At 40.5% G+C, this 144,179-nt stretch overlaps 1 protein-coding gene across 1 annotated transcript; it reads right to left on the reverse strand.

Moving 5' to 3' along the window:
• Positions 1-8,095: 8,095 nt before the first annotated feature.
• On the reverse strand, positions 8,096-101,605 carry mafa (MAF bZIP transcription factor a). Its single transcript, XM_061744340.1, has 3 exons — positions 100,194-101,605; positions 92,293-92,358; positions 8,096-10,604 (listed from the first exon to the last, which is right to left on the reverse strand). The coding sequence occupies exons 1-2, from the start codon at positions 101,174-101,176 to the stop codon at positions 92,331-92,333; spliced, it is 1,011 nt and encodes a 336-aa protein (XP_061600324.1). The 5' UTR covers positions 101,177-101,605; the 3' UTR covers positions 8,096-10,604; positions 92,293-92,330.
• Between the last annotated feature and the right edge of the window lie 42,574 nt (positions 101,606-144,179).

A 144,179-nucleotide genomic window follows, 5' to 3' on the forward strand; every position in this document is an offset into this window, starting at 1 on the left:
AATTACGTCAATATGTAGTAGGTGTGCTTGCGAAATGAGATCCAGGGTGCACTTAATTATACACACATAGATAATGTAAGTTCAGTGTGAAACACAGAGAATAAAGTGGGAGTGTAATTTTGATACGATGTTACCAGGGTAAATGTTCCCTGTTCATCGGGATTTGAAGAGAGCGCATCTTTCTGTTTAGCTCATCTTCCCCTCCGCTGTCAGGAACCTGCAGTTTTGAATTTCACTGACACCCAGGCCCTTAATGAGAAGCAGAACGACACCTTCATATTATAGCCTGTGCCCTACCTCTCTACATTTCTATGACTTGCTTTAATAAATTACTGTCCAATAAGAACTTTTATGATCTTGGCATATGTTGCCTTTTATAGGTGAAAATAATTGCGTTCCCAGATCGCCCCGTCCGTTCCGAACATGAGAATGAGACTAGCGGAGCCTACAAAATGAGATAGTTTCACAGTGTCTGCACAAGTCCTTCTCATTTGGGTCGTTACGCCTCCTCCCTCCTTCTTTCTCAGTTTCCTGGCTTACCTTCACAAGCACCAACCCCCACACTCACCCTTCGCCACTCTCAACTCCACTCATGCCTAAAGAGGCCCGTGCTTGCATGCCAACAGGCGCTCTTAAACCGCAGCCCCCCCCCCACACCCCCCAACTGACTTCACGCACTCACTCTCTCTCTAACACACACGCTCACACAGAAGGAGTCCTGTTTTTGAGTTCCCACTGAAGTGTGACAGAAGCCACTTGACAGGTGACACACACACTTGATGTTATCAGGTCGGGGCCAAAGATTCAGCCTCTTGAGTGATGAGAGACTGTCACTCGCATTGTTTATCTATGCTACAAGAGGAGAGAGAGGGGAACGGTTGAGAGAAAGCCAGTGTTTCTTTCTTTCCTTGCCATATTTCACTCAAGGGGAAAGGGAAGCTAGGACAAAGCCATGCTCCCTGCAGAAGGGAGTTTACATGTGGAATCAGTGCCCACAAACCAGAGTCAAATAACTGAAGAATCTCATGCCATACATGATAACATGCTTCATTATATAAGTATCTGCTTAACCGTCAAAGCAAACAAAGACTCATGAGGGTTTGAAATAGAAGTGCTCCTCAGTCATTTAGAGAAATGTGCTGGAGTGGGCTCACAAATTGATGTGGCTTTGTTATCGGCATTGTCAATTGATTACACCTAGGGGCGATAATGAAATAACTAATTGAATGTGTCCCCTTGTAAACAATTTGTAAACAATTTGTTGAAACGTGCAAAACAGAAACTTGCCTCGGTCCGTGTGAGCGGCTTTAATTAGTTTAAGACCGGGTATGATAACCTTCACAGAACTATTAGCCGTGCCTTCACGCAGTTGCAGGGGAGGATAATGCCGTCCACAAATGTCTCAAAAATCACAATTATAATCTGAGGAACTTTTTTGTGTTTTGGCAGCAGAGATCAAATATAATGATCAATGCCACTGATTCATCAAGGACAAGGTGAAGTCAAACATAATCTCTCTGCTCCTTCGTGCAGAGGAAGGGGTCAGGGGTCACTGTGTCTGAGACCTTCATTCTTTGTATTTTATCATAAATATAATGAGTCAAAAACCCAGCCTTTAAGCTCTCATAGTTATGAGAGCACTTTATACGGACAGAAATTTCCCCAAGTACAATCTTTCATTCTCTTTAGTCACTCTTTGTCTTCAATTTTATCTTCAAGTCTAGAAGGTATCATCTGAGTCAACATGAACAAGGTAGAGAGACAACTGAGACCTTGATAAAACTGGACATGTTTTCTTGTTACAATATTTATTTATTAAATTTAAAATATCTTTAGCACAGGTTAAAAATTAGACACTTCCATCTACAATGGGCGCCTTGGGATTCAACAAGACTAACATGATTGGAAAATAAATACTTTTACAAACCAAAGAAGAGAAAAAAATTGAAAAGTAAAATAAGATTCTTCTTTTCCTTCCTTACAGCTTCCTTTACATTTCACATCGGAGCTGCTGAGGTGGGCAGAGGCAAAATTGGCATTTAGATTTTTTTTTTTTTTTTTAAGAAATATTGAAAAGAAATCTTAAAGTTTTCAAAATCCCTTTCCTTTGTGGATCAACATTTGGGAAATTTAAAGATGGGTAAAAGGTGATTATTATTCCTGCTTCATGGTTTGGATTAATTCATCAGAAACAAATGTATGCTTAAAAAAAGAAAGAAAACATGTAAAAGCTGGTGATACAACTTTTTTGGTGTGATAACTCAAATGGCAGCCGGGTTTTTTTTTTTTACTATTTCTTTTAGCTAAATGGTTTTGCCACAACAATTTATTGGTTGTGTTTTACACTCGGAGTATGTAATTATTATTAAGTGTTTGCTTGTGAGCCTGCGGTGGAAATGAAAGATTTGCAAACAGCACAGTCAGACTACCAGCTTTCTCCTCTTCTTCTAATTCCCCACCCAGACTAATCCACCTACCAATGATTTATGGTCATGTTTTGCCTCAGCCCCACCTTATGGAACATAAAAAAAGATAACAAGTAACATGAGCAGAGCACTGTAGTAAATGGCAGGCCAATGCATTAGTTATCAGTAAGAAAACATTAACAGCAAAGACATATATTTTTTCCCATTTTGAAGTTGTTTACAAACCACATCCTTGTTCACAATTTATTATGTTTTTCCATGTTTGCTTTTTTTGTTGTCACTACATGCCATAGGAGAAATCTGGATTACAAAAGTACCTGAACAAATTGCTTGTATATTAGCATGCATAGGTGTTTGGTATTTACATCCTATTTACAAGATTGAACGTAGAAGAAAGGGATCTACAACACACTTTCTTTCATGTGTTTCATTTACACTTCTAGGATGGAGAACAAAAAGCTCATACGGATTTGCAGAGTACACAGGACATGCACATAAAATAGGATGTTTGCTTGACTGAACAAAATGTCTTGTTTTATCCCCTATCGTTGAAAAAGGAACTGTTCAATTTTGTAGCAGACTGTGTCTCTGACCAACACTGCTGCATTGCATAACACATCTTTTTTCTTTCTTCTTTGTCTGTATTGCGCATGAGTCTCTGAGCACAGGGGGCTTGGAAAGGTTAATTTACGGTGTTAACCGTGCCGTGAAGGGAAAAGCAAATAGGAAAGAGCATGCACAGCACAGGAGAAGAACATTAAGCCGTGGCTACATGCTTCTCTTGCCTGCTCCCTCTGTCTGTCCAGTGACAACAGTAGGGGCCTCCTGTTGTGTACAAAGACACGAGGCTATCACCATCCATCATTGCACACATGCTGAGAGGATCTTACACAAGTGATCAGGCTGTAAGCAGGCACTTACGACTGACACCCTGGCATTTATTAAGCATTTTTCCTCTCATAGCCACAGGATATTGTAGACAGGATATTGTAGATATAAAAAAAAAATACATGTGTATAAAGGAAATACCTACTAGAAGTGGTGTGAGAAAAAAGGAGAGAAGAGTAAAAGAATAATCGTTCACTTATAGAATACAACAGTGCCAACAGAATAACTTCAAAATATTATATTACATTTGATTTATGAGCATTTTTTAAGCAATCTCATGGAAGACTTGTTTTTATTTTGTTTTTTGTTTTTTAAGTAAGAATGGAAGACATGGATATATTTAGACTGCAGAGGTATCTGTAATTCAGGGGCTAGTAACCTGCTCATGGGATGTTGCAGTCATTAAAGATATTGCTCATTTAGCGAGAAGAACATCAGTATCACATCTTTAATTCTCCCCATACTCCAAGTTCTTTGTCCACCTCCAGCTCATTTACAGTCAAGCACTAATATAGGTAATCAGCAGCGCCATACCCTCGCTAGGGGTCCATAAACACTTGATTTCACAGAACTGCCTTTGATAAAGCAGGGAGGTTACTGCCAGAGCATGTTAATGTGCTTTCCCATAAAGCTTATCTCTGACTGGGGTCAGTAAAGGCCAAGTGGCAAGGGGCTGATCGCCATAGCAATAAGACCCCAGAAGCTGTTTCTGCAGCTTATGACCCCTCTGACGATAACATAGCCGTCCGAGGTCTTCCTTTTGATCTTCAAACCCCTCATTCAGGCCCATGTGGGAAATAACGAAGACATTTATTACAGTACAATTGAAATGAGGGGTGAGCACAAATTAACCTCTGGTAACAGTGAAGGGGCTCGTTGAGATAGGAATCATAAACTTTTAATTGTTCACTAACAGCGGTATTTTAAAAGCATGTAAAAACAGAATGATGTGCTAACCCAGACGGTTGGGGCACAGCCATAGTTTAAACAAAGTTGCATCCCTTTATTGTTCGATGCTGCTTTGTTTTATAAAACTGATTTTTTTTTTTTTTTTGAAGAAATGCGTTTATTTTGTTATTTCGTCTCGCATGTTCATCGAGTCTCATAATTGTGTTTCCTCAACATTTGACAGGTATATGTGATGTTATTGTATAATTTTAGTGGACAGTAGATGAGAGCTTCAACAACCCTTTGATAGCATATGGTTATCCCCTGCTGTTTCCCACTCTCTGCTCCGTAGGGGGGCCAGAAGGGATGTATTTATAACTTTCTGGACTCTACAAACTTTTCGCTTCTCAAAAACTGAAGGATTACACTCTGTTCACAGCAGGGAGAACAGCAGGCATCCGAGAAAGACAGGCTTGAACCATGATGATCTCCATTTTGCATCCTAAAGACAAACTCAAAAGTCCTTTTGAAAAAAATAAAAAGTCTGGCTTCAGACGGCAGAGAAAGGGTCAATTAAATCAGTGGTGTTCCCCTTGTACCCGACCACCAGGCAGCACACAGGCTTCACAGTAAGCTTACCACAGCCACCAAAAACCCATCCATTGGTTTTCATGTGCATTAGCTACATCAATTGTGTTTCAAAGATGCCAATTTGGAGTGTTGTTAAGCTGCTGTTGTTGCCGTTAATTTTCTCTCTGTTTTTTGGCTCAGGTGCAGGAGACTAAATCAAGCTGTCAGAAACCAGACTGCTCGGTTAAACGGTGCAGACTGAAATGCCACCTGTCCACAGCTTCTGGCAATTTATTATATCTGTATTCATTTGTTTCTGTGGTGGCAACTAGGGTGTATGTAGAAATTTCTACTCTTGTTTTTTTTTTTTTTTTTTTTTAACATTCACACGCAACCTACTGTATATGTAAGTCTGAGTGATTTAGCACAGTTAAACCTTGTGATTTCCCCCATTACCTAATCAGATGTTAAAGATTTGCTTTACAGGATTTAGAAATGGTATTACACTGAGGTCAGTCCGGAGCATTTCTTTCAACTGAGACATTTTGGTTAATCTGATTCCCTCCACCACGGGTCCCATCCCCAATCTCCTTGGCACCCATCTCATCTCAGTGAGGGGCTTTGTGGCTAACTGCCCACCTAGAGCTCAAGCTTATGTGCCGGGCTGAATGAGGTGGGAGTAGGGGCTTTAAAAGCTCCATTATTCATCCCTGTCATTAGCTCCATGGCATAAGGAGGCTGCTCTGTCTTTTCTGCAGTCTAGCTATTAGAGAAGCCCACATCTATGGTATCTTTACATCAAGATCCAGCCAACTTTAAATGACACTTTTGAAGTTCTTTTTTTTTTTTAGCACAAATACCCAAATGAGTCAGATTCCTAGTCAGATTTCAGAGAAACATGACTAAGTACCCAGAATACAGTATGTTGATCTCTTACACTTGAATCATTTTTTTTACAAGTCTAACGTCAGCCTGGAGGTCAGGATTAAAGCAGAGCAGTTGACATTGATTGCTTCACAGTAATCCTTTCAACTTTAACCCCACTCCCACTAACCCGACCTCGTACAGCTTGGGGCCAAGTCTTGTCATGACAATCCAAAAGAGACACATTCAGAAATTGCTTATGTGAAAGAAAAACATGAGAAGAAAAGAAAGTGAATGTGTATGTTATCACATGTTATTACAGTAAAGAAACAGAGAGGGAGTGGCTGGGATTTTTCCCCCCCATAATATAGTTTTTTTCCTTAAACAATATTTGAATTGTTCCTTAGTACAATAATTTCTAAACTACCGTTGAACAAAATGTATTCTTATGCTATGAAAATCTATGATATAATATCATATTTGATGTCTGAAAAGCATAACATTTTGTTCAATATTCCCTTAATGAATGTTAGGAAAACTGGCTATGGTAGGTTGGCTATTAATAACAGACAGCAATGTTCTTCAGACGATAAAACCACAAACTGTGTGTATACTTAAACATTTCAATTAGTGCTTCACTTGAAATTTTGCATTGGGCAATAAATAAAACACCACTTGACATATCAAGTGGCATGTGCTGGTATAAATGGATACGGGCTCAAACAATACATCTAAACACTATGAAAAAGCAGGAGCATACTACTGTAGACACGGCTTATTACAAATAATTTCTCTAAACAGAAGCTTTTTTTTAGGTGAAACCTTAATAAAACAGTCTTTAGTGGAGACTGAACTGTCCTACAGGTCGTTTACTACAGGTTGTTTTCCTCCTCAGTGTTCCCCCTTTTATCTGAGTGTTTTAGCCTTGATGTGTATCAGCTTCAGCGGTTCAAAGACACACAAAGTGCACAAAAGTTAGCTGGTGATGACACAAAGGGAGCATTTAGTCATAAGGATGTGGACTTATTAACCAGTTGAGAGAACAGGGTGGATCGTAATCAAATAAAGAGGAGATAAGTTAATAAGCTTATAGAGTAAGCTATGCGTGATTTATCCTGGCTGGCATGGCACTTGTTTGCTTCCACTCACTGAGACGCGCAACCAAGGTACTTTAACATTGTTAAGTGTACCACCTTTATAAAGTATGAAGCTGCTCTGTTTATCACTTTCATCATATTAGTCTAACTAAGTGGATTTCTCTCACACAGCACCTCGGAATAGAGTCTTTCTGTTTTCTGCCTCGCTCCTTTGCTTGCTTTTATTTATGTATAAGGCAACTCAAACAGCGCAATATCACTCAGCCCTCTTTTTGCTTAATCCAAAAACAAGATTGTGGAGTTTACTTTATCCTGGTACCCCACTGACTCCCGAGATGGATTGATGGCTTTGCCGAAGCAGATTATATCTGTCCAGCACAAGAGAGCGATGGTGGGGATGAAGGGGATGAAGGTAAGTGATGACAAGGATGAGATACTAGAGGTAAGCCATAAAGTAAAGGGAGGACCCTAGTGTCTAAGAAATGGTTGAATAAATGATGGAAGGAGCAAGAGAAGAGCTGATTAAGTGAAGACCAAACTGGGAGAAAGAGAGGAGAAAGCATGCGGACGGGACCCAACAGGGGGTAAATCTGAATCAGTGGGGCTCTCTATCCCTCATACCCCTGCACCCCCATCATCCTCCCTCCTACATATCCATCTTGTTAATATACATACAGCTTGGCCCTGTGGGTAATATATCTTTGACCTGTGATTACGCTAACAGCTTATTGTTTGCACAGCGAACAATCCCATTATGTCGGCGATCTGTTTACATACAGCCTCGCTGTTTAGATTGGAATGGTGTGTTTGTGTGTGTGTCAAGAAAAAGACTGGCGATGTGCCTCTGTGGTGTTACGCAGCACCCTGTCTGCTCGTGATGATGTACAAGTACACATATTCTGATCCTGATCAGGATCATTGTCAGACTAAAAAGCATGCTTAGTACTCTACGCTTTCCTTCAGTGTGGCACACAAACATCATAGGAAAGCATATCAACCTGTCATGGACTGCCACATCTGTGCAGATACATGGCTTTGTCTCATGCCTTAGGAAGTGGGAAGGCTTGATTTTCAAAGAGGTACTTGCCCTGTGCCTATGTATCCTATTTGAGTGACACCTTCATCCTTGCTGTATTAAATCTTATTTAACTAATCACTGTTGAGTCTTAAGTCCTAATTTCAAGTTTGTTTACATGTTGACTGTAAATACCTTCAACCAGTGTGCAAAACTTGATTTAACCACATTTCCTCATTGGCTGTGTAGTTAGGCATACCAGCCTTATGTGACTACAAACATTCCTCAGAAGATTTTTTCTATTTATGTTGCATTTGAATCAGACTTCTTGAACTCAATTAAGATCCCCTGCTCTAAAAAGTTAAGGTGTCTCACTCTTTCGTTGCTCAACAAGATTTTTCACTTTATGTTTCTGCATGTGTGTCCAGAAAGCGCACAGATGCAGAGACATTAGAGGATCACAGAGGGTAACAGGTATTTAACCACAAGGCTGAACATCTGGTCGAGTTGAGGGCCATGCTCATTAACACAAAGTTAACCTCAGACAGGACGTGAGGTCATTTCAGCCCAGATAGCCGCATGAGGGTATAACACTTTTAGGTCAAGGGGTTATTGAGCTCTCTGAGGACATCAGAAAAGAAAAAAATATGCTGTACTTGGTCATAATAGTAGAATAGTACAACATAATTGCTGTAAATGTTGTTTTTTTTCTCTTTATTGATTCTGACGAGCCTTTGCGTTGTCCCTCTGCTCTCTTCCTGGACTTCTCTGTGAGTGGGTAAGGTTGTAGACATGTGGAATATCCTTGTGACACAGGATGTATACAGTTGCTGCAAGGATGCCCCATGACACTTTGTGAGCTGCCACTTAAGTGGAGCACCCCAGTTTGCCCTCCGTCTACCCCTGTCCCCATGTTGGCTGTGGCCGGGTTCAGTCTGACATAAGGTGTAAACCCTAGAAGGTTTACACCTTATCAGAGCTACCATTTATGGAAGACAAGCTTTTACAATCTACACAGGAGGCATAAGCCCCTTTTGTATTACGCTCTTGTTCATTCTCACAAATCAAAACAGAGATGTAAAGCTGACAAAGAACTTGGTTGGGACTTGGCTGACCCAGACACTGGTTTAGATAGTCAGGTAAATGACTGCCTGAAGGTCCTCATGTACCATATACAAATTAACACGCAGAGTGCAGCATCTTAAACAAAGCATACTGATCACCCTGTACATATAAACAGCACATAGCAATGAGAGTTTTTGTCTCAGAGTGAACGTTTGTTATGTTTTCTTTAATGTCATGTAGCATTCAGCGCTGAACTTTCCTCATGAAGGTTCTCTAGGGACATGGAGTAGAGAAAGTGTAGGGATAATAAAGGGAGTCACTGATAAAACATGGATTCCTTGAAGCGTGGCGCACGTTGAGAGGTAGAAGATGCGAATGGTGCAGGTGAGGTGTTCAGCAAGTTAGTCTTTCCCCTGTTTTCCGTCCAAAAGTTTTACGTCTTCACCATTAAGGGGCTAATCTTTGAGGTCATCCCTTTGTTTGCTTGTCAAGTTATCTGTCAGTTCATGTGGTTATCCTCATATTTTAATGGAAGACAGAGATCAGAGTCCTCATGTTTACATTGCAGTCACTGAGGTATCCTTTCCATCCTCCATGTGTAGCTTCACGACTGGAGCACTTTTTCAAATCATGCAACAAAATAAAAACATGTTCCTCCCAAATTGATAACAACCTTGAAACATTGGCATTGAAGGGATGGGAGTGGTTATTGCAACGTGAACTACCTGTGATAAATACTGGAAGAAATCTTTTAATTTCAACATCAAATTATATATTAAATATTGCGTTTACTTGTTAAAGGTGCTAAGTCAGACTCATGGCTTGCTTTCTTTCCTCTTCAGTTTCACCCTTTCCCAGTGGACTGATAAAATGATAAGAATTTCCTTGTATGGTCATCACCTAATAAAACCTAATGAAATTGCTAATGATTTTATTCATCTATTCAAATTCATAGGAAAAGCGTACAGACACCTGGGACTATGTCTTATGCGATCAGAAAAAACATGTTAACGTATTTTAAAACTTTTGAAAAAGGTTCTCTGGAATGTCCAGATACTGAGATTTGTGGTATAACAGGTGGTAAATATACACTATAGTCTGGTACATGCTGTTCACCTTATTCATCTCTATTTACATGTAGTAGTTTGGATATTGGAGAGGAAGACTAGGCCCTTATTTAAAGAGAATAAGAAGTATAAGAAGTACAATTTTTACAGTTTAAATGACGCCAAAGACTAAAGAAAATATAACTGAAATGAAAATTTCATTCACTCTGAAGAATACTTTTTTCACATGGAAAATACTGAACCATGAATACTCTATCCGCAGTACCGAAGGTTTATGGATTTGGTGACAGTGGCTTGGTATGATTCCTATATTAGGAATAAGAATAGTGATTTTATGATGATTTATTTACAGAAGCATGCATCATTGAGTTTCCCGCCATAGAGAAAATAGTCTTTCAAATGTATTTATCAGGCATTGTCAATCATGTCATTGTTATGAGTCTGTGATTTTTTCTTCTTTTTTTTTCCAAGTTTTCTATAAAAAAAATATAAACAAAAAACAAAACAAAACAAAAAACAAAAAGCGAAAAAAGCTGCAGGAAAATACCAAGGAGAGACACCAGAGGAACTAGGCTTTTAAGAATTTCATTGTGGAGATTCTGAAGGGGTTCTAGATGGTCTTGTCTGTTATTCTTGGTTTTGAATGTTGTGCTTTGTTGGTGTTTCTTTGTAGATGCGATTGGTCAGCCGCTCTGGTGTCTATGCTGCTCAGTCGTTAGGTTATCTGTTAGAAGAGAGAGAAGGGAGAAGAGAAGAGGAGAAAAAAAAAGTCATTTAAGTGAAACTCTGAGCTTTGTTTTCTAACTCACTTTAGTGCTGTACCGCCATGCTTGCGCGCACACACACACACACACACACACACACACACACACACACACACACACACACACACACACACACACACACACACACACACACACACACACACACACACACACACACACACACACACACACACACACACACACACACACGCACACACGTATAAAGTATACCACGAGACTGTGAGTTACATTGTGAGTTATTCAGGACCCTTGTCTAAACTCTGTCTCCTTGTCCAGGGTTTATGGTGACAGACAGTGAGTCACTATAACTGTATTTGGAGAGCGGGGTGGGCTCTGCTGTCACTGGTGCCAGTTTAAACAAAGACAGGGTGACCACCCTGTGAGTGTACATGGCAAGCCCACTTGGCTGAGATTCAGAGTGACAGTGGAGTCAGCATGGGGGGATGATTCTATAATCAGCTTCAATTAAGGCCAAGGAGTGATGAGCAAATTCACAAACAGTGTTTCTGCTTTCTGTTTGCTGTGTATCCTTCAGTCTGTTTGTGGTATACCCCATTATAACACAAAAGTACTGCTCTTTGCTCTTTTATGTGTCTTCAGACTACACAAAGTTTGGCAAGGCCCTCTAGCACCCTGATGCACTGTTTGAGGATGATTCATGTTGCCTGAAACGCAGTTTTGTGGGTGGGCCATTAGATGCCGAGACAAGAGTGGAATTCAGCTTCTATCTACAGGAGATCCAATTACGAGACCCCACTCTAAAGGTGCCACCTGCAGCCATTATAAATCACTATAAACAAAGAAACTATTGACAATGCTTGCATACTGTTACAGCTCCACTCATGCCTGCAAAACATGAAGTTTACACTTGTACTGTAGGCTATTGTGCAAATGTTCTATGCAGCACATTTTCCCAAATATAATTTTAAGCTGTTGTTTATTCTTTAGTCACAGATAAATCATTTAAGTCATTACCAGGTGTGATTTGACAGAGAAAACTATGTAAATTTTGAATGTTGCAATGATCACCAATGTTACATACTTATGGGTCATTATTTCTGATATTATTCTGAATTTATGCTGAATTTCGTGTTGTTTAGATTATATATATATATATATATATATATATATATATATATATATATATATATATATATACACACACAAATTAATGTATATCTATATCAATATATCTAAAAAACAACAAGTTTCCATCTGCTGAGGGGGGTGGACAGCACACATTGTAATACCACGTTGTTCCACTAGAGGTGATATAAACCATTGTAGTATAACACTAAAGTGTCAATCATGTTGACAGGACTTCAAAACCGGTGAACAGGTTGCCCATCAGCACTTAATCGTTATGTGCGAGCAACTCAAAGATGCATCAAAGACACTCACCAACACATCAACGAGCCATCTTTGTCTGCCAACAGATATCAAGTCATGGCTGTAGCAAGTATTTACTGTATATTGTTTTATTTTTTTGTGTAACCACCAGCTCTTCAATTAATGTTCTCACTGTAAGTGAATAAATTAATTTATTAATAGGTTAGTAAGTAAGCAATTGAATGTGTGGACTACATGACTTGGATCTTGGACAACTTGTAAACTTCCCAGAATGATGTATAGGCAATCAACGATTGTTGGATCAGTTTGACTGGCTTAAAAACAATTCACCTGTTCACAAACCCTAACTCTTCTACAAAGAAATACAGAAGCTCCTGCTAGCTAGATGTCCTTGTATCTTCACAATCACTGAAATCTCTGTTTTTGACACCTTTTTTATCCAGCACTGGACCGAGCTCTTTCAGCTAACATCTTCATGACTGAGATCACAGCCAGAGCCCCGGGGCATGCTACATCCACTCGCTCAGAACAGCGACTGCTAAGACATCAGCTCTTCAAGGCAGAATGTGGTCCCAGGGTGTGTGATAACAGAGTGTATGATGGGAATGGAGGGCCATTTGGACCTCCAAAGCCAGGTGTTAGCACTTCAGCTCACTGCCTCATCAATAATTGACAGAGGCAAACCAATCAGAACAATTTGCTCCCCACAGTGAAGTGCTAGAGCAGCCTAACACCAGTGAATCATTAATGAGGCAATTAGCTGAAATGGTTAGACGGTTAGACGGTTAGTCCTCACTGTGTGACTCTACTGCGATGGTTCTCTTATACAGGAGCTGAGCGTGATGGAGCGATGTACCGGACAACACAAGCTGAGAGAGAGAAACAGCAGAGTCACAAAGCAGAGTTGCAGATGCAGAGCAAAGTCTCCTTAAGGTTGAAGTGCAGCCTGGTTTTGTGATGCCAGCTCTCCATCTGTTGACCACAACTCAGAAGGCCAATAATGGGAACAAACCCAATTGGCCATTAGCATGGGAGATTGACCTTTATTGGTTGTTGTTACCATTGCACAGACCGACAGAAGCTGTCTCCCGGGTGACTCAAGTGTGGGAGAGCCTTTATGGACATGGATCAAATCAACCCCAGTGACATCACTTGAACACGGAGAAAACAACAACAATATCAGCAAAGATGGAGTTTGCCTTTGAAGAGCAAAGATCCTGGATTGTTGTTTGAGAGGAAAATCAAAGCCTACAGGGAGCTGCTCACAAAGCCTCATCGATTGGTTATATTGGAACCATTTCATAGTTTATCAATGCTCCTCTGCCTGCACTCCCAGCCCTAGATCCAGCATAGTCTCAATTAAACCAGCCACCTCCACATGAGGAAAAGAAATAGCAGATACAACGTAGTACTTAGAATATTTACAAACACTTACTCTTGTGCACTCACATTGAAAGTAATTTGTTTTTCACAATGTCCATTTTATTCAAGTTAAATGGGATCAAAATTACCTTATTTATCATTACCCTACAAAAGATTCCACTGTTTCCTTGTAATTTTTCATCCAACCAATCAGACTAATGTGCTCTTTGTTTCCATATATCTTGGAGATGGAGAGATCTGGGAAGAAAGTGAAAAAAGAGCACAAGAGGGAGCAAGAGTGAAAGAGTGGAGGAGCGGGAATGCATAAAAACCTTTGAGGTTCATTGCACTCTTAGGGTCATGTAAAACGCAGTAGTAGTCTCGGGACTGCCCATGACCTGTGGTTTTCATTTCACACAAGCACATAAGGTAAGTAAGAATTTTTGTTGTGGATCACTGATGGAATTCAGCCAGTAACGATACTCATGTACAAATCACATAATGTATTATTACTTTTTATTTATGTTTGATTTTGACATTTGTATGTATGCAAGAAAACATACGGTGGTGTTACAGCCATAGAACACGTTTTGGTCCAATAACTTTTTCTTGGTGTCTCTGGTGGAAAGTTGCTGCAAAATTAAAATTTAATCATTATAACTTAGAGCAGACACTGAGCAGAGTGTTTAATAATATTTATGGTTTGTTATTTAAAGTGTAGTGAAATCAGTTTGGATTACTTCGGGCCAAAAAACAGTTTGAAATCATGGTCTACGGTGGCTGACAAGGGCCAAACGCACTGCAACGGCTGCGTCTCAGTTAAAGGGGACCTATTATGAAAAACCCGTTTTTTCTTGTTTTAACATATATAAAGTGGTCTCCCCTCACCCTGCCAACAGAGGAAAGATGAAATCCCATGAATTTCTGCAGGGTCTGTTCCCCCCGCCCAAATGAATCTTCCAGTGTCATGTGACTTTTTTGAGCCGTTCTGAATCAGCTCCCGTCGTGACGTCACGACGGGAGCTGATTTCCATAGGTCGGCCTCCGCTGCTGAAACCACGCCCACAATTCTCTCCGCCGGCTGGAGCTCCGCCATTGTTTCGAAGCGCTGGCTGTTTCCACAGCGAGGGGACAGATAAAATGAGGTTTTGCATCGATATTTACCCTCATAAAAGGATCAGTACCCACAGTACGGACCCGGCATAGCCCCCCCTCCCCTCAGAATGAAGCACAGAAAAAGGCTTTAGAAGCGGTAAAACTAGAGACATGGCCCACAGGCTGAATTTCTGATTTATGTAGAAAAAACAAGCTTCAGATTGTTTTTAAGACATTCAAGGCCTTTTTAAAATATACATTAAATGCCATAATATGTCCCCTTTAAGGAAAACGGCTTCAAGTACAGAAACGATTCAAATTCACAAACTCAAAACGAGGTACAAAAAGAGGAACGTGGTGCAAATGAAAAAACGTGCTGCAAAAAACAAAGACAAATGCAGCATCATCAAACGCGCTGCAAATAGAGAAACGATGCAAAGCACAAAATGATATAAAACCAGAAACCATGTCCAAAAGAAAAATGCTTCATAACCGGTTACCAAACCTGCAGGGGGCGCTCTCAGCGTATCAGCTCAATGGACAGACACACGGGATGTAGAGAGAGACCGAACAGCTGACTGAAACACAGTGTTTACATCCATGGTTTAAACATACAGCAGGAACGGTAATGTGATATAATGTGGTTTACATCACTGTACAACGCTGTAAATTACGAGACGTTTCTTTATTATATTTTAACGTTACAGTCAGCTGTTTTCCTTTACTGAGACGCATTAGGCCGTGGCAGTGCGTTTGGCCCTTGTCGGCCACCATAATGGTCACATTAGCAATACTGCATCCTTATAGACGAATCCGGCGAAACCCGGAAGTCGAGCGGCCGCCATTACTGCGGTGGCGGCTCCGCTCCTCCGCCCCAGCCCATAGACATATAGCCTACGTATGGATCTATTACTCCGCTCCCTGCCAGGCTCTCTTAATGTATTTGTATCATCGGAACACTCCTGTCCCGTCACGTGCATTTGTTTTGATAGTGAATGAAGACGGGAGGGACTTTCAAAACTACTTTTCTGTTTCACCAAGTGAACAGACGGAACGCAAAAAAAGATGTTAAACTGCTGGAAAGGAACTGGAATTTACCTGGATACCTTAAACAAGGAAGCCAGGGAGCGGTATATGGACAAAAAATAATGATTATTAACGGTTTGGGTTCATATGAAATCACTACTAAAGAATGAAGCTCCGATGAGGATTTACTGCCGCAGTTCTGCACAACCACGTCTTACTACCTTGTTTAGTGTTTGACAGCTGCTTTGGTAAATGTTTGACTCGCCATGTGTTTCAATAAATTAGTATAATATAACAACATACAGTACATCTTTTTTATTACTCTTACTTCTCTTTTCTTTTTTTTTATGCTGAAGAGGCTCCGATGGCGTGAGCAATATTTTTCTTTTCCTCGTGAGATTATTTTTTTCTTCTGCAGCTACAAATAGAGTTGATATTTTTTCCTCAACAAACTAGTTTTATCTGCAGATTGGGGTTATGTATGTATGTATTCTGTATCATCCGGAGCTGAGATAGTTCTGCCCTTCAATTAGAGACCTGTAATTGCGTTTTTTTTCGTCATCGGACGCCAGGCGATCAATAAAATATTCTTGGATACCTAAAATAAAACAAAACATAAACAGGTAATATTTAATTGTGCAGACGTGCCTCGTAAGGAGAGGAGGTGGAGAGAGCTATATTACAGTGTTTAATCATACACTCCCTTATCTCCCTATTCCTCTATTCTTTCCTGCTTATCGCTCAAACAAATCATTATTTATAAATTAACATCAGCATTAATTTAAGATACCTTCATTATTTATGGAAGGCCACTGTCTAACATCATCAATCCAGCTATAATGATGCTGTAGAGCGTCAGGTTACAATAACAGCGCTGCGGTGGCAGATTGACACCTGCCACCGCAGCGATGGCGCCGCCGCAAGATGGCGGCGCACACAAACCGGTCGCCGGATTCGTCTATAGAATTAAAGTTTCAGCATAAAAAAAAAAAAAAAAATTATAATAATTTGTTATTAATAATATGAAATAATATGAAAATGCCCAAATAAAGAATAAATGAATCTAAGCGTCCAAAACAAAAGTGGAATTCTTTAATCCAATCTTTAATCTAATGTTCTTTAAGCTCTTAGATAAGACGCAGTTTGGTCATGGCATCATATACTGCCGTAGAAAGATGGCAATTATAGCAAATAACCCTTGTGTTTATATTTTGGAAAGTTTTGGGGCATTTAAAATAAAATAAAACAAAACATCAGGCAGAAGACAGTCACTTCTGTCATGGTCAAAGGTTTCTGTTGGTCTTGGATTTACTGTGTTCCTTTCCTTACAATCTGTACTCTATGTTTTCTTATTTTATCTCAATTGTTTCAGGGAACCCAGCCACTAAAGGGTCACAAGCCAGTGTTGTCACTGACAGTCACAAGCCCAGATAAATGGAGAGTGCTGTGTCAGGAATGGTCCGCGTTGTAAATCTTAGACCAAGTCACAATCATCTACTTTGATTATCCCTAAAGAGAGGCTATGGTTAGTTGATCTTATAGGTTCTCTCTAAATTGGTCTTGATTTTATTGTTTTGTCTAACCTCTGTTCTTTTAAAAAATATATATTTTCCTCATCTCCTCTTTTGTGTTTCACTGGTTATCTTTACTTCCTGTTTTATTTTGAAAGTTTGTTCCCTTGCGTATTAGTTCTGATTAGACTTCTGTTCTCTTAAGTCCTCATTCTTTGCCATTTTCCATCCAGCTGTCCTCAGGTTTCTATTTTTTTTGATTATCCTAGTTCTGTGGTGTGATCTGTTAAAATAAAATGACTTTGTTTGCCTACTCGAGTTCTCAAGTCCATACGCAAATCCTGACATGTTCAAGTCGCTGCTGCTGGAGATGGTTTTTGCAATGAATCACGGAATCATGCACTTGTTTTTTTTTTCAAACACTGCTTTTTCAATGGGTTAGCTATTGTTACACAAATTCATGGAATGGTGTAATATGTCATGTGAGGATGTTCATTCGAGGTTGAAAAAAAAAAATACTATATTTGTGTGTGTGTGTTCTTCTTTGTTTTGTGTTCCTTTTTTGGGGGGGAGGGGCTCATGTTGTGTTTTAGATATTGACACTTGTGCAGATATTGTAGACAGCTATTTTCGGTTTAATGATTGCTATTCACTTTTATAGCACTCTCAGGATATCATCCTCAATAAATATTTGCAAAAAGGAAATTTGCAGTGTGACTTCAGAGAGTCATAACCCTGGCACCTCTGTGTTTTGAGATTAACATGTAATTAAAATAGTAAATCAATATTTATTAAGCAGTGGTACAAACAAATGAGAAATGTAGTCTGGTCATATAATGCATCACTGCATAGAAGAGGTGCCCTTTAAAGTAGGTTTATATGATGCTTTTTTCAACCAGAAAAATGACAAAGAAAATAAAAAAACAGACTGTGTTCTATGCTATGTTCATTTACCTGTACAGATAGTGAACAAATGTGTACACTCATAAGTGCCGGTGACACCTCAGTTGAGACCCCTTCCTTTTTCTAACCACATTTTTTAAATGTGGAGTCAACACTTCTTCCTTTGCTTACCACAGCTTTCCCACAATTATCCTTTTAAGAATTTTAATCTTATGACAGCTACAACTACAAAGGAAACATCACCTGAAAACGCCCACAGCTCACAATGCTGTGCACAAAGTAGAGTGAAAGAAAGAGAGCACAAGCCACCCTCCATACTTTCCAGCATCTTCTGAAGAGGAACAAAAGAAGATGTTAAAAGCTTAATGGACCACTCTGCGTATTGTTTAAAATTTCGTCAACATATAAATGGCTGAAGAAAGAAGGAACAACCATTGTTGTTTGATCTCAATTATGCATTGAAAATAAAGTTATGAGCTAGTGGCTGAATTATTGATGCTGGCACCAGGAACAAGAGCGTTTTGGCAACGTGTCTTGCTGTTTTTGCTGATGCTTCATCTTGTATTGATAAGTTTTCATCTAAAAAGTCCATGAAGTCTTGATATGTGAAAGATGGAAAAACACACCATGAATATTGGAAATCTAATGTAATATTACCGGAAGATGGAAATAGATAATGTAACACTGAGTAGCGTAATGGAAAAACAGACATGGTGGCAAAATGCAGTTTTGAGACCGGAAGTTTCTCAATTTTCAGTCTTTGAGACAAAACACTCATCTTCATGCAGATTGGAGCTGCCTAATTAATATCATTGTCGAGTGTTTCCGTACACTGTCTATAAAATAGGGCCAAACTGTTCTTACGTCCGGGACAGTCCCCAGTTAGCTGACGCATTTCCTGAGATGCAAATGCTAGTGGGTTATCTGACAATAGCCTCTCTCTATCATATTTGTCTCAGCGACTCAGTTAAGAATGATAATATATACATGTAAAAACATGAAAATATTATTAGAAAATTTAAAGCACAAGATCGAAATCATTGTGAGAAATTCATTTTGCGCTCCTGCAGACATAAGAAAGACAAGAGAAAGTTGACAGAAAACCAAGGTGAAAACGTTGCAGGTGACTAACATTTTTGTTTTTCCTGTAGACTCAAACAAGCACTTCAGCAAAGTGATGTGAAGTTTTGAATTAATTCTTGAGAAAGTGACGCGTTATTTTTTTCTGTCTGTCCATGTGGTCAGTGCAGAGTGACTCTGTGGTGCTGCAGTGAGCAGGAACTGACGAATAATTGTCATTCTGGAAGAATGCCATCCTTTCACCTTTTTTGAAAAGCACATTCTCAGATAAACAGTAATCATACTCACATTTTACTAATCGTAGGAGATTCTAATTACTTATCACGATGAACTTTATTGTGGAAATTCCCTATTATTAGTTGTAATGAGTCAAGGAGCACTCAGCTCTTATCGCAGTGGATGTTTTTGAGCATTATTCTGAGGAGTGCTGCACAGTTCAACAGGTTACATTTAATTTGACGATAGCAGAGTGGAGACACGTATTACATAATCTGATTCTGAAAAGAATAAGCCAAAATGAGAGCAGAATCATACTCTGTCTTTCACAATCTGTGGTTGCCTGGCAGGACCTGCACAGCGCCTGAGAGCTCAAACAAGATGAATGCTTTTCTATCTTTGTGCTCTTTTTTGTTCACATATATAACATATATTTTACTTTTCTGTGCAGTCTGTCTTCTTGTGCAAGAGAGTAAATAGGTTTTTTTTAATTCTATTTAAATTTTTTAGTTATTTCAATTCAATTCAATTAATGATTAATAATAATTTAAGGAGGTATTCAACAAACTTGGTTCTATGGCATCTTCCAGTCTGTCGTAAAACAGTTTGCATTAATTAATTGAAAACATAAATATGGTGCTATTAAAAGTAAACGTAAATTTGTCAGATATTTCCCCCGATTTCATTCATGAGCAGCTGACATTTTCAGCAGGCCTGTAAAAACCTTAATGAGTCCTCTGTCACCTCTTTAAAGCGAAGTGTGAGGGAGGCTGATGGAATGATCAAAAGATCAGACAACAGAAATGAAACTGGGCTAAAAGGCAAGTGCCTGTGAATTTCTCGCAAGGTATTATCACTGGCCCCAACCCACAGCCGATTCATGCCATCCACAGTCAAATATCTCCTCGCATGATTCACTGAGCAGTTACGGGGAACGAGCTTGTTGTAGAGAATGTTGGAGTAAAACACCCACAGGTCACATCTATGCTTCAATTATGCGTACCTGTATCTTTGGTGAGTGGCTTTCGATGTGATCAGCACAGTCTCTTAAAATGACGTGTGGATAGTTTTTATGCTGCGAGTTTCGTGCTGGGGTGACTCAGCTTCTGTCATGCTTCGGTCTTTCATCTCCACAACAGCCACTATGGTGACGCTCTTTTCTTTTATTTCCGATAAATGAGTGAATTTATGTTAAACTGACAGTCGGAGGCCGGCGTTAACTTTTCCACACCTCTGCAACAGAATGTGGTTGTCACCTCAGCTGTGAGATGTAACATGTGCCGCTGTTAGAGTTGCACAATTTTGTCCTCTCCAAAGTCCTAGAATGTTAACTTCTGGAGCAATGGCTTAGGAACTAAAAAGCATCAGACTTCTAAAATAAATATATTCATCAAACAGTAATACTTGCTATGTAAAACTTCTACAAACGTATGCTTTTGATTGGTCAGGTAAGTCGACTGGTGGCCATTTAACATCTACAGTATTCAAGCAACCATCAAACTGTCCAACACCTTCTATTTGAACTTAAGTTCAATAATACCCACATTTTTATGTTCTGAGTTTTTGCACAAGACAATGGCGTGCTTTTGGCTTTTTCTGGCTCACCTTGAACAATACTTGTGACAGCATTCTTCGTCTTTTGCTGTGGGTAAGAAGCTTTCTAGGTTTTAAAATCTCATCTGAGGAAAATGTTCCTTCTGTCCTCCCTCTGCTGCAGATAAAGAACAGGCATTTGAGTAATTATGGTGCATTATCACCAAGGAACATTTCATTGCAACATTTTAAGCTGCGTAGTGAGCGGTGACAAACGAACGACCATTTTAATTTCTATCAGGAGGAAAAACACATGGCTGGAGCCAATGAAGTCAGCTCTCTCATTCTGCCACTGACTGAGACCATCTGGACCGAATAAAGTTTTTTCCTTTGAATCAACAGCTGTTGGAAATTACATGGGGGAACGTTCCCCGTCTTTATATCGGTGTGATTCTTTTTCTTTCTTTCTTTGTGTTCTCTTTAAAAACATCAAGGCTTTTTTATGGTTTTAGTTTAGTGACAAATTTGAGCTATGCTCACAGAAGGAAATAAAATAAAATATGACTTTCTAAATGCACCTGTTTCCTTTCATTTTTATTTCTTTTCCGCTGTACATTTCCTTTACCGTTCCTCTCCTCTCTCTCTGACCCAGCGTTCTCTGCGGTGGTAGTCATAGGGTTGACTGCGTCAGTCAATCTGTCAGCAGCTGACAGTTTTACAGCACATGCACTACACTGATGGGTACCATCACTCATGTAACGATTGCCCTCCTCGCTGAAATCAAAAGACAAGGGAGATCGAGGGAGCTGGATAGGAAGGAACAAACGGAAGTAAAAGCAGCTGAATAAAAATAATGGTTTGCTCGTCTAACACAAACACAGTGAGAAGAAAGAAAAAGGAGTGAATTTCAACTCTGTATCATGTATGAAATCGCATAGTTGTTTTTCTTTATATTTTCATATTTGTTTGAGCTCAAGTGTAGATTTTCCTCTCTGTGCGGCAGAGATGGAATCACTGTGGTTTTCTCTTTCCACTGGCCACAGAAGAATTTGTTCCACTCTGCTGGCAGATTTGATTTTTAACACTTCATTTTGTCGTGGATTATTTTTATGAGGCCAAGTATTATTTAAAAATCAAAACAGTGCCAAAATGTGCGGTTTGCCATTTGATGCTGCCAACACTGTGTATATTGGTGATCTTCGTGTAAGTTGTTATCATAATTGTCAACTCTCGACTTGGTGTACATTTGCCAAATAAAGATTTTTTTTTTTGCAAAAAAGAAAAAGTTTGTAAAGTTTGATGATGGTGGACATAAAGCATTACCCTGCTTCTATCAGGGATCCCAGCTCAACGTTGGTGCACCTTGACTCCATTTCCCCAGCACAAGTGCCACTGCCTTTGTGCAAAACTGAGTGATCAGCAGGGGAAGTTGAAGGCCAGTTTGGTCTGCTTTCCTACAGCTTCTCAGACTGATTATAGAACTCTATATTTTGTAGGTGCTTGTTGGACCTGTAGATCCCTGGATGGTACCCATCATTGGCCTGAATAAGGCATTCCAGCCCTGCAGTCCCAGCTGTAATTGTCCACACTTCTCTGTGGTGAACTTTCACAACATAAGGCTTCCGCATCAGGCCTCCCATATGGCAACACATTTCAGTCTGGATTTCGGCCACACCACAGCACTGAGACTGTACTCATCAAAGTCTTAAATGATGCATGCAAATCCTCTGTTCTGGTATTACTGGATCTCAGTGCTGCATTTGACACAGTTGATCATAACATACTACTCAGCAGATTGGAAAAGTGGGTGGGACTTACCGGCACTGTGCTTCAATGGTTTAAATCTTACTTACAAGATAGGGCCTTTTTTGTGTCAATTGGAAACCATGAGTCTGAGAGAACCAAGATCACATGTGGGGTTCCTCAAGGGTCCATTCTCGGACCGCTTCTATTCAACATCTATATGCTACCCTTAGCTCAGATTATGGAACATCTCTAACATTTCCTACCATACTTATGCCGATATCACACAGCTCTATATTAAAGGTGTCACCACATGACTACAGTCCCCTACTCTCATTGAGTAACTCTATTCATCAAATCAATGAGTGGATGTGCCAGAATTTCCTCCAGCTAAATGCAGAAAAGACAGAGGTGATCATTTTTGGTCCTAAAAATGAAAAGGAAAAGATCAGCGCTCACCTTGACTCCCTGTCATTGACAGCTACAAATCAAGCCAGAAATCTTGGTGTAATTATTGACTCAGACCTGAACTTCAACAGCCATCTAAAGTTTATCACTAAATCTGCCTATTACCACCTGAAAAACATTGCTAGAATTAGGTGGTTTCTGTCTAAACAACACATCGAAAAACTTATTCATGCATTCATTTTCAGTAGGTTGGATTATTGCAATGGCATCTTTACAAGCCTTAACAAGAAATCAATCAGACAGCTGCAGCTGATCCAGAACGCTGCCGCCAGAGTCCTTACAAACACCAGGAAACTGGACCATATTACACTGGTCATTTCCAATTACACCTGTTATTTGTTATTTACTGTTTAATTGTGTCTTGCTGCTTTAAATGTTGATGTAAAGCACTTAGAATTACCTTGTGTTGAATTGTGCTATACAAATAAACTTACCCTGCCAAATGCCACAGAACTACAGTACCTGTTACCTGGTGAATGCTGGATTGTTCGTGAACAAAACTTTCATCCCAAAGGATGTCTTCGCACCCTGGGGATTGGATTTTTCTACTGTGTCTGAGATGCGACTGAGTGTTGGCGACTACCACAGGATTGCTGCTATCTAAACTCCATGTGGATGTCTGGCCTAAGAAGAGGAATAGTCACTGTTTTTATAAATAACTACAAATGTAAGCAGCTATCACTGTCATCCGAGTTTACCATCTTGAATGGAACATATTCGAGCTGCCCTGATGAGCTAATGGCAAGGAGTTTTTTAAACCTCAGTGACTCTTTAATTTTGTTGGTTCCCACACAAGAACACAGACCCAAACTTGATCTTGTTTTATCTTAGAATTTGACTGTTTTTAACTTACAGGGTTGTGACGCGGTGTTCTGTCATTATACGCCTGTCTTGTTTGAAGACAACTGGCACTGCGACTTGGTGCTGTCCCATTATTAATCTTCCCACTGCTGCTCAGTTTCACCATTTTCAATTAGAACTGTGTTTGTCCTGAGTACATTAGTAACAATACAAATGATCTTAACTCATGCTTTCACTCCCCCTGCCAAACTGCTTTAGATACTGTGGTTCCATTAAAAAAAAAAAAAAGAAAAAAAAAAAAAAACCTGCACCCTAACACTAAACCTGAGCCCTGGCTGAATGATACAACCCATGCTGTCAAATGCCAGTGCAATAAAGCTGAATACAAATGGAAAAAAGACACACAGTAGTGTTCCTTCAAATATAAAAGGACTTCCGGCAATCATTACCAAAAAACCGAGATGGTTAAAAAAAAAATTCAAATATTATTCTCTCAAACTATCACAAGCCTTATGTTGTTTAGGATCATTGATTTGGTTCTTAATACTACACAGACTGTTTGCATTAAACTTCTCACTCCGGTCTGTGAAAATGCTCTTAAATATTTTATTTAAAAAGTTTCTTTGCCAGGCTTTTAATCCCACCGTCTGCTCATGACCCCTCTTTCGCTGTGCTTGTTCTGCTGTCTTTTACCAGTTAGAGCCTGTGACATGATCCTTTTTCACAGGAAACTGTTGGTCATCTGAAACCCTTGGGTTCTCTGCATACGGCTGTACTCCATTGATAAAAAAAAGGCTTTTCTCACTGTACGACCATCTGTTCTTGCAATTATCACATGAGTCTATCTTCAGGTACTCTCCTTGAAATCTGTAAACATTCAGTGGCTTGGACTTTGATTAAAAAGCAGGTCAAGACCCCACAGTTGACCCCAATTTCAGACTTATCTACAAAATTCAAAAAGATTGCTTATTTACTGTCAAGTAACAGACAATCTGGAACAGCGAAATATTCTTGAATGTTTCCAATCTGGTTATAAAACCACACACAGCAATGAGTCTTGTACAAAGAGTTTTGTAACGATATACTCTTAACTACTGACTGTTGTGAATGTTTTATTCTTGTTCTTTTACATTTTACTGCTGAATTAAACACAGTGGACCATTTAATTTAATCTTTTGTTATAACTCATTTGGACCGTGGGCGGTCATAAAAGGCATAACTCTTGAATTGTTCAGGTCCCACATGAGTGATCAAACTTTCTATGTTAGATTTAGTTACTGTTCTCGTCTGCAATCATCTAGTATGGGGTTCCACAAGTCTCAATTTTAGGCACCTCTTCTCTCTATATTTATTCTCACTCAGTTCCATTTTATAAGCATGATATTTCATTTTACCGTGATGACAATGTCAGCCAGGTTTATTAGTCTCTTAAAGAAAATAATGCAAGTTCTGTACGACTACTATTCAAGTGTCTTGATGAAATAAAGGCTTGGATCTTTTACATTTTTAATATGAAATTGACTGAAGTGATGGTTTTAGGTAACACCATTGGGACCTCGCCTGTAGATCGGGGTGTCATGCCCCGGTATATATATTTTACATTTTGGAGTAAAAATGCACTGTGAACTTAGTGTTACAGTTAGATCTGGGTAATCATTAAGTCAAATTTATTTCAATTGAGGAAGCTGGGCAAATGAGTGTATTTTATGTTTTTATTTTAATTCTTTATTTATTCTTCTACACAGCACTTTGGTTCCCTGTGGTTACTTTGAAAGTGCTTTATCAATAAAGTTAGTATGGTGTGGTAAGTTGCCCTACGATGGACTGGCGACCTGTCAGTGGTGTCCTTTTACCTGAAAAGAGCTGAAATAGGCATAGGCCCTAGTAGATGTGAATAGCAGTAAGGTCGGATGGATGAACGGATGGAGTTAAAACAACCCTAGGTCTTTTATTGGATGGCAAGGAGTGTAAATGTTCCTTAGGGAGCAAAACAACGTGAATCGAAGTAGCTTTGAGTGAAAATGGAATACACACATGCAGCAAATTGGCTATTAATGGCTATTAAGCACTTTAGCGAATCAACCTACGTCAAAATAAATTGCAGTTTTAAGCCTCTCATGAGACCCAAAAAGTACTTAAGTGATAGTGTGAGTAGGGTTCCTGCAGCCAAACTGAGTTCTTTTAATCTTTGTAAATGTACAGAAAGAGTAAAAAAAATAAAAATTAGTTTTTTGTCCAGGCATCTCCTTCCACCGCCTTGTCATAAGTCTGTAGAAATAGACTGCCTAATATTGCGCAGAGTTCAATAGTTGCAAAAGAGGGAGGGTTTATGATCATTGGCTTGTCTAAAGGATACCTATCTACATTAACACTTAATTGGAATAAGTCTTGACAAAGACTTAACATACCTATTTATTTTGACAAATGTCTGTTGTCCCCAGTGCTGACCTTAACTCCCATTATGTTGCAAACACGTACAATTCCATTCTCGATGAAAACTGCTTTGATTTATATTATTTTATTTTTCAACAAAAGTTTACATTTCTTCCTGTTTAATAATAGACCAAGAACTGTTTTAACAAAGGACTGTTTCTATATGTGAATGGTGTCATTTTAAATAAACTACAAGCAGTTCTCTCTCTAGATGCCCAAAGGAGGGAAAGTCCTAAGTGTTCCCCATAAAGCAGGATGCATGAGCTGCCCAGAGGAGAGAGACAACTGAGCCAATCTGGATGTCTGTTTATGGGCAAAGGCAGGAGAAGCATCTTGCCACCCCACATTGTCATATGGGAGCCAGGCTCCCACAAACACATGCTTAATGACTCGATTTATTCACTGTCACTATCTCTTTCTGTCTTTTTTAATGATTTTGCCCATATGCGCTTACAGTTTTCTGTCCCCATGGTATATTCATGATATGGGTGAAAGATTAAAATCTTAAGTCTATTTTATGGAGTGTGGAAGAGCAAGCGGTTTGTTAGTGACATATTTGCCAGTAGACAAACAAAGTGTCTAGAAAAGCCACCTCCAGTATGCTTGTCAGACATGGACAGATAAACGGTATCTTTCTCACCTCGTTGTACTGTGAAAAGGATGTTAAGAGTTTGACAGACAAGAAACTATACACTATACACAAAACATTGCTCTTCTCAAAACTCTTATCACTTATTTATATTTATAGACTATTTATGCACAGATTGATTTTTATCATACCTGCTGTAATGACATTCACCACAACTTTAGTCTGAACTTTAAAAGACAACTCTTAAAGGTATAGTCTGTGATGTTGGAGAGCTAGCAAGATTTGAAAGTGGCACCTCCTCTAAGCCCCACCCCCCTCCTCCCGTCAGCGCTCCGTCCAAAGCCACGCCCCCACAAACTTTGGGGAACGCGCATTTGCAGGAGTTGAGTTTTCCAAGACATTTTGGACAGCACATTTTCAACAAAACTACCTCTATGTCTCATTCACCTGTAAGCGAGGCCGGTTTTAGGGGGGGGCAGGGGTGGGCTGTGCCCACCCAATGAAAGTTATGAGGATCCTCTATTTTTTTATAATTTTATTCTTTTATAAATATAAAAAAATATCACAGAATATCTGTACCGTTTCTGATTGGGTGGGCACTGCGCATCATTTTTAGACACAACAATGAACGCAGCACCGCAGACCCCCAGTAGCGGACAACCTGCGCCGCAGAATTGCACTTTGGCTTTCTTTTTTTAGCCTTTTTAGCGGGGCGAGCCGTTACATTCAACGTGACCGCCCGACCGCGAGCCGGCGGTGAAGCCGGGAGCGGCGGGGGTCCTCCGATGTCAGGCCGCGGTTGCCAGTCGGTCTGGAGGAGCGGGGGGGGGGGTTACACTGGGACACTCTGAGCCGAGGAGGACCCGTGGGAAGTGGACACGGGGGCTGGAAGCAGCTGGAAGCAGAGTGCGCGTATGGGACAGACGGGGGCTTGGTCGGGACTTAAAATGAAGGCATATGATTGGTTCTTTCCCCCCTGCCAATCCTCTGGTCCTCTGACCAATCCGTGCCATTCAGTGCGCAAAAAACAGATTGGTCAGAGTTTTTACAGGATTAAAGCTGTCAGAGAGGTCGGATTTTTTTCTTTCCTTTTTCTGAACACATTATTCACTGGCTACTCTCAGGATGGAAGGACCGTTTCACCCAGTATAACAATAAATGTTTTTGAATATGATTACAGACTATACCTTTAATGTCTGTGTATATGACTCCTGACATGAAATATAACTCTTCTTATACCCCTGGTCAGGGTTGTCCACCCCTGCTCTCATAAGGTGAGAGGCAAAACACCCCCAGAACAAGTCACTAGTTCAGCACAAGGCACAGAGAAAAACAAGACAAAACAAAACAAAAAACATTTCCAATCATTCCCATGCACAATGTAGAATGGCCAGTTAACGAAACACAATCCTACCATGGAAGGCAGCTGAAGTACCAAGACAAAAACCACCACCACACAATTATGCTAGACTAGTATAAAAATATGACTTTGTGTATTGTTTTTACTTGTTACATATGCACTCAATTCTATGTCATTGAAAAAGACTGTCACCCTAAATAATCTCACAAGTAGGCCTATGAATAGCAATGGATGAATGCATTTTGGTTTTCTAGGAGGAAGTGTGGTGACTCCCAAACAAAAGTGACTTACTCCTCTGCTACCCGTTCAACCAGCCACCATAGACTGGTTGTTATGGTTCCATTTGTAGGGGATGAAGTCTGTGAGTGGGTTGGACATACAGGCTGGATAACTGAGAGGTGTGTTGCATTTTAAGAGACCATGTGATATGTGTCAGCAACATGTGGGCCACCATCTCCGAGACATTGATCAGACAGCATTTCATAAAGGTGTTTCAAAAGCTTTGATCTTAAATCTATACTGACAGGTGATGGCATGATGGAGATGGGTTTGGTGAATTGACTGTGTTCTCTCTCTTCCCTCTTACCTCACTGTACCAAAGCAATGCATTTTTACCTCCTCGATTTTTAGCCATCCTTCCCAGCCCTTACTTGTATGTGTGGAACTCATGATGTCAGATTATTTCCCAGCAGGCACTGGGTTGCCTGACAGAAGACTCGAGCTGTATATCACTGCATGACACCTCCCTTGCTTCCCCCTCTCTCTGCAGACAACATCAAATATCGCCAGGCCTTTTTGATCTCTTAAAAGGCTTGTATTAGAAAAGGAACCTGCACCTAAACAAAAGCAAACAAAGTGTTTCATCTATCATGTTTGTCACTGGGCCATATGTGTGGTTTGACAGTTAGTAAGCCTGACAATATCATACACTACACAACTCTGTGTAGTAAAAAGACACATACCCATTCTTCAATAAATGTGCAGTACTGTGTTAAACCCCATGTGATCTTTTAAATGCTGCAATTCAGCGTAAGAAGTGAATCCTCTCAATTTTGTTAAAGGACTGTTTTCCTTTTAAATTCACCTTGTTTACAGACAGTAACCTGTTCGATCAAATGCCATTAAAAATAAATAAATAATAAATAAAAACCTCAGTTCTGTCACTTTGGAATCACACTGTTGTGCCATATTCTACAAACATTAGGCGCACCGCATTATAAGGCGCAATATCACTGAAAGGATCTATTTTCATACATATGGCGCACCGGGTTATAAGACACATGATAAAACGTATATAAAGTGAAACAAAACAGTCAGGTTAGTCGAAATGTATTCAACTCATTCACAATAACTCAGAATATCATTCAGTTGTAAATAATACAGTAAAATACACTCGCATTTTAAATCATTCGTCTTCCACAAATCCACAAATAAAAAGTGACTGAGGTACGTGTCATACTATATTCTGTTCTCTGATTGGTTCATCCATTGCCAATTAAAGCGGACACCTGAAATTAGTGTGAGGTTGGAACAACATTGTATTCCAACATTTGATTATAATTGGATGATGACATAGATTTGAAAATTGGATTTACACTAAAAACCTAACGTTGGCTTGACGTGTAATGATAGGAAGGTAACATTGAGTACATGTTGGGTGATGGTTGCTTGCCAGTGCTATATATTCAGTTATCTAACGTTGTCTAAAGCCTGAATTATGGTTCTGCGTCAAACCAACGCAGAGCACACGCCGTCACCGTGACGCCGTCATGAACCCTTCGGACTTCTCCGTCACTCCATTTCGTCGTGGTGCAGTACCCCCCGCGACCGCTAGGTCACAATCTTTTCCTGAATGGTTTATCCGACTTTTTCCGATCACAGTGAATCAAAGAGATAAGGACAACTATTGTGCACAAAACCAAACAAAAAAAAGTCACACATACACGAAGAAAAGAGCGCTGAAAGTTCACGACTGCTTCAAACCGGAAACCGGAAATGCGTTGCTAACCAATTGAACCAATCACAGCCCTCTCGGTCTGCGTGTGGTCTGCGTCGCCTCAACGCGTAGTTACAATTTTCAGGAGGTGCATGGCAGTGACGCGTCGACGCGTACCACACGCCGTAGGCACGGCGTCGTTTTGACGCAGAACCATAACTCAAGCTTGATGCTGCAACTCGTTTCCAACCAAGCACTGACTTTAATATAACGTCCCTGTGTCAGCTGGGATTTGTCCGACAGTCAGTCAAGCGGAGCGGCTTCGTCACTACCAAAGTTGCACTAAAACATTTTGACAGATTTTTGAGCGCAGTGTACCACATATAATTGGTTCGAGGTCAGTAAGCACAACAACATTCATCCATAAGGTGCACCTGATTATAGGTTGCAAAAATAGGGCAAAAAAAAAAAAAAAAAGATCATAGGGCGCACTGACGATTTTTGAGAAAAATTAAGGATTTTAAATGCGCTTTATAGTGCGGAAAATACAATAATACATTATGTGCAAAGAGTGGGCTGCTATGGTTCTGCTAAAATAAGCAAGACCCGCTGGGTGGTTTCATGTGATGCTCAAAAATGTGTTTATATCCTAGCCTTGATAGTGCCTTCAACCACAAAAGGTTATCTATACTATGTGTATTAATGCACCACCAATGCCTTCTCGGGTGATTTAAACTGTGAACCATCAGGAAGACAGATGGTCCCTCTTGTTTTGATGTTTGACACAAGAGATCACCTGTTTCCATCTTACCCTGTCTTCTTCCTCTGTCACACCAATCAACTGCATATCTTCTTTCACTGCATCCAGAAAAAAATAATGTTCTGCTTCCTGGCGGCTCCATGTCCTGCATCCTTCCACCAATGCATTTACTATTCCTGTTCTTTATGTATGCAAAGCACCTCGATCTACCCTCACTCTTACCTTATCTCCAAGACTATAACACTAGCTTTTCCTCTGATATGTTTGATTTTAATCCTATCCATCCACGCTATTCCCAAAGAAGATGAAAACATGTTCAACTCTGCAACCCAGCCAGGATGCCCATGTGGGCTCCATCTGGATTAAAAGTGGGCTGCTTGAGTGGGTTCGGGTTTGAAATGGCTAAATGGTTTGTGTGCCATATGGCTTCAGTATTATAGCCCCCAAATGGAAACCAAAATGAGCCAAATATATAAGGAGACCACAATGGATACAAGTGGAGTAAATGGGTGTGGGCTAAGAAAGGGGCATATTTTGTTGATTCCATACAAATCTAATAACATTTGCCCTACATTAGAAAATTAACAGGTTAGGCCCTACCTAAACACCAGGTAGATCCCATTCGGAATCCATATGGATAAACACCCATGGACAAAGCTGTGGACAAACCCATATATAAGTGCTGTGTGGGCACCTCATGCTGCTTAATATCGCTTGATCATTTCTACTCCTGTCTCCAAAGCATAGGGAAGGGGCAGTCTCCTTACCATTCCTGTTCTTTGGAAGCAGGAGAAAATGTTAGGAGAAAAAGCTTTAGACACACACCTCTTAATCTTAAAGGAGCATGAGGCTCCTTTTAAGAAATGAGACACTCTAGCGCCACCCTTCGCCACGACGGCCGTCGAGGGTACTGCAGCCAACAGTGAAGCCGGCACGGGAGAACGGGGAGAACGCGCATGCAGCGTCATGTGACGTCACATCCGCAGTACAGCGCGGGAAATTCGGCCCCCGAATTGCAGCACATTTTGCAGCACACAGCCTGTTCAAGGCAACGGAGAGATACACTAGAGGGCTCATTCTTTTTGATTTGGAACGCTTCATCTGACATTATTACTAGAAAACTTAAAACGTATACACATTTTTTTCATAAATCCTGCCTCAAGCTCCTTTAGGTTGCAATCGAAAAATAAATAAAAAAAAACACAATCAAAATAAATTTCCAAGATAACATAAACAAAAAAAATAAAATCCAAGCTATAGACTGGGCTTCAGTCCATATCTTGTAATTCTAATTGAATGCACTGAGGGCTTTGGCACAGGTTTGGTCATCTCAGTATTCAGGCCAACTGCTCAGCATATTGTTTCTGTGACACACACCCCACCTCCCCTTCCCAGATTAATAACTGAAAGGTCTGCGCTGGCGAAGCATGCATGGGTACCAGAAATTACAATACTAATTCAGCACTTGGGATTTATACACCAGCCTCTCGTAGGATTTATGACAAAAGAGAGCTGGGCAGCGAGGAAGAGGAAGAGAGACTAATAATGCTGGTGAAAGTGATTAGCTCAATTGGAGAAATTGTGCATTTGTAGTCATGCAATTATTATTGTGTTTCTCATCACATAATGAGTTTGAACAATGCAGTTAATGGTATTATTGGCGGGCCACCAGAAACACAGTGTATATAAGCCTGATAGCACTTTTTCATCAGTAAATCACTCCAGTGTACATGGCAATATTTAAATCTATGTTATTAAAATTGTTGGAACAACACTATCAGATTTATGTTGTGTTATTTTATTATAGATTGATTATCATCATCACAGGCATATCTGATTTGTGAGAAGGCAGCTGGAGCGTGGTTGGTTTAATCCATTTTGATTGCTCTGCAGATGAATACAACTGCTTTGCTTGAATGGACTGCAACTTGCTGTGTACCTCAGATGATTAACTGAGAGAGAGAGAGAGAGAGAGAAAAAAAAGCTCAAGTGGTTTTTCTTCCCTATGTTGTTTCCTCATGTTTGCCGGATTATTCTTGCTGCAGTTTTAAGAACTTGGTATAAAAAAGAACCTCTGTAATAGCTCTGTCCACTGTTCAGGATTTAACTCAAAGAAATCTAATGAAGAATGAAAAACATCGACCGTCATCTGCTATTACTACTTCCCTCTTTTACCATACTCTAGGTCATTAATCTTGGTAAGACTTCAGACAGAGAGTGTTTAGGATCATTACTAGTTTGATGAAAACATTATGAATCTCTTCAATCCAAAAGCCAATTGTATTTGGGGTATGAAGACAAATGAAATAGAGCTGCATATTGGGCACACTGGATTGTAAGTAATTAGAGATGCATTGAAATGGAAAAGAGACAGTGGGAAGAAAACGTGTTAAAGCAAACTGGAGAAACGGGACTGTGACCACTGTATAGACACAAACTCTGCTCTCTGTTTGCAAATCATCCTCATGTGAATCTAATTATAATCAGGTTGTTTACTCGATTCCCGATGAACATAAATGTAGGCTGCACAGTGAGAGAAGAGATCAGTCTCAGCACGGGGAAGCTGTCTGGTACGTCCACCTGCTGGTAAGACAGCAGAATTATGGACTCAGAACTGTGACAGCCCTGAAATTACAATTGAGTTTCCCTCCTTCCCGCAATCACACTTCCTTATTCCCCCTTTTCTTGTCCTACCCCCCTCTCTAATTCTCTTTTTTTTTGTTCTCTCTTTCTCTGACGGCTCAATAACAGGTGCCACGCTAAGAGAGCTGTTACGGTCGTCCTCGAGTGGTTGTGTCAGCAGCAATGCTAGAGCTGTGCTTTCCAACCTAATCACTTTGCGGAAAAAACGAAAGAGAGTAAAAAAAAAAATCTCTGGTCCCCAAATGATGCCCGCTGGGAGCCATCATGCGCTGAATTTCACCGGGTGGCTGTCCCTTGTTTTCTGTCTTGCGGCCCCTGGACTCCGATTTACAGACAAAGCCATATTGGGCCTTTCTGCATGGCAGGGTGTGAGCAGCTGTGTTCAGCAGGAAAAAAAATGACAACGACAAATAAATAAATAAAGTTAAAAAAATCAACAAAAGCTAATTTCTTTGATAATGCTCAATTAAGTTTTTTTGTGTGCCATCTGCAGAAAATGAAACATACTGTACAGTCAGTACAGTATGACAGGTTTGGTCTCACTACTGAAGCAAAAAGAAAAATAATACAGACATACATTTCATATATATATATATATATCTATGGTTGGCGTCTGACTAAAATAACCGATTTTTCTTGCATACGCCTCTGCTGAAACAGATATTTCATTTAGCAGATATTTTACAGATTATGTCATTTAGCACAAACTAGGTGATCTGTCACTGTGATTGCTCATTTTAATGCTTCTTGCTAAAATGCATACTGCTAAAATTCTGCGAGATTCCTGGCAAAGTCTATGCAAATGAAACTGCTTTGTGAAAACACACAACACTTTGCATGAAGTCTGCACCGAGCAACAATCACAGACGGATTATGTGCAAAGAAGAGATGCTAAGCATCTCAGACCTCAGCAAGGAAAAGGTACGCGGAAAGGAAAACACGCCGCAGCGTGAATGAGATAAATCAAACACTCAAGTGATTGCGTTCTCTTTTCTTCTCGTTTCTTCATCTCAAATTTAAAAGTTTCAGATTCCATGAGTTTATTTCTAAAAGAAACGTGTACGGTTCCATCTGTAAAATTTAGATTTAATGGATACAGATCTGTAAAAGGCAAGAAGTGAAAGTCAAAGGGTACTGATCAGTCTTTTGGAACCTTGGTACATATGTGGTTTCAGGATCTCAGCATTATTAATGTGCCGTATGCTTTTTTCCCTTTCTTTTGAGTGGAGGAGGCGTAGCAATATGTTAGCATATAGGTAATCTAAATATAGCTTCCATAAGGGGCTGTTTCATTTTACGCTCACAAAAAAATTATAAATTTCAAAGGTGACCTGATGGGTTTCATTACAGCTGATTGATCGGCTTTATGTGAGGACGTCACGAAATGGACAGAGGTGACATATTACACCTTCAGCATCCAACGTAGGACCCGTAGGCCATCTCATTGGGCCATATACAACGTAAACAAGGTAAATCTAGTGACATGGTTTCAGGAATTTTGGAGTCGAAAAAGGCTCATTCCTATAATGATATAATGAGTGAAAACATTCGTTCCCATAACAAGGTAATGGAAGTCTCTTAATCAAACAACGAAAAACACTCAATAGAAATAATGGAACTCTTACATACTTTCATTCCAACACTTATTTTACATTTATATATTTTTTATATTTGACTTTTACAATTTGGAACAGTTAGCTATCGGTTCATTAAACATGGCAACTGAGTATTTTGAGTGCATTTAGCATTTCTCTCTAATGTTCCAGTTAATGAGAAAAAAAGTATACCAATAAGGAATAACAGATAAAGTTCAACATTTTTTATTTGTATAGATGTCTCTGCATTCTTGGTGTTTGGGAACAATGCTGGGATCTGTGCTTCTCTCCTATGAACCAGTAAATAACCCCTGTAATTCATCATAGGAACAAGAAGGAAATGTCAAGGGCACGGGAGTCTCTTTTTCTTCTTGAGGTCGCACACACAGCGTAAACAGTGGCACGCGTGCAAAAACACATGCGCTCACATTTACATACTTGTACCGTGACCACACTGCACCGCTAAGAAGTTGAGGCACTGACAAATCACTGAGACCTGAAAGTGGGGCCGAGGTGGGACTAATTGAAATGAACTTTAGAAAAAGGGGGCGGGGACACCTAATTAAAGATGAACTTTTTATTCTGTGTTTGTGTTGACATCATGGGGCCTAAATTTAAGCTTATGTTTGTTAGGCCAAACCTGGCAATGCAGGCAAACCGCGTGTGAGCACGGAGAAGGAATAAGGTCATTGCTTTTCCTCAGTGGAAACATGTTTTCCTTCAAGTCACATGTGACACTTTTCTGGAATGTGCGAGGGGCCCATTCATTATCTACTCCTTTTCCTCAGAGAGACTCTGGTGCATCTGCTATCTCAGGTTGTGTGAGTTTGTGTGTTTATGTGCTGTACCAGTTCAAGACGACTATCCAGAGTGCTGTGCTTATTGGTATATACAGGGTACGGGTTGTCTTCAAGCACCTGCGCATACAAGAGCGCAGAGGCAGAGGATAGCTGAGCATAAGCATGCTTTCATCTGCTTGTTACTGTTTATCGCCTGCTCTTTTTTCTGTATGACTTATTTGGGGACCTGGCCCAGTACGGAAGCTGTGATATTTCCCAGTAACTGGCCAATTCCTCAAGGGGCAGTTTAGAGTGTCTCCAGCAGTGCTAAGTGTTCTCCTCTTTGTGCCTGATCAGAAAACAGGACCACTTTAGTTGGTTTGTTTAAGGTCCCCTGAGAAGGCTCTCATATCCTCTCTGTACTCACTCGCTTCCTTTTACCTGCTCCGGCATGCTCACAGACTCACAAACACACTTGAGCTGACACTTTAACTTAATTTCACTTGAACTTGAGGAAAGAAAAATCCAGGTTGGTCAAATTTTAAAAGTTTACAATTATATAAGTATATATATATATATTTTTAATATTTCAGTTCAGCTTTAAAGTTTTATTTAAGCTAAATGCAACCGAAGCGAGGAAGCTGAGACCGTAATTTTTTGTTGGCTTGCATACAGATGGTCCAGCCATAAAAAGCAACTGTCTAGGCACTAATGCAAAGCCATGAGTAAGCGCTGCGTGTTTGTGAAAATAAGAAATCCAAGTATGAGGTTACACTTATACAGACTGCAGCTAAAATTTATGCTGAGGATAAATGTTCTGGGTATATTAAACATGACATAAAACAATGCAGAAACCTCTTTTTACTCAGTGAATTATACTCAACAGGTGTGTCTTTAACATAAATATTAAGATGCATAACTGTTTTGCCTCCTGTTATTCCTACAAAACCGGAGCCCAACTGTAAAACTTATATTGAAACATTAAAGTCCATCTGAGACTCATGCATTATGATTGAAAAGTATAGCTCTCATCAAGGCATGATGCATCATGTTAATGTGGTAACGGTGCCGTTTTAAAAGCAGGGTAAATGAATATGTTGTAGGTGTACACTTAGTTACAGCCCGACTCATTGCGTGAGCTGTGTAAGTGAAAGCAGCGGATCCAAAGTGCCTTAAATCAGCTCCCTTATGTACCTTCACAAGCTTGCATATACTCAACACAAAGAAACTCACATAATTCACTTTAATTGCAAGAGACAGTGCAAATACTTTCATGATATTTTATCATTTATGCAATATAAATGATTTATTCAGCCAAACACATTTTTGATTGACAGCTAAGAATGTGTGCTCACAGATTTCCAGCTATTTCTTTTAGAAGAAATGTGAAAAGGTAATATATTTGCATGGGAAATTTCTGCATAAAGAATTTCTCTCAGAACGGGAGGCTCTATTCTTTGTGTTTTTCAATGGCTTGGCCTGTTCTGCTATCCTTGTGTAAAGGTGAAGTTTCTTCACAAGAGCTGACAAGTGTGAAATTACGATAGGAAGTGTTTCATACTCTGCCATTTACCTTCATTCATTACCGCGCCATACACATCCACACACATGCACCTGCACATCCCCTTACAGACCACAGCTGACTGGCTGATGTGGCAGTCACTTGTTTAACCAGGAGTCTGGTGTAGGAAGAAAACCAAAATAACAGAAAAAAAAAAAAACATGCAAATCATGCACAGCAGTTTTGCTTCCCAGAACTCTCCAACTTTGTGGAGCCCCTCAAAGACTTCACCCTGCCTTTTGAAACATATTGAATTAAGTCTAAATGTATCAGAAAGGAGTTTTCTGGGAAAACTAATGGATTTATCTCATCTATACATCTATACCACCAATCTCCATCCCTGGAACTAGATCCATATGATGTTCAAAGGATCACTGGACTATTAGAGATTTTCTAGAAAGGTGAAGCAGGTCACACGGCCTTGCTTTGCCCTTCAAGGGAACACTCACAGACTCGGTGCAAAAGTATTAATGCAAAGTCAGATTACATTCAAGACTGCACATATTTGAATACGTCCACAATTCGCTTTTCAAGCTCTGTGCTTCCATACGTCAAGTTGGAACGTGCCTGGAAAAAAAGTGTGTGTATGTAAACTGTACCTCTTATGACACATTCTGGTGAACGCTTATGAAAAACAGAATCTCCGTGCTGATTCCCCCCTGCTCTGCCATAGTTAGTGTGTTTTGTCTGAAGGTTATCCAGTTGACTGTGGCCAGAGGAACCGAGACGCTGGGCGGTCATAAGTCTTTGCCTTTGAAGACCGCACGCTGTGTCCGTATCGCTGTTGCTGCGTAATTGATACAAGCTCACGCTGTTGAGCTTAACTGAGCTCCATCACGGCCTTACGCTCAGATCTCTCACAGCTGTAGGGCTCACAGCACTGAGCTCTCACAAAATCTCTCTTTCTTTCACACACACACACACACACACACACACACACACACACACACACACACACACACACACACACACACACACACACACACACACACACACACACACACACACACACACACACGCACAGAGCACCCAGCTGGCTTCTGGCGAGATCACAGCTAAAGAGATCCAGAGCGAAGCTGGTTAGACTAACACTAATGGCGATGAGCTGCCTGGTTAGCTCAATGGAAAATTGAGCAGAGTTGATGCTTATTTCATCACAGCAGTAGTCTGCGCCTCAGGGAATACACAGTCAACTTACACTGATTTCAAATCTTTCTGAAACAAAGAAAAATAAATGTGGTTTTTGTGTGGGATCTGGTCAGGCCGTGACAGAGAAAGCTTTGTAGTCTGAAGTGCATTTCTACAAGAAACCACTTATGATGGATGATTTTCTCCTAAGTAGCGTGCACAAAGGATACATTTGTGAGGGCATGCTGTGCTCAATCAGCGTTCCTTCATTGACAAAGAGCTCTTCTCACTTGGCTCCTTAGTAGCGAGTGCATTAAATCATGTCACCAGCAGGTCTGCTGAAATCCGGGCCACACCTGAGTGCATATGTCCTGCCCGGCAGCACTGTATTATAGTAGAAACTACAGAGGATCACTGGCAAGCGGGAGGAGGTCCTCTGCTTTTATCCCCCTGCCTGACATTCTGTGACATTTAAGAAGTCGTTAAAGGTGTGAGCATGTGGAGAACGCGAGTGTACTTCCTCAGGCAGAGAAAGATACTCAGTGCTGTCACCAAATAAAAGCTTGTTGTAGTAACTTATTTTATTGCCAAAACAAGATATCTGTTTTAAACGACACTCTCCTCTAATTACGCATTTACAATGTTGACAAAAATCCCCCAAAGTTGGCATGTGCTGTAAGAACAGCTGGACAGTCGTAGCAGGCAATGTTTATTATTCCGCTGTGCGGCCACTGCAGATAAGAGGAGCCACTGCAATTATCAGATGGAATGTCGTCAATCTATGGCCTGGACTGGCCTGGCTGCGTTTCACTGTGCACAGTCTTGGCTATGACACAAACACAGGGTCCACAGAAGAAAGGAGTCTCCTCTTTTATGAGCCTCTTCCTCTACACCAACAAACAGCTATTTAAGTGCATCCAGATCTGGCTCCCGCTGGTGCTGCTGACAGCTAATGTCCTGCTATTTGTCCATCTCTGGCATCCGTCCCCGTAAAGGACCGCGTTGTAAAAAACCCCTGCTGACCCACATCGTTAGGGGCCAACCCCCTCTTTGCGGCAGTCATTTTTTTCTTTTTCTTTTTCAGAGCAGTCAATCGCTCTGAAGAAGTGTTTAGCCTGTGGTACAGAGAGGAGCCCTCAGGTTCAAAGCCCCTTCCTGCACCGAGAGGCTGTCAACTCCAGTACTAACAACAAAACACAGCCTATAAAGTGCAAGAGCAAAAACAGGACAGTGATTACGCCTCAGTTATTTGCTCATGGCCCCCAACTGTTTCTCTAGAAGAAGAAAAAGCATCACTCTCTTTTTCCAGCCAATGAAAAGACAACAAGCTGCATTTGGTTTGTGTAGGGTGGGAGTAAGAATCCTTCTTGTAGCAGAGAAGGTCGATCCAGTTGTTTCCATCAATATACACTAATGCATACTGAAAAATAGTCTTCAGAAAAATATCAGACGGCTTTGCATTTTCTCTCAACGCAGTAGTATGAATCCACATCAAATATGGTTTTCAGGCACGAATCGTGTGTATTTCAGACACCCTTTCGTAAACCATTAAAATAACTCACTTGTACTACAGTGACTACGTCGCAGCGTTTAGACTCTTCTTGATTCTCAGGCTGCTGCTGGCTGCTCCTGTCACCTGCGTCTTACATTCACAATTTTTTACTCAAAGTGCTCACAGAGCTGCAAATTAAATATTCATTTATTTATCACTCATGATTTTTCTTTAGCAGACATCTCTTTTGCAGAGCGTTTCAGTACCATATCATATATGGCTGCACGGGTTACTAATCTTTATCGTCAGTATGAGCAGCAAGCGGTTTCTTCACTTTGTTGTCGTTCCAATTTCCTGCCAAGTCTTCTTCCAAACTCGCTACATTCCTGATTGACTGCTCGGATGGATTTTGCCACTCTCATGTATCAGCGATTCATCATACAGCGACTATGTCATTGCTTAAATTTTTGCACCATCTAGTTATAATGTGCTAAGCACTCTGCTCTGTTTCAGACTCAGCACACTTTAAAGTATTATCATTTGTCATACCAGGGGATCATTCTTGATGCATTCAGAAAGGCCATCTTGGAAGCGTTTTTGCAGCTTCCTCCATCTATCTGAATGGGGTATAAGGGATATGACACTGTAAAACCACAGTTCTGTTTTTCATGTTTAAGTCAGAGTATGCCACCACCCACTCATCTACCCTCTCACACCTTTTGCTTTCAGACTCCAGGTTTGAGTCTTCAAATGATCATCTCACGATATTTATTTTTATGCCCACCAGCATGTGTGTACATTTTAAGACAATGTCAGTCACGACAGCCACCACCTTCTGTTACGTATCCGATTACCTCGGACCCGCCTCCACTGCGTGTGGCATGTGAATCTGTCCTGTGTTGAGAGTGAAAGTAAGCCGGGTCATTCTTAGACCTCTGCACATTCATCTGAAATATGTGATGTCTACACGCTAAAGTCCTGACGTTCCCACAATACACACAGTGGCAACGGAGGCCCAGAGATGCCTGAGGGGGGCATAAGTCACAGCGAAAGGAGATGGTGACAGGGTGACAAAGAGTTGTCACAGATGGATGCCCTTGGTCTCAGGTACAAGCCCAGGGGTTAATCCAATCCCAAAGCCTTTTTTTGGCATCTAGTACAGATGTGTTCTCAGCCACATTGCTCATAACATGTACTGAAAGATGGATACGCTAAGGTTAATGGCTCGGATTGTAAGGGTGTATCTGTAAAATCCTGAATAGTCTCGTAGCTGTCTAGGGTGAGAGCTACAACCCTGTTGATCTGAGACTGACTACAGATCAATCTGAACTGCTTTCATACGTGAAAGTGTGTGAGACAGAAACTTCAGGTGGTCCTTCCTCTTCTTGCAAGTGCATCACACTTCCAGTGTCATATTTTTGTACAATTCCACTGATTTTTGTTAAAATATGTAGTGTATGAATCTAAATTGTTACATCTTGTTAGTTTCATTTTATTTGAAACAATTTACATCACCTGTTGAACTTTGGAAGATGCAATGTATTAAAAAAAAAAAATTGCAAAATTGTGACATGGCCAATTTAGATTTCACAATTAGAAAAAATTTTTTTCAAAAAGGTGTTTTTAACAGGTGACTGTAATCATGATTTGGCATAAAAGCAGTGTCGAGATGTCAAGTCTTAGAGAAGCAAAGAGAGCATTTGATCAACAAATGTGTCAGAAAACCAGGAGAAATTTGAATATTTCTCCTTCTTCAACTTCCATCCATCCATCCATCCATCCATCCATCCATCCATCCATCCATTTTCCCTACCCGTTTTATCCTTTGCAAGGTCACGGGGGTCTTCTCGAGCCTATCTCAGGTCATTACAGGCGAGAGGCAGGGTGACACCCTGGACAGTCTTGCAGGGCCACATATACAGACAAACAACCAGACACACTCACACTCACACCTACAGGCAATTTATAATCATCAGTTAACCTAATATGCATGTTTTTGGACTGTGGGAGGAAGCCGGAGTACCCGGAGGGAACCCACGCAAGCCCGGGGAGAACATGCAAACTCCACACAGAAAGACCCCCGCCAGTCCCAGGAGTCAAACCAGGAACCTTCTTGCTGTGAGGCAACAGTACAAAACACTAAGCCACCATGCTGCCTTCCTCAACTTATACATTTTTAAGAAATTTGTGCAGTTGTATTGCTTAAAGTAAAAGGATGCAAAAGCTTATACAGCAATTTTACTAGCTTTCACACACAGACAGACATGGGAGACATGAAATAAGGGCAATACTAATTCAGGAGAACTTATCCTTCCTTTTCTTTTTTTCACTGCAAACACTTTAATTGCGGTCCCAAAACATCTCAGAGGTCATCCAGGCAGTGTGTGGTCAAATGGTATCTTGACTGTGCGGCAAGAGATACACAGTCAGAAAAAATCTGAAGGATACACTGACGATCGCACACAGTCACATATTCACCCCCCAATCGTGAAATGTACGGTACTGTATGTCATCCAGACACTGCTGAACTCTCATACATTCACACATAGAGGAAATACACTTAAGCTGGAGACCCGTCTTGTCCAATCCTTCAAATGGTTCTGCATCAAAAACCATCCGTCATCAATAGCTGGCATAACATGTCCGAGGGATTATTTTAGGAAACATTACTTTTGTAAATGTAAATGCAAATGCCAAGCCAAGTGAAATTGAGTTTAGAGAGAGGTACACGAAAAAGGGTTTGAAGATGAATCATTTCTGTTCCAGCCCCCAAAAATTTGTGTGCTTGTGCTTTTGTTGGCGTCGGTTTGTTTGTCTGTTTGCAAAATAACTCAAAAGTTTATGATGATTTTGATGACATTTTCAGCATAGGTTAGCAATGACGCAGAGACCATTTGATTAGTATTTGGTGGTCATCCGGACGGCTATCTGGATCCAGGAATTTTTTGAAGAAAATGGGAATGGGAAACTCTGTGATAGATTGGCGACCTGTCCAGGGTGTAACCCCTGCCTCTCGCCTGAAAATTAGCTGGGATAGACTCCAACAGACCCCCGTGACCCTGCAAAGGATAAAGCGGGTATAGATAATGGATGGATGGATGGATGGATGGATGGATGGATGGATGGATGGATGGATGGAATGGGGAACTCAGCTGATTGGTGGAGGTCTGTGCTTTTTGACTGCGCTAATGTTTTGCTGCTTTTTGACAAGATACATATTTTTCTCTGTTTACTAAGCTATTAGCACAAAACAACACTTCAGTACATGGGAGACAGAGCGGTTGTGCTCCGGTTTAACACTTTGGACAGTTAAGTGCACAGAAACCTGAAACAACACACCCACTGAAATAAAATGAAGAATGGATAGGCCTAAGTTTAAGTTCAGGACTTCCTTACACAACCACAACCATAACGGCGGGCCAGAATACATAAAATAAAACCACTCTTACCGGCAGTTGTTACAAAAGGCAGAGTTTTCCGAGCTTTAAGTTAAACACACGGATAATGTCATTAAAATCCAAACTGTATCCATATAACCCTAATTTGAATTGCCATTGAACTTCCCTTAAGCGGGACATTAGCCAATCATGTGAAAGATAATGTTTGTTTTTGTGTAGGCTATATTAAATTCTAAATGTTCAAGAAAATAAAAAAACGCATTGAACAAATTTAATTTGGTAAGAAATATATTTAAAAAAATTCATGACTGTCATTGGGTGGTCAATCTGTTCCACCCATGGCCCACCCATAGCTCCGCCCCTGGTTTTCTCATTCCAACTTTGTTTTGGAAAGTTTTGCAGTCCTAAAACATCAGAAAGGATGTACTCAACAAAAGAGGTAATGTTAATGAGACAAAACATGAAATATATTGGCTTCATTCTGTCTGCAAAAAACATAAAACTGTGGAAAAAAAGTATAGAAATATCAGAATATTGTTTTATTGTTGATTTATTATTGGCTTATTTGCTAATACATATATTCCTATGTGTCATAGCTTTCTTACATTTTCTGATTTGGGGTTATACTCCATAATCAATCTAAGCTGCAACATGTGCACATGCTGCAACACCAATGTATCTGTGTCAATAAATAAAAGCAGTCAACAACTAAAGAGAAGTTGCAAAACAAAAATCAGCCACATTGAGAAGTTCCTTTGGTTTTACAGCCGCTTGTGATGAATAATTGAGATAGCAAATTTAATTATTTATGATGATTATAGTGTATCATTATGCACAAAACTAGCTTGCCTGTTAGTGAAGCAATGCATTCAGGTTATGGAACGATATTACCTTATTTTTCCATTATAACCAATGCTGTTTCTTTAACTGCTGTTAGGACAGGGCTTTCATTCGTTTAACTCATTTCCCCAGGAAACACTGGGACATCTTATAGAGCAAGTTCATCTGCACAACCAACCCCAGTGGTCAGTCTGACCTGAACCTGTTTGGGCTAAGGCCAAAACTAAACAGACAGACATCTGGTCTATGTAATCCTCTTACAATGGCAATCCACTCCCTGCCGGCGCGCACGCACGCACGCACGCACGCACGCACGCACGCACGCACGCACGCACGCACGCACGCACACACACACACACACACACACACACACACACACACACACACACACACACACACACACACACACACACACACACACACACGCACACACAGACCTCAAATGGGGTTGTGTGGTGTCTTTGACATTGTGACATGGCAACTGACTTTACCTTATGTATATATATTACCTTAACGTAGCTCACCCTGGAACAGACTCTTAAAACTGGGCAAAAATAAAAGCAGTTGGATTCATACAAATCACAAGAGGCTTGTTCTTAATACATATATTGCTACTTGAAGGTAGAAAAGTTTGTACTTCTGTACGTGCGTGAGCCACTACCTCATCAGACGTTCACACAGTCCCAACAGTAGATAAATAAAAGCCAATTAAACAAATGTGAACAAAAAGATAGATTTACCTTTATTTTTTGTAAGAATTAAGAATTTCAGTCAAAGCAACAACAATTAGGTGAGAATTGTGGAAACAATATGGATGTGGAAGTGTATTATTGAATAAAATCAATTCACAATGCAATGATTAGCAGGGTAGTAAGTAGGGAGCTGCTGCCCTGCAACAAGACTATTGCTGAGTATATGAACAGCTACTAAAGACTGCATAGATGCGACAGAACGCTGAGAAACATGGTTAACATGCTGTCAGAAACCCAACTTTTTAGTTTGAGTTTTAGTTTTGGAGAGAGGATATCTAATTATTCTATTCTAAGTCCTCCAACCGCTCTTTGATACACAGTGGTGGTGTCATGGTATGGACATGTTTTACTGCTTTCAAACCACATCCCATCCCATCAACGACTGCTTTTACATGGACAACATGGGTCTAATAATAATACTCTGAATAAAGCTCTAACATATAAACAGTAACAGTAGCACCAGCAGCATTTTGCAACACCAGAGACATTTAAGCAATTTGGCGGTACACAGAGACGATAACAAATGTGCATAGATGCTAAGCGCTTACTTTTTTAAACATTGCAATAGAGTTGCAAAGAGTTGTGCGACTATGCAACATTAAACTGCCCAGGCTGGAACCGCTCCGCTTTGATGAGTGATTTCCACACATCAGATTCTGGGCCAAAGAATTAATTTTATGTTATGTTACCTGTAAGAGTGCTTTTCATCACTGTGCCATTTCCAGAGTCAGCATAATGACACTTTCCACAACAATGTCACATATTACACTATTGTAAAGATGGGGCAAAAGTTGCTTCAAGGTTGAAAGAAAAGAAAAAAAAAGAAAGAACAAAGCTGAGAGCAACAGGAAAGCGTGAGTGAGAACTTTGAGATAACAAGAGGAAACTGCAGTGTCTCTGCCTCAGTGCACAGCCCTGGTGTCATCACTCAAAGTAACATCCTCACTAAAGTTTGAATCTTGTTGCTTTTAATTTATTATATGTTCTCGTGTTAAGTGCGCAGACCTCCAGGGTGCAATCCTAGTTTCAGTGGTCCAAAATCAACAACAAATCTTTGTTTCAGCCTTGGGCAAAGTGCTTAGTAGAGGCAATAAAAGCTTTTTTTTGAGAGAAACAGACTGGAACAATGGTGGAGACTTTAAACTGCTTCCTGTTGCGTTGCAAAAGATTGAGCTGTACTTGAGAGAAGGAAGGATAGAGAAAGAGAGAGAGATGATATTGTATTTTAGTAAATATTAAATGCAAGGCTCTATTGTATGCAGTCTTTGGGGAAATATACAAAGGTAAAATACCATGTGAAATCCATTTTCATATCAGAGTTAATACACTAATCTTTCTGTAGAAAAAAAATATGATTATTTTTAAACAAGCCTTCCTCCTTTACCATGCGATAAATGCATGCACCATTATGCTGAGGGGAAGAGACATTTCATAAAACTATGATATTAATACACTGTATTAGATCTCTGAAATGCAGCCCAAACATAAATGGAATACACAATGTACTTCTTAATATGTCTTTATAAGTATTATTCCAAATGCGCAGCACCTGCTACATCTCTGACAAAGATATTTGGCTTTTGTTCTTTAGCAGCAAAAGTCTATACTTGAAACCAAATCTTCCTCAACTCTAGATTTGTATCATTGTACAGCTGTGTCCATAACCATGATGTAATTATGACTCAGCTGTCTGTATTAAAACTCTAAGACTTCACTGTCAAATCCACTGTGGACGTATCATGAGATACAACAGCTAGGAGTTTAGTAAAATGGGACAATTAGAGCTGGTCAGCTGTGGATGTTTAAATTGCTCACCTGCTTTCAACTCCAGGGGATAACAACTTATGTAAGCCAGTATATTTGTGGTGTTCTCTAAGTCCTTGACTTTCATTTTGCAAACTTTGCTCATTAAATAAATCTCATATGGCTCCTTCGCCTTTAAAAACCCTAGAAACCACTCAAACGCTTCCTTTACTAAAAATGGGACCGTTTATAATTTTTGCTGAAATTTTTGCCTTTTCATATTTCTTACTGCCTCTTAGAGCTCATTCAATTATCTTCTTTATTAAGTCACTGACAAGATGTCGCTGTGATGTGTCTGCTGCTCTGACATGGAACAGGGTCTTTTCATATAATGAGCAACAAAGAGCCATGCAAGTGGGAAGTCGTGTTCCCATTGCACTTTTGCAATCTGGATTATCAAAAAACTTGGAAAAAACACCTCCTGGAAGTTTAAAAAGGGTTTTTGCAATATTTGGGAGTTTTTTCGAATTCAAGTGTTTCCATTACAGATTTTCTTTTTCGATATTTGGGTTTTGCGCAAATCTAGGAGTAATGGAAACGTGACTAAACATAGGGTGAATGAAAGAGAAAGAAGAATTCCGTTTATCAACTGCCAGGGAAAACTTGTGTGTGAAGTGAGAAAAGTGCAAAGATGCATGCGTGTCTACAGAGGCATGTTTCGAGTCTTCAAGCCCTTCCAAGTTCTTTCAGCCACTTAACACTCTGCCAGAGGGAGCTCAAGTGGCTGGTGCTGTAATGTCTCTGGGATAAAAATACTGAGGAATCAGACGCTTTGAAATGAAGAAAACAACCATTCTTTAGATGTATCAGTATCTCTGTATCGAAAAAAGAAAGAAAATTCAGTTTTTGCAATAGTGCTTGATTAAGTGTTTCTTCACTCTCTATTTGGGGATACATACAAAGAGGTTATGATGTGTCGAGACTCAAGACAAGAATTGCTTAGAAAATGCCCAAACCATGTTTCCAAAGGCTGAGCAACATTTTTCTTTTCTTCTCTGGCTTCATTAGACATCACACATTGTTTATATATAGATTTGATTCTGTAACTCTAAAAGACACAGTAACAAAGAGCAACAACAGTAAGAGTTTTAATACTGGGTTTTAGTGGCGCGTTCTAACGAAATCAATTGCCATTTGAGAATTATTTATAATATTTATTACAGATATCGAAGGTTAGGGATTTTTCGGTCCTTTTTACTTAACAGAAGCTAAATTCAGGTGCTTTGAGGAAAAAGTGTTTCAGTAACCTGAAGACGACTTCATAGACATCTCTTTATAAGATTTTGCAAACATTACTATAATTTGGATCACTGGTCCTAGAATGGTCGCGTTGATCCTTTACCACCTGTCGAAGTGTCTTTAATCAAAACATAAGATAAGCCACACTGCTGTGCCATACAGTGTATGAAAGATAATATGAGTCAATAGGAGTGTCAATCATGAACAAGATGGAACCAAATAAATGCTGTATGTTTTCCTCAAAGTGTGTTAAGTAAAGTAAATCAGACCTTCAAAAACTTACTTAGTCAGAAACTAAATTGGGATTAACGCAGTATTAGTGGACAATAAACAATTTACACCATTTAAAGCAACATAGTCCCCCGTCTGGTTATATGTGGTAACAGCTGATGTGATGTATTCTAGCTCTGACACCGTATCCTCTTCCAATCTGGCGGTGTCCCCGTGAAGACCCATAGCCTTGAACTTGAATCTTTTGCAGGCCCTCACCCAGCTTTAACGCAGGGGTTTCCCCGTTAGTATCAAGCGAAAGATAGGGCCATGAATGTTGGATAGGTGAGAACCCCTTTGGGGAAAGAGGAAAGATATATGACTCTTTGGCTTTCGCTCAAACCTATTTTGATTTATTCGCACTTTGTCACTGTCTTGACTTACAGATATAAAAATGGAGCTGCCACAAATGGTCTGTCTGTAACATATGGCTAAGGAGGAAAGAGAGCGCACTGACAGACTCAAAAAGAAGAAAAGAAAATGGAAATGTTACCTAAATCACACCCAGACCTATAAATGTAACTTTGAGCTGTAGTAATGGTAATCAGAAACAGAGCGGCTCCTTCAGGAGCCAATTCACTCTGTTTTTCATAAAAATGCTGGCCAGTACTTCTCACATCCTGACGTTCATTTAAATAGTTAATGGACTGCCCATCCGCTTGGCTACTGTAAGTTGGGGGTGGGGGTGGGATAGAGTTCTTCAAAAGTTTTTCTTTCAGATCAGAAAGAGTGATTTTACAATCTTGCAATATTCATGATGTGTTTAGGAACTCTATAGCCTTTCCTGACTTTGAAGTTTAAGCAATACCAGATTTCACTCGTTCCTCCGAAACCATGGGTCCCTTTGACTGGTCAGTAATTGGGCACCAATGTAAATATATATATATATATATATATATATATATATTTATTTATTTTTTTTCACTGCTTCTTTTCTTCACAATTTGGACGTAAGGGTGGACCTTCATGTGCTAATTCCAGTTTTCTTGTGGGAAAGCTCCTTGTTGATACACCGAGCACATTATGCTGCATGTCTGTAGGTTCATGCCAGTTTGATAAAACGTTTTTTAATGTGCTAGCCAAGTCCTTTACTCCTGTTCCCTCGACTAACCCAGCTAAATCAGGCTGTGGTCATGTATCAGCTGTCTGTTTTTTAAAGGCTTTCTCCTCAGAATTGAACTGCCCAGTCACTTTTTGTCGAAATATACAGTAAACCGGAAGGAGATAAGGAAAGGAGAGACCGTAACTCTATACAGTCCCGGAAAACCTGGTAGGAAGTCTGAATTCTTGTTCCGAAACCATACAGAGACTTTAGTACAGGCGGCAGAACCTCTTTGAAGGAAACCATGAAATATTAAGGGGAAACAGATACGGTGCCTAACTTGGCTTAAAGCACACGAGTCAGGCCACACATAGGGTCATAAGATAGGTGGGCTTTATCTCCCTTTACCTTTGAGCTACACAGACTATAAGCAAGTTTTTGTGCCATGTGTGATCTCACTCACCTTCCTGTTCCCATCTGCCCTGACCGTCTGCACCTGTGTCTTGTTAATCCTTGTGTATATCTAGTCTTGTCTTTCCCCTGCTCCCGGCTGGTCCGTACTGTTTCATCACTCCATGTTTTCCCGTCAGGTTTTTCATAGTTTTTGATTCTTGTTTTAAACTCTGGTTTTTTAATCCTGTTCAGCAGCGCTTTTGGTTTTGTTTGGTGAAATAAATACGTTTTTGGGAACTCCTGCCTCTTGCTCTCCTGCATCTGGGTCCTACGACAATCTTCCTGACTAATCCATTCATGGAATTTTTGCATAGGCCAAAAAGAAAAATTCAGATGTTCAAAACTGTGCGTACGCCCAAATCCACGCACGTTTCTTTGAACATAACAACGTGGAATTGAACGCACATGCAGCGTTTATACAACACTCCTCCCTCAAGTATATCAATTTGAATATGATAATGAGGATAAATATCCATTAAAAATCGCTCCTTCTGACAAGGAACTTGGAAAAACAAGTAAAAGAAATGAAAAAAAAAAAATCAGCTGTGAGGTGGGGACACTCCTGTCAGAAGTTGAGGCCTGGAAAAATCATTTATTTGGGGGCATTTCGTCCAATTTAAGCTGTAAAAGACAACAGAGTAACGTGTAATTGTGTTGACCGCATTGCATTATGGGTATTGTTGTCATTTGCTTTTTGCTGCGTTCTGTGAAGAGTTGTGGTCTTATGTTCGTAAGGGTTTGTGAATGTTAATATTTCACGTATCTTTTTTTCTTGTTTGTATTTTAAGAACTGACACCATAACTTAACTTGTTGGGACGAAACATAAATTATATTTAAAACATGAAGCATCACGATCTGATTCCTCTGCGACAGAAATAAAGACAAGTTGTGCCAACGTGATTATCGAGGCGCAAACGTGAGAAATAAAAAACAAAGTCGCTGTAACTTGGAGTGTTGCAGTCGCAGGAGGAGAGACTGGTCTAAGTCCCGGCCTCCATCACCAGAGAAACACCTTAAGTCCTCGATATAAGAGTCTGAAAGTAGCCTAAACATTCAATAAAAACTTTATTCATATATTGCTGAGTCACATCAGTTCTTACCAACCAACCTTTCAGTGACATGTTAGTTTTATTTTAATTGTTTTATTGTTTGTCTGTTCAGACATAATTATGGGATATTTGAAGGATCTTGCTTTTATCTCAAGTAGTTGTCCCATACAGTCGTCATGACGACTGAGAGATGCCCGACCTGACAGTAGCTCCCTATAAAGCATCATGTTGGTCCGAACCGGAGCAGCTGGGTCCAGTTCAGGGCAACAATCCAGAAGGTTCCTCTTAAGCCGGCTGATGATCCAGTTTTCATCCTGGACCAGCAGATCAGTGAGGTCCCTAAAGACTGTCTCCCTCCTGATCCTGCCATCAGCAGGTTCCTCTAACGGAGCCAAGGCTGGCATTGGGATTTGCGGGTTACATTGTTGTGCTCCTGCCTTTAGTTGTATGTTCAGACCATGTGGTTAATTGTGAAATTGTTGCAGTTCCACATCGGAACCGTGAGTGTAGAAAGTTGCGTACGCACATTTTTTGTGCACCGCAATCTTTGTACATGAGGCTCCTGGTGTTGGACCATTATTACCCTCATTTAGCCCCAAAAAACAGCACTCAACATTGGACTTTGTCCAACATGTCTGATATGGTCCGAATTTATCCTCCCAAGGAAGATGTTTTTCCTGTCCCTTGAAAGTGACAGGTTTTCACTTTTAACGTTTCAATCAAATGCAGATGTTATTATATGATCACAGGCTCAGAGACAGTTTTATTTAGATAAAAAAAAGAGATGTGTCTGTTCCAGGGCTGGGTATTGTTAAGAACCTCACAATTCGATTCGATTTCGATTCTTTAGGTTTCGATTCGATATCTATTCGATTCGATTCGATATTGATTTAAATGCTTCGATATCGATTCAGTAAGACGTAAAAATACACAAATACCTGTTGGCAATTTTTCATTATTTTTATTTTCATGCCTATAACACGTGGCATGTTACTTCACATAGAAATGAACTGAGCAAGTAAACTTAGCAGCACCATAATGGCTCACTTGTGCATTTGTACTGTAGTACAAAAGTTAAAATAAAAAAAAAAACACATGACAGTGCTTTCACATAGAGCACGGTTTCCGCCGCGCCCACTGCCGGGTAGGGTGCAGAGTCGGCCGAGATGTCCTCACAGCGCGGCGCGGTGAAATAAAAAAATCTTCAATTCCGGCAGGTGCCCTCTCGCGCCCCTCCGAGCTCGGCTGCAGAGCGGTCCGCTCTTGCGCCGCGGCAGCACATACATATGAATGGGAAAGCCGGCCGCGATCTGTGCTTTGCCCTTTGCCCTCTCTGTGAAAGTGGGAATTCAAAATGAGTAAAAACGTCTGATCTGAAATATTTTCCGCTTGCCATCGTCGCCACTTTATTGTTTGGTCGCTTGCAGCCACCGTCCACAAAACGCGAATCATAAGAAAATGTTGCGCACAGTGCCCCCCACTGGCCAGGATGTGAATCGATTCAGAGGCTTTGCTTAATCGATATTGAATCAAGGCGGGGATAATTGCGATGCATCGATTTTTCGATATTTTACCCACCCCTAGTCTGTTCCATCAAATCCAAAATGAGCACATATAAAACAGCAACAAATTATTTCAATATATGATATGCTGTCTTTCTACTATGTTTAGTTAAACATAGAGTTAAAATAAGTACTTGTAATTCTGTTTATGTCTACACTTGGTGTTGCACCTTTTTTTGGAGATGTGGTGACATCAGTGTCTTTGCCTGCTTCGTCCTGTGTAGAGTGGTTGTGGGATGGAGCTTATTCAAACTATCATTGACCAAGAAGCTTTAGTATATCAATTCTGCTAATTTGTGCTTTCATCTTCTGAAACACAAATGCATGTCAGGCTCTCAGTTTTACATTTTACATTGTATAAAACAAGGTAGTCGTTGATGGGAAGTCTTCCTTGTTTTGTTGTCTTTTTAAGCGAAATGTTAGCTCTACAAACAATTAAATGTGAGACAGATAAGGATAGTCATACGGTGTGTTTCTTAGTGTGCTCCACCCAGAGTTGGAGCTGTTTTTCCAATGAAAACTTGCCATGTGAAATAGTGTGAAGACACTTTCCTCATAAACTTGAATTAATTTTCCAACACGGAAAAGAGAGCAGGGGGAAATAGAGATAGAGATAGAGAGCACAAGAAAAATGGCAGGACACAGGATTCATTCATCAAATTAGTACTACTTTGCTTTGGCCGTTTTTAACCCTACAGTTATCTACCCCTCTGTCTCCAAACATCCATCTCCCCTCCTCCTCTTTCTTGCAGGACTGTTCAAAGTTACTGACACAGAGTATGCCAAGCCAGATGGTCAGCCGCACGGTCGAAGCATGTACCACTCAGTTTCAACACCCTTTTAACAAACCCTCCTCCCAGCTCCAGATGGCATGTATGCCTGGTTCTGGTGCCACAGGGGGACTGCGGCAGTATCGGCGTGACTCAACTGCCTGGGGGCATGGTCCTGGTGCATTTGTGTGCGAATAAGCTTGTTTCAGTTTGGCATGCAAGCATGCACGCTTGTACCTTAAGTGCTCTTGTTTGGCTGTGTGTTTTAGAGAATCCCATGATGAAATGATTTTGTCTCATGGGTCGCTAATTTCTCCCTTTCGGCCAAATCTGTCTGCTGCGGTTCAATATGGTGTTCCATCTCCAGGAATCCTTCCCTCTGAGCCTCACTGAATAAGTAATTGCTTTCAAAGGGAGAAGTGGAGCCTGTGAAATGTGTACATATCACATATACATTTTGCCTTGCTATCATTTTTCCTATACAAGCTTGTGTTCATCCAGGCAGAACTCTAAAACTGTGCTTTCGTTAGCCGTTTGAAGTTTTACCATCAGCGTGACACAACAGCCACATCTGTTACCAGTTCGCTAGTGGCAGTCATATTAATATAAGCAAATTTCACAGGGTCATAATCAGTCTACGGTAGTGTTTGATTTGGCTGTGTGCCACATACAGTCATACTAGACTAGGCCAAAACACACGATCTTTAGTGTTACATGAAGCAGAAACACACTAAAGGAGATGCACTGTTGTGGTTGTGCACCCTCCTGCTGTGCATATCCTCTTGCTTTGCCCCGTGAATATCAGGAGGCAGTGAAACATGGTGAAAGGCGAAACCAGAGGAGAACCTTTGCCTCTGATCTGGGAATATTTCTGCTGATCACCCTTCTAAATTAAAAAGCAGTTATGAATAATCCTCACTTGAGACTCTACTTAAATTAATGCCTCAATTAGATTGGGAACATTAAAGGTAGTAATGATTCCACTCCTCTCTATTGTAATTTAAGGCCTGCTTGCTCTTCCCCTGGAAAGCAGCGCTTTGCAGTGAATATATTAGAGCAGATTAATGATGGGAGGATACGGAGGTGGCTCACACTGAAAGCCGGGCCACTCTGCATCCTCTCTTTTCACACAACCTTAATGGCATGGAAAGAGGAGGTCTATCAATCATGCGGTCTTTGTCAGTCAGTGATTGCATGAAACAAATCTTAACTGTAACTTTACATAAACGCAAGCTCTAACAAAGAACAGCATACACTTGAAAGTGATATTACCTGCCATCTGGGCAAGGGCACGATTCAGTCAGGACCATCAGCTCTCAGTGGTGCTGTGAGTCACACCGTGGCTTCACCTGAGCATTGGGGCGGGGTAGTAACGATCGCTGCGTGTAAGTGATCCATCCCTAATCGATCCGAACTGTCAGCATGGACTAGACATTCACCTTTGCCTCTTATCGCTATCTGTAAGGAAGCCTGCCATTCCCACGTCAGTGACCACAGCCTAACCACCCTAGTCAGATGCAGTCACAACCAGCTTTTGTTCATATAAGTCACCTTATAATATCCAGCCAGGCTATTGTGGGGTAGGAACCAAGGCCCAAGTCAGGTTCAACTTTGGTGAAATTAACACCAAAGAGATATCGGCTGGCTTATATTGTATTAATAGGTTAAATCTGTGGTGACCTTATTTTTGGTGAGGCGGCGTGATAATTGGAAGTCCTGCACAACACTAGGGGATTACCATGTTTATCCTCCTATAATCCCCATAAACATTAAGACACAATGAGCTACATGCTGATTAGCTTCAGGCAGGAGCAATCAATGAGAGAGGGATAAATAGCTCCCTTGCTTTCGACGCACATGAAAAAAAGGCAGAGTAAAAAGATGAAAAAAATACTGCTTAGAACTCTTCTTTGCTCTTACTACCTCTACAGACAGCTTGTGAAATACATCCTCTCCAGTTAACATCTACACTAGAGCCAATAAATCTTACTAATGGTGCATTTTTCTGCAATATTTTTTGGTGAAGTTTGTAACTTTAAATTAAAGTGGATTTTTATTTTTTTGAATGCAAGTAACTCGAATAAATAGGCAATTCTTTCCGGAACTCTCAGCTGACAATCAAAAGTGTAAACATTTATCACATGCAGCAGGCCTGGGAGAAGGATGGCTCTTTTGGCAGACAGGAGGCCATTTTGCCATGCTGCATATTTTCCTATTCAGTCGGGGAATGGGCAGAACCCCTCAAGCAGAACATATTCAGGAGGTGCGTTTTGAGGACTTCATGTTTGCAAATGACTTGCAGGTACACACACAAACCCCCCTACCTGCTCTCGATAAAGAGACTTGTTGAAACCCAGACAAGCGCGGCTGCTCGGCGACTCTAACCAGATGCAGTCTGGAAGAGACAGGTTGTGTACTGAGATGGAAGAGGGAGGGGGGGAGAGGGGTGCATACACTCTTTCCTTGTCCGTGCGACGCCACGATAAGGAGACACTAGAGCTTGTTTACATGCGGCAATGGGAAAACAAATTGAAAATCCCTGCCGGGACGCAGATGCATATCAAAACAGGATTATTTTAGAAATAATCACCCATGCCACAAACTGTCACCAGCTAATCTCCACTTTGTTAGAATTCAAATTACTTTCCCATGTTTACATTGCCATTACTGCAAGGGCAGGGACCAGGGACTCTATGGGGGCCTATTTGCACAAGAGTAGTAATAAAAAAAAACTGATAAAATAAACTTTCCATAAATATTTTAGACCAGAGAGAACGCGCAGGTCCTGTTGGTGCAATAGGCATATTGAATAGGACAAGCTTTTGGAATAATGGAGACTGAAAAGCTATAAAGAAAAGGTAGAAGACAGATTAAAATTGTGACGGGTGGTCTGTTTCCTGTTAAAAAGAAAGAAACAATCACAAGTGGACAAAAACTACGGGAATAGCATCTGCTGACCTCCACCTGGCCTGGATGTGTAAGCCTCAGCAGGAGCGAACCGAGCAAATCTGGACTTGGCTAAGAAGAACAGAAGTGCATTAAGTTTGAGCTCTGTCAGAGGCAGAGGCGTCTCTTGTCTCTGGATCAGGTTGCTGGTGTTTATCACTTCTAGCTGTGCTGGCACTGAGGGCAGACACACTATCCCTTATCCAGTGCTGTCAGTCAGTGGGCTGATCCATCTCAGTCATAGCAGCCCCCAGCATCAGCCTGCTTTAGCGCTGGAGGGACTCATGGAAAAACACACAAGGCTTTTTGCCCCACATCCCGACCAATCAATGGGGCTTGTCCTTAAGTGAGAACGGAAGTTCAAAGCTGTGCGAAACAGTTCTCATGTATCAGAGACGCTGCCAAGTCATTACATTGTTAATTCTGAATATGCAGAGGGGGGGAAAGGGAAATGCAGCCTTACACCCCTCAGACCTAATTATTTAAACAAAAAGTTTGCCAGTGACAAACAGGAGACAGTGTTCTGTGCATTCAGTCCTAAAGCAGAAGAAGAAGAAGCATCATTGTTCAGCAGGCTTTGTAAACAATTCCTTTATGGCAATCAGAGTCTCTGTGCTGGGCTATTTGTTGCTTCGTAGTGCTCCCATAAAGATTGGCCTTATGGTTCCCAGAAGGATATGGGATGTGTCTTGTGGTGAAAACCACATTGTGCGACAGACACAGAGGAGACATGAGGAAAGCGGTTCTCATCCATGTTCACAGCAGCAGTGGTCACATCAAAGTCTATTAACTTGTTTTCCTTTGGTTCCCGAAAAAGGCCGACATTCCTGCTCTAAAACATCTCAACGAATTCACTGGCAAATTCATTTTGTGGCCTAAATATTGGGTGACCATACTCATATTGGTGAGTTAACCCAGAGTGTTGGACTCACGATGTTAGCCCTCAGTCGTGAAGCAAAGCATGCAGTCTGCGAGGAGACACTGAGGTGGTGGCTCGAATCCGAGACTCCACTCTGACATTGCTCTTATGTTCCCAGCTCTTGCCTCAGGCGGCAAATGGCTTTGCTCTCTAAGGGAGGGAGGACAGGGGCGCGTGGATCGGGATGGGAGGGGAGGGGTAGACAGACGTAGGTTAGATTAGATTTGACAGAGTAGTACTTTGAAAAGATGCCTCATAGATTTTTTTTTTCCTAGAACACCTTTCCATGATGGGCCAGTGCATGTTTCTATTAAGATGCTATGCTTACTGCAGTACGCTGTGCCACACGTCCCTCCTTTATATCTTCAGCCTCTTCATCTTTTCCCCTGTCCCTTGCGCAGTCCCACTGAGATCCACTCATGAAGGTTTCTTGTGAGTAAGACATCTCCTCCTTTCACTCTTCAACAATTAAAGAGTCCCAGCAGATATTTTTCCAGGCATTTCAACTTTGGATCTCAAATAGAAGAACAGGCACGTAACATCACAGTGGAGGAGACAGAGTTTTCCCTTAGTTTCCTTCCCCCGCCGTTAAAGTCAGCATGAGAATTAGCAGCCGCATGTCGCTGTAAGTAAACCCAAAGGAGGTTTTGTTTTTTTATTCTTTTATTTGTCATCTCACCATTTTGCTGCCTGGCTGGATCACCTCGTGTGGGAGGGTAGCAGTTTAGATTGCACCGGTATTGGAGGATGATGAAGGAGTACATCAAAAAGGAAACCTCTTAAAGGATGAATGAAATGAGGTGGGTGTTTTCAGCGATAGCAATCCTGAGCTATTTGTTTGAATCTAAATGAGAAAAGCAGTCCAATACTTATCCCCTTCAATGAAAATATTTCCGAACTATGTCAAAGAGTATATTTTTTTTCTCCTTCAATCTGCTTTTACAACTATATCTGAGGCCACGAGTTCAGAACATGACTTCCTGTGACTGCAGCAAACTGAACTGATAGCAGGGGTTTCAGTTAAGTAGGGTCAAAGTTGAGTAGGAACATTTGATCAGCCTGTAAGAGAGCTGGCACTGCTCGGACAAACCAAAACAGGAAGTCGCATTTTTACACTGTGAGGCTGACAAAGATAGCGACCTGGAGAGAACTACGATGTGGTTATAGTAAGATATGGATGCCTTCACTAGCTCAGCCGGGGCAGGAAGGAACAAAAATAGATACCATTCTTTCCGCAATGCTGGGAAGGTGCACTTCATATCGGACAATCACATTACAAACTAAAAACGTACTTAACTGTAAGACAAGAAATTAGACGTTTGGTGCTATAGTCTCACAGTGAGCTTATTCACAGAAGAGCTGGATTTACAGTGAATTTAGTTATTTTACAAGTGATCACAGATTTCCTTTTATCTGCACTCTGTCACAGATCAAGACCGGCAGCAGAGACTGCAGTCATTAATGGCCATCTGCTGAAATCAGAGGATTAAAAAAAAAAGCTGTGTAAATCCTTTATTTTAATGATAAAAGCAGTGATTGTTCTTTTTTTTCCACATTGTTTTATGTTTATTTTTACAGTCATATGCCCAGATTTTCTGTCTATGACTTTTCTCTCGCATCACATTTGTGCATGGCCCTAATCTTAAACACACCTATACAAACATTCCTGCAAACTTGTACTTAACTACAGATGTTGCTAACAAGAAGTGAATGTTTTCATTTGCACACACAGCAACGAGATGAGTTTGTATCTGAGTCATGACAGCATTGGCGTGCACGGTGCCAAAACGCCCTGATGGCGTCTTGCCCTACAAACACTGCACTCCATCCTAATCCTCATGCATCAAAATTTGTTGATAAGCTTTGAAATAGCAGCTGCAAGTCAATTTAATATACTCCTTCAACATGGATCCCTTTCTTCTTCTTCTATTTTTTTAAATAGATAAAACACTATCCCACAATGCACATTTGTGTAAGTGGATGCATTAGTGCTCTGTCTCTAGCAGCAGAAAGCCTGGGTCACCATGCAATAAACCCTGTTAATTTATTGTTAAGACGTTAAGATGATCGGTGGAATGTGTCAGCGAGAAGTTTAGATGCTCATAGTCTGTTTTCGTTTGCAGCGCAGTGGCAGAAGCTGCAGCAGACTCACGTTTAGGTGACTTTTGAGTTTGTGAGAAATGATATGCTCTGAAACGATCTGCGCTTTAGAAACTTAACCGACGCCCTCACGCTCCATTTCTCGGGCCCTCTCGGTTGTTCGTCTGTGCTCGTAGATGCGCTCGAGCTCACACAAATACAATACAGCACCTCCACCCATCTATGAACTTCAGTGCGACCACCTTAACCGCAACTTCTCTTTGAGACCCCCCGTCTCTGCGACCGTCTGGAGCTTTTCTGAACAGGTGGAGGAGCTGTGGTTTCACTTGTTATGTGCACCACTTCAAACCACTCATTAATTACCATTATGAAGGAGGAAGCCTTTTCAATGAAATGCTGAGGGGGAAAAAAAGCTTCCCTTGTCATAATTTATACAGATTCTAATCTCCAGAAAAGGCCTGACTTAAATATCAGCCTCAATCATTTTTGTCATAATGCAACACTCTGGAACAATGAAAACAACATGCATCTACTTCCGTTTTCAGCAGCGAGCATGACAGAGACAGAGAACAAAAGGGGCGGTGTAAGGAAGTGGGAGAAGGGAGTATAAAGCACTTGTCTTAGTTAGCTCACACATTACTAGAAAACAAGGCCACAGCGGTCACAACCCCCGTACTGTGTTCCCGAGGGAGGAGTGTGATGATGATGAAACAACAGATGATTCACACTTTACTGTCAAAGGGTGTCAAGGAAGCACTCACTGACATACTTAGAGGAACAGCATGAGATGGTGCCATCGTGGCTGGCACTGACTAACATCTCCCGTACCGTATCTCAGCGAGTTGTATTTAGTCACATCACCTGAGATGCATCCGTAGACCCTGGCTGCGTTTAGATTAACATTACTGCAAGTGAAATGTCCTTAAACATTCCTCTCGATGCACTTTGCTACTGTGCATGAGTGCTGTATGCAAGCACACATGTAAATGTGTGTTTCTTTTTCAAATTCCCGAAATGTCTGCTTTCCATCAGGAGAAACAGATGCCTATTCAGGCGTGTTGTTATTGCACTTCAACCTGTCTGTGCCCTTTGCCTCAACCTGGTCCCAATAATTTCTGACCATGAAGAGGTTGGGACAATGTGGATTACTCTATAAAATGCTATTACTCTTCCTGCCAAGTGGCTCACCTCCAGTTGCAATGAAAGCTTGGAAAGCAAGGGCAAACACACTGTAAAAGCAATCACAGGCCAAGTCGCAACATTCCTCTGCCTAATGGTGTTTGACACATCGAATCATTTCAAATTATGAATTGACTAATGATCATATTTTGTAGTCATTCTCCATGCGAAGCATCCTGTAGGCCTGAGGGCAGCTTGTGTGTCTGTCAGGCTCATTGGTGTCTGTCTAAACACTGATAGAGCTCTTCCAGAGCTTCCTCCTGTCTTCTAAAGACTTGGCTGCTAAAACAAACAATGACCCGTGCATCTGTCAGTGACATGCCACAGGTATGTGAAAAGCAGGAAATAATTTTTTCTTTGTGTGTATTCTCATGTGCCTGCATGCAGTCGTGTTTTTGCATGAATATAGTTGCAGACTTGCACATTCCTTGTTTTTCTTTCTTTGTTTGCACAAGGATAATCAATTTTTCTTGGAGCTATTTCATAAACGTAATTGTTTTTTAAAAATCAAGGCAGTTCTGGAAGAAAGTCACTGTCACTTTTGCTAATGTGAATGGGAAGACCTAACAGAGATAAGTCTCACCTCTGACCAAACCAGGCATCCTGTCCCTGTCCCCCCATGCTTTTCTAACCCTAACCCAGGGAGCAGTCGAGGGTCTGAAAGCTTGTGTCTTTATGTTTCCCCAGGGCTCATAAACCTGCCAAGCCCAGGATGCAGCACACTCCACCATCCATGTCACTCCCAGGTCCCTCCATATCAGTAGAGTCTGCTCATGTCAAGTGTGGCACAGGATGTTTGATGGTTGTCTCTAGCGTGCCGTGGGGTGTTAAGATAACAAAAGCAGGTACTTTCTCACCCCCTCGCTCTGCAGCACCCTCCTGGAAGCCATTTACCATTACTCATGGCGTGACAGAATGGCAGGGAGGAGCAGAAAGGATGAGGAGGCAGAATAAACAGGGTCGTAAAAAGTTTTAAAGTAGGTGGATGGCAAGCAGGTAATATCGTTCTTGAAGGTATTTTAGAGTGCTCCACCGCACACCTTCTACCTGTAATCACTTCCATTTTCTTACATCTCTCTTTAATTTGTTTTTTATGTTGTCTTTGGTCTTCATGGAGACTGTTTCTGTTACAAATATATATATATATATATATATATATATATATATATATATGTATTTATATGCCATATAACAGACTCATGAAGTCAAATAAAGTCTTCAACACTTGAAGATCAAGAGGATGGAGCCAAGAGCCCAGAAAAGACTCCCAGGGACCAGTGTATGTTACAGCAAAACTGGGGACCAGCCTCTAAACTTTCCTCAGACACAAACACACACATATGCAGTGATGAACGACAGGCAAGCCTCATGACCGCAAACTAAATTTGTGGTTTGATTTTAATGAGTGTACCAGGTTCAGGCTCATTCTGGAATGCTGTTGACTGAGCGACTGGAGAGGATCCTATTGATAGAGACCTGGGTCTGGTTTCTCTTTAATTAGTAAGCAGGAGGAAGTTTTCTCTCTCTGTCTATCATAGGTACAGTACAACATGTGTCCTGACTCCCCTTCTAAATGTACTGTATGAAGGCACTTGCATAAATAGGTTTGGGATTTTAAATTGACCATCTGACTCATCTCTTCTAGTAAGAAACTGTAACGTAACTGCAATGTAACGTACATCTATGCGTACATGCATGACTCACCAAGAGAGAGAATAAGACGATCCCATAAATATATTCAAGAAAGACTGTCACATAAGGTTCATTTATTAGGATTTGTGTAATAGTGAATCACACTAATTTCCCAAAGCCGCTTAGAGTGAAATTCAAACAAGTTCAGGTTCACAAGAGTGTTTTTCAGAGTCGCATGTCACATCCGAAAGCCTGGCGACACACTTCATTGAAAAAGAGATTTTTAAAAGAACCGCATCAATTAGAAGAAAGAAAAAAAAACAGATACAAGACTAGGAGAAGGAGTAAAAGAGAGAGAAAGAAAAGAGCTGGAACCCCACAGAGAGTACATTTCAGGAAAAGCCTTTATTCTGAGCCTGAGCCTGGCAGCCTGTGTGATCAATATAAATAGCACCAAATGGGTTGTTATAAAATTGTCCAGAGTTGTAAATGATCCCCAAAGACAAAAGTGGAACCTAAAAGAGCACCAACTTCAATGCATAAGTACAGACATGCAGCCAAACATGTATTTATCTATTCTCAGAGAGTGCGAGTGTACAGTAACCCATGTCGAGCAGCACTCTCACACTGAAACACACTCACACACAACTGATTTCTGATCGGCCGAGCAGTTTGAAATGTCTTTACTGACTCATTTCTGAAAAAAGAGAAGTCAACAAAATACGCATTTCTAAAGCAAATAACTTTGTACCAGCAAAATTCACACAAGTAAGGGACCATGTATTTTTACACGCACACACACAGACGACAGGTTAAAGCTGACCTAAGGCAATACTTTTCCTTCAATAATGCAAACAAACATCTTTATTGCTTTGTTTGGTGAATGGCATGATTTATGAAAAAAACTTCCATTCAGCAGTATTTCTGTTGCCATATGCCAGGGGACAGCGAAAGGGCTGACTGTAAGGAAGAGGAAAGGAGACAGCCGAGTACCTCAGACCTGCTGTGCACGCTGCCCCTTGTGGACTCAAAAAGACTGCTCGTTTCTAAAACCCAGTACAGATCTTTAAAAATGTTTTTTTTTTATAATTATTATTTAGTTTTTAACAATGTAGTGTATTTTATCATGACTAATTTAAAGTTTGCATCATATTTTTCCTTCATTTCTCTCCCTCTGCTTATCTCCCACAACCTATTCATACATCCCAGGTACGTCGAGAGAAGGAGATGCAGTGATTATAGGGACTTCTTGTATTATAACTCAACCAAAGATTAAAGGGAGAAACAGGGGTGGAAGAATGAGGGGAAGGCTAAAGTGCTGCGCCGGCATTTTACAAATACAAAGGCTTTTTTTTAATGCATATGCATCCCCCAATTCCTCTTCACAAATGGGTGCACCTTGAGCAAATATATTCCAGGATAACTTTTCAACTAACTTTTGAGGTAAAACAGAAATGGAAAGATAAAAAAAAAAAAAAGAGTTGGATTCCGGTTGACAACAGAAGAGCGTGTGCGTAGCCAGTCGGTGCACCCGCTTCTCCACAGTGCTCCCGGTGATGGTCGCTTACGTTAGCCGCGATCAGGCGGATATCACACAGACTGACTAATGAGCATTAGCATTATGGCTAAGAGACGCACAGGTAAAAACACAAAGGAAGGAACCTCCTGAGGTTATGTCTAACTTTTAAATCCCCCCTTTTTTTCATTCTTCTTTATTTTCCCCCCCTACGGACCATTAACCAGTAGATCCCACCCACCTCCCCGCCCCCTCCCTTGGTTCTTTCTTTCAGCACACTGCAATTAGCACACTCATTGAATATTGAAGGTATGAAGAAGAATGGGGCTTTTTAGCCGTTTCTCTTCCGCTAAGACCATAGCTCCGCTGAGGGATGGCTGAAGGCTTCGACTAAATCAGGATGCTGAGCTACAGCAGCAGCACTTAGAGCCAAACAATCACTGATCATTTATTTAGTCAGCCTTATTTATTCATCCCCGCTCGCTGTTGCTCAGAGCTGTGATTATTTCACTTAGGATGATTCTCATGTGATTCTTTCTTCTTAAAGCAGGCAAGTCTTATGATATCCTTAAATTAGTTTAAATCCTAAAGCTTTTTTAGATGATTTTGAAACTGAAAACGGACCTGACTGAGTAAAAGTCTTTCTTCAGCTGAAACAAAGATATTATTAGTCATACACTTTGTTATCACCTCAGTGTTCTTTACTGTGTCATCATGATCTTATTTTCTAAAGCAAGTTGCTCCTCTGTAACTCATGCTTTGCCAGATATATCATATCTCTGTGTGTGTAAATCAGAACAGAGAATAGCCCCACTATGCTCCGTCCTGTTGCCTGGACGTGCGCCTGGGGGCGACGCAGCAGATTATTGGCAGAGAGGCCACTTTAGATCTGCTGTTAGACCTCCTCGGTTAGTCTGCCAGCACAAAACACTTGCATTATGCCCGGCGGCCACGTTATCAGACGTGATCCCGATTAACACGTGCCTTCTCCAGCTAAGCGTAAGCGTCCGCACACACATGAACACAAGCGTACACACGCAAACTCCAAATTAGTCTATGCTTTCTTCTAAATTTCACACGCACAAACACCAGACATTTATTCTCACGCGCGGCAGATTACAACGGTTCATTCTCTCACCGTCTAATACCCAAGCCCAGATCACATTGCATGCTATTAATACATTTAGAGACTTAGCCGGGCTGAATATCAGGTCTGGTATGCTGCTGAACTTCACTGCTTGTTGGTTGTGGGGCAGATCTCATGGCAAGGCTCTGAATCTGTCAGATGAATGACATGTTGTTGTTGTTGTTGTTCATTAGACTTGCCCCTACATGTTGAAATTACAGTTTTTCTTGTCTTTTTTTATACAGATTTAGTCCTTACTATGTTTACTCTTATTTAAACTATTTTAACTACTTATTAGTTGCTTCACAGACTAATTAAACAAATATTTCTTTAACGTTTTGAGAAAAGAAAGCGATAACGGCTAGGATCATGATCAGATGTTAAGCAGCAACGCTGGAACACACACACTGGTGAAGGAAGGAAAGAAGTGCCGTCTTGTGTTTTTTAACCACTTCCTTTCATATAGCTGTGGTAAGTCATAATGCATAACATAAATGCACCACACATAGATGGTGATGCAAATACAGGAATCAGATACACAGACAGTGTCATTTCCAGGAAGTCATGTCTCACTGCAAGGGAGACGAGCCACTGCAAGTGGCCACAGGCAGCAACAGCAGCCGGCACTCATCATTCTCGTTTCTTGAGATTTGATGTGCCTCCTAATAGCGAGCGCTGCATACGGCCATGTTTGACCACATTCGAAACATCACAGCGGTAGCAAATGTTATCACATTGCAAGAGTGAGAGAAATTGAAAGGAGACAGGTAGCAGTCAGAGAAGAGACTTCCTATAGGCAACGGCCAGACCGCAGTTGTAGACAGGCTCCAGCCTTCCTTTACAGCTCCATCAATGTTTAATGCAATGGGGCAGAGATGGGGCCGGGCATGGGTCGCCCCCCCCGCAGTGGAGGTCATGTCTGGAGTAGACTGGCTGGAGTACGGCCACAGTCATCTGGACAGGAGACAAGGGTCTGTCACACAGCTTCCTGTGGGACATACTCTTTCTAAGAGGTCGTTTTCTTTTTTTTTTTATTACAATTTGTGAAGCTTTGTCTCAAAAGTGAACCACTGCTTCTAAGTTGCACACTGCCAACTGAGATAAAAACAACTCAAGATTTTAAGGTTTTTACTAAAAATGTCAAAGACTGGTTGAAGCAAAATCAGAAATGTACGTATTTTTAATCACCTGTAATCGCTAACAGGGTGCTCTCTTGCAAGCTGAGAATTGTAAATAGGATATAGCTTTGCATGTTGAAAATTGAATGTATTTTTGTATTCTTTTTCTCCTTTCTTTCATTTTCTTTTACTAAAAGCCTAACTAGGGACAGGAGATGGAAACTAGCAATAGCTATACTCTCTGTATGCAGAACATCAGTCACATTGGCTTGTTTGTAATGAGTGAATGTGATCACATGTAAACCTGCATTGTCCCTATTAAATAAATTAAAAAAAAAAAAAAAAAAGTTTTCTCATATGCAAGTGTATTAGCAAGTGTATTTTGAAGAAAATTCAACACCATAAAGAGAAATGTTTAAAGATGTTTATTAGCAACATTTTGACTGTCATTGCCCCTTTAGGGCGATTGATTTTTTTTAACCTAAAGACGCAGTCATGTCAATCTGTTAGAATCCTCCCTTTTTGTTTATGACTATCTCTCTCCATATTAAATGATTAAATGATCGATCTCTACTCCAAGAAAGTATGTGACAAACCTGCAGCATGTACCCTGCAGGGAGGAACATGACAGTTTAGAGGATGATACTTTGTCACTGTAAGCTGTTAAAGTTTGAACCTGTTTGCGTGAGGACATCCTGCAATGATAAACACACAGCATCAGGCTGTGGTCAGCCACACACACACACACTGTGATCAGAGCAGGAAGAGGTATGCATTCTTCAACTTCTTCTAACTCAGTGGGACACACTCCATAGTCATCTCTGCTCACAGTGTGAAAGGCTGCACACACTCGCAGGGGAAGCATTTGCATGTATTTTGAGAGCCCAGACACCTGCAAGCTGTGATTACCTGGACTAGAGTGTACCTTCCCTGTCATTGGGGGCATAATCTGAAGGTGGCCGGGTGTGCACTTAGGGGGGAAGGGTGACATAAACAAAGTTACACGCTGACCTTCATCTGCTGTGGCCACGGAGAGGGCTGTGAGACGAGACAGAGGACAGACAGAGGCGATGACAGACTAGACTGCAGGAACAGCCAGATAGATTAGAGCCGAGATAGGTGCAGAAATAACTGAGTGATATGGCGTCATTTTAAAACCCAATTTTTATTTCTAACTGCAGTTTTACAAACATTTTTTTTCTCTTTTTTTTTTTTAAATCAGTTTGGGTTTGCTCAAATCAGCAGCAGCAGCAGCAGCAGCAGCAGCAGCAGCGCAGCAGATGCAGCAGCAGCAGCAGCAGCAGCAGCAGCAGCAGCAGCAGCAGCAGCAGATGCAGCAGCAGCAGCAGCAGCAGCAGATGCAGCAGCAGCAGCAGCAGCAACAGCAGCAGCAGCAGCAGCAGCAGCAGCAGCAGCAGCAGCAGCAGCAGCAGATGCAGCAGCAGCAACAGCAGCAGCAGCAGAAGCAGCAGCAGCAGCAGCAGCAGCAGCAGCAACAGCAGCAGCATGGCTCTGCTTAAATTCAACATGCAAACATCCAGCAATACTCATATTAGTTCAGGCATGTGTCCTGAAGGGATGTCAGGCCTGCAGCATCTGTGTTTGGCAGTCAGGGAGGGATGGAGAAAGGGAAAAGGAGAGGGAAGAGGGAGGGAAAGTGCTGACTCTGACACCGTCTCTGTGTGCCGCGAACACAGGAACCAATTAGCTAGGAGCCAGCTTCCGCTGCCTGCGCTGTTATAGGACCTCCTCTCTCAGTCCCCAGGGCTGATTGCAGCTTCAGGGCTACGGTGGCACAAACGCTGTGTACAGTAGACACGCTATGAGAGAGACAAAGATACTTGGTAGACGTAGCACAGACGGGGATGTGGTTTGGCCTTCCAGACAGAAAAGGACAGATGAAGGCAGACAGATATAGCAGGTCAAACAGGTACGAAGCCCTGCAGAAAAGTTGAGGTACTGATGCACAGGAAAACAGACTGGGGTCAAGCTCCTATTCAAATGTCGCAACACTTCTGAGAACAACTCAGAACCTCACACAGCACACTGGCTGCAGCTCATTTCCTCTCATGTAAAAGGCCTATTTCGCAATTTCCATGGACTCTGATAATGTTTATAAAATAAACCACCTCTTGTCATCTCACACCTCATGTTATTGTCACGTAGACTTGGGTGGAAAACCAATGTTAACAGGCACACTCGCGCTCAAAAGTGTATAGCAGACATGTTCACTCAGCATCCAGCTCAGGGCTGGGCGATATGGACCAAAAGTCATATCTCGATATTTTCTAGCTAAATGGCGATACTCGATATATATCGATATTTTTTCTGTGACATAATTGGGGTTTCCCCCAAAGCATTATAGCATAGCATCTCTGTTAGCTTAATTTTTTCTGAGGCAAACCCTTAAAAAAACAGTCAGTTTTAATACAAAGCCTCGTGCCAAATGTCACACAGGTACATTTATTAACAGAGGTCTGCACAATATCAAAATGTATAAAACAAATGAAATAAAAATAAACTGCCTGCATATATAGAATAAAAATGCTTCTTGAATAAAATAAAACAAATATCCCTTTCCTGCATAACAATTAAATTAAAATACACTGTGCAATTAATACAATGTAGACAGTAACAGGCAGACTTTTCCACTGAGGTTGAAAGTTGTGCAAATAACAAAACATTTATGCAAATCTCAAATAAGACATTCAAGTCAATTTGTCACAAAATAAGCTATATCAAAAAAAAAAAAAAAAAAAAAAGTCTCGATATAAATGATATTGTCTCGTACCAAATCGTGTTTGAAAATATATCGATATATATTAAAATCTCGATATATCGCCCAGCCCTAACTCAGCCTCGTTCACACGTCTGAGCCCAGCCAAACCTTCACATTTGCACACATGCACACACCGGCCTCCTTAACCTACACCCCCGCCGTACCGTCCTGCTCTAAGAGGGCACCGGGTGACAGAGTCTTTTTATGACGATTATTGATCCTCTGAGGCGCAGTAAAAACTATCCCCAGACAGACAACAAAAATAACTGTAACCATATAACAGCTTCCTGCCTGGGGAACAGATCCCACAGAGCGACCACGTGACCACACTATTCCTGGAGCAAGCTGTAGACCCCTCGCAGGCCCAACGCACCAACCGGGCATGCGCTCACATACAGGACGAGGAGAGGAGAAGGTTATAGAAAAGTGTATATTCAGAATTTGTCACTTCTCGAGGCTGAAAAATGAGCATTTCATGTATTTCTGCTCACTGCAAGGCTTTCACTTTGATTGTTTATGTGCAGCTCCTCTCCCTCACCATATGGTGTGACTGACTTTTTAATTATGATAATATCAAAGTCTTTGTCTTGCTTAGTCCATTTATGTAATAAAATTCACTCAATGCAGTGCTCGTGACATATGCAGCTCTTCATATCCACACACTCTGCACATTTCCTCCAGTAAATACATAACTTATAAGCGCCTATCCTGTTTGGAAACCTTTGGAGTGTCTTTCGAGTATTACACTGCAAAAGACAAAAGAGGAGCTAGCTGAAAACAAGCTATTTAAAAAGTAGGAGCGTGCCTTTGGATTCATTGTTTTGAATTGCTTCCACATGGGCATTCAGAAAGATAAGTCAGTATTTCTCCCACAGAGCAATCTGGTTGTCACTTTCGAGAAATAACAGTTAAACAGGGTTTTTGATTCTACGTCGTCATTAGAAGAGTTTTAAATCCCAGATCCTGAAGGGATGGTGGAAACCTGAGATGTGTTATACGGTTTTGCTAAATAATGCACATATACTGTAGGTTGTGACAAGGTCTGCACATGTGAACCATTACAAGTGACAATGACGCTCAAACCTCTGCGACCTTGAATACGTAAATACATGCCTGGATATGTGAAAAGACACTAGAAAATCTGCATCTAAACAAAGAAGTGCATAACAGTGTGGCCGAAGTGGTCTGGATGCATTCTGGACTCAGCTACACTGCGGAAAGCCTGGCTTTGGGACAAGCAGGATTCAGTCATGTCAAACTCAGACACTCCACAGTCCATATTAGGGTCTGGCTCTCAGCCAGCCCAGTGACAGAAACCTCTCATCAATGCCATTCTTCATCCGTCCTCAGAGGCCCATTTTCTGCCATGCTTGGACCACCTCAGCTCTGATCTTACTTCAGACCAATATATATTACAGTCACTGGAGTGCTGTGTTCTGCAGAGTCACGCTTTACGCTCGGAAAGATGCTACTGAACATGACACGGCAGCGCCCACACTAACACAAAGACAGAACGATAGCAGATAAAGTGGCTAAAAAAGATGTTTTTTTTTCATCTTCTTAATAACTTGTCGTCACTAGTGTTATCACCTTGTTAGGGGTTGCAGCAACTGGCTCCACTAAATGAGACGCAAGCTGTCTAGCGCTCTGTAGCTCCGCTGCCCCTCTAAGGGAGCTTTCAACTGGGGAAGGTCTGTTTGATCTCAACACTTATCTGCTTCATTTCTGTTCTCTTATGTGGTACTCACCAGCCATCAGTTTGATTTGCGGTCAGGCTCAACTCAAGTGCATTAACCACATAACGTGCAGATGTGTGTATTTAGCTGGCTTAACATACATACAAATACACATCATGAAAAACAAAAGGGTCCACTTATAAACCTCAGACCCAGTGAAATGAGTATGCTCTCTTCACAGTAAATCACAAGCTGCTTGTTTAGACTTGAGTCTTGTATTGATAAAGAAAATACTGGAATGCCGTTATTGTCAGTGCTGTGTTACATATTTCAACAAGTCCGGAACCAAATCTATTTTTTTTCTTGCTGCTAGAGTGATGCATTGGCTCAGTATTCATTCAGACAATCTGTAAATTGCTCCCTTTCTTGCAACCAGATGCCAATCCCATAATCATTCCAAATTAAAGCGAATTCCTCTCTAAAAACTTCTGCTGCTCTTGAACATTGAAAAATGCACCACATTTAGCCATACAGAAAGTAAAAGTTGTAATCTGCCTATCAAAACCAATTATAAAGAGTTTAACAGCCGTGGACAGATGACATTTTTAAAGTTCTGTCATGTTCAAATAATTCACCCCTGGCACATTCACAGTGCCTCGCATGTCATGGAGTGTAGGCAAGCTGCTGTCTTAGCAACATCATTGAAACACTTGGAAGAAGTGTGTTTTGTTGCACTACGTGCTCGTAGACGCTAACAGCTGCCCCAATTCAGCCTCAGGCTTTTATGATCAAGAAGGATTTGTGTCTTAGTGAGGTCACTTCAGGTTTATGTAGGCGTTTTTCAGTATCACAGTGATGCTTCACTTTTGTACTTGTGTATATATCGCCATGGCAACTTAGCTTTGAGTTTGAGTTTAGAAATCAACACCCTGAAAACTGCCGAACAGATAAGAGACTATATCTCAGATGAGAGCCTGAACTTTAATGTTCACTGTAGACGCAGGAGAGGAAGTGCAAGCTTATTATTCTCCACAGAGCCACGACGAGGTCTCCACCAGGTAAAGCAGTCTGGAGAGGTTGTAATTATTTGGCTAATTTCCCTGAGACAAGGCTGTTTTTTTTTTTCCTTCCATAAGTTGCATCAAGAAATATTAAGGAAATAAATAAAGTAATATGCAAAACTACTATTTTTATGCGTGCAACCAAAAGTGAAAGCATAGAGTGGATTGATCCCTTAAACGTTTTTAAAAGATTAAAAAGAAATAAAATGTTGCTTCCAGACTAGACTGAAAAAAACAAAGCAAGCACGAAGACAAATAGATTTTGTGGGTAACCAAGACACATTGCAAAAGACGGCCAATGAAAATGAAAGCATACCATTTCCCTGCTCTATATCCCTACGCTAGTCCTGTGCAGTAATATGTGAAATAGATTGTTATGCCATCCAGAGTCCTTCACGCTCCTTGGTAGTGACGTTCCTAAATATAAAGGAAGGGGAAGTATGCATGTAGATTAGGTCGAACACAGTAGATGCACCCCTAGAAACCCTTGGCCTGTTTTAGTGGAGAAAAGTATTTTCTGTTGGAGGAAGAGAAACGCTGGAGGGAAAGCTTTTCTGCAGTGTCTGCACTAAGAGTGTTAATTTTTGGAGGTTTCTCCTTGCGATGGGGGATTGTTGTTAAAGACTACGAGGCAAAACGGGGGTGCTGCCGGGTTCGGGGATGCTGGGGGCTTCTAGTAGTAGGTTATCTGTTTAAATAAAGCCTTTCAGAGCTGCATGATTGGGGAGCGAAAAACACACATGAAGGGAGAAAAAAAATCCAGAAAAACTGAAGGGATCCCTGCAGACATTCCCAAACACATGCATTAAAAAATCTGAATATCTCAGACTTTAACACACGAGGTCACACAAAAGCAACAAACACTGCATTTTTTTTTCCTCTTTTGTAAAAGCATTATGGCTTATTCCTTCCAAGACACTCTGTTTATTTGTTATGTGTTAAACATGTTTTATAGGGACTTTGAACAAGAGTAAAAGACTGAATTTATGCAGACATAGGCATGCAGCAGTGGGACAGAAACCCATTACCCCAATTAGAATAAGTTTTCTATCATCAGTAAAACATGGTCACACAATAAAAGCAGGACTTTCCGCAGGCGCTAGATAACAATTTAAAGCGGAAGCTTTCTTTTGATTTCAGTCTGTAAGAAACCTCCTGACATAAATGAGTTTGTACTTTGCTTATTATCCACTCACTTATCTCCATTTCTGCAAAAAAAAGAAGAAGAAAAAAAAACACAGCTAGAGGAAAAAAGAGAGATAGCAAGAGAAAGAGAGGAAGAGACGCTGAATGACACACACACACTCACAGGCTGAATGACTATGAAAGTGCTGTAGATAAGGAGTGGAGATTTCAGATATAGCCTTCAGCAGTTCAGCCATGATTTCGGTTGAACACAGCTGTCAGACCCAGATGGTGAGGTGTTAATAACATTCAGAGTTTTGCAGTGCACCGTTTATTTTCTAATAATAAAACTGTTAGCGCTTGCTAATAGCATAGCCGCTGCCTGCCAAGCACACGTTCCAGCACACCACTCTGCTGCCATTTACATGCCACGCTGCAGCGCTTAATGGCTCTGTAGCTGTTGACACACACAAACCAGAAATGAGCAACCATGCAAGTAAGAATCGTCAGGTGGATGAAAAAACTATAAATAAGAAAACTGAACAAGAATAGGCTTTTGTGTAAAGTAATTTTTGACGACATCTTTCAATATAACCCAGCACCGGCTTTGTCTCTGAGAAAGCCTCAAATTTAAAAGAGTTGTCTTTGCTTATGTCTGAAAATCAATACATTTTCTGTTACTCTGGGCTTTTGAAGGAAGCAGAAGCTGCCTAATCATTAGACAATCAAGCTCGAGATCAAAGGGTTTATGCTTCAATCCTTTCATTTCCTGTGAAAAGTGAACAATTTATCCAGCCGGTAACAAACGCTGCTGAGGAGTTCTTGGCCAGATCCCCTGCAACGTTTTTGATTAAAGAATATTGTCGGGACGCATGACATTGGAAGTTTTGCGGTAATAGATAATCTGATATTTTCCAATTTATCTTGGCATACGCAAAAGCCAGAATGTATACATGTTATCTCCTTCTCATTTGAGAAAACAATCAAATTTATTTTAGTGGCTTTAAATATTACTGAGTCATTCTAATGTGGCCCACTGTGACATAAAATACTTCCCACCTGGCTAATAAAGAAAGGACATGTAATCACATGGAAAAGATGGTACTGTATATTGTAATGTCAAATGTCAAAGAAAATTGTAAAATAGATGCTTGACATTATTTTTTTCTGACATTTATACTTGTAATGTTTTTGTATTTCTAAAATAACAATAATAACAATTTGCATCAATAAATGTGTTTTATATTTACAAAAGATTGCACTTTTTGAGCCACATATAAATACATTTGTCATTCAGCTCCTTGAGTGAGTGAGCAAATTGTAATTCTGGTTTGTTAAAAGATGAAAGTGAAAGATTCAGGTGAAACTGCAAAAGAGAGAATTCCCAACCAACTTAAATACATTTCTTCATATGTTCACAAGTAAATGCTACACATACATCCAATGATCAAAATCAGTGAATGTAAGTTACTATGTTTAATGTATCAAATTAAATCAGATTACCTTAATATATGTACTTGTAATCGATTGAAATTATCAATTAAATTATTAATAATTAAAGTTGGTTAGCAAAAGTTGAGACAAAGTTGATTAGGTTCTCTTTTTCAATGTGTCACCAGTCCACATACTGTGTGTTATTGTGTGTGTGTGTGTGTGTGTGTGTGTGTGTGTGTGTGTGTGTGTGTGTGTGTGTGTGTGTGTGTGTGTGTGTGTGTGTGTGTGTGTGTGTGTGTGTGTGTGTGTGTGAGTGTGTGCACATGTGTATGAGTGTGAGTGAGTGTGTGTGTGCGCGTGGGGGGTGGGGTCGTATGGGATGTTTTAAATTCTGTTTTTTATTGTTATTTCATTCTTCTTGTAAAGCACCATGTGTTGCATTCCTAATGTATGAATGGTGCTATATAAATAAATAAAGTTTGAGTTTGAGTGTAATTTTTTTTCTTCACCAATTTAGAGGACTTTCAATCTCCCTATGAGGTTGGTCCTCCTCCACATAATCCATCATGCTACACTGCCATGTTACAGAAAGGACAAGCCGAGCGCTGGCTGCTGGACTTCACCACTAGATGTCATTGCAACTTGTACGCGAGATCTTTAAAAGTCACTGTTTGCTACAATTCTAGTGATTCAATAATTACATAACTAAAATTCCAAGAAACAGCTATCTAGCTACTTACACTACATGTACAGTATCACCAGAAAGAGGTTATGTCATTTTATACTTTTCTTTTCTTTTTTTTTTAAGAAAATTGTCATTCACGAATGTGTCTGGCTTGTAGTTCTGGACAGAACACCCGCAGTCCCAGGGACAAAAAACAAAAGGTGCTATTCTGCAAAAGTGCTGACTCATCAGAGTGTGTCCTACAATAGAGAGTGGCTGTGGCGTGACACAGTATGTCACTGACCCTAAAACGCTGCTGTTTTCTTTTATAGTCTCTCATATTAGGTCAGATCGATACTCTGCTGATATATCTTGCTCAAAAATTAAAAAGTAAACCACCACTTATATGTATATATATATATTTAAATAAACAGTATTTTTAGTTTAAATATAGTGTGAAATGTCATCGTGAAAAAACAGAAGCAACATTTGTCACTATCAAAAATGTCTGTTTCATTTCACTTCTGATATTGTTTATTAAATATTCCATCAGGTACCAATTTTGTGTTAAGTGTCAATACAGTGTTTCCGCTCTCGTGCGTGCCTGCGACGTGCCACAACTAATTGGGCTTCATTTCTGCGAGATAATTTCTGACTGTAAGGCAGGCTGTAAAGACACATCACTGCACACATACGGTAATTTCGTAGAAAGGCAGTAGAAGCCGGCAGAATATATCTTCCACCTTAAATAAGAGAGGCTGGTGCAGCGCCGTTTGAATAGGCATTTACGCATGTATGCCAACGGTCTCCAAATGAGCTAGCACTCTCACATCATTACAATGCACCTTCATTTTGGTTTAAACTCACCGAATGAATTAAATTACAAAGATACTGAATTAAATTACATCACCCTGGTGGACAAAAGACAAATACAGGATTTAATTGTATCGAAACAATAGCAAAAACACCAATTTACATGAATTAACTCTGCATTAACTCAATATACATGGTGGGACTCCAGCTGTCTCATGTGGCTGAGAGCAGAAACCTGTGTCTGGGGTAATTGAGCTCCCCTCTGCTAGAGTTCTCATTATGCTGTGAAATGTAACACAGAAAAAAAGGAAGAAAAAAACCCCAAAAAACAAAAAACAGTTAGATTCTCCTCAGCTGTGCACTTCAAGAAATTGCAAATATTAAAAACAAAGTGGAAGATTACTGGAGGACAGGGTACCACTAAGTTATCTGTCACTGCTGTGGGCTTGTTAAAGGTCCGTTAAAGGAAAAGCTGGGGAGACAAAAAAACTTGAAAATATTCTTAACTAAAAGCAGGAGATGAAATGATTTGTGGAACTCTATGAGATGGCTGAAGTGCTAATGGGTTGTTAACATGCAAAAGAAATCTGGTCCGTCTCTATACCTGCATACGCGTGTGCACGAGTGTGAGCACACGCACGCTTTCATGTGTGTGTGACAGAAGGTTCTGGGGCTGCTGTGTGCAGTACCGGCTGGCGGGGTGGCTGTCAGAATGGCCCTGTTTCCTGTGTCAGCTCTAAAATAGGTCCAAACACAGCAGAGACGTACGACACACTCTGGCTATTTACAGCACTCACACAGTGTGTGTGCGCAGGATGCTGCCAAGTGTACGGAACCAGACGTACTTTACTATATCTGCTCACAGACTGACAAAACAATGCATTCTCTTTAAATGGCATACAATGTTACACTGCGAAAGAAATGCTGCAGGAAAAACAAACCTTCCACCCCGAAGACATGTATGGTGAGTATTCTTATGTGGGAGGTTTTGAAGCTTAGGAAATGTATGTGAGAACCGCGTATGCCCTTGACCTCTCCATAGATGTTGTGGGAGCTTTGTGTATGATAGGAGCACAGAGTCCTGCTTATGTCACTGCGCCCACCTCCTGTTCACTGGACCGTCGTGCTTGGTGCGTCCATGACAGCCAGAAAACCTCCCAAAAGATTCAGATGCACTAACACCTCTCTGCCTTGCACAGGGCCGAAATGTTTGACGTGGTAATAGGCAAGGCAAGGCAAATTTATTTATAAAGCACATTTCACATGATGAGCATGGACTCAATGTGCTCATACACAGGAAGACATCCTTCGGGAACTTTGTCATCACATCTCTCACTGGCCTTGGAAAGTGGGATTTATTTTTATTCTTTTATATCTTGATTCACTATTATTTTTACCCACGAACACATATAGGCTGACAGTTTGGAGACAATTGCGAGCAAAGTGAGACAACAGGTCTTTACCTTTGCCTCAGTGTTTAAAGAGCAGGCTGAGTGTATCACCCGTACCACGAGCGTCATTGGCCATTTCCTGCCACAAGTGCTAACGTAAAGCAGCAGAGGATCTGTAGTCGGATGTCGCATCATATCGACAATCGTAACAATTTGACCACAATGAGGCCACCTTAGACTTTAAGAGTGGATTGTTTAATACATGACTGTTTCAAGGACGTTTGCTCTTCTTAGAAGACAAATTCCCTCCTCACAAAGAGAGAAAACCTTGTTATGATAGTGTCATACACCTTTACTCATTGACACTGACCAGCACAGAGCCGTGTTGAATCACAGAAACCGCAAAAGTTCCAGTGCAAAGAACTGCGTGTTCTTCCACACGCTCTTTGCTGGGTGCATTTCTTGATTATCAGCACTACTGACCTATGATGACCCCAATTCTACATCTGTATACCTTACCAACAGAGCGCCAAAGTGCCGTTCACAGTAGAGCAGTCCCGCTTTGAGCACGCAATGTGAGAGTGATTTGTGTTTAATCATCACTATGATATTGGAGTCGGTAGCTGGTTTCCCAAAGATAGGCCTTTTTAGGGGAGGCACCTGCCTAACCACTACACTGACTCAAGTCAGGTTTGACACAGTCTCAAGTTAAATTTTCACAACACACATCTGGGAGTGCCTTATAGCCGCTCGTGTTTTGAGCACATCCGCCCCCACTGTTCCCAGGCGAAACAACACGACTTGGTCTGGTCCCACTAAAAACACGCAAAACGCAGACATTTGAACAACGGGACATCTTTCATTTCACTGGGGTCAACAGAAGTTTAGCAATCCGTTGTACTTCATGTTAACCTGCACAAGTTGGGGTGTTATCACCGGCTATTTTTAGTTTTGAAAGTAACCTTCATAAATAAAGGTAACGTTAAGTTTCAGGTCGTTTCCTTTTGCTTTGCAGGCCACCCACACATTCTCTATGTGTGTGTGTTCCTCCCTTTCACTTTGTGTGGTTTTTTTTAGATAAAAATTTCCATCACTAGTTTCAATTAAAAAAAAAAGAAGCAAAGGCTTAATGATTATTAAGTATTGAAATGCAAAAGGCAGAGTGAGAAGACACCTGGAAAACCCAAAATTGACTTTTTTTTAAGCATGCTACTGCAGAACAATAAAGGTTATATGCACACTTAGAGATATTTAAGTTATTTTACCTCAGTTATTTGAGGTGGGAAAAAAGGAAACTGGACAAACTCACAGCTGAGGTGTGCTGGATCTTATTCTTAAATGAGGCATTTGATTTGTTGTTCAAACCACGAGCGCGTTTGTGCAAAAGGAAGGGCTAAAACTGAACTTAGCTGAGTGTGGAGGAGGCAGCCATATGGTTGCAGTTATCTGTATAAACTGTCAGATTGCAGCGGTGAGGCCTCTCATACATTTGGTTGAAGAGGTGGAGGAGGAGGAGAAGAAGGGAGAGGAGGAGACTTATCTGGGAGCAGATAAGACAGCTCGGGCCTTCTTCAAATTATACCGAAATAATGTTAATTGCCAGTGAGAGCAACCGAGCTTTGAATTTTATCTCCAGTTTCTGTTTGTCTGCATCACTTTCTCTGTCTCTCTGGATCCCGCCCCATATGGCTCCCCTCCTCCTCCCTCTTGACTCATTACACCCCATTGTATATCAAGTTTTCTCCAAAATATTCTTTATGCACATGCAACTGTCAGCCTCCATCTGGGGCTGCTGAGAGGGGAGCGCGAGTGCTTTTTTCTGTGTTTTAATGCGCCTGTACCTGTGTGCGCGCTCAGAGCGTGTTAATACACAGAGGTCGTGATGCCAGTGTTAACCATCCAGACACCATATAACCGAGCTTTGAACCAGAAAAGTGAACCAGCAAATCCTGTCGTAGTCGATTTTTGTGCGCGCGCTCACACACTTTTAAGTCTCGCGCACACTTGTGCTTCATGAACCATGCAGCTTGGGTCAGATGCCTCTTGTGTTGGGCTTAGAGCTGCTTTGAATGGGCCAGGCTGTGCTCATCTTCTATCTAATCTTCCTCCTCCCGTGAGCGTGGGGTTTGAGGAGAAAAAAAATCCATAGTCTTTTCATCCTTCTGTGACCACTGCGCCTGTGAGAGAGCAGCCGTGGGAATGGAGATGGATACCGACGGCCCTGCTTCTGACCTCCCTCGACTCCAACACAAGGGTGGAGATAAACAGGGCCACAAGGATCGCTAACATCTTTTTTTTCTCAGGCACACGCGGACATAACGGCACACACACACACACACACACACACATACTTGCTCACAAATGGTGCAGACATCTCATTAAAGTAATAGTAGGTGAATGTTGCAAAAGCAGTGCGCCACTGGGAGAGAGGTCTATTAGGGATACTATCAAGAGATGAGGCTGGGAAATGAGAGTCAGTGCGCTGCTCCAGTGTGCATCTAATTCTAGTGTGACATGTTTGACGTATATCTAATTCTGACCCGAGGGATCAAGCCCAGGAGCCAGTATTTCTACTTATTGGCTGAATCATTATGATAATGTCATGAAGAGAGAGTTGATAAAAGAATTCATACGGTAAATATCTATTTCCCAAAGCAAGTGTGTGTGTGTGTGTGTGTGTGTGTGTGTGTGTGTGTGTGTGTGTGTATGTCACTGAAACAGACTTGTTCACATCACATTCTGGCTCTAAAAGTGAGAAAGACAACAGGGGCAGACTGTCTTAGAGAGCATACTGTAGGCAGCTCATTCTAAATTACTCTTTCTCTGTGTTTCTTGGGGATTTTGGAGTGATACTCCCCTCCTGTTCCCTCGCTCCCTCAGCTGTCACAACCCGTCACCACAACTATTCCACTTCAGCTGCAGGGACAGAGGGAGAGCTTTGGCTCTCTCCATCACCCTCCTTTCACATCATTCTCACTAATGGAAATTGTGGAATGCTGGCTTGTACTTCATGTTTTATTTGTTTTAATCCTTGTATTTTTTTTTTCAAACAATGACCAACTGGTTTATGGATACAACACAAAACTAATGATGTTTAAGATTTCGCTGGGTTTCTCATTGCAAAATGTCAAAGTGGAGATTGAACACAGTCATTCCTTTGGTTATGGCTCAAATCCATAGATATACAAGGGTCTAATTTTGGTTTGTTAGGGGTCATTATTGTAATTTAAGGAGACAGACGTTTGTACTAGATGTACGCCACAGTATTCTCTTTCTGTTTGCGTCTTTTTCCTTTTTTTTATTTTTACTTTAGCATCTATATGGAGCCACTTCCGATAATGTCATTCTATACTGTTCTCCGCATCTCGCAACCAGACACTATCAGCTGTGAACTCATCACTCTCCTTTAGGTCACAGACAGGAATAAGGGGGGGGGGGACTAAACTAACAACATTACAAGACGAGAAGACGTTGTGCATGTACGATAAAGGTTCTCGTCATTGAAGTGTGAAGGAAAAGAAACCGTTTTGTTAAAAAGGAGTGAACAAACCAAGAGTGTGGAACAGCGACTGAGAGGTCAAAGCGCCGCAAAGTGAGAAAACATGCAGGTCCACAATAAAAAGAAATTAGTAAAACACCATCAGTTAAATGACTCATGTGCTCCAAATAGTCACAACACAACCAAAAAACAAACACTACATGTCACTATGGTAACAAATGTCCAGTTAACATGGGATCTCTGAAATAAAAAACAAGGTGTTATTTGACATCACTGCCCTGACTCCCCTACTGTCACATAAAGTCACCTGACAAGCGTTTAAGGAACATTATGAATATTTATTTTCGAGAGAATATCAATGTCCTTGTAAATGTGTTGGAATGTATCTGGAGGAAAGTCACAAGGCTGAATAATGATTTAGACCACTGTGGGACAGTTATTTGTTTTTTTCATTTCCTTTCCTTTTCTTTTTCACACATTGCTTGGTTTGGTGGAAGCAACATAAATTTCTTTTTAAGTTTCAGTGCTCGAGTTACTCAGACAGGCTTGGGAACATACGCAGCTACACAAAATGAATTCAGGATGTTGGGTCAAGACAAATAATATACATTTTCATTCTGATTATCAGTTACACCCAAAATTGATGCATTCATTTGCGAGAGCAAAGTGGTATATGTGGTAAGCGTGTGTATGTGTATGTGTGTCAGAGTGAGAACTGGTTGACACAAAAACTCACAAGGCACTAAGAATGGATGATGGTTTTTGTCTTTTTTTATGCCCCACCCCCCAAAAACCAATTCTCTAAATGCTAAAGGAAAGTGATTTAGAGTTTCTTTTCTTATCTCCTTTACCTTTGGATCCTCTGACTATCCTTTATGGAAGAGACTAACATGTCTCACAACCCCTTTGAGCACCAACATTCAAGGTGGAGCCCAGTTATTTTCAAACAGTAGTAACTCTTATTCATCCAAGTAAAACATAGTTGTTGATTCCCATTGCTAATGTTAACATCTTTTTTACATTTTTAATGACAAGGCACCCCAGCTCTCACCCCGTGACATTTGGGCTACAGCCTAAGAGAAACAATATCAAAGTGACCAACGAAGGTGGAGCCTGAGGTGTCTGTGGTTTCCCTTCACAGAGCGACGCGTGGCAGACGGACCCGACCTGGGGATGTCACTTTTACAGCAGGGACTCAGAGAAACGTCCCTCTTCAGAGCTTCCACTCTGTAAGGCCCACTCTCCAGAGTGTGTCTGTACAGAACCCTCCACTGTCAGGTCCTGAAGGCCATGTACTCTCCAAGGGTGACACTACCACTAACTCTGTAATTATAAAACGCAGAGAGCATTCCTCAGGCTGGTTAACCAGAACTATGAGGGAGAGGGATACATATCCCCCCCACCACCACCCCTTCCTTTGGTTAGTCCTCCTTTAACATGCCCCCATCTCAGTAATTTAACAGTAAGAGCAACTCAGCCTTGTAAACACAATAGTTATGTCTGCGTTCACAGAGCCATGAAGCAGACATACAGGCTCCACTAACCCAGCAGCTAAACCTACTATAATACTGGCTCCTCCGCTCTCTTTTTTCTCCTCACTTCTTCACTTTCTCCCATCTATTTATCTTACAATTAGATGAAGCATCAACTATTTATTTTTGAACACAATAAATTAGGAATGACAGCAATTCTGTGTATTTTTGGAAAGGCTGTACCCGGGTTGGATTTTAATTTATAAACTATAACTGGATACAAAGTTTTTCAAAAGTAAAAAAAAAATGGATGGAATTGAAATTGTGTTGATTATTTCTACAATGCCTCAACATGTTGGTCTGGGCTAAAAATTGAGGTGCGTTTAAAATCATAATATTTATGTATAAAGTTATATAGTGTTCCGATTTTGTTTGCCTTTACTAAGAGAACTAAATATTATGGGGTTAGTCATTTCTCCTCTTTGTAGTCAAAATCCCCTAAGAGCAAGCAAATGTCCAAAATGTCAAAAAGAAATACATTCTCCTTCGATCATAAAAACTTTTCTCTGGCCTCTGTGGAAAACTTCATGAGGACATGAATCTAAACGGGAATTGCGACAGACCTAAAGATAATCTCATGGATGTTGTTGATGTGGTTTTGTTATGGCAAATATACAAACGCTGAAAACTCATATCACTGATCTCATCAAAATCAATTAGTATTAAAACAATAGTTAATAGTGCAAATAGGGCATTGTGTTTGTAGTTGCAGGACAAATGAGCTAACTTTCTTTGCTATAGTTTTGTTATGAATTCATACTTTGACATTTGACCACCTCTTATTAGGGTGCTTACACATATCAATGACCGAAATGCAAAACCTCATATCTGAAAAATTCACTTCCCTGAGATAACAAAAAGAAAAGTTGTTTTTTCAAACAATTCTTTTTTTTGGGAGGATACCCAATATATGATACACTTATTTGGACAAGATTACTATACTATGTGTTAACAATACCGCCGAGGTATTAATGAGTTGCAAAGTGGAGATTAAAAGATTTTCCCCACTTTTTTGATAGGAGATAGAAGCTTCTGCGGTTCAGCCATCGATAAGGTCTTTTTTAAGTGATCTCATCTCATCCCTCTTCAAATTGTGAATTAATTTTAAAAAAAGAATCCTGTTGTTCTTGTGGTGCACCCTTTGTGTTCACACTAGTTCCTCCAACTGTCCAACCTTCAATGCTTCAGCAAGTCAACCGAAGTGAGCCTGAAGCATTATTGCTCAGTTTAAGCTAATTTCTCACTTAAATCAAAACAAACCGAGACCAGCCTCTTAGGTGGTCTCAGTACGAACAACTGAAAGGGACCAAGTTAGACAAAGGGTGCACCACAAGGACAAGACCCAAAAGTGTCCACAGTATGCTATTCTTTGTTTTTCTGACTAATCTGCAATGTTAATATAATATAATACAATAATATAATACAAGTTTACATTTGTGCAGCAAAACTGAATATCTGTCCCAGTGGATCTGTTAATATTTCTTACTGAATATTTTGCTAAGATATTATATTTTTATATATTATATATATATATTATGTCTAAAAAGAAATAATATGGTTCTTGAAACCTCAAGGTACCCAAAATTGAAATTAGATGACTGAAAATTGGCCCTATATAGAGCCTTTAAATGGTTCTCAGTTTAGAGAAAAATTCTTAAATTAATTTCAACCACAGATTTTCAGGAGAATGTGCAAACATTTGGATGTGTAGAATATCCGTTGTTGTGCACAGCTGCCCTTTACAGCAGAATGTCCCTTCCCGGGCAGCATTCCCCAACGCTGGAAATACCCCAGAATGCTGTCTGGGTAGAGTATGCAGGAGACGGGACATGATGCAAAAAGTAGACTATGGAAATCATAGTGTTTTGTTTACAGCACATCTTGATAACCGAGGCACCTTGATGACTGTTTGTGATTTGACATCAATATCTTTATATCTGGAAATATCCATAATATTGATGAGAATGTGGAAACAAACATACCGCATGCAAAGAGCAGAGTATGAAGCAGACAGCAATATCAGCATATACATCGGATTGCGGTAAGTATGTTATGTCCTTGCTGCATTCCTGCTGAGAAACTAGCTGATCTTCTGGACTTCCAAGACAATACAAAATGAGAAACGGTCAAAGACATTTGTGTTTTCAATATAGGTTATCCCCTCCTAAAAATCTCTGGAAAAGGTTGGAGCTACAGTGCATGTGAAAAAACAGCCTCATTTGGCACGGTCTTATGCAAAACATACTTTTAGGCATGTTCTCAATTTGTGTGCAATATCAGAACACAAATGTTTAAATCATGCACATGAAGGAAATCATCAATCCAATTTTTTAGCATATTCTTAGCATATTTATTACCCAACACCTGACTTAAAGATTATTACACTTCTATAAAGAGAGGGCAGAAAATATGTCTATTATTCCTTTACAATTACTGAGTGAGCGAGAGGCTCGCGATACTCAAAACACACCGATAGGGGGGTTTGATGCTGCAAAAAGTCACATATTTGCCCTGAATCTGTGGATTCAAACTGTAGCCAGGCAAAGCTATAGCCAACTAAGATGTACAATCTCTGTAGGAGTTTCTGCACATTAGTTTTCATTCTCTGTTGTCACATCATGACCTTTGTTACCCAAGTGAGACAGCAGTAACGCAGCATGTTAGCATTTAGGTCAGAGCTAACAATAGCTAACGTTGATGTAATGTGTTATACACGGGCTCCAGTATCAGATGTGGAGGCCTACAGTTTTATACCCTACAAAATCAAATAAACCCGGAAGCACGTTTCCAAAAATAGTTGGCAAGAAGCTGGCAAACAAAAATTAGACTTATTACTCATATTTAATGACACATTCTCTGAGGTTTGATGCAGAGGCAGATTAACATTAGCTAGTTAGCTTCACAATGTGGCTAGTAGCTTGCCTTTGGAACAAAAGATTATGTGATTGTAACATTGCAGATCTAACTAAAACCCAGGATAAGACCTGTTAAAAGATCATTGTCTTGTTTTACAAGTTTATTCTTCCCACCACATGATTGTCATTCTTTCCCTACAGACACGAGAGCCATGTTCATTTATGGTTATAAACAGTGTTACTACAGGTTTAAGCACTTATTTATATTTATTTATCTGGTTTTATGTGTGCTGTAAAGCATTTCTAATTGACCGTCTTGAAATGCCATTCGAGCTTGTTTATGATGGACTGTCCTTACAACAAAAGAATCTGCTCTCACCAAAACAAGATTTTTCAAATACAATTAGCACATCTATATTGTAGGACAATAAAATCCTGGAACAACTTTTTATTCCAAGTGTTCCTGTCTAACAGCAAGAAATTGAGAGAATTGTGTTTTTTCAAATGTTATTTGTGTCCAGTGTTAACAGGCTAACACAATGCATTAAGACTGGAATGTAAGTAATGTGCACTTAGACTTTTAGCCCCATCCACACGGCATGGACAGTATCGTTTAATGTGTAGCAATAACTCAGCTAAAATGCTGCTGCTCATTGTCTCTCTCTTTCTCCTCGCTTTTTTTCTTTCTTATTGTCACTCTGTGTATACATCTCTTAAATGGCACTGGTGTAAAAGATGAAAGATAGGAAAGGATTACACGTCTCCTCAGAGTTATGTGCTTTGTATTATTCTGTCTCACATTGGTCATATTTCTGTGTAAAACACTGAAAGTACTCCAGGAACATCTGATACGATGCAGTGGAGCTGGGTGTCTTTTATTCTTGCTTTAGAATATATCAAGGCATGTATGGATGCAAGAGTGGCGCTGAACTCGATCAGTGTAAATGCAGACTTGGCCTCCGATGAGGACCCTGGGTGAGTGACTGTGAGCGCTGCTGTATGGCAGGATGAAGTGTGTTCATTTCCTTATTTATTGACTTACTTGCTTTTCTCAGAGTGTTTGAAATTAATAACAGCCAGCAGAAATCAGACAGAAGGATGAAAATCAGCACTTTCCCTGCAGTGAAGCCATTCATCAAGCTAACGAGGGGGAGAATAGACGCAGCAGAGAAGAGGAGGGGAAAAGTGACGTTTGGAGAGGGAGCAGAGAGCAGGAGGGAAGCAGGTGCAGCGTTAGGTAGAGGGAGGGAGCGCCATGGAAAGTGACGCTGAGAACAGATCAGGAACAGAGGCAAGGCGAAAGAGGCAAGGTTTAGTTGAGGGGAAAGTCATTTGGAAGATAACAGGGCAGACAGACAAGTAGAAGCTATGTCAGTCTGGAAAGAGGGTTAGCAATAGAAAGACAGCCAAGTTTGACAAAAGAGAACGAAGGCTTTTCTGTTTTCAGAAGAAAAAATAGCAGTGACGTGTCTACACAAGCCAATACAACTGTTAAATGGTTATGAGTGGATCCTTCTTTCTTTAAAAGAATAAAATCTACTCTAATGTTTTCTGTGAGTGTCTGCATTCGGAAACGATGAAATCACGTTTGATGCCACATAACAAGACTCGTCCTGAACAGAGCTCTCGCTCACTCTCCACCACCAAAGTATTTTACTCTGCTTTACTCTATTGATGGGTGATGATTGGCCTGCCCTCACCTCAAACAATTCATCTTGTGTTTTATTTGCGTCCATGCATCTCTGCCTCCTCTGCAGTCCAACAAAGACCCAGCAGCCTCATCTCCAAATGAGAAAGGAGTGCCACACTGAGATCTCTGCCACGGGAAAATAATTAGTAAAGTGGGGCTCAGCCCAAACACACCGGAATAGATCTGGAGCACTTCACAGTCAAATGGAAACATAAATCTCACCTTTTACTCTGCTCTGTTACTTTCTCGTGAGTTTTTTTTTCTCACAACCATCACTATAATTCTGTTGGATTTTACAATCAAAACTATTTCAAGAAGGTTTCCAGGAAAAATGAAGATACCTCAATGAATTTGGCGACCAGTGAAAAAGAGCCCCTGAGCCTTTTTTTTCCCATCTGCGTGAGTAACTTCTTCTCTGTGCCCTGTAATGATACAATCTGCACCATCTCACAGTACATGATATCTGTATTTTTAACTTTAAAGTTGGACCACAGTGTATTTGGTCACCAAGGCTAAATATAGCCAGCTCCTCCTGAGCAGTCTCCAGTTTCTCACTCCTTTCTGAGAGGCAGGTGGAGCAGAGAAGAGGAGGGGGGAAAAGGAGGGATAACACCCGGTGTTGAAGAGATCATCCCTCAACTTTTGACCTGTACAGAGGAGGAGGTTGTTTTTATACTTTTGCACTGCCCCTTCTCTCTTCGTGGCCTCTGCACCTCTCGACCTCATTCATTTTCTCCTCCACGTGACAGTTAGGTCCAGATCGATTTCATCTGCCTCACTGACAGAGACCGACATCCTGGTACACAGAAATAGATCACTTTGTGATAAAAGAGCCTCCCATTACCCGCAGAATGAAGCTGTGAAGAGGGGTGTTTGAAAAACATTTAGAAGACTTAATTCACACAAGAGATGAACGGCACTGGCAAAAGGAAACCAAAATGAAAAAAAAGGTTAAAAAGGTTAAAATGAGAAATGACCCGCTGTAATGAGCTGTGATGAATAATACTACTTCAGCAGATTCTATTGAAGCCTCCCTGACATGAAGTGTGGCTTGTGGCCTTGCCTACCTGTTACATTTATGTGTCGGGACTGCACACGTGTACACGTTTGCCACCACATATGCATGTGTGCCCAATCTATATTTGTGCTCAACCCTCTTTCTTACACTTACGGTGCAGATACGCACACCTGGCATTTAATCTTTGTCAGCATATTCTGGGTCCTTCAACTCCCTGCTGGGCTCTGAACTCCAGCGTCCCTTTGCAAGACAAACCCCCGAGGTGTGCACGCCTGTAAAACACACACTCACCAGTCGCAGGTGAAATGCGCCAGCAGCATCGCACTAATGTTAACCTCTATTTTTTTTCCACCTCCAACCCCATAACTTCATATTTTGCAGAGTAAATGCATTTGTGTTTAAGCCAACATTTTTCTCTTGAATTAGTGCGGTGGAGGCGCCGCGACACAGTGTCCTGGTGGTGTCTCGGCCATCCGGGCTGGAGTCAGGACACTCTTTCCCCAGGCAAGGACACCGAGACCTGGCTCTCCATCTCCATCACTCAGCTTGTCCTCCTGGAGCTACGTGGCCAGACTGCTCATTCCCACCTTCACCCCCACCCCACCGACACACACACACACCCAACCCCCCACCCTTGCTCCTCATATGCATGGATTTGCATAAAACAAAGACACGGCTCTGCCTTCAGCGCCGGCTACAGTTGAAACCACCACCAACAGCATCGACCAGACCACACCACATGTATCCCCCCAGCTGGCATGTTGTCAGAATGCAACATCAGTATATTGCAGCAGCACGGCGAGGGAACTGAGATTTACGAGGCTGAGTAAGATAGACACCCTCATGGTTTTCCACTTTCAATCGTTTAACATCCGTTCCCTCGGCATTGTTTATATTTGACACCCCTCAGCAGTGAGCAGAGGGCATCTAATTCACGGTGATGACGTGGGAGGAGAATCAAAGCACTTAAAACACTTCATCTAAAGATGATTTGTCCTTGTCTTCACTGATGGCTTTTGTCCCGCTTCCTCTCCTGAAGTTAAGTGGATCTGGAGAAAAGCCAGCTACTGAACCCATGCCCCACCCAGACACAATCAAGTAAATAACCGTCAATACAAAAACATGCACACACTCATGACGATGTACTGTACACGTATGCCACTTTATGTTGACGGACAGGAGGGATGTAACAGCTATGACACAGAAACCAAACGTCCACCAGTCAGTACGTTTACATGCACTAACCAAAAGTTGAATTGTTGCCTTAATCCGACCAACATCGAATTTTTAAACGGTACGTATACACCTTAGCCGGGCTGTAGTCGCACTGAACTGAAGATCTTGCGATCGAGCTGCTAGTGCCAGGTAATGTGGTCCTAATTCGAGTTATTCCTGCATGTATACGCGACCCACGCTTAGCCAAGCTACTGAATGCCCCGGGACTCCCTCTTCCGGAAATGACAACACCACGAAAGCCAGAATATCAACACAGTAGGAGAAGGAGAAAATGGACAACAAAGAAGGAACCGGAAGAATGCAGACGCAAAAGTGCGTGTGGCACCACCTAGCATCACGGAGTCGAACAGATCTCACTCAATGATCAATTGTTTTCTCGCGCATGTATACTTGGATTTCTTGGAAACTCCAGTTTAATCCTTAGCTAGCCAATAGCTTGATTTAGATGTGCATGTAACTGCATTGACTAATGTCCACAGTCTTGTGTTGCAGTTCTCTCTTCAATGCTGTGATCATTCATTACGTCACCAATAGAAGCATTGATAGGAAAGAGAAGGAAAGTTGTAAAACTGAATCACGTTCAGGAACTTGCACGGACACAAAGTATGAAAGCTTGGAGATTTCCAAAGCACATTTATATCTAGTTTACTGTTTGTTGTATGTGCAACCTTATTTGATTAATGTGTAACTTTGAAAGAATAGTGTTGTTTCAAATCACACATGACAGGCTGTGTACTTGCAGAAATGCTAATCCTATTATTTGAGTGTGAGCGGTAGACTGGTTGCTGCATTGTGTGTGAACATCCTAACCACAAATATAAAACTACAGTGAATACAGTAATTGTCATGGTCTTCAGGGCTTACTTTATTGCTTATTTTGTTGTTTTTATCTTTAAATTATATTAAAGATTTCCTTGTCCCGTTTTTTCTGTTGCCATTACTTTTATTTTGAAAGTGGTTCCCTCTGCACCTAGGTACGCTTTATTTCCTGTTTTATTTTTCTAGAGATGATCTTCCTGCATTCCATTTGGATCTGGTTACCATTCTTGTTTCACATGAGGTTTCAGTTGCCGACTGCCACACTCTCGGGTTACGTAAGGCATGAATGTGCATAGACATTTTTTTCACCCGATGTAGAAAATGATGCATACTTATTGTTATCGTTATTAAATCTTACCCATTGTGAAAGTCTGCCCAGGACTGATTTCAACACCTCTTTTTAGCCAGTAATGGCTACAGACACTCCCCAATTAATTCATGTAATTCATATTGTTTATAGGCTTTATTAAGAAAGCTTTGCCAAAGAGGAAATGCAATCTTACTGAAGGTGTCGTTCAAATATCTCTCACGTCCAAAAAAACAGTTTTATTTGATGCTTCAGTTCTGAAACCGTGAACAGAAAAAAAAAAGAAAAAGATTCAGAAATGATCAATTCTGAGTTTTCAAAGCAAAGGACCCCTCCAAAATAATAAAGACACGGCCCCATTACAAGCACCTCAGCTCACACAAGGACAGCAACTGGGCTGGAGCTGACCCATATCCTTCCGCAGCCCGAGAAGAACGGTCTTTGGAAACCTAAAGCAACACATAAGCCAAGTGGCATGTCGCCAGAAAATCAGAATGAACTTTAAATGTGCGTTCTCTTCTCTCATTACCAGCGCACTCCAACAACGCCAAAGAAGCTATCCTCGCGTGGCCGTTGCACATCGCTGAGGTTATTATCGGGGACAACCGTAATATAAAAATCATTCATACCTAAATTTCGAAGGGTAATGGGTCACATTCACACCACTGATCCTTCATCTAAAGGGACGAGTTTTGTGTGCATGAAAAGACGTGTGCATGGTTTTCGTGCGCACACGTTGTTTGTGATTCTGGCCCCTGCTGCTCATAGCTCCCTGTATATTGCCTTGTCATTCTAAACAAAGTTATGGGCTCAAAATAGCAAGTGTAAGAACAAAAGTACGATTTGAGACGCAGCCATACAGACATAAGGAGGATCGGGCTTTATCACAGCCTTATGGTGGAAAAAAAGGGATTGACTCATCACTCATCGCTTTAGGGACACATGGTTTATTAGTTGGACTTTAAGGTGAAATACAGAGTTTAAATATGCTTGTTTGGGTTTAACTTTTGTTTTCTGGTTGGGTTTTATCATTACATACAAAAGTTCATGAAGAAAGCAGTTGCAATAGCTTGTGGAACTGAATTAATTTCCCCTCTGGGATAAATAAAGTATTTTGGAATTTAGATTTTAATTGAATTGTATACCTCATTAGTTAACTGGCAGCAGTTAACAACCTGCTGGCCAGTTAACCATGTGATATGCTAGTGTATGGAAAACTGGAAGTTTATTTATTTATTTTTAACTCATTTTCATTTTCTAACCAATAGAATATACTTCTCAAGTTTTTCCATATTAAGATTTGTATTTATTCATTCTTTATGCCGTATCTGCTTTTCAAAGGTATTATCTCAAACATCCGCTGAGTTGTGCGCACATTTAACGGAAGTCGTTTATTTAGTTTAGTCGTGTTGAATATTACTGTGAGAGACTTTTGCAGAGAGGTTTGAGTTTATTGTCTCTGTCACTGCACAAATAAAAGATGCTGCCAACCAGAAACAAATCTGGTCCTATTATCTTCTCTGAAATTAAATAGTCTACAGATTATTCTGTGAATTAAATGATAAACCTAAAGAAACACAAAGGATCAAAACTTTAAACTCTGTATGTATACGTGCTCATGAAGTAAAGTGATTTAAAATGATAACAATAATTTTTAGCAAGCAGACATAGACAATAAAATTCCCCATATATAAGTGAAACTTACATGTAAGGCAAAAGTTTTTAACAAATAAATATTAACATAGATTAAATATGAAATCATTGATAAAAAAAGAACAAAAAAATCTTTTTGCATGTCCAGTACACAATTTTTTTAAGAATTAAGACTTCAGCGTGCTTTTAAAAGAAAAAAAAAGAAAAAAAAAAGCTGTGGCTTTGCTTCAACACACACTAACAAAAGCTGAATTAAACAACATCTCAAAAATCAAGAGCTGAACCAAAACTGAAATTTAGAGGGTTCTCCATATAAGCTCAGACATAATTTAACTCGTACATGTTATGACCAAGTGAATTCATTACAGGAACAATTAGGTTTGCAGAGCATGTCTGGCCAGGTTCCTCTCTGTCACTGCGCATTGATTTCAACCCTAGAAGCTTATTCTTCCCTCTTCCTCTCTTGTTGTCCTAGACAAAAGACATCTGAGCAGATAATTTACATTTGAATGGGTGGTTATAATCTGCTGGTTGTGCTGTTGATCCTGGATGACTGAAAATATGTGTGGGTCTTTTTTTTTATTTTTATCTTTGTGGATTTGAATAAGGTATGAAAATGTGTACAATTCCCTGCAAAGTTCTTGCCCAGGGAGGCGGAGAGAGACACGACAGGGAAAGATACGGGATTGCCAGCATTCAGAAAGTGTGCTCTCTCCAGCATATGAATAGGAATTTTTAAAAATAGAGTACATCATGTATTCACTGTGGAAAACTCACACGTGTGCTTTATGCTCGAAAACAACTAATATTATGAGAGGATTGTTTTTCATGAAACTTCAGAGTTGCATTAATCATTTAATTGGGAATTAACAGCTTGAAAATGTAAACATGATATGAATGATATGTTCTTCAAAGAAGGAAAAAAATTCACTTCTTACAAGTTTAAAGAACCGAAGAAGAAAAATATGTGAAGCTGAAAGAGAATAAGTCTTTTACCTCAAGGATCCAAAGGTATGGAGGAGGGTGGCGTGAAATCACAGATGGAGGAATTTTCTTGATGACCTAAAAGAGCAGATAAGATTGGATGTAACATATCAGCGTGGATAAATTGATATCAAGGCAGATATGCATGGTGTCACCTTTAACTCCATCCTTTTTTTCTTTGGTGTGCGCGTCTTTGTGTGTCAGACACACATTCAGACCCATGCGAATGATCACAAAGAGTCGGCCTGTTTTGAGTGAGATTCCCTCTCACACTGTCTGTCTGCTGATATACACTGCATGTAAGCATTTGATGTGGAGGGGGGTGGTGGGGTAAAATTTGCATGCAAATAGATTCTACAGGCAGAACTCATACATCAAAACACCATAAGCACAAGAAACAGTGCTAAAACATCTAAGCATACAGCATTCCATCACAGGGAAAAGCCAAAAAAAAGGGCCTTTTTACCTCCTTATTTTAAATGACATAATTAATTGTTCTAGAAAGGAGGGGATTTATCACACAGACACAGTGGAGGAGGATACGGTCTGCTTTTCCTTTAAACACCTGAATGAAACTTTCAATATAACCCCCATCAAAACCTACTGTACAGAATAAGCAGGTTGCTCACGGCGGGTCCGGAGTTACTCATGTCCATATAAACACGGCTACACAAGTGAAAACATTAGTGCAGCTGTCAGCTCCGCGGACGCTGACACCAAGTAGGGTGCCTTTAAAATAGTGTGGAAAATGGCAGTTGTGGAAATACTTTGCCAATACACTAGAGGAAAGGAAATTTTAAATCACTGGATTTTCAAATAAACGCCACATAACTCACATCTACAAAATACACCCCCGCTGCAGGAAAGCTGCAGAAACGCTGCAAGATGGTATTAATATTGCAGCAGTAAATACGTCATTGTGTCTAAATCATAAAGTGTAGACTTTAACAGCAGTTGTGGAGGTATAAAGTATGCTTACTTTACTACGCTCTCCTCAGTAACAATGCTAGAGAGAGTTTGCCAGAAAGATGTGGCAGAATATCAGCTATTCTTCTTTTTTTTTTATAACTTTGGTCCCTCTTGGAGCTGTGTTTCACGTGCGTTTCTTAGGCTGGAGCTGCACCTATTTCTAAAAATGTGCTTTAAACTAAATTTGATGATAATTTAAAACATTCATGGTATAAAACTGTGGTTCTCATCAAGTATCAGGACTCTGTATTTGTAGAAATTTTACAACTGTATGCCACGTTCAGCGACTATACTTTTTTGCTCTTGTTGACCCCTTAAAAGCACATTTACACAACATTTCTGGGTCTATGATTTTTTCTCTTCAGTCTGTGCAGTGTTTCTTGTTTTTTTATTTACAACTGCTCCGCCCCCTGAGCCACAGCTACCACAGTCATCTTTCTTTTGCATTGGCACCCTTAAAAGATGGTGTTTCACTTATTTAAGTCACATGGTCCTAGTTTGGGTCAATTTACAGGCATATAAAATTACTCCAGCAAGTAGCTACCATCTCATCACCAGCACAATGTGCAGCCAGTCTTTCAAGGGCAACTCTCTGATGACACCACGTGTATCCTCTTTATGTCTATTTGAAGCATTCATTCTCCTGCGAAGAGAGAACGTATCAAACTTTGATGAGTGGCCATAATTATTGACATCAGTGCTTGACATCCACTTCAATCTCAGCAAGTGAGTGTTCCTGAAGAATACCTTTCCTACAGACAGGAAAGCGAGGGAAGGGTTCCTTTTTTGCCTCTGCTCCTGCTTCGATGGTGGACAGCACACAGACAGATGTGGCTGCCACCTGGTTGAGTTGAATCACTTGACTGCTCTCACTGTTAACTCCCTGGACATCCTGTGGACTGCTGTGTGGCATTCCCGTTCTCAGAAACAAACTCTTAAAAACATTCAGGATTCTAATTTCAGTTTGAGATATCATCTTACAGAATGACAACATTTGGTATTAAAATTAATTATGGTTAATAACTTATAGATGTCTTTTTTTTTTAAACTTATTTAAGGTCCAACAAGAAAAGAGGATTAAAAAAATCAAAGCAACTGAATAATATCCATATAAAAATGGGGGAAAAAACACTTTGTTTTTCTCTGCTCTGATCATATTGTGACATAAAAGTAAACAGCTGGAAATAATCTCAGACTCCACAAAAAGTCCTAATAAGGTGTAAAATAAGAGAGTGACAGTAAAATTCATAGTACAACACTCTGAGTTTGAGTCAGTCCAAATTCAAGAGGAGGAACAGTGAATTTTTCTTTTGATGCTTTGTTGTGTTTTTGCAACACCCACATTACAATACTCGTGGGTGTGAGAACAACATATTTGTGCAGTTCATGCCATTCTAATGAGAGTAACTAGTATTAAGGATGCACTTTTTAATCCTCCCTTCTTTCACTTGACAATGACACAGTAGCTTTCTCTGCTGAGGTTTTTCATAAAGCGAAAAATAATTTCTGAGAAGCTTATTTCACAACATGAAGTTAACTCTTGCAGTCTTACCTATGGCCTGTTCTACTCTTTTTAAACATTTGATTTGCACTTCAACATCTTTTATGTGCTTTATTACCTACCACCCACATGGAGCAAATAAAATGATTGTAAACATGCTTACCAAAGCAAGCAATTCCTTTAAAAATTGTTGCACCTTTAAAAATGGATTTTGTTATAAATCCTAACAACAGAAAGTACAGTATGCTGCATGAGTGTGAATCACCAAGACATGAGTGAAATGCAGGAAATGGATTTTGAAAAAAAAAAAAAAAAATTGGCAGTGAGTAGTCTTGAATTTACCGTGAACTGTACCATGACGGATGTGCAAGTCCATCTCATTCAGGGGGTTCTGGGCAGAGGAAATGAGCATGAGCTCCCCAGGGCAGGGATTACTCTAATGACTTTGAGAGCAGCCTTGTGCACTGTAACTTCTGACCTCTGTTCATCCTCTTCTCCAAAAGACAGACACATGAATGCATGCACAGGCACACACTTAAAAGTTTACATATCTTATCTGCATGGGTGCTAATCGACCTCTCACACAGGGCCCAGCGTGAGTCGGGACGGAAAGGATCAAAGACATGGAGCAGCACAAGGATCCTGTCCAGCTCTTCCTCCGGCGCCACCTAAAGCCTATAAGTATTTAGACCTCCAACAAGCCCTCATTTTTGATTTTGTCAGCTGCCGTGCTGAACTGAACCCTGTCAGTGGTTATCCCTTATATAACTTCTGCACACTGGTCCCACAGTTAGGAAGAGTAACATCTCTTTTGAAATTACACCCATCTTCAAATACCATTTCACTTAGAGGCTCAAGTATTCAAGAGAAACACAATGAACGCTGTAAAACTAAAGAATTTGGCAAATCCGTGCCCAATCCCGTGTCTCTTGTAAAGTTTGTGTTTGTGGCGTGCTTGTTTTCAGTTCTAGTGCATGGACATTAAGAGGTCTAAACGATCTATTCCAATATGGAAACAAACAAAAGTATACATGAGTCTAACAAGACAACCCTTAGCCAGAAACCAATTTTTCATTTTTTACACACCACTCAGAACCGAACTTCAAAAGCCCCACCACACAAATTCATGGCCTTTAGAGGAGTAAAGCCAGTTTCTGAGCATGGGGGGAATCGTTTTCTCTTTGAAATGTCAAATACAGAAACTTTTCTGTTAAAAAGGAAAAAAAAAAAGCTGTTCCCTGAAGTCATTCTGCACATTGTTGTGGTTAGTGTGAAATATCAAAATGTAGCCCCGCTACAGCTTAGATCAAATAGATGTAATTAGATAAATTGAGGAAGAAGGAGAGCAGCTTGGCTGTAAATTGCATGGTGTGTGCATGCTAAGACCCAACACTGGCACAGCTGCACAGAGCTGCACTCACAATTTATCATCTATGCGTTGCAGGAGTCAGTGGCCCACACCACTATTAATCATCAGCAAAATCATTTAATTCAGCCCAAGCCCGACTATTGTCTCAGTCTCTGCCTTCACTCCGAGCAAATCAGCCACCACAGCAGCAGCGCGCACACACCTCAGGTAGGATGCAGGTGCCGGGTTCAGAAATGTCTTTTTCTTTATGTTTTAGGGACAGAATCATTAGTTCACAGTCAAAGGCTGACGGTGCAAAGTTTCCCATGGTTTTTTCTGTGAGAATACATAAATGTATGAATGCAAAGGCCACTGTGTGCAGTATCGAATGAGGCTTGATCACTCAGTGCTTTGTTTACACACTGAACACTGAAAGTGTGGTTAATTTTTAGCAGAAGTCTTTGTGGATCTCACTTGCTCACATCCGTAAAATGCTGTGGCTTCACTGCAAAAGGCTGACAAGAACACAGATTGAATCTGACCACCGACACCAGAGTACTTGGGAGTGTATTTTGGCATGATGGTCCACCCTGTTTCAACAAACTGACTGTTCTGGAACTGTGAAACAAGATGCCCACATGTTCAGAACTTCCACAAGAAAATTCTGTTTCAAGAATATGGCTTTTTCATTTTACGCATGGCTGCAGTAAAATAGTGATGTTGAAGGTGGTCGGCCGAAGACGTCTAAACCCCAACCCGGATGCATGATTTGACTGAGCGCTGCGGGGCCCCTCGTTCTTCCACACAGCGGCTGACTTAAACCGGCACCTTCTCCAGCGCCTCCTTCCACGCTTGTCGTGGCTGTGCTTTCACTCCACCCAGCTGCCCAGAGACACGTCTGCTCCACACCAACGTTAAGACCCACTGCCAAACAGGATGAGGCCGGGTGAAACTGGGAAAGCTAAATGATGGCATGATAATGACAGTGACTGCACACACGCTTTAAGAATAAAAAAAAAATAGACAACAAACACACACACACACACACACACACAGAGCAGACAAGACAGACATGAACACAGCAGCTAGTAAAGACAATGAGAAAGCACGAAAAAAAAGGTCAAAATATGGAACATGCAAAACCACAATAAACGTACATAAGGAGATGTAATTATGACATGCTGTCATTCAGAGAAACACACACTTTCAGATTTACACCCATTTAAACTTACACACATACTTGCAGACACCTACACAGAAGCACTCACAAGCACACACACACACACACACACACACACACACACACACACACACACACACACACACACACACACACACACACACACACACACACACACACACACACAACGGCAGAAAATGAGACCCACACAGATACAATAATCACAGGTTACAATTTAAAATCAAATCAAGAGGACCTAATTGTCACATATAGAACCTCATTTTTATGTATGGATCTTCCGTTAGAGGAAGTGGAGGTGCAACTCATGCCCTAAGGAGTTTTAAATGGAACACATAAAAGTAATAATTCATTAAATATAATAATTTGGTTGAGGAATTCAAATGAGGGGAAAAGAGTGGGGTGACAATGGTGTGTCAAACAAAAACACACGCAACTACTCCATAAACACGTTCTTATATTCTCTGTGCTTGTATCAGCTTGTCTGCAACGTGGAACCTACATCTCCACAATTTCCAGAATCCAAGCGCAGAAATGGATTTAAATATTCAGTCTCAGTTGTTTTTGCTTTATTCTTATATATATATATATATATATATATATATATATATATATATATATATATATATATATATATATATATATATATATATATATATATATATATATATATATATATATATACAATTCAAATAACTAGTGTTAAAATTATATTTCTGATTAGCACCCAGGTGGCCGATTATTAAATTGATGGTGCAATAAAATCTACTCAAAGGGGGCAACATCAGCCAACAGAAATAATGCTGAGACAACAGTGTGATTTGTGTTTCATTGCATTGCATTCTTATAAAAATCTTCCCCAGACAAGTCAAAAAATAAAAATGAGAAACTTTTTGAAGACAGTTACATACATTTATTGCATATCATTTAATTGTATGAAATGAAAAACGAGCACATATGAACATCACATATGGTTAGTGAGTGGTATAATTTTGCACAGCAAAATATATATATATGTATAATATATATAAAATGAAAGATTAATTAACATATTTTCAAGATTTATTGGCGAATGGTACTCTCTCCTTTTATACATGCAGGGTGACAATCCCTGAAGATCTAACAATGTCCAGACATTATTGGTTATAATAATTAGTTATTGCTTTGCCAGTATTGACTTTGCTTAAGACAAAACAACAGTCTCTCTTCAAAAGATCATTATATCTCAACAAAATCAGACTAAAGTCGCAGAAGAATGTCAAACTTATATTTATGGGAGGTGGAAATTAACTTTTCCCTCACATCCACATGACAACAGGCGAGATGTTTTAGTGCATTTCAGTATTCTGTCAGTTTGTGGAAGACACACATTTGCACAAGTGTGGCATTAAACTTCGACTTCAACAATGAAAATTATCTTTTATTTTCAATAGCATTTTTCTTTTCTTTCTTTCTCATTCTCTCTCTCTCTACGCCATCTCTCATTTTTTATTTTTTTATTTTTTTTAAATGCAATAATTAAATACGTGGTGGAGACCAAAGCTCTCACACTTGGGTTTAAAGCACATGCTGCAAAAGTGCTGTTTATGCACTGCACAATGCTGCTCACTGTAAAAAAAATTGGAGCCACGCCAATTTCTCTAAATCATTGTTGAAAAATACATTTGTGCAGCAATCTACTTACTTTATTCTCCAACTTGTAGCACATCTTCTGCAACTAAGATTATAAAACTTTGTACTTAAATTACGTTTTTAAAAATTATTCAAAAGGTTGACAAATGCACAATGGTATATCTTTAAATAACAATATAGGCTTATAGCAACAGACTAAACTTCCAGGAAATGGATTTGTGGTTTCCTTAATATTTGAGTCTTTTTTTTCCTCCTTTTTTCCTCGCATCAGGATCCCCGCCGACACAACTTCCATCAGGAATGCACTGCGCATTCACTGCAGCCTAATGACAGCCGATGGTGGTGCACTTCAACACAGCTGAAATGCACTTGTATAGATTACAGGGGGGTGGGAAGTCCTGTCACTTTTTTGTCGCTGTCCCAAAAAAGTGAGGAGGCCAAAATGAAGTCATGAATGCCATGCTGGAGTCATCGGACAAAATAAGAAAAGAAAAGACAAAAAAACAAACATCTTCAAGCACAAAAAAAAGAAAAAGAAAAAAAAACCATACATGTCCAGCATGCAGGGCAGTTCAATAACACATCTCTTTAAAAACAATGGATAGTTCGTAATGAATAGTCTTTTGTTGCTCAACACAATAACAAGCATGAGATGAGGTGGCGTCAAGCGGCAGGCTTGCAATCCTCCAAGTTTGGCAGACAGAAAAACAGAAAAAGAAAAAAAAAATGGACCAAAATCATATTGTCGATGAATGCGGGTTTTTACAGAAATCTGTACATATGGTGGAAAAGGGCACGTTGATGAGCTTCAGTGAGTAAACTCAGTGCTGACATGCACACCTCGTCTACTGCGGCATGAAGTTGGACCAACTTTCAAAAATCAAACACTGCAAATCTAATGAACAATAAGATCTTGACAAACAGGCTATGTGAAATACAGGCTACTGAGTATGAAAGCAAAAAAAGTAGATGAAAGGTTTCTGAATATGCCTCTCCAAAATAATATTAATGATAAAAAAAAAAACGTATGACAAAGCCATCCAAACTTAAAATAGTTGCATACTTGAGGAAATTCTTGTTTTCCACAAAAACAAAAAAATGTATAAAAAAAAGTCGACAAATGAGTTCTTGGTCTAGTAGGCTTCGCTCCAAAATAATAATAATAATAAAAAAGGAAAAAAAAAAGTTTCACAAAGAAAACTTTCTTATAAGCGGCGTGAGTAACTCTCGTTTCTTTTCATTTTCGCGATAAAGTCGAGACTCACATGAAAAACTCCGGGGACGAAGGGTTGTTGTCACTGCTGGATCCGTTTTCTCGGAAGCCGTTGCTGATGAGCTTTTCGTACTTTTCCTTGTAGGCGTCCCTCTCCCGCAGCAGCCTGGAGATCTCCTGCTTGAGGTGCTCGACCTGCTGCAGCAGCTGCGTCTTCTCGCCCTCCAGGACGTGCCGCTGCTGCACCCGCTTGAAGCGGCACGACTGCGCGTAGCCTCTGTTCTTCAGGGTCCTCCTCTTCTGCTTCAGCCGGATCACCTCTTCCTTGCTGACCCCCCGCAGCTGCCGGTTCAGCTCCCGCACGGACATGCTGACCAGCTGGTCGTCGGAAAAGCGATCGTCCAGGCGCATGTGCGGGTGCGCCGCGCCGGAGCCGCCGTTGGGCTGTCCGGGCTGGTGGTGCTGGTGGTGTGGGTTATTATGGTGGTGGTTATGGTTATGGTTATTATGGTGGTGGTGTGGAGCTCCGCTCTGGGCTGCAGCTGCAGCGATGACCGCCGACACCACGGCCGCGGCGGAGCCCATCTCCTCCCCGGCCATGGCGCCCCCCGCCCCGGCCCCGGGGAACTGCTGGCCCCGGCCGTAGCCATCGAAGCCGGACTGGAGCTGGTGGCTGCTGCTGATCAGCGCCTCGACCGCGTCTTCGGGGCTGAAGCCCAGCGCCTCCGGGTTCAGCTGCTGTTGGTAACCGGACATCCAGTAGAAATCCTCTATGTGCGTCTTCTGCTCGCTCCCCGAGCCCGGGCTGGGCGCGGAGAAGCTCGGGGAAGGAGGCACCGAGCTGCAGGGCGTGCTCATCGGGGTGGAAGACAGGGATCCCCCGGTGATCAGGCGGCTGCACTGGCTGATGGTGCGATCGGGCTCCACCGGCTCCTTTTTCACTTCAAACTTCATCAGATCGAAGTCATTAACATATTCCATGGCCAAGGGACTGGTGGGCAGGTCGGAGTTGCTCATTGCCAGCTCTGATGCCATCCTCTTGCTGCTGACAGTCCTCCAAGCGGGCTGAAGAGCAGCTGTCAAACTGGGTTGGTTGGGAACAACGTGCGCCAGTTTGGGTTTTTTTTTTTAAAGCGTTTCTCTTGAAAGTGGAAAAAAATAAGCTTTTTCAGCGTCCCCCTTTTTTTTTTTTTTTTTGCAGTCACGGACTTGCAGGCGTGCGAGAGGAGTTTTTCTTTGCAGAGTCTATTGCACGGACGCAGCAGTGCCGCGAGTAGCGGAGTCCCTTTTCAGCATGTGAAACACGGCGGGTTTGTGTTTCAAACATTTAACACTTTACGGCTTCTTCTGCAGGAATACATTACGCAAGCGGAGAGAGAGAGAGAGGGGGAAGCGGGCCGAGGATGCAACCTCTACTCGCAAACTTACGCGCGTCTGACTGCCGGGGCGAGTTTTTTTTCTCACTGGGATCACACAGCAGATGAGTTTAAGAGCATTGTAGCCCTGACGTCAGGCTGAAATGGGAAATTGACTCGGACGAAGAGCCAATGGGGTCGCACACTCCGAGAGCTGATTACCATACCAGCAGCCTGCACAAAACAAAACTTTTCTCAACTGTCAGAGGCGCCAGCTGACTGTCAGAGACAAGCTCTCCTGCCTCACTGCTCCGCATTTCACTAGTCCTGATTCTAGAACCACCATTTACACTTACATCAGTGGGGAAGAATAAACCGGCGCATCTGGAGACTTCCTCACACCGGAGTTAGGTTTTTTTTTATTTTTTATTTTTTTTAAGAATGGAAAAGAAGAGACCGACGACAATAAATAGATATATAAATGTATTTATCCCTCTTACAGCTTAGATAAGTACTTTTTTCTTTTCAATGGAGCATTATTATTTTTCACTTTAATGCATTATTTACACTATCCAATATACTCCTGGCTCTACCCTTTAGTTGATTTTTATTTTATTTTATCTCATATCAAATTACATTTATTACACGATAGTGACATATATGGAAGAAGATGAGCGGTAACTTCACCGCTGTATGAAAGATGTGTTCAAGTGGTCCGCGATGCCTCCGCACACCAGTATAAAATTCAACACTGCCACCTTTTGGTCTCGTCGGAACAAGAGATTCCCCTCCTCTCAGTCAGTCCACACACATACCTCACGGTAGAAAAGTTGTTTTAAAAGGGAGAAAAGTGTACTTTTATGTATACTCTGTGCTATTTTTACAAATTTCTTTGTTTCCTAAAGTCAAATACATTGATGTTCCCCGTGAATTATAGACAAACATTTAAGAAATGTATATTTATATGGGGTGGAAGATGTCATTTCAGAGGAAGTGAATGCCAGTGAACTCGGCTTTATTATGTACAGCAGCCATAAAAATCACTTTATCTGAGCTGTGGCTCAGGTGTTGCTTTAGGAGTCACATAAACCTCTCTAGTACATTGCACTTTATCTCAGTTCAGAGGTCTCCTACTTTTAATTGACTTGTGTACAAGAGTATCATGAGGCCATCTGAGTTTGGTTGCTTCCCTGGGTGCCCTTTCCACTTAAACGGCAATAACACCTTAACACATGTGGACGCATTAACTTTCAGAAGGATAGATTAGAAAAGTATTCTCATTCAATATTTTGGGGGCTTACCCTTTGATCCTAAACTGGGATGATATAAAAGGAACATTTCAACTCTCAGTTGTTTATCAGCAAAATTCCATTAAGCGATAATGAATAGCAGTTTACTCATTCAATAACAACGTGGTTTTTCAAGGAAAGGAGTGATTTCAACTGTGTTCTCCGGCCGGTCAGAGTGCCGATTTCTTTTGTGGCCACTTTTGACATGGTGCTGACAAATAACCATTTCTTTCCTGTGACAAAAGCCTATAATCATCGTCTGTCTCTCTCTGTCTCCAAATGTATGATCTCATTGGTGTGTGTATTTTTAGATTTTTGCGGGCACGCTAGTTAATGATAGGCTAAATCAGTCATGTCCGTGCTGCCAAAGGCTGTGGAAGATGATCTTGATAGCCAATCAGATATTTCCACGGCCATAAGGAGCTCAACGCCCCTCTCTGAGTGCGTAGCTCGGTTATGTCTTTAAATTCTATCAGTTTAAAAATGACTGCAGACATACTTTTTTTTAATCTCTTTTTAACTAACACCCCCCTCCCCATTTATGTATGGAAGAAAAGGCTGCAGACTGCCAAAGAAACCCAAAAAAAACAAGAGTCAAGTTGCCAAACACATGCTCATTGCTACCATTTGCTAAATGTGATTGTGAATAGGTAAATACCTGGTTGCAAGCGTCACACAGCACTGTGCTTGTGGCTAAACTAAAACAAAACCCTATTGTTTCTATTTCTATTCTGCTGCCTTGTCATCTGTTTGGGCTTACCTGTTCATGGGAAGGCACAGCAGTGGCCCATTCCCTGGGGTATGGCTACAGCGGAGCGAGACTAATACACAAACGAAGGGAGAGCTCATTAGTCATGACAGAAGAAAGTGGCGGACCTAATTTAGCTGCTTTTGTGCCTTTGAAGTTATTGATGATGCAGAGCGGTGAGAGATCTACATGGAGAGAGACTGCGCCGCTGCGAGGAGAACGTCTCAAACTAAGAGGGAAGATGTGATGAGGAGGATGAGTAAGGTGGGTTGTCTCACAAAGATGCGAGACGTGACCTTTTTGTCTCAAGAGTGAGTCCCGTGCTTCAGGCTTTTAAATGATTTCTAAAACAAAACAATATTAAAATCTTTGGCAGCAAAATAAAGCGAGGGGAGTATTTGTCAGTGTATTGTGGCACATGCAGCATCCCCGTCATCACTGCTTAGTGGGTTTGGTGATTTTGCCAAGTTTAGAACTGGTGAATCAGAAGCTTTAAAAAAGATAATTCAGTCAACTTTGAATGTGGCTCCAGTGGATTTTATTTAAAAACAGATATGTTGCGGCCAACCAAGCAATTACCAGTTAATTTGCCAGTGACAATTCTTTTTTTGTAGGTTTAAAACAATAAAACCCTCAAGGGTTTGTTTGGGAAATGTTATTGTATGTGGTCAGACACCAGAGATTAATAAAACACTGATTACTGTGGAGAGCCTGGCTGTGCCATGTGGCTTTTATTCAAAAAGATGAGCTCCACTTTATTTGGTTATCGCACTACCTTTCTAGTGTGTTTGCTCCAGACATGAAGCTGTGTAACTAAAGTAGAGGATGAGACACTGTGGTGTTTTTCTTTCAAATGCATCAGAGTTCTAATATGTTCACAAGCTCCGAAAATGATTTGTATCAAACATTTTATTTCCAGTTAAATATGAACACACGTGTGCTTCGTTTCTGACGACAACGCGGAGACGCTCAAACCAGGTATTTCACAGACGAGTTGAGTCCTTAGGAATGCCTGTCGTGATAAGAACTCCACTCTCCCAGGTTTGAAGTCCTCACATGAACTAGATAATGTAAACTGTTGTTTGGGAAATTATGATAAAATGATGACAAAAGGTTAGAAAGAACCCCCATCTTAAGTTACATAAAATGGCTAAAGTCCCCTTAAAGGAAAAAGTTTACTCTTTTATAGCAAGATGAAAAGCTTTAAATGCATTATGCATTAGTCCTGGTGTCCCTGAAGTCCTCTTATACGGAACCAGCAACTGAGTAGAAAGTTCAGAGGTCAGTGAGTTGTTGTCTCTATCTTTGAGACCTTGTTTGTGAGCGTGGCAGTAGCGTGGTTAGCTCAGCTCCAAACACAGTCCTCTAAGGCCATTTAATCAGCCTCTTTGCATTCCAACACGTTTATAAGCTGCCCCTAACCTGAGTCTGGGACTGTAACCCCTTCAACACCGGTGAAATCCTGACAGCTCAAAGCACCTGGAAGCACCTGGGATGTGTACTTAAACATATGGAGTCACATCATTTTAACTTTAAAAGTAAGAAAAAAAAAAGATGGAAAGACAACCCGTGCTTTACATCTCTCCTCGTGTCAAGAGATGGTATTGCTTTTGGGGTAATGCGATTTCATCAACTGTCTAATAAGAATAGCAATGCTGGGATATCAATTTTCACCTTACCAACAGAATGTGGAAACGGCCATGTCATAATTGACTTAATCCATTAGTCAGAAGGAGGGCGAGACTGAAAGAAAGTGCAATGGAGGACAGACAAAACAAGGTCAGATGCAGAGCACATTTCTAGTCATCTGCATTTTGGACGGCCTCTCTGACACCGGTGGAAAATATGTAGTAGCCCACAGCTAGCAGGCTTTGTGTGAGCGAAGAACTCCGGCTTATGACCCTGAGCTAGCACGAGCTCTGCGGCTTGATGGCGAGGGACCAACAGTAAACCAGCGAATGTGTTACAGTGCTGTGAACAGCAGGGTCACACATGTTTTCTAGACCGCCTGGGTGTCACACCGCACCGGGGCGACTCCAAGTTCCAAGCTTGAATGTCATTCGCCTTCCAAAGAAATATTTGTCAAATTAAAATATTGGGGATGCAAATTAATGTTGTGTGGTCTGTAAACGTAGGCCTTTTCTGTTCACCCCACACAGAGTAATCGAAGAAGACTAGTCAATATTGCACAAGAGTTGGCAGAGTGGTCTGCATATTAGCCATAATTACATTCACATGAACATAATGTATTGGTTAACTGTCATGGGTTAGGTTAATGTGTATGGCAAGTAAATGACATATTAACTGCTGGATAGCTCTCCAGGGTTATCTTCTCAATGCTTTCACACAGCTGAGATTCTCCTCTTTTACAGCGTGTGTAAAGTGCTTGAGCGTGCCACTTTAACCCTATCAGTACCCGTGTGTTCGTGTTGTCCGTGGGGATGAGTTTCATAAATGTCTTAAAGTAAAAAAAAAAAAAAAGGGATAAATCAAACATTTCTATAAAGGTAAAGTAATTATGTTGACATATAAATACACACACACACACACACACACACACACACACATATATATATATATATATACATATATATACACCTATGGTAGAGTTGCTGCAAGCTTAACGATAAACGGTTTGTTTTATCTCTAATTCCATCAGCCCAAGGTCAAGGGAAATAGCAGCATGTTTGCAGCATTTGTCATCCCCTATATAAGTTTCTGGCAAGTGTCTAGCCTCCACCCTCACATCTCCACAGTTGTTATGCCCTAGAGCTACTGTAGCCTGGAACTGACAGTAACAATAAAGTACAGTTTTCACAATTGCAGAGTGTCAGCAAGTTAATTAGAGCATAGGTACAAAAAGCCAGAGACGGATCAGAGGACAGGAGTCCTCAGCATCCTCGGCTGATTTATATTGTAATGCTTTTGGCCCTATGACCTTTTGCTGAGCAGATGATGTTAGCGAGAGTGGACGTTAATGCCACGTACTGGTCCTTCTTCTCACGTGCTTGTTTTTATTAATCTGATGGTGTGTGAATATTATTTTTCTTCACAACTGGATACAATTCAAAAGTTGCAATATGAAACCTTTTTGGTTGGAGAGTCATACAAAAAGGTGGGGTGCTTGATTTGGGGGAACTTATACTGCAAATACTCTTTAATCTTTCATAAGAACTTTGGAGAAATCCCCACAGATTGTGTTCTCATAGAAAAAAAACAAGCAAATGTTCCCACACTCCTACTTTTGCAAACAATATTTTGATTATTTGTCTTTATTTCTTTTTTTTTTTTTTACAATGTCTGAGCCAAATGAGCAGGAAAAATAACAAAAGTTGCTTTTAGATCTCATTTGTCTTGGTGCTGCAGTGTCACTGTCAATGAAGCATGAAGCTACACATATTTTACAAGCTTGTTAACCTTCACAAGTAAAAATAAAACAACAGGCCTTTGTGACAGCCCTCGCCAAAAGTACTTGGTTTTTCTACTTGGTGCTTGGTTCTCTCTGGATGCTGCCCGAGTCCTCACTAAGACCAAAAGAGTGGACCATATAACTCCTGTTTTTTACTTAAAATCTTGCTGTTGGTTTATAAATCTCTGCCACCCAAAACCCTCAGGTCGTCAGGGGTCCGGCTAACTTTCTGTACCCAGAGAACCAAGAACCAAACATGATGAGGCATCAATCAGCTTTTCTGTACCTCACCTGTGGAACAAACTCCCACAATGCATCACAGCTGCTGAAACTCTCAACTGCTTTAAGTCAAGGTTGCAAATCTTTTTATTTACTGCTGCATTTCAGTAATCCACCACAAACACTACAACCTTTCCGCCTTGTATCTCAATTGTTTAATGCTTTTTAAGTGATTTCTGTCTGTCTGTCTTTCATTTCTGCTTTTAAACTCTTACTTTTCAATGCATTTTTTTTTTCCAAATCTTTTCATGTAAAGCACTTTGAATTGTCTCGTACACACATACTAATAAGCTTGCCCTTCCTTCTGGAGAGTATTTGCAAACATTGACTTGTTATTGAACATTCACACAACCAGGTCATTTGGCCTCTGTCACACCTTTATTCCTCCCCACTGGGTCGTGTGCGTTGCATGGCCTGGAACAGAATAGTATTTAATTCCACCAAAACTGCAGCCCTTTTCCATCTTGGGAGTTAGTAAGAGAGGGGCAAAATAAGTGCTGTGTAAATTAGCAATGGGAAAAAGGTTTAACAGAACCACGAGGATGGCTGCAAAAAATGTCCTCGGAGGATGAAATCATTCCATCAAGGATCCGGAGAGATGGCCCAGAGGGCCCTCTGCCAGCGGCATCCAGGCAGTCTGCTGTCAGAAAGCCTCGCCAAGTGACAGGCAAGCTGAAGAGGCTGTGGGAAAAAAAATAGCACCAGGTTTGTGACCACAGTGGTTGGAGAGACCCACAGGGGCGATTCCAGAAGAGATCTCCGGTACGTCTTTGTGAGAGTGGCTTATGATGTCATAAAGGGAGAAACATTTTCCAATGTAATTAAATTTTCCAGGTAGCGCACATCCACAAGAGCGTCTTTGGTTTAAATTTGGCGGCTTTTATGATCAGAAAGGGCAGAGGTGGCCAGAGATTAAAAAAAAAAAAAAAAAAAAAGTCATGTACTTTAGTGCAAACATCATGGTTACCGTGGTCAAAGTTGCTGGGTCTCACATTTCTGCTCTCTCATGCCAGCAATAACAAAAACAAAAATGGTTAACTACAATGCACTTAGTTTATGGATTTGTGCTGGAGGGAGTGCTTGTAGAATTGCCAAGGATATATGGCTGAAAATTAACATTATAAGGACACTTCTACAAGCAATGTTCTCTTTGTTCAAAATAAAGTTTGTCAAATTTTCAAGTGTATATGTGTGTGTGTGTGTGTGTGTGTGTGTGTGTGTGTGTGTGTGTGTGCATTAATAAAAAGGTATATGATCCTCATTTCCAGTCCAACCAAATGAATAGAAGTAATGTGGACAGCACAAACATTCACAGGGAAAAAAAACCCCATTAGTTTTGTAATGGTTCGTAAATATCATGTTTATTACCTACTTTCAATGCGACTTTTTTCAATCACCTGTCATATATAACTATTTATTGTAAACATCTGGTCTGTTGATGGCATGGGCATGCAGTGTCCGGAGCAGATAGTCATACTGGGCCATTCGGCCCAACACAAGCGGTTTGTCCCTCATCACCTAGGCATGGCCGGTGTGAGTGATCGGCCGCAAAGACCATGCAGAGGAAGAAATACGTCAATACATCTTGGGATGGTGAGAAACAAGCTTTTGTCAGAATGTGTAGCCAAAAAAACCTCAAAGGCGTTACTGCAAAAGGAAGAAAGCCCAGCTAAAGATGCAGTAGAAATAAATAAATACATAAAAAAAAAAAAAAAAAAACACCACCAGGTTTGAGACCACAGTGGTTGGAGAGGCAGAAAGTGGCTAACTGGCCATTGGGGATGGGCGGTATGGACAAAAAAATGTATCACGATAATTTCTGGCATTTAACCCAATAACGATAAAAAAAAATACCAATACAAAAAGTGTCATCAACGGGAATATTTCTTTCTTTCAGGCTCATTTCTTTCTTTCTTTCTTTCTTTCAGGCTCATTTCTTTCTTCTTTCTTTCTTTCATGCTCATTTCTTTCTTTCTTTCTTTCTTTCTTTCTTTCTTTCTTTCTTTCTTTCAGACTCATTTCTTTCTTTCTTTCTTTCTTTCTTTCAGGCTCATTTCTTTCTTTCTTTCTTTCATGCTCATTTCTTTCTTTCTTTCTTTCATGCTCATTTCTTTCTTTCTTTCTTTCTCTTTCTTTCATGCTCATTTCTTTCTTCTTTCTTTCATGCTCATTTCTTTCTTCTTTCTTTCATGCTCATTTCTTTCTTTCTTTCTTTCATGCTCATTTCTTTCTTTCTTTCTTTCATGCTCATTTATTATCGTTTTTACCGTGAGATGACAAATTCTTTCCGTGGGGAATTTTTTTGACGGTTTATCGTGAATGGTAAACATTCCTACTGGCCATATTAAAAAATTGTCACTCAACTTTGGGCAATAGCCACTCAGCCATCCCTGTCGCTTTGCTTAGCAACCTGAAGGAGCCATCATCAGCTGAGCCTGAACCTGCAGCTCCTTCCTGCGGCAGAGAGAACACCAGAAGCCCTCACAACGGCTGCAGGGCTGAGGCCAGCGTGTGTGTCCCACTGGGACAACCAGGTGGAGACTTTCATTCCCATGGAGGACTTGATGTTGGTCGTGGACTTCGAAGACTACGAAAGCACTGTCTTCAAATTACAGAATACCTCGATGTTATATGAAAGCACATACTGGTAAAGGCAATTTGCACCTTTATAGGATCATTGTTAATACTCAGCTGGAGTGGAGGCAGAAAATAGAGGGAATCTTCAATGCATCTTTATACCTTAATCACTGTGTGAAAGTGGCTTATGATGCTCACAACACAAGCGTATCAAAGAAGCAGGGCGCTTTAAAAAAAAAAAAGAAAAAAACCTAAAGCTTTGAAACTAATCCATGATCTTTTCTTAAGGGTAACCAATAGTCTTGGTTCCTGTATGTTACTAACTCGTTTTATTCCTTAAACAGAACTGAGTAATTGTGCTGACTAAATCTAAATCTGTAATCCCTGAACTTAGTTATGCAGTGAGCGAGGCAGCGGAATAGTGAAATAGTTAATGGCGTCTGTGACGTTCCAGCTTCCAGGCTGAGAAACTGATGAGAAAAAGCAAAGAGCAAACAAACAAAACTACTCAGGTTGTCAAAGTAGTCTAAAGCCGGACCTTTTAAAGACAAGGAGCACCTTTAGAATACTTTACTTCAATATTTAATGACTTGGTCTCATTAACATTTATATCAAAATTGTAATTTTATCAGAATCAGAATCAGAAAAGGGTTTATTGCCAAGTTTTCACACGAGGAATTTGTTATGGTGATTGGTGCAACACAATACAATTATAAAAGCAATATGTACGAGATAAAATTAAATGAAATATATAAACAATAAAAAAGTATAAACAGTAAAATAAAATGTAGACCGGAAATGTACAAAATTAGGTTTTAAAGTGCCGGGTGAGTCTGTACAAAAGTGACTTATTTTATTCACTGAAAAGTGTAAAATAAATCAAAAAGGAGGAAAAAAACAAGATAATAATAATAATCATATATTTTTTCAATCTTTTCAGACACATAACCCTTAAGTGATAAAAGATTCAACATAACTGTGTCCGGGAAACCAGGATGTACGTTTTTCCCATTGCCTCACATCTGTGTATGCCCGCTATATGATCGGGCAAAAGGCACACAACCAGACACAATGATGCAAACCCCCTCCCCAAAGGCATGCACTCACACTTGCACATACAGCAACATGCCTGCACACACCCGCAGCCTAATGAGAAATATTCTGACCTTTCTTTATTTATCCTCTGAGAATATTGATGAATCCCCTTTTAAAAATAACTCTTCCTTTTAGGGTCATTAAATGATTTACAGTTATTTCACCAACACATTATTAATGCATTTATTATGTGGGACTGTTCAGGGCTCGGCCATCGCACTGAGGAGCTGGTCCTTTGAACACACAATACACTCAAAAATTGTCTTCCACTCGAAAGTCAACGTTTTTCTAAGAGGTATTAGAAAACCAAACATGCAGTTTTTGTGCTGCGTTGTGCAATTAGTGAAAACATTTTGAGTGGGAATAAAGGTGAGAGCATAAAGTTTTAGGGTTTGGCTTTGTCTAATCATATTTAACTTTTCTACAACATACTGTTCCTTTAAAACTCTGATCTTGAATCTCTGCCATTTCTAATCAAAGGCTTTGCAATGACATTTCAGTCTTTAAGTGTCACGCTGTCTAGACCTTTACGAGGGCAACCTTTGCCCCGATGAAACGTGCGTGGATGAGTTTTGTTCCCTTCTCAAATCTTTCCTGGTACGCATGTCAAATCAGACATAATCTAAAACTGCATATTATCTTATCTCAGGTACTGTCATGATTGCTCTCATGGCAGTACGCCTAAGCACCACTTTACGACGGGTTATGGTTATGGAAGTCTTTGAATCGTCTCACCACTTTTGATGTGCAAATTTGCATGACCCATTTCACTGTGCGGCCAATAATATCAGGGCCATTGTATGTTTGAATGCTGCAGTCTGGATCTCTTCCTAATAAAATATCATCTCAACTGTTATGCTTGTAAGCTGGTTAAAATGTCATCTAACTGTGACTGTGAGTGCAGCCCTTCAAACACTCCCACTGGGTGAAGTACTTAATGTTCATTTGAGCTCTGTGTCGAACACGCGGCATTAAAACCCAAATGAAGACCGAATTAAGATGATTTGAAGGAACTCATTTGAGGAACATTTAATTACAGATGGAGCATAATTGAATGTTTCTCTGAAGTGCTGAGTGATTCCTAATGAAATGAGAAAGACTGGGGAAATACTGACGAGGCTGAGCACAGAGGCTGATAGTCAGACCCTTTCTCAGCTCACCAAAGTGAGCAACAAATCAGAGAAGAACCTGATGGATGAATAAATAGATCACGGCTGTGTTGGCCTAAATTGCACAAAGCAAAATGGTGTTGCAGGTTTGATCTTGTTGGAGTAGGTACTGTATGTGTGAAGCAGTTTATCTTCAGCCGAGGTGCTGGTGCAGAGATCAGTAATGTAGTAGACAATATTTACAGGGCAGTTGTGTTGCCTGGACAATAAAAGTCCCTCCCTCTGGACGCATGTTTTTGAAGAAAGGCTACTACTGGCCCTATATTTCCCAGCTTCTGGAAATTCCCTCCTCACACCTGCACCACTCATTACAGGGAATCTCATCCCCCCTGTCCTCTCTCATCACATATCTGTTTGAGAAGAAGAGAAAAACAGTGACTACCTCCACGTGTATGCGAGTCATTGTGTGTAAGGCTTTACAAGTTGCAGAGGCAGCTGCTGTGCTCTCTGCGGTCCTTTTAGCATTTAGAAGGCCAAAGGCCTCAAGGCAGAAGATGCCAAACAAATCTATCTTTCAGACCAGAACTAACAAAAGTACATTTGGAGTTCTTAAACACGCTCGTTTTGCTTATCAATTTTCATGTTCCGTCTTCCGTCTGAGCTTTTCACAGAGAACCTGTCACCTTGTTTTTTATGGGGTTTCATTGTCGAGGAAACAGAAGTCGGTTGGTTTTATATAGATGACGCCATCATAAGGTTAAATCTAGAGTATACAAGCCAGCAGTCTGTTTGGTGAAAGCATTTCCTGAGGAACAATGAGTCTCAAAGCTACTCTGACAGAGACAGGGCCGCAGAGGGGATAGACAGAGAGAACGAGTGAGACAAAAAATAGGGAGAGATTAAGTTTGCACAATATGTTCATCTGCATCTATTCTGCCTGGCAACCAACCTGATAAAAATCAAATTTCCTTCTCACATGAAAAACACATGATGATAATTTAGTCAATGTCGTGATTAGTTTTTCAAAGCATCTTGAAATACTTTGTGGCCTTTTTTATAAGCCTTTTATAAGGCTGAAGTCACAAAATATTTCTCTGTATTTGATGTTTTTGTGGGTGCTGACTCCGGATTGTACATCTTAAGTTCATGTACATATGTTTTCTTTGCATTGTCACGCTCAACTTGAGCTACAACTGGATTCTTGTGAGAACCTGATGAGATCCTGAAGTAGCTACTCATGTTGGGCTCAAACCAGTTTTTAGGTCTTTGGTCTGACTACCATCAGCCATTGGGACTCATTGGTTCCTTTCAGTTTCACTTAATTCATTTGAGTGGTCAAAGTTTGATACAAGGATGCTTCATCCATTCATTCAATAAGTATTTTTTCGAAAGTGTACGCCCTTTTGTAAACAGATTTACCAGCTCTATAAAATAAATAAATACATACATAAATAAAAACCTCTGCCCATTCAGGTTACAAGCTCTTGGCCTCAGCAAGACTTTGAGCTTGCCAGGTGGCTCCAAAGTAGTGATTAGTTCATCTGATTTGGTTGAAGTTCATTCACGATACAGAGGTTCAACCAATCTCCTTCCCGGCATAAGCCATACCCCAAATATTTCCCATGGATAGCTTTTCCGAAGGTTATCTATGACAAACCATTTGGGATGCTAGATTGAATGGAAACTTTTATTTCCTACCATTATCATTGAGTATAAAAGTGAGGAATGGCAAAGGATTTGTTTTTGTATAAAACATGGAGAAAGTCAGCACTATTATCACTGGAGCCTGGAGTCCAGCCAGCTATTGATCCACTGTAGCTTATCCTACTCCATCCGGAGAAAAGGAAGAAAGAAGGGACATTTAGAGTATGTCATACTGAGTCACAACATATTAGCAGTAGTTTGATTCACCTTTGTAAATATAATGCCATAGCCAACAACGAGTCAATAAATGACCATAACAAGGACATTTACCTGTGAAGCCAACCATCAATTTATGCTCAGTAGCTTGAAGGGAAGACAGGATACTCACATTATTTCTGTGTGTTGAAAGTAAGCAGCTCCATGGTGACTGTCATAAAGATGCTGCAGAAGTTATAAGACATTGTCATGTGATGTGTGCATGTGATATTTATTAGGTTTATCTTTCACAAAAAGAAGACATGTTTCTAATTCATGCACAAAAACATCCATGCCCTGAGCACAACTGGTCTCACACGCATATGCTATGCATGTCTGCCACAAGAATAGGCTTCGTTTTCACGATGCATATCACATGGTTGTAAATTCAGAAGACTTAGATCAGTTGGTCAAACAGCTTACTGTTTTCTAGATGCTCTTCCCATGGAAACATAGGTCTTAAATTGGTTAATAAAAGCTCATAAACTAAATTGGAGATTGTGACTCCAGAGCTCTGGCGTTGGAGTGCACGCAGACAATGACACCCAGTAGTCCGAGCACATCCTCTAACCTTGGCTGACATTCCAATCAGCAATTACAGCAGCGAGCCCACCAATCCTGACCAAAACACCTACTCGCAAAAACAATGCCATCAGTGTTCAAACACAAGAGCAACTCTCATTCCTCTGTCTCCTCTCCCCCTGTGCTCCCGGTCCAATCTTGTTATTAATCTTAACTCATTCATTAGGAGAGTCCTCGGTCATTACACGTTTTCACATAAATGAAATGACCAGGGCAATAGGTCAATTATTGGTAAATGATGTCGAGCTGGCTTCTTATTGGTGTGATTTTCAAATTCATCTACAGTGATTTGCCTACAGTTCCACATTTCAATGAGTGCTTTTGTTTTCCTTTGGCTTTCATAATAACAGCAGCGATACGAGAAAACACATCGTAAGAGTAACACCTTTGTCGGAGCTCACAAGGCAAATGCCCTGCAGCAAAATTGGCGGTTCTCAGTGTTTGTTAGAAAAGTGTTGTGGAACGGTTTCTCTGTAAGACACAGAACTGGGAATTGTGTCATCTAAATAAACAAAAAAGCACTCCTTCCTGCTTGGTTGTATCTGCTTTTACCTGACATTATCCGTTTATTTTATGAGTTTCTTTAAGGCATGTGGAACAGAAAAAGAAAAAAAAAAACAATCCAGCTGAAATGCTTGTATTTCATATACACAGCCATTATACACACCACATAATTATGTGTTAATGGCCCGCTCTGCAATTTTGTGTGCAAAATCTGGTTTGTAATTCAGTGTGAGATGAAATATCCCAGATGTAATGGAAATAGCATCAGGCTGACTGAGGAGCTGAGAAATGTTTCTTTAAAAGCAGTGCACGTTGACCAGATTTCACAGGGTGATGGTTTACTCCAAATTAACACGTAGCATAAAACCAACCAACAAATCCAGCTCTTACAATTGAGTTAGGGGTAATGGTGTTGAAATATTGAGGCTGATTAGTTCCCTATTAACTAGGCCATGTCTAAGCTTCTCCCGTCCACACTGATCAATGAGTAAAATGATTTGGCGAGTGCTCAGCCACAAACAAAGTGAAAAATGCAATAAAACAAACACTGATACCACTCCTCTAGTTGCATTGCATCACAAATCAATGGAAGAAGACATGTTTGCCACGAGCGTGTTTGTCAGTGGCTGATTTTCAAACTATCTGCAGCAAAGCGAGCTCATTGCTCGGCTGAGCATGAACCTAGTCTTGTGCAACGCTCCCTTAAAAGAACATTTGTTCACCATCTGTGACTGCTGCTCCCACTCCATGTAAAGCTGAAGTGAAGACGCAGTACGACTCATTTTTTGTAGCATAGATTACGTTGCAAAAGATTTTTCATTTTAGACCATCTTTTCCTTCAACTAAAGTACAAAATAGAAAATAAATAAACAAATAAAACAAAAAAAACTATCTTTAAGTTAACTCAGGTTATGGCCACAAATTTGCAGCCATCAGAAGGATCATGAAAACACAAGCACTGCATATATAACACAGGATTTTTCCTTTTTCTTATTTTTGTGAGACCCCTGGCCAGAAGAGTGTGTTTTGATGACAGCTATGTGTTTCCTGTTTCACCCCATTCAGGCTGCAGCTGGCTGTTTAAGACATTAGTCCGGGCTGGAAATATTGCAAGAGTGCCAGTTAGACTCGCATGTCCACACCGAGACTCATAGACAAACCTCAGCTAAAGAGCAGCAGAGGAGTAAATCCATTCGAGACCTCTACATTACCGTCAAAATGTAAGTAATTGAGATTAAATGCCCAGTAGAACATGCTGATTTCATAGACTCGTGTCTGCAACGTTACAGCCGGAATAAATCTTTTATTTATATATATATATATATATATATATATATATATATATATATATATATATATATATATATATATACATAAATATATATATAAAACTCAACAGATGCTACAAGCATTTTTTAATTACACAATGTTTGATTTGAAAAAAGAGAAGATATTAGTAGGGCATAGAGTTTACTTTAGTGAATAGTTAGATATCAGACCGAAGGACCTTTCTGTGACCTAAACTTGTGGGACTCTGCAGTAACATCAGCACAAAGAGCTGATGCAGGCATGCCTTATTTCTGTTTCACCACACATTCACACGTCTGATATATACTGTGTCATTGTCCGACATTATGGGATCACTCAGCTCTTTTCTTTTTCTCCTCTTTTGTTTGGGCAAGCAGGGGCCAGAGGTTTGGTTTTGTCTGAGTAGGTGGAGTTCTGAGATATCTGACCCGTTTAGTCTGCCTAGTGACAGTTTACTGAACACCAATCGGAGGCTTTGCTTGAACTGGGAGCATATTATCGTCATGTGGCTGTTGAATCAGTGCTTTAGAAAACCATGGTGTCATCCTTGACCATAAAGCCCACCGTCAGCAGAAAACTATTGGGACAGAGAGGGTGGGATATACGTCTGAATTGTACACATCCAATAACAGTCATACTTGATGATAACTGAATTAACAAAGCAAACAATCAAAGTTCATCCATTCTTGCATATATTGATTTTTTTTGATTACGTCAGTTTGGTTATGTACTTTTATTCTGATGGAAAAACAAGTGATTGACTTTTTCATTTGTAACTATGAAAGAGTCATGGTTACCCTGTTATCCTCGCCATTTATTTTATTTCACATTATTCATTTTCATGATCCCATATGAAGTCATAGCTCAAGAGGAACCCCTCTGTGTTTATCAGAAATACACAACAAAGGAGTTAAGTTGTTTGCTTTATATTTACTGCTGGAGGTTGTCACTCGTAACATTTTTAGATGAAGCGGATTATAGTGTCTTAGAACATGTTCCAAAGAAAAAGTCTCATATAACAGTCAGTAGCAGTACAATGACACCCCATGTTATTAATAGCTTTCTTAGACCTCCATATGTAGCTTTTTTATTTTACCTAACTGGTTGGCACCAGTTTTAAATCTCACTTTATATACGAATGAATGAGTGCAGCATGTTGTTGTGTCTCTATTCTGCCTCAGTAATAAGCGACGGAGGCAAAAAAGAAAAGGGAGATGTGTTCTGTGTGCAAAGAGGAGTCAACATTGTGGCAAAGCGTTTTTACTGACAACACTCCTCGTCAGTGACATGTGTCCTGAGGAATTTGTTCACAAGTGGCCAGCGCTTAGCAAACTATCCATACCTGGGAGTACAAAGTGTACGCACATGCATCCTGACTGATCAGCTCTTCCTGTTCTATATGTTACACCAACTGTGATGTTAGTTTACAAAGGCAGAACCTGGACATGAGTAGGTATGACTTGTGAAAAAGAAGAAGAAGAAGAAGCCCAAAATTGTAAAAAAATGAAGACAAATCTGCCACAGATGTTATTTTATTAAGCATAGGATGGATGTGTACAATACGTGCACACAACAGAAGGAAAGCTCTGTGGCAAACACAACAAACAAATCGAATAACAAAAAGCTTAATTCCTACGCAGAATCAAAATGTGTCATTGCCTAAGCTGTTGATGTTAGTTTATAACGGTCCCTGACTTTGTCCCAGGATGTTTTTAGGTACAGACCACAAGGCAAATGTCAACACAAGTAATGTGTTTAGACCTTGCATTAACATCATGATCAGATTTTCTGGGATCCATTTGAATGAAACCTCAGTGATTCCATGAAGCCGGCATGCTGTGATCAGACACCAATGAATCACTGAGCCGCGTCCATTCACTCTGTTTGATTTATTCACTCAGAGAGACTGAATTAACTGCTGTGTAAAAAGGACAAACTGAGTGGTTTGTACAGGGATTGGTCCCTGGCAACTTTCACTGAAAGAAGAATGGAAAAATGTGGGTCAAATTTGGACAAAGACCACACCTCTGCACCTACACGATCTCTGAAAACAGTGAACAATAAGTCTTTTTTCATTCAGAGGTCCAAATCTCGCATGTATAATCTAAAGAAGCAAAGAATTAAATTTGGGCCAGAGGAGCTAGTAACTAGGAAAGCAAATCCAAAGTGGTTTATGGGGAGGTTAAAGGTCATTCTGGGTCAAGTACCTTGCTTGCAGACGACATGTTAAACACTCTCTCCAGGGAACAACGGGGACAGCGCCGTGTCAGACAAGATCAACAACGCTGGCCTAATTAGAGCAAACGCAGGCCACAGAAACCATCCATCTTTCCAAAACAAAGAGAATCTCCTTGTGTTGCTCTTATTGTTTTGAAATTAACTTATTCTCTTAGAATTATTCTCTTGTTTTTAGTTAGTGGTATAGTGTTCACCACCGACTTGGATTTACCGTCTGGAGTGTAATTTGGAAAGGCTCCTTAAGGAAACGTCCTCCTCGGGGGGAAAGACAATTAGTCCTTCAACAAACAGCACGGATCAGTCACTTTAATTAAACACCCTCCCCCACCATTGCCTCGTCCCTCTTTTCTTCCATTCCTTCCCCTTCCATCTCTACTTTTTCTCCTCTTCTTTTTTATGTGAAGGAGCCCGGATTTGAATCCACAGCCAGATGACACCCTAATAATTTGTTGTGTAGCTCGGTGAGCTCCTAACCGGTGGATTAGATGGATATCGGTCGGTGGGGTAAGTTTGTGGAGTTAGCGCTAACAGGATTTACCTTCTACTGAGTATATCAAAAGCAGAGTCCTTTGCTAAGCACTAAGCACTTCACCAAATTAAAAAGTGACCCACAGGTGGCCTTTCTGCACTGTTTGTGCCGATGGGCCATGACGCTAATTGCTTTCTAACTCTGTTACGAGTGCCATAAAATTACACTCGTCAATTAGAGTGAAGAGGAGTGTATGGAAGGTCTAAGAGCTTATCCAAGTGATCACTGTTGTGTGTTTCACTTCATTCAGTATTGCACACTGAGCACTGTGTCAGACACTGAGCATTTGACCTCTTTTCTGGATTCTGTTTTTCTCATGAATTTCAGAAATCACAGTTTTGGACAATCACAGATGTTCAATTACACACATATAAAATACTCAAGAAAGCCAGAAGGCGGTGAGAGAGGTTACTCTGCAGACGCAGCACGGAGAAAAAAGCCTAGAAAGTAGGTGAAGACCAGTGTAAGATAAAACAAAACTGAAAACACACTACTGGGGCAAAACACCACAGAAAACTACTCAATTCATACTTGATGTGGGAATACGCTCCAATCTAAGCGTGTGTGTCGTGTGTACGTGTGTGTGTGTGTCTTTCTTTATCGTGATGTGGTAAAACAGTGAGAGGAAGCCAGGATGTGATGTGCATGTTCATACATAACATCCTGTGATGTTGGGGATCCCCAGTCTTGTCTTTCACCTGAAGTTGAAGACTGTTGAAAAGCTTTAGTATTTCCTGTGCTCTTCTGTGTCAAACAATCGTATGCGAGTACAAGTGCTTGACAAAAGCTTTGATTCCTCCAAAGTGCTTTCGAGCTAGACATTGAACTGTATTTTCTCAGCTCAAGGGCAACTGCAACAGAGCTTCCTCTGCACTTCCAAAGAACATGCAGGAAAAATACAAATATTTGGTAATTAAAAGTGAAAGTTCATCATCTTCATGATCTACTTTTTAGAACATGACACATCCTTTGGTCCTTAACATGGGTTTGCTTCTAATATTGCGCTGTGTGTTATAGTCAAAGATTTCCTCTTTGGTGTCACCTTTCCATCGTTCCAGGTGATTTGGTTCGCTCAGATGCAAAAGTGAGAGAGAACAGGCTTTTTCCTGGGAGCCCTTCCAAATAAATGATACTTATCCAGGCTTTTTCTAATTGTACATTGTAAATAAAATATTTATCTAAGCCTGTGAAGTCTGTGAACCCGCTCCTTTGACGATAAGCAGCAGTCTCAAATACTTCTTCCCTCGTGAATAATTTTTCTCAGGATACAATAATGGACTCCAAATTGTTTGCAAATGGCCTGACCCCTCCCAGATTCATGGCAGGAATAAGTTGTTTCTCTAAGATGATTTCTTCTTTCCTCCTTGGCATTGTGTTAACACATAACTGAACGTTCCAGACCAGCTGCTTTTATGTGGTTGCACTTGCTGACGATCAATTAATCATGTGTATCAGCAAGCAGCAAGTGCGTGCTACTTAACCTCTTAATGTCCATGGAAGCATGTAGAGTGTAATTTTGTATTCCAAAAACAACGCCTTTGCATTTTGTCTTTGTTTTTATGGCACAGTGTAATATGATGAACGTTGGAAGTGAAAAAAAAAGCATCAAGTTCTTTTTCACATGACTGTAAAATCTTTGTGATATCACCCAGCCATCTACAGTTTCACTCGTATAAGTAATTGTATTTATTTGTTTCAGAATGCAATCTTTATCATCTCTGCTTTCGCTGAGCCAACATAAAAAGTTTCAGGGAAGTTTTGTTTGTTGAACCATAACCTCAGTTTAGTGAGTGACATGAGCCAGGTCGATGGATGGGGGTGTGACATCTGCACCAGTTGCTTTACTGGCATTGAGAGGCACACCTTTCCTGGAAGAGAGAAAAATAATGGGGGGAGAGAACAAAGAGAGAACTCAGTCCTTTAGACATCTAGATCAAACAACACACCTGTAGCAGGAGGTGAGCGAGCTGAGAGGCATGGCCAGGGTAGTAATTCCACTCTCACCCCTTTAGGCACGAATTAAGCCCAGCAGTTTATGTGAATTAGAAGCAACAAGTGAGAGACACCAATGTGTAGATATGTCACTGCTGGGTTGAGAGACTGAACTGACAGCAAGCAATAGGCTAATGCAATTAGCTGAGCCCTTTATTTTGTTATTGCATTGAAGAACAGGGAACTGCTTCCTCTCATTTTTCTCAGTTTCACCCAACAAGCTGTATGCAGAGCAGCTGTTCCTCTCTGCCAGTTTTAAGCGTTGAGGTTTTCATTTACTTGATTGCTTCAGGGCTCTGCACCTCCATGTGGCATACCGCACGTCTGGCGTAGTGAGCGGCGAATAAACAAAAGATCCCTGTTATACACCATGCAACACATTGTTCACATTTTGAAAAGATAGGAGAGGAAGGAGGGAGAGGAAATTAATCCATTGCCCAAATTAGCAGATTATTGGAACTAACCTGCATTTTTATCTTAACTCTTATCACGATCTCCTGCATGTTACGACACATCATGCTAAAGTGCATCTGCACATCTTTATCTTCCACTGGTATCACCTTGAAGTATCAAATAGGAAGTGATTTGTTTTACTTATGCTGTACTACTCTGGGAAGAGCAAGTTCACTCTATAGCCACGTTTCCACTAGCGGGAGTTCCCAGTAGATTTTTCGGGGCCGGGCCGTTAGCGCCTGTTTCTATTACGAGGAACAGCCCTGTAAAAAATGGCCCTGTAGTAGGAGAAGGCCATTTTTCGGCCTAGAGGGTCTACCTGGTGGGTGGTCTCTGCTGATTGGTTATTCTAACAGCAGGAAATCACGTTCAGCCCTCTCACATGAACTTAAATCATGTGACCACAAATCATTTAAGCATTTCGACCAGAGACATTTAGCTATGAGTACATTTGATGCAGTTAGCGAGTGGATGGTTGGTTTGGGTCTCGTTGCCATATTACACCAATATAGGCCTGGCGGGGGGTTTCTTTTAATCTCAATCCCTACGACAGCGGTGCATGTATTAAAAAAAAAAAGTAGCATCCGTTGTTTACGTGTTTCTTTTCTTCTTTTCATTCTTCTGCTGGACGTTTGCAAACTGCAAAAAATGTGCATTACCGCCACCTGGTGGTCAGAGGTGCTATTTTTTTTAGTCAAAAGGTTTGTGTGGCGCTACAGTGTAGTGGAGACACGTTGGCTGAAGGGGCCGAAGAGACAGGCGTCCCTGTTAGAGGTTCCTGTCCGGCACATTTACCCTGAACTCCTGTTAGTGGAAACGCACCTTATTAAAGTGCAACCCCAACTCCCAAAAAAAAAAAAGTTGTCTTGATTAGGGATGGGAATACATATTTTATATTACAAACAATTTTGTGGGGACCCCCTGGAACACCATCGAGGAGCCCAAGGCTGGAGGCGTCTTAAGACCTCACTTGTATTTTTTTGTTCAAAGATATAAAACAAAGTTGATGCTAATCAACCTGTTTGTTTTCCTTTTTTCCAAATGAGAATCGATAAAGAATCGAATCCTTAAACAGAATCAAAAATGGAATCGGATTTGATAAAATCTTATCAATTCCCATCCCTAGTCTTGATGGGAGCAGGTGTTGCTCTAAAACCTGCATATATCTTTCAACAGTGTTGCTTCTTTTCCCAAGGCAGGCTCCTCATGGGGACTAATGCACCCCCATAGCATCAGACATGTAGGCGTCATATTTCAGTGCTGATATGATGCATTCATGTTTACATATGGCCTCTTCTTTGCATGATTTAGCTTTAACCTATATGGTCAGCTGATTTCTGAGACAGTGATTTCGGGGTTGAGAGACTGAACTGACAGCAAGTAATCTTGCGGGTGGTGCTGGTAGTTTCTGGTAGTATTCCTGATCCCGTGTAGTGATTTCCATTACAGAATCATGCCTGTCTTTGATGCCGTGCTGCCTGTGGGTCCAACATTGATTTTCATCCTTATCCCGAGATTTCTCCAGATTCTCTGAATCTTTTGATAATAAATATGTACGGTGGATAAATAGATATCCAAAGTCTTTGTGAGGGCATGCTATGGAACGTTATTCTGAGCTGGTTTCTTCATTGCTTGATGCAGTTTTACTGATGAATCTCAGCTCAACTTTAGTTTGCGTAAAGATCAAGGCTGGACACCACTACTGGATGCATGTGACCTTTGAGCCCTTAGACAACATGGTATAAGAATCAGACAACTGTGCTCAATATATCCTCATGGACTTCATGAAAACAACTGTCAGTCAACACAGTCCCCCCCATATCCAAATATGTAACCTGAAACTATTATGGGAAATATTCCCATTTATTATGCAGCATTGGTGGCTTAAGAGACAAAGTAATTAATTGAAGAAGTATTTCTAAAATAAAAATAACTTAAAAATTGTTAAACATGCAGCGTTTGCCTTGTATCTTTGACAAAACTGAATGCAAACTGTTATTTAATTTGCCCATTTCAGCTAATTAATAAAAAAAACAATGTAAACCCATCTTTTTTTTCACTGGGAGAGGGCTTTAAGTCAATAGTTTCACAGGTTTCACATGACTTGACAGTTTACAATATGAAGAGATGATTGTTCTTGTGTATCAGAACAAACTGATGAGTCACTCAAATTTAAGAATCTTTAGATATGAAAAAAGAGCCTAGTAAGAAGAAGATTTGTCGGGGGTGTTTTTGCACTTATAGTATTGTAAAATGTGTGTCATCTCATGTGCCTGCACAACAATACTGCTACACAGATGTTGCACAGTCTGCACCTCCACATGCAGAGGCAAGTCCTGATCTGGGACTGCTGCCAAGATAGGAAGTCTTGGTGTTAACCCATTGTTTTGAAAAGGTATGGTGGGAGCTCACAAGCAAGGAAGGGTAAAGAAACATATATTTTCAGTGGGAATATAAAGGGTTAATGTCCCAGGATTTACAGTACTGGATGAGTTGATGTTTCCTTGCTCTATATGGCGCCATGAATATGGCCCTTTGTAAATGTTGCAAATAAAAATATACAAGGGATGTGACTGTCTGGAAAAGTCTGTACTGTATACTATAAGTAGCACTGAAGTGTAGCATAGCATTTAAAAAATGGCTTTGAGTGGACTCACACTGGTGTACACTCTAAAACTCAGATACACACTATTGATCATATTAATGTATACTTCACATGGAAACAGATGCACTTATGATATATTATATCTGTAATATGTCATAATTACAAGTAGGTAAATTATAAAAATTCACTTCACTTCACCATTGTAGGTGACATAGTTTTGCTGTTTTTCCATTCAATAAAGTTGATTTGATCTTTATGCTGAAGAAAATGTGCTTTGAAGTCCCATTTGTGAGCATTAACTTTTATCCGACTCAAGCACCAATGTTACATGAAAATAAGCAAACAAATGATTTTAATGATGAAACACATAGATGTTGTTTTACCTACATGCCAATTGAATAGTCTTGGTCATGGAAATTCAATCTTTCCCCCCTCTTTGGCTACTTCTTCAATCAATGCCTTCTCCATAGAGTATGGAGTTTTCTAAACAGCTCCTTTCACTCTTTGTAAACAGCCACGGTTCCTCAGCCTACTACAATCAACTATTCTGATGTTTTATTGCCTTATTAGGTGAGAAAATGATTTTTAGAGCTTTTCTTACTCTTGAATTCCAACTATCCATGTCTGCAGGAAGTCACAAGAGCAGCGTGATGGGAGAATGCACCATCTGTTTTATTTTGAAAACTAATCAGATTCTCTATGTCTTTACTGCATCTGACTTCCTGCTCAGTTGAGCTGGTCTGTGGAACTTGACAGAGCTTTTATCTAAATAGACTAGGCATGTTTCATCTTTTTTTTTTTTACCGAGTAGATAAATGCCTCAGAACCGAGCAAGTCTGATGAAATCACAAGCATTGTCTAAAATGGTCAGGATTAACTCCGCCGGTCTCATCACAGCTGCAATCCAGCCACAATGATCACAGTCACGCTAAATTGATATCTAGAGATAAACGATCTAAAAGTCATCCACTAAAACTTTTCATAATGCCTGTATTTCACATTGAACACAATGGCAGCCTGTCCGACCCACAGACGGACACCAGTCCGGTCTTTAAGATCTCATTATACCTCCAGCGAACAGCATAACAAATAAAACTGGGCTCTCTGCAACCTTTGTGGTTTCCAAGTCTCTAATGTCAAAGTGGTGCACTTTGTGTACATATATTCCAACAGTCTCCTTTTGTTCAAAAAGAGGTGTACTCCAAACATTATTCAGCCAGTGTTTACACTGGTCATTCCATTTTAATAAGAAAAACAGGTTTTTAACATTTAAAGAGGACCTCTAAATGTCAGGGTGGTCTGACCTGTTTCATATTTTCGTTTATTATTCACATATAAAACTGGATTACATAAAATGGGATTGTGACGACAATAAAACTTCTTGTTGGCAGGCGGATTTCGACATGCATTGCACAACGTCACATGGTGAGACACCAACTTATGAGTGGATGAATGATAAATCAAGGGACAGGCGAATGGATGAACGCCCCCTTCACTGTCTCTGTGTGTATGTAACCAAGCTGACAAATGACCTGCCTAATCCTTCATGCACATTGGCTGTGGAGACCAGCTGTGGGACGTTTTCTTACTCTGGAGCCTCTGTTCCACAGGCTATGGCAGAAGTTTAAAAACAACATTGTTTCTTTAAAAGGAGAGGAAGCTGGTTATAATTTTAAAGTACATAATTTTCAATAACATTTGTTAGCAAAACAAAAATAAAAAAGCAAAGTCTGAGGCATATAAAAATGAATTCTCGACTGCTGTCTTTGTGCAGCTGTATTTCTTTTGGCGGGTGGACAACTGAATTCATTTGCACCTTCAATGTAAGAAAAATATGACCAGGGAAGTGAAAATATTACACAGAGGTAGTGGATGTCAGCTGGACCTGAGACAAGAGAAAGTTTTGATTCACAAAATCATGTGCTGAATGTCCAACTGGCTGTGCTACACACACCTGAGAGACACATTCACCTCACAACTACTGTGGACAGGAAAGAAATAACAGTGCACTGATCAAACAGTCAGTTGTCCATTTGGCGTCAAGCTTAAAATTCAACTTTTGCTTTGTAGTATCCAGAACAGAAAACAGCACCAATCAGAAATGTTGTTCAAAGATTATTAAACAAAGTCAGATATACCGCTCATCGATAAGTTGCCATATTTCCTCAGATAAAGGCTGAGGCCTTTATTTACTTTACCAGGCCTTCGTTAAAGGAGACCATGCCTGTTTTTGTCAAATACTTCATACTTTGACTCATCATATTGTTCTACAATGACTTTTTCTTGATGTCTCAAAACAAGATTTGGAACAACTTGAACAGTATCAGTAACAGTGAGAAACCCTGCCAACAGTTCCACTAGAATTTCTTCCTCAATTACCTTGAAAGATGTTAACAATAATGTCACTCTGACCTTCTGCATCTGATTCAAATTGCAGCATTAGTGACAGGATTTGAGGTCATTTACAGGAAATGTTCAAAACACTACTGATAATGTGTAAATGTGCGGCAACAGGACATGTACGTGTCCCTGTCCCATTAGTTCCTGCCATCGGCAAGCCTCCAGGAATTCGACCAATGAAAAGCATTTGAGTTAAGTCCGCTTGTTTTCATGAAGAGCCTCGCTTTGTGACAGGACTCAGCCTTTGTCTTTCAGAAATAATTTCATGCTTTAGGACAGTGGTGCCTAACTGACACAAAAAGCACCTGCTGATAAGGATTTGTTTTCTTTGCAAATGTAATGCCGTATTTATGTCCAGCTTGAGTTTGGCTGTCATGGTTATTCATGTATTGTGGTTAGCGGTAGGCCTGATTTATGGTTCCGCGTTCGATCGACGGCGTAGCCTACGGCGTCGCCGCGCACCCTACGCCGTAGGCCCTGCGTAGGTGTAACGCGGAACCATAAATCAGCCTGTGTAGCTGTTATTACCGAGCGAGCGAGCAGCTGCGTCGGTCTCTATTTAAGTTAAATGAAACTTATATGAATGTAGAAAGACTAACTCTATTTTATTTTATTCCTTTATAGCTCTTATGGTGTGTTTGCAGTGTATTTATTGTACATCCAAGGAATAAAAACATCGTGAACGATCAGTTTGAGAGTCATCCATCATCAGGGGATGCTACAGAAATTATTTTTTCTCTCTGTGCGGCCCGGTACCAGATGACCCACGGCCCGGTACCGGGCCGGGGCCCAGGGGTTGGGGACCACTGCTTTAGGAGACATGCTGGGGGCATAGCTAGCGGTACCAGCGATTACATTTAAATGGCTGAAAATAAGCATAATATGATCACCTTTAAAACTCATGATAGCAGAACAAATGCCAAATTCATCTAAATTACAGCAGTACTATGTGATTTTTTTTGTACAAATGTGTCAAGCTTGGCAACCTTTGTATAATGGCGCAACAGACTTCCCAAATAAAACCTGATTCCAAGAGACAGACATCAAGAATTAGAACTCATTTCTCAAGTTAACACTGACAAACACTAAGAAGAAGGAAAATGAAAAGAAAAAAAAAGCACTCTCGTGTTCGGACCATACATATAAAACTGGCTAATTGAAGGAGACATAATGTTTGTCCTCATGATTTGGTTGGCTGCCAAATGCTGAGCATCAGGGGGCACGCTCCTCCAGGCCATGAAGGCTCTGAGATTACCTCCCTCTGTTAGCTTACATCTTCACCAGATTTGCACCCCTCCCATCCTTACTCTACTCTTTTCTTTCTCTCTACATGAGACCAATTTGTTGTGGCAGGCGTGCATTTCTAGGCCCAGATCTTGTTACACAAATTTAGGTTTTGCTGGAACATTTAAAGACATGATATGGGCTGTTATGTTTGATGAGATTTAATGTGGTGGTCTTGTGTGATAAACAACCAGCATAATATGTAGGCTATAATGTTGCAAATCTCACACTAAGTGGCATCTGAAGAGCATTTTTCTACTCTGTTCCACTTTATGGTTCAAATGACCCCCCTAAAAAAAGGCACATAATTGAGCACAGATATACAGTACGTGCTTCACAAAAATTGATCAGTCTAAACTAATACTGAAACCACTCTGTCATTTCAGCTGCGCTTCTTTCCAGCTCTCTTCGTGACAGTCCTATGGCGTTCTTTTGCAGCTACAGTCAAACTCAACCCACAACAACCACAGAACAAGGATTAGCTAAGAGAATACTCATCCTTTCCTGGATGAAATCCTGCTGCAGTCTCCGGCACAGGAAGCAGTGGTCAAAGGTTTTGTGCTCAAGAGGAAGAGAAGCTACTGTGGTTTACACAGCTCTGTTTTTATCTCCCCTATTGTTGTTTTAGGGATTGGTTGGTTGATGAGGTTGAGCTGGGGGTGAAGTGTTGAACAGGGATGTCCGGCCGCGATAACCATCTCCAGGCAGTATATTGGAAGTTTGATGAGGGTGGTGAGGCCATTGCAGATGAGATAACATGTCTTTCATGCTTCAGTAGCAAACACATTGCTTGTGCACTTTTGTCTGCAACTGTGTTCACCAAGCTACCTAACACAAAGCCTTGCCTCGAGTGGTGAAATTCTAAGAACATTCTTACTCATTATGATGTTTCGGAAGTTCCCCTTATGGTTAAGATCCTGGAAAAGATATAAACTTTTAGTACATAAGAGAGCCTTTAAGAGCAAAACTGAAGAGAGAGGAAGGCATTCTAGATTTTAAGTTTTTCTGAAGCAAGAATTATAGGAAGAAAATAAATGTTGGAGTTAACTATTTAACAGTACAGATCAACGGTAAACTTGGCTGGAGAAGGACAGTGATCAATTGAGCGCACAAATATATCATGACTGTTTTTTTTTTATTTTTCCCTTTTTTGCCTGCAAAGGCAATTCAATGTTGTAGTCAGTTCCAAATGTAAACATTTGCGTTTTGATTAATAAGAGACAACAAAAAGACTAGTAAAATGTAAACTACTGTACTGCAACAGATACACATTCATTCGTTATTCTGCTTTTATTCAGTGTGAGACTCTGGTTTACCTCATCCTATTGTATTAATTTACAGACTAATCTCTTCACCTGATCTGTCAGCATCAGGCATTTACCAAAAGTACACATGAAAACATTGTAAAATAAGCAAAAGTGGCTTGTGAGAAAAAGATGAAATCATCCAATCCCGCACACTGGGAAGATTCAAGGAAGCTGAAAGCACTGAAAATTACAAAAAAGAAGCTGTGCGATCTAGTAAATTGAGGATTTTTTTGAGTTCCTGTCTAACTAGATGTTTGCAATACCTTGTCAGAACATATACATTGCAAATGATAAAAAAATTGGCACATTCTCTGCCTAATAATCACACATCTCACAAAGTCTCAACCCATCAAGCAATAGGGTAGCAGGGATAACAATTTTCTGAAAATGGTTATTTATTTACACTTATTCGCTAACTGAAAGCATAAGGTTGCAGTCGTGAAAACTGATGAAGGATGAGCACATTTTGCTTTGTTTATATTGAATTGATCAGGTATTGGAATTTCCAACATCCATGTGATGCACAGAAACAGGCTGGCTGGCTTTAACTAGTGTGTTGTTCATTGTGGTGCCCATATTCCAGGTATGTTTCGGGGATGCAGTTTGCACGAAAAATGCACATCACACTTTCCTCATATTAGCAACAGTATGGTACAACTTTCACAATAATTTCATTGTGCAGGCAATATGCTGCAGATACTGAAGTTTCAGAAGTTGAATGCAACTTATTTCATGTTACAACTGGGTATTTGCTTTTCATCATGTCATCCAGATGAAACTTTTTAAAATTGGGTTTTTATTAGCACACAGTTCAGAAACTTTCACTTCATGGAGCTGTTGTGTAACTGTTTTCAACATTCAATTTGCAAACCTCACAAGTCACTCTGAGAGCGGTGTTGGGGTCCATATCCTGATGGATCAGTACCGTTTTTGTCCATAAAAAGGGCAGCTAAACTGTATAAAACTGGTGACTTTAATGTTATGGCTGATGGTGTGTGTCAATGATACTAAACACAGAAAATGATTTAGGGTGCTTTCACACCTGTCCCGTTCGGAGCAGTTGTTCCGAAAGAGGGAGCGTTTCCCCCTTAAGATCGGTTTGTTTGGTATATCTGAAAACACTCGGATGCGGGACAAAACAAGCGAGCCGAGATCGCCTAGGAGAGGTGGTCTTGGCTCGCTTCCATTCGAGACCTGGAGCGGTTCGTTTGCAATGAGAACATAATCGACACAGCAACCGACACAACTCACTCATAAGCTGCTTTAACATAGACCAACGGGTAGGGCGAAGAGTTGGCGCAGAGTCGGCGCAGAGTCTTCACCACCTTCTCTCCAATGGACACAACTTTGTCTCTTCTCCCTTCTCTCTTATTGGACACGCCGAGATTTCATCACAGCGCGGCACGGTGAAATTAAAAAAGTTTCAATTCGGGCAGGCAGGCGCGGCGCAAACGCCGCGGCAGGCGCCCTCTCACGCGCCGCCGAGCTCAGCGGCAGAGCGATCCGCTCTTGCGCCGCAGTAGCACATACACAATGAATGGGATCGCTGGCGGCGGTCTGCGCTTTGCGCCCTCGCTTTGAAAGGGGCTATAACCATTCTTGTTTTTCCCGGGGTACAGAAGAGGAAACTCCTTTCCGCGTTCATTTCTGACCAATGAGAGAGCAGTTGGTTCGTGCATGGCATTTGTTAACAGCTTTGAACCACTACAGACGGTTGCCTTGTGAATACAAACGAAACAAACGAAAAACGAAACAACTGTATCGATTTAGCCCCTGACTTAATTTGCAAAAACTGATTTTGACCGACCAAAAATACCTACAGGCTACACCATAAGGTGTATATTGGCTCATTCATTCATTCATTCATTCATTCATCCATCCATCCATCCATCCATCCATCCATCCATCCATCCATCCATCCATCCATCCATCCATCCATCCATAAAAGATTGAAAGTCTCCTGAATTCACTGAATACATTTCACTGTTCTGTAATACATAACACACTTCCTCAGTTTGACAGATTGTCTTGTATTTTCTAGTTTTTCCGTATGCTTCATTTTGTAGGGTGCTCCCAAATGTTGCTCTATTAGGAGCACATCATTGTACATAATTCCCAACCAGCCTTAATGTCGTTATGTGGTTTGGAACGTTGCCATTGTTTGTTGTGTTGTCATGACGTTTTGTTGTCCGTTATTCAGTTTGTTTTGAGAGAATGCTTTACTTGACTGATCGCCTGCTTTTTGGTAAAATAAACATTTCTCTGTTTGAATAATTTAACTCACTTTGGGAGTGTTCTCCATCCTTGTGAGTAGTCCTCTACACTGGTGACTCTGATAACTCTTAGGACGTTTCTTGGGACTTTCTTTTGCTTTGATCAAGACGACCGCTAAGGCCGTTAGCCTGAAACTGCCAGAGTTTTTGTGATGGACACACAACCATTTGATTCAGCCAGGCAGAGGCTCAATTTGCCATTAGAAAGATCACTGAGGACGACGCAAAGTATTATTATGTCGTCACATCCCTTGGAAACTCTGTTGCTGTCAGAGTGGTCAGCAGGATGATAAATATGCCAGTCTCAAAAGTCTGTTGCTGGGAACTTTTGAGCTTTCTTCCTCCAAATGTGCCAGACGCTTGCTCGCTGGTAATGGATTGGGCAACGCAAAGCCGTCAAAGTTGATGGACCACATGCTATCTCTCCTCGGTGACCACGGACCCTGTTTCCTGTTCAGGGAACTTTTCCTGCAGCAGCTGCCCGGAGAAGTGCGGTTTGCTCTGGCCGGTGAAAATCCACGGTAACATTTTATTCTAATTAACATGCTGATTACATTAGCCTACACTGACTGTGTTGGTGTTGTGGCTTTATTGTGCGCCTTTGTTAATTAACTAAATGAAGTGCCACTTACCCTTGCAGTAATGATAAAATAATCTGTTGCTGAAAGATTCCAAAGTAGGGCTGGGTGATATGACCTCAAATCAATATCACGATAAATGTATGATAACCCTTAGCTGGCAACAAAAAAATCTATTTTCAGATTGGCCTATTGGTCGGCAACTCCAGACAGCTGCTCTGAGTTAAGAGCTCAGCACACAGTAGCATGCCGTGACTCGTTTGTAAGAGTTCAATTCAATTCAATTCAATTTTATTTTTTATAGCGTCTAATACAACAAAAGTTGTCTCTAGGCGCTTTCCAGAGACCCAGAACATGACATGAGTTGGAGTTACTGTGCGCTGAAGTTAATTTCCCAGCATGAGAATTGCCATGTGTGGCGTGAGAGTGTTTGAAGTTGTTGAAATCTGCGAGTCTCACACTAGACAGCCCTGTTATGTTAGACGCTTTTTCGTTTGAACCTTCAGCCATTTTCTTGGGTTTCCCTTCTCATCTAGACTGGATGGGTGAAGTCACGTGATTAAAGACACGCCATCTTAAAGGGGAATTAAACTAATTAGCACACAGTCAAAACAGACAAAAATATGTTTCTTATCTTCTTTTTATCAAAACACAGAATTTACCGACATGAGAAAATTGACGTCAGGCATCGCTGTGAATGTTGGTAACAGTAAATTTCCGGTTTATCGCCCAGTTTTACTCCAAAGCTGAACGTTGTTCAGAAATGCAGGGCATAACGTCCATTTATACCCCTCCAGGCCTTTGTCGTTTTTAAGAGAATACCTGGAGTAGGCTGAAGGAAAGTTGATCAGGTAGTTGTAGATGTTGGGATATTGGAGGTCTGGCCATACTTGCCAACCCCCCTGATTTTTCCAGGAGAGTCCCGGAATAACAGTTCATCCTAGACAGCTCAAACGGGAAGGTGTATGCTGCCTACAAATGTTGTAGATCAGACTTCTACTGTATGACCCGTCCCCCCCCCCCTATTGCAATGATGCAGAGAACGATCAACTTTGATTGGATAACTCTTCGCGCTTGATGCCCCCATTGGCATAAAGCTGAGCAACCCTCAATTTTCTCACAAGCTGCCCAGATGCACTGCCTTCCCAAGATCTCTTGCACAGGCGATAAACTTACCTCATTGATGGACATTGTAGTTACTCTTAATGAGACTTTTGTATTTTGACCCACTCCTCCAGAGCAAACTGATCCAGCTGTTTCAGGTTTGAAGGGTTTCTTCTCAAGATTGCATGTTTCGGCTCTTTCCACGGATGTTCAGTAGGATTTAGATTAGGGCTCACAGAAGGACACTCCACGGACACTTCAGAATAGTCCAATGTTTTCTTCTGTCATACATGGGTGTTTTAGGTCATGATTCTGTTGAAGGACCCATGACCTACAACTGAGAGCAAGCTTTGTGTCACTCTGCAGCCCATTTTTGCTTGAGAATGCCTTTATAGTCTTGCTATGTCATTGTACCCTGCACATATTCAAAACACGTCAGATGCAGCAAAGCGGCTCCAGAACATAACTGAGTCTCCTCCATGTTTCACAGTAGGGATAACGTTGTTTTCCCTGAAAATTCAATTTTTGCATCTGTGAACAAATAGGTAATGTGACTTGCCAAAAAGTGCCAATTTTTTGTCATCTATCCAAAAAACAATCTACCAGAAGTCTTGTGGCCTGCCAGTTTGTATTTTGACATCTTACATGAAGTCTTACCTGTTTGCACCTCAAACAGCAACAGATATTGTGATTTGACACTAATGTACCTTGAACTTGGAGTTCACCTTGATTGTCTTTGGATTTTTTTTTCTTTTTGATTACCATTTGTATTTGCTGTTCTTCAATTTGTCATGCATTTTCCTCTTGTGACTACATCCCAGGAGGTTGGCTACAGTCCTGTAGACCCCAAACTTCTGAATGGAATTTGCAACTGTAGTCACAAGGCATTTTTAGATTAGACCCCGTTATTATCCCTGGATGATGAACACGTGTTTAATAGACACTAGGCAATGTAAATGCAAGGTGTGCTATTGCAGTCCTGGTGCCTGAAGCAGAGTTGAGGAGAGGGAACATGACTTGGGAGGGATTATCGAGTGGTGTAACGTAACATGACAGCCCTTTGTCTGTTTGGTTGGCCTCATTGGCTTCACCAACATCGGAAAAGTTGCCAGATGCAAAAGATGAAGCAGGTGCCATATCCACGCTGAATAAAAAGCATAACCTGCAACCGGCTATATGTTGATTTATGATGTCCAGTAGCTTACAGACATCCTTGTCTCATCATCAACAAATCCCACCCTTGAATCTGTTTACAGTAAGCCTGACCCATGTTATAAGTGTTCCCTCAGAGGCGAGTTATTCACGGCCAGCTTTACACACCAACCTGTGTTCAGGCCAGTTTCATTAGTTTGGTAGTTTTATTTTTTTTGTCATGCTGTTGAACTGCAATTCCAAAGCTATGCTTGATTAGTCCGTATCCGGTCAATTATTGTTCAATATTACTTTTTTTAAGTTTTAAGTTGTTTCAGTGACCATTGTGAGGTTTTCTTTTCTTAATGGAAGTGTGCCAAAAATGTCTGTGTGTTTACATACAGTATGTAAGTATGTTTGTACAAAGAAACAAATATCCTTCACCATCGTAAAAAGGACCAGCATCTATTACGGTCTCCATTCTTCTCCTACAGAACAGTGGGCAGCCAGGCTGAGAACAGAGTGGAGAGAGAGCCCTTTTGAAAGTAAACAGACACAGAATTGAAGCGACAAGGAAGAAGGAGGCATCTGAAACATGTGGGCATTATGGGAATGTCAGATTGGATGGACAAAGGGTAACTGTGACGTGCAGAAAAGTATGGAATTGTCTCTCCTTGTTTGGAAAGGATTACAAAATTATGACCCAAGCCATTTTCCCACAGACCTTAGGTAAAGCATTATGGGACTATTTGACTAACAAACCTCTCAGTGTTCAAGCAGAAAGTGGGAAGACATGTCATTAAACTGCTCGTTCATTGTGAATGAAGTTGCCGTCTAACTAGTGATCAGTTTACTGTCACTGAACTTGGGTTGCATTAAGCTGTATCAAATTCTGCCATGTAGACACAGCCTTCAGCTTGACATAGCTAATAAAGCAGCTCATGTAAGCCCTTTACAAAAAAAACTAAAAACTACAGTTGAAATAAAGGAAGTATGAAAGTCTTCTAAAAATGTGACATAAACGTGTCATTAACAGCATTATCATGCTGGTCTTTAGTTATAATGCTGTTATAACGGCTGACAAGCAGAGGATTTAAAGAGAGTCGTATTTCTTTGCCAGATTCTTAAACATCTCATTTTCCATTAACATGAGACCTAGAGCAGCATGTGTCACAGAAGGACATAAATCTCCTCTTTTTCTTCCCCCTCCCTGGCCCAGCACAGTGTAGAGGAAGAGAACACGATCCGGCCCGAGCAGCGCTCTACTTAACCCTGTATTGTGCAGCTGAGGAAAGAAACAACTGAAATTAAATCTTCATATGTGTTGTTTGTGGAAAAATATGTACGAATGTATTTTGTAATATGTTTGTCACACTATTGCAATATTCACACTGGACTAAAATGACCTCGGGGCCTGCAGTGATTCTAAAATTACACCCCAACATCTGTATTTAGTTCTGGGCATTCGCTCTGGATAATTGAAGTCTGTGTTTTTCAGTAATTAGACAATGATCATGGAAATTACGTTGAGGCATCACATTTTTATTAAACACTTACCTTTTATTTAACATCAAATTAGAATATTGATTTAAGAGCATCTGATCAAACAGTTAGATTTCAGTGACTATACGTCAAATTTTGAGAAGTGAAAAAAAAAAAAAATCGCTAAATGGCATACCCTATTGGCCTATGTTTTAAGTTGCCATAGTAACAGTAAATGTAATGGTAAATGTGACCAGAGCTTTCATTGAAGCCCTAAAGATTTTATGCTGTCAGAGAGGCTTTGAGCTTGATGAAAGATAAAAAGTTTCTTACTGTGTGATGCAGACACACGTGTCTTCATGTCATTGTTGTTCTTCTGCTCATCTGGACTTGGCTGTTTCTGAATTCAGAAGAGTGCCATAAAGCAAGTAAGAACGCACATTGAGGAACGGACATTATTTCATAAGTCTCTGTGTGAAGTTTAATGTTGACTTATTTCTATAAATTTATTATCTAAAAATATTAGATCATTACACTTTAAGGTGGATATACAGTAGGCTGAAGTTCTAATATAATATCACACTATGTACTACAATTGCAACAATTAGACAGAAAAGACAACGAAATTAATTTGTTTTAAAATATCCTGGCCCTAAAATCCCCAAAAAACTGACATGCATTGACGTAAATGGATTACAATCATCTCATGACCTCAGTGTTTGCTAAAATAGGGAAGGTAATTTGTGGTGGAATTTTGACTTTTACTACTTTTTTTTACTTACTAAAATCACAGAGATGGTGGATTTGGGTGAGATTAATATAACAGACGTCCTCCGTGATTATTACAAATCACTGCAGGTCCCCAGATAATTTGAATCCTGTGCGAATGGTGCATATAACCATCAAAAACAACACCTTTAATGTAAATCAGTGGTTTATGTGCAACCCTGGTACTGTTCACTCCCTTGTGGAAGGACTTCACAAAATCTGTGATGGATGACTCCTCTCAGTCTCCTGTGGCAATAGGGAGCATGTTGCTCCACCGAAGACCCTGCTGCCCGCTGTCTAATCTACCCCAGAGATGACACGCAATTGGCTTAGCAATTGGGAAAAGACAGCTGTCCTGTGCGCTTAAAGAGCACTCTTTTGGAGACTAACAAATTGTCATCCAGGGCTTTTTAATGAGAGCCTGGTTCTAAGGTCTCATGGGGACATAAAGTGCTGTAAAGAGTAGGAGAAAAAAGATTCTTGGGGTCCGTTTAAGTTCGAGCCAAAGACCGACTTCCATGTTTCCAATTTTGAACAGATCTAAAGAGATCCTCCTGGGATGAGATAAACATTGTGGAGTGATAAAGAGGGAGACTGAGATCAGAGTTGATATCCTGTACCCTACCTTCCCTTCTCTCCATCACACACACGCATGCATTTTTTCCTCTTCTTTTTTCATTATCACTGTTTTTATTATTTGCACAACCAAGGTCATTCTGGCTTAATCTAAAACTGTGGACTATGTGGTAGACAATGAGTTATATTTGTGCCAGTCAGAAAAACAAAATGATTCCAAGCATTTTTTGTTTGTTTTGTTCTTCCCATAGCATTGCTGTTCTTAATAGAGGATGGGTGCCAAAATAATGAATAAATACATATTTATTTCTTTTTTACAGATTAAATATGTTCTGTACTGACTGGCTTGTTTCTGTTTAGTTTTTTTGAAGTCATAGATGGTGGAACTACCACTGCTCAAAGCCTACATTCATAATAGTTAGTTACACAAAGAAGCCAATACTTATTTTTACAATCAAACTTTTTACAACTGAAATCGTAAACATATCATATAAAAATGTTAGCATTTAACATAAATGCAGTTCATAAGAGCAGTATTAATAGAAATAGCTCATTTGATTTTCTCATAAAGCCTCTCCTGTTAACAGTATTGCAAAAACTTTTATGTAATCTGTGATTAAAGTGGGTTTTTTATTCTGTTTGGGTTTTCCCTTTTCCTTTAGTAAGTTATGGTCCTTGCGCAGGTCAATTTTCTGCAGATCCACAAAGTGCGTATATAAGTGAAAGCCTATATCCAGTTTGTGGTTCAAGTTTTAATTCCATTTCTTGTGTATGTCACCATGTAACACATTTCCTTGATGTCTGCCTAGCTTCTAATTGGCAAGCCTTCAAACAAATCTAGTTATAATGAACAGCTGCCATACAGTCTACTATTTTTTCCTCGTTAGAGCCACTTTTCTTCTATTAACTCTGAAATGTCTCAGCCACGAGCAAATCACACCAGATGCTCGATGGAAGAAGGAATAGAAGAGACTTCCTTCACTTCTGAGAAATTGAACACCCAAAAGGATGATTTTTTTTAAGAGAATGTCCCCATAGTAATACAAAATTAAGTGCTATCATATTGAGTAACAAATAAAGGCTAAGTTTAAACTTGCCTACTTGTCGTTCACACTTGGCAAGTTTGATTCTAAGAAAGCACCGTGAAGGCTCAACTTTCCTGGTTTTGGAATGGCAGCATATTCAATGCTGTCACCACTCAGCTAGAGGGGCCACACATATCTGAAAACATTAGAGGAAATTTTAAAATGAGTTCTGTCTCGATACATCAAGTTTCAAGTGAGTATAGATTCGGTTTTGTTGGAAAATTATTTTCCAATACACAACAACATTATATTGATGTTCCAATTAACAGTTTGAGCTTTCTCCAATTCATTATAACTAATCTTTTTTTTTGGACTAAAGTCCAAGGTATGCAACAAAGTTATGCACCGGTAAAATAAATTAGAATGCCATGTTTGAATTCACAACAAATGTAACCTCAATGTAGATGGGCCAAAGCAGCAGAAGACTTCAATGGATGTCACTCTTGTTTGAACAGCACAGGAAAGTGAAATCACACGAGCTTACCAAAACTGAACAGACGACCGGAATACGTTACCTGATCTAGTGAGAGTCGACCACAACACAGGAAGGATAAGGTCAGCATTTGGTATAAGTGGCATGAAACCATGGATCCAGCTTGCCTTCGGTGAACAGCTGAGGTCAGTGATGGTAGGAGGAATGCAACAGTTTTATTTTCTTCTTCTTTTTGGTACACTTTAGGCTGCTTTTTTACCACCAATACAACAAACTTTACCACCTCCTTCACCTCTTCAATCCCATTTGGTTTCCAAGATTTGCTACAGTCATACCTTGAAGTCAGTGGTGTCAGTCACCTTTCAATGTGAACACAAGATCATTGAGCATCTAATTCTTCTATTTTCACATTCACCTCCCAATTTATCAACAACTTCATAATCAGTGTTCCTTCCAAAATCCAAAAAAGTTTGTGTATGTGTGCATCAATTGCATTTGACCTGTTAGTGATTTGAACAAATAGTGATAATAATTTGTTCCTCTCAAGGTTTACACACCCTGTGCCTTACTAACACACTGACCTAATGCCAGCACACACAAACACATTATTTAGTCATTAACCGTACTCTCATTACCGGTGAATGGGTCTTGATTAGGAGAAAGTTCATACAATCCATCTGATGGATATCCACTGGGACTGGGGGAGAATGGAGGGAGGCAGCAGAGAACCAGCCAGTCAATTAGATTGCCTTTAGAGTAGGTTGGTTCTGCTGAGGGGGTCACATTTGGACACATCTGCCTCCCATTGCAGATTTCATTCCTCCCACAGGCGCACATATCCCTCACTCTTGCCACAATAAGCACCTACACTTCAACCGTCCTGTTTGGCACATTGTGTGTCCAAAGCACAGAAGTCAGAAATCGTTAGACGGCTTTGACAAATGTACATTCCTGTAATGTTTGCTTAAAAGGCTACAATTTGGTGAATGAAAAAAGTAATGACAAGAAGCCATGTCTTATACACCAAGGAAATAGCCAGGAAAACAGTGATTAACTGCGAACACACTTACTTCAAACTTACAAAGGACTTACATTAATCTTAACTAATTGAGTATTATTTTATCGTATTTATTCATTTTTTTTGTAGGGTTGCAGACTAAAACATGGCATGCCAGTAAGTTGCATACTTTATATATATGAATATATATAAATATATATATATATATATATATATATATATATATATATATATATATATATATATATATATATATATGAGGCTGAAAGGAAAGAAGACAGTGTTGTAGCAATGCAGTCATAGCTCAACAAAAGGTTTAAAAAACTTGCAGCTGACTGCAGCTTGTCCCGAGGTGACACCAGACTCAACGGCATTCTCGTTTGTCTGGACTGGACATGAGGCCTGGGACCCAGCCAGTATCCATCACCAGGCACGGCTGCTCAACTGAAGTTGAAGGCTCTACTCAAAATGCAGTGTAACACCCGTAAACAGACTAGTTTTGGGGTCTGCCAGACCTTTTCGGTGGAAGGGGGCGCCATGGAAGGGATGAATCAAAACTAGGGAGACAATGAGGGCACGTGAGTGTAAGAGAGAGCAGGAAAATGAAAAAAAAAGACCATAGTGGTGCTACCGCCTATTTGTAGTAATTGTGTCAGCTCAGTCGCTGGTATCAGTACATACAGTATATATATATATATATATATATATATATATATATATATATATATATATATATATATATATATATATATATATATATATATAAAAATATACTGATACTATACTATATATATATATATAATATACTGATATATATTTTTCAAATGGTAATAATACAGGGTCCATTTTGCTTTAAAAAAAATGCTGGTTTTTGTTATTTTATTATAATTCAAAAATATATCCTGGACGTCTAGAGAGGTTAAGTTTTGGTCCAGCAAGCAACAAATGATGTTGTTTTGGATAATTCTAACACAAAATATTATCCAATTAAACATCTTCTGTATGTTAAGCAGTTTATAATAAAGATATTTTCAGCCTGGACTAAAAACCGCTTTGGCTTTTATTGTTTTATTTCACATCTATGACAACTATGAGGGGGGGTAATTTTATTTGAACCACATCAGGTGAATTTTATGAAGTATGTAGGGTAGCACTTTGATTGATCATCATCACTTTGTAACCATCAGTTACTACAAGCCCAGCATCCGCTAAACGCAGCACTTTTTTCTGATTTTGCCACTGATACAACATGCGAGGCTGGATATTCTGCTGTAAACGTCCGCCCGCAGCTCTGCAGCTCCTCTGACGTGAGTCTGGTAGCCACAGGTAACTTTGATTGACATACAGTGGGTGTGTTCCCGGCGGCTTCCCAAAAAACGATATGACCCAACGTACCAGGAAAAAGTATATATATTTTCATTTTTTGGTATTTTTAAATTTAATTTCAAAACTGCTCTTCAGAAAACCATCGTGTCATGCTGTCGATGCTTCGTGCATTGTATTTTAGTCTATTACAGGTGCATAAACATCTTGTTTCTCCAAACTACTAAATTGAGCCAAGGGTCAGTTTTCCTGACATATGCTTTGCTTAATCTTGCATTCAAAAAGAAATATAATATAACTAATTAATTAATTAATTAATTAATAAGCATTAACACGGTAACAGCCATATATAGTATACAGCACATGTCACTCATTATCAGGATCAAGGTATTCCAACAGGAAGTTGTTACTCAACCATTAAAAAAAATTAAGAAAAGGCATGATCAGGTTTGGAATAACCAAGTCTTGACACTGGTACTCAAAATGAATAAACACAGTGAGTTAACTGAAAAATAGACAAAGACATAGAAAGAGAGTGGCGGGGCGCTGGCTCTGCAGTGTCCCACTCCAAACCACTGCTTCTCCAGAGGAAAATGTTTTCACCATTCTCTAAGTGCCCATTAACTGTCTATTCCCATTCCAGCCGCGCTCTGCACCGTGCTCCGGCACAGTGGGACTTGTGGCCAGAGCTACCCACAGTATTTCACTGAGGAGCATTCAGAGCAGAGAAGTGTTGAGGATGTGGATGCCTCCTGGTGCTTAAAGGCATATAGGACAGCACCTTTAAAAGCAATGAACCCAGAAAAATGAAGAGATCAGACACTTGTATTGATGAAATAAACAGATAGTGTACCGCAGCTAAATTACCATCGACGATGTGTAAATTCCCATCTTATAGTCTCGCTTTGTATTTCCTTATGTTTGGAAAAGATGGAGGGCTAAAGTCAGAGATGTTGTTTTGGGTGGCATGGCAAGTGGCCAGAACTATTTACAAGTATTATTAGCTTATTTACTTTCTGCCATTTCCATCATAGATTTGAACATCCGAGGGTGAGAGAGATTGCACCCCAATTAGAGTCTGATAACTAATCAATAGCTGCATATTCTGCAAGCAGGAAGTAAACGATTAGACCCCTGGGAAAAGCAGTTCAAATTACACTGTTGTCAATGTTGTGAGGCGGAGAGAGAAAGGCAGAGAAATAGAGCAAAGGAGTAGGGAGGGCACACAAATACAAACAAAGGATTATAGAGTAACGGAGACTGTCCTTGCAACAACAATTATATTGTTCTTTTATATGTATTTTTAAAGAGAATGCATTTGTCTTCTCCATTCAATCCAACAACTCAGGAGTTCACAGCCTTCAGATCAAAATACGTAGAAAAGAAAATCAAATAGAAGAGCGTTGGAAGAAATGAGCAATGTCTTGTCACTGGTTTGCTATAGGGGGTGATCTGTACCACCCAGGCTGAATTATGTGGTGCACAGAGTGCGCAACTGTGAGAGGGAGGCTGTTCCTACAAGAGCCAAGACAGACCACGGACAAGGACACCACAAGTGGAAACAGGAAGAACCACTGCAACTCCCTCCAACCCCATGTCCTTATTTATGTATTTACTGTACCACGCTGAAACCTCAAATATGAAGTAAACTATGCAAAAAGATGCCAGTATAGATCTATTTTTAACAGCTATCTTTAACGATTAGTGTCTTTCTTTCATAAATTGATTGATGCTTAAGCACTCAGAATGAAAAAAAAAGGTTTAGATATTTAATTTAAAAAAAATACATGCATATAAAGGCTGATTGTTATATTCAAATGAGACAAGGAATACCTTAAATATCCACATGCACAAATCTTTCCTTTAAAGTATTATAGGTGGTAATACCCTGATTCTATCTTTCTCTTTTGTCTTCTTCTCCCGGGTGTTAAGTGTCATCTGTGAGCCAATCAATAGTTAAAGGAATCATTCAAAGCCATTCTTTATCAAAGCGTAGGGCTCTGGAGCATGGTATAGGCCATCCTCAATGTGTGGATAGATTAGCCTTGTCTTCCTCCACTCTCAATCAAACTGGGGAGACGGGGGCCAGTCCACTGTCAAACTGAGTGGATCAAAGGGGAACATCACAAAGACCGATGAAAAAGTGCCGCTTAACATATGATAAGGCATAACCTTTATATAATAATCACAGCAAGCGGCTGTGTTCAATCAACATCATGTACATTGATGAAAGGATTAGACTTTTACTGTTGAGAAGTCCATTTAAAGTAAAGTTTCAGTCCCTTATGTTGTTACACTATACCGAAGAGAAGACACTAAAAACTAACTATATAAATAAATATAGTTAGTAACTTAAATTCAAAGAAGAAAAGTAAAAGCATTTTGAAGTTTTACTTTTAGTAGAACTACAAAAAAAAAAGACGAAAAGAAAATCAATTGATTACAGTCTTCTTCCTTTGATGCAACCTAATCCATGTCTTACTGTGAGGATGTTGAGGGTAAAGCATCTGCATATTGAGAAGTTTTGGGCCCTGGATGCTGATTTTTGCTGTTGCTGATATATTTCATAAAAGTCTTCTCGTGCCAGAGTTAACGTAACAGGGAGACAGATAGCTGTGATATTTGGGACGTACATTCAAGCGGGTTTGTGCATCCGTTTTAAACTTCTCCCTCGATATTGGGGTGGGTTTGTGTGACGCCTGTGGAGGGAGTTGGTGAAAAGAAGCATTGTGCTGAGGGAGTGTTCTGCTGGTGGGTAAAGCTTGTAAGCTGCTCTCCTCCACATGGGGCCTGCAGCTGAGGCTCCGGGCTGTGGTCTGAACGGCACCAGCCACTGCTCCCTCTGAGACAAGGCCAGTAATAGCCATTCTTGTCCAACACAGTAAATATATGAAACCAATGTGATGCCTAAAAAAAGAGGAAAGAAGGAGACGGAAACCAAAGCTAAACATTTTAAGAAAATTTGTTTCGAAAAAGGATTTAAGTGCTGTGTTTATTTGATTCCAAGAGCCTCTTTTATACCATCTTAAAATAAACCTCAATGTAGATGTCTTTTATATGTAGCAGAAAACAACTATATCTGGACACGTTGATCTACTCATGCATCATCTTGTCACATCAGTAATCTAAATTTTACCCCGACTCTAAACGCAAGTCCACCGTAGATAGCAGAGGGATTGTCCGGGATGAATTCGGGGGAGGTGGCAAGGGACGGGGTGGGGTATTGCCTCGGTAGCTAATAGTACACACAGGTAAGTGTGTATTGCTTATACCGGAATGAAAGTTTGTATCCGTGGATCCTAGTC

The sequence above is a fragment of the Cololabis saira genome, chromosome 2 (genome assembly GCF_033807715.1).
Source record: "Cololabis saira isolate AMF1-May2022 chromosome 2, fColSai1.1, whole genome shotgun sequence".
Classification (NCBI taxonomy): domain Eukaryota; kingdom Metazoa; phylum Chordata; class Actinopteri; order Beloniformes; family Belonidae; genus Cololabis; species Cololabis saira.

Excerpts from the sequence above, each read along its gene's own strand:
- mafa (XM_061744340.1), bottom strand. The coding sequence starts at position 101,176 with ATGGCATCAGAGCTGGCAATGAGCAACTCCGACCTGCCCACCAGTCCC. Across the intron at positions 92,359-100,193 it reads TCGTCCCCGGAGTTTTTCAT|GTCATCAAGAAAATTCCTCC; the intron begins GTGAGTCTCGAC and ends CTGCTCTTTTAG.